Source organism: Sprattus sprattus (genome assembly GCF_963457725.1).
Source record: "Sprattus sprattus genome assembly, chromosome: 2".
NCBI lineage: Eukaryota > Metazoa > Chordata > Actinopteri > Clupeiformes > Clupeidae > Sprattus > Sprattus sprattus.
In genome coordinates, this window is record NC_137921.1 from 34,473,817 (window position 1) to 34,617,995 (window position 144,179).

The window sequence follows — 144,179 nt, forward strand, 5'->3', positions numbered from 1 at the left end:
TTCACAGGGTCAATGCTAAAATACACTACTCACCCAAAAGCCAGAGATATCACTAACTTTTTGTGAGTAGTGTATGTTCAAGGACCAATGCATAGCCAGGAGGAAGATTCAGATGATGAGCAACCATCCACAAGCAGTGAAGCAAGCAGCCAACAACTCCAGCATTTTTTATATGTTGCTTAATATGTACTCTGTAGATTTTGAGTGTGTTTGATGAGGTCACATTAAGAGCTGATTCATTGATACAAATAAGTTTGAAATTCATCCAGCTAGGAATGAGAAATGTGATTCGGAGATCGCATAGACTACTTGCTAAATCATTTAGAATTAGCAGCATTGTTCTTTTTAACTAGCGCTTGCGAGTTGACACACCAGTAGCAGGCTATCCCTGCATGTCTAAGGTTAATTTTTCCTTCTTAATGAAAATGCAAGCCCATATCTAATGATATTAGCCTATTGGTGATGATCGACCTCTTTCAAAATACCGTGCACCTTTAATTTTGTTTCTCTTACCTCGCCATTCACCTGTCTACTACGATATGTCTGATGATGACCGATTGACGTTGTGTTGTCTGATCGCGGAGGAGGAGCTGCTGCGCAAGTTTCGTGCGCGATATGCCTACTTCTCAAACTTGCTCCAGATGTCTAGGCCAGCCTTTCCCTACCATTATTTAGATTTTTGTTTTAAAACAACATAGATTTGCAATGGAAAAGTTGTAAAAGCTTTGCAGAACTCCAGACCCGGCTTATGTGCCGGGGCTCCGCCCCGGACAGCCCCGGCCCAATTTAACCACTGCTTGTTTGCTTGTTTATTGTGAAAGGGTCTAGTGTGTTCCATTTGGTCATAATAGTTCCAGAGTTTCGTTATACTGACTTACTGAGCTAAGTGAATTGTTGAAATTGTTATCTTGGTAAAAGGAAACATCTCTGCAACAATATTGGAATGAATGCGGTAACATAGCCAGCTTTACTTAAAGTTTATTGTAAGATAGGCCTATATGTTAGACTTAATGCAGTTAGAGTTAGACTGTAGGTCTAGTATCTAACGTAAGCAACACTTTTACTGTATAGCTAGAGAGCATGTGTACTACATTGGTTTATAGTCTGTCAAATAAGTTCTAGTTATTGGTGTTCGATGGCATAAAACAGGGGTGCCCAATACGTCGATCGCGATCGACTGGTCGATCGCAGGGCCAATGAGAGTAGCTCACAGAACTGAGCAAAAAAAAAAAAAACGAAAATTAAAAAAAAAAAAAGATTTTTTTTTTTTAAACGATTTTTTTTTTAAACGGAAAAAAAAATCGCGTTTTCAGAAAAGCAATTCATCCTATCATATAATGATATTATAATGTGCCCGCTGATTGACGTGTAGACAGGCCAGTTTGCTGTTTGCTAAAAACCATTACCATAACAACCATAATGTATCTACCCGATCTCATAGCCTGTAACAGACAAGCCCAATTGCTTTCCTTTTACCGCTGCATTTTCGTTTTCGCTGTAGCTCGATTCTATGTGTAGTAGCCTACAAAAAAAGTTTCAGTTTGAACAGTGAGTTCTAGTATGAGAGTGTGTACTGTGGGCCAAATGCCACTATCTATGTATGTATGTTAAAAGAAAATCCTAGTGTTAAAAAAAGTTACATTTCAATGTGTGGATTTTTTTTATTATAAATGTAGGCTACTAAATTGTATGGGCAATGTAATGACACTGTGTATGAAATCACATGCTGATTAGTAGCCTCTATTGTGGATGTTACTGTTACTTCCAGGGTTGGTATGGAAATTAAACTCAATCTTAAATTAATTCAACTTGTCATTTAAGTGTGAAACCTAAGTGAAATAGCCCGTATGACACTGTCTGTTCGTTTTGGTATTGTACATTTTAAAAAGACACATAATGTGCGTAGTTAGTAGATCATTCTGACCCAGACACTTAAAAGGTAGATCACCATTCAGAAAAGTGTGGGCACCCCTGGCATAAAACGTTAGTCTTCTCTTATAAGCCTAGTTAGTACATCTGATTAGAGCTAGCAACCATGAATTGCAGATTAAGGGGTCCCCTATCTCAGTGTTCATTTTGGCAGCTATTTTAGTCACATTAAGTCATAGTTATCCTTCTTAGTTTCAGTCTAGTTTTCGAAAACTGAGCACACTACAACAGCTACGCTGTGTCCAGGTACATCCTCAAACGTTTTTCAGTTAACCTAATGATTCAAGGTCTCTCATGAATCATTACTCCCAGGACACGGGTTAATGTTAACTCACTCTATCGGTCACGCTTAATCCTCTCCAACCACATTAGCAACAAAATAAACTGGTGAGCTAACAAGTTAACCATTCTTTCAGTATAAGCTACTTTTGCATAGCCCCGTACAGCTAGGATAGCTCACGTTACCGTAGTAGGAATACAAGCCTTAGCTCACTATATTCACACAACTAAATTCATGAATTACTTCACAGGTTTACTTCACAACTTGAATTAAGGAAAATTATCCCCCGTTACGGCTAGCTGAAACTGCCAGTGGAACTCCCGTTACGTAGTGTTAGTTAGCCTTTAGCCCCGTACTCAGATATTACAGCTGCTTAACACAGCTCAGATAGCACTGCTTAACACAGCTAGGATAGCTAACGTTACGGTAGTGGGAATACAAGTTTTTCAAGTTCGCACGTACCTATTTATGCAAGTGAAATACTCGCACTGTAGAGCCCTGGTATGGAAGGTGTCTCTTAATATTCCTAGTTATACAGTTGAATGGAGAGGAACAGAGAGAATAGGTTCCTTGGCGCAGGTGTCAGTGAAGCACAGGTGCAAGCCAGTTTAATGAGCCTATTATGATGTCATAATGCCCCACAGTTCTGCCATGCAAGTTTATGGAGGAAAAAGGGGATGAAAAAAGAGGAATAAAAAAGGAGTGACAAGGAGTACCGCCACGAAAAGATATAGCAGGTTGCACCGGATCAGGCCGGACGTTTCGGTGTTTGAACGGCGTCTCTATGTCAAACGGGCGAGGAATAGTTAGCTGCAAGAAAAACGGGGAGAATAAATAAAGAAAACTTATGAAGAACAATACTGTGCTTCCCTTCGGGCAAGCACACTAATTATACAGTCAACAAATTAACATTTAAACACGAAAAATAGTTCAATTTTCAACGTCAGCATTTTGAATGAACGGTTTTCATCAATGCGCTTTCATCGCGTAGTGATTATTATAAGCTGTGAAAAGTCTGTTTTGGCCGCTGCACTTTGCCAAGGCGTTACTGAAGCGTCTGCGCATGTAAAAAGACGCTTATGTGTATTCTTATGTGTTATCCAGCGCCATCTAAGACACTCTTGCGCTCATCAACTCTTCTTCTCTGATCTTGTTCAAAAGCCTGCTTTACCCCCTACTCCAAACAAGGCAGCATGGGGAATGTTGTCAATACTAACACTATTTAGAAACTTGGTCTAATTTCAGTTCCTACACTATAGCATGATTTATGTAGAACATGTATGTACCTGCTCGATTACTCGAATATACCAAGGCCACTCTGTGCAAACGCTAGCGAGAAGATGGCAGTTGTATTTGTATTAGTTTGTTTGCCTTTGTCACTTACAATTAGCCTGACGATGTCATACTCATAATTCTAGTCAGAATATGAGTCTGATGCTGAGCCATTGGTCTGTGATTATGGGGCGTGTTTCAACGAACCAGAAAAAAAAAATGCCTCTTCGCTCAATTGGATACCTACAACTAATCAGAGCAACATAGTATGACCATCTGATACATTAAAACTTTTACCGGATCCCGTAAGAAGGACGGCAAAAACATATTTTCGATCGACAAATGCCTTTATCGCGTTTCTCTGTTCCTCTTTCAAAATTAATGCGCTGTCAATATCTGTGAGATGCCTGCTCACGTACGTATTAGCAGCAAGGCTAGCTGCTACAATGTGTTTCAATGGATTTTTTGTCTAAGCGTTAGCAATAACCTATCAATAATGGTCTAGAGCGCTTCAGTTAAGACCTACAATCCTCGGCAACATTCGTGTTGCACATACACTACTAACCGAGTCAATGTAGACATAAAAAAAGTCATGTAGATAGCTTAAATCATATAAAATATGTCCCACTAAGCTCCCGAGACGGCGCCATCTTTGTTCGATTTATAATCTATCTATCTAATCAACTCAAGCGTTGGTTGGTCATCTCAAAGTCAAAGTCAAAGTGTGTTTATTATTGCATGTACCAAATTGCTTCAGCACAGCAAAATTCGAACGACTTGGCAAGCATCATTCATCTACGCAGTAGACGTCATACATATAACAAAAATAACATAAAACTCTATAACACTATGACAATAAAACATATAAAATGTAACATTAACATACAACAATTTAAAGAACAACATATATCTCTGTAACACTGACATTATAACAATATAACATATAACATTAACATTCAACAATTACAGTACAGTAGAAGGGCTAGCAGCAGTTTAAGTGTGAATTGAGAATAAGTTAAAAAGAAATGTTAAGGATAAGTTAAAAGTTTTTAAAATTGTGCAAATATATCTATGAAGTGAATTGTATGAGTGGGGGAGCAGGGAGTAGGTGGAGGTGGCAACTGTTCAGTGGTTCAGTGTTTCTGATTCAGAAGCCTTACAGCCAGGGGGAAAAAGCTATTTGTGAGTCTGGTAGTCCGCGTTCGGATGCTCCGGTAGCGTCTACCAGACGCCAGCAATGAGAACAGTCCATAGCCTGGGTGGCTGTTGTCCTTTAAAATCTTTTTTGCTTTCCTCAGGCATCTACTGTTGTAGATGCCTTGCACGGAGGGGAGATGGCTGCTGGTGATACGCTCTGCTGTCTTCACCACCCTCTGCAGGGCCTTGCGGTCGGCAGCGGAGCAGCTACCATACCAGGCAGTGATGCAGCCTGAGAGGATGCTCTCAATGGTGCATCTGTAAAAGTTTGTTAAAGTTTTTGAAGACATGCCAAACTTCTTGAGTCTCCTCAAGAAGTATAGCCGCTTCTGTGCAGTTTTGACTGCTGAGCCTGCCTGCATGGACCAGGTTAGGTCATCCTTGATGTACACACCGAGGAATTTGAAGTTGGAGACTCTCTCCACTTCAGCTCCCTCGATGTGTATGGGGTCCTGACCCCCCCTCTGCAGCTTCCTGAAATCCACGATCATCTCCTTGGTTTTGCCACCATTCTGCCAAGACCCTTACTTCATCTATATAGGCGGTCTCATTGTTGTTAGAGATGAGACCCAGGATGGTAGTGTCGTCTGCAAACTTCAGGATGATGTTGGAACTGTGTGTTGCCACACAGTCATGCGTGTACAGGGAGTACAGGAGGGGACTGAGTACGCAGCCCTGGGGGGCCCCGGTACTCAGGGTCAGTGAGGAGGAGGTGTGGTTGCCCATTCTCACCACCTGGGGTCTGCTCGTCAGGAAGTCCAGGGTCCAGTTGCACAGGGGTGTTTTAAGACCCAGGCCCCTGAGCTTCGGGACGAGCTTGGCAGGCACAATAGTGTTGAATGCTGAGCTGTAGTCCACAAACAGCATCCTCACATATGTGTTGCTCTTTCCCAGGTGGGAGAGGGTGGTGTGTGTAGCTAGGGCAATTGCATCGTCTGTTGATCGGTTTGGACGGTATGCAAACTGAAAGGGGTCCAGGGTGTTGGGAAGGGTAGAGCAGATGTGGGTTCTGACCAGCCGCTCAAAGCACTTCATAATTGTGGAGGTCAGTGCTACAGGGCGGTAGTCATTCAAGCAGGTTACTGATGTTTTCTTTGGTATGGGGATGATGGTGGCCTGCTTGAAGCAGGTGGGGACTTCAGACAGATGCAGTGATAAGTTGAATATGGAGGTGAATACCTCCGCAAGCTGGTCAGCGCACCCCCTGAGGACGCGGCCTGGGACTCCATCGGGCCCTGATGACTTCCGGGGGTTCACCCTTTGGAGCTCTCGCCTCACGTCCGAGTCAGGTAGCATCTGTCCATCAACGTATAAAGCCCGCCTTTACAATTTGATTAGTCAGATCACTTTTCCGAAAACTTGAATCTCTCCCAACTAGCTCAAAGCCAGACTGAATCTCCCAGACCAAACATTTTGTGGGCGGAGTTCAGGCTGGTTACAATACCACAGATGATGACTTTTGGGTATCTGTGTGGGTGCCTGTAAGTAGTTGGTTTCCCATTAATGCAAATCGGATATCTGTTTGTTTTCATAGTGGTGGAAGTTTTGCTTTGCTACACATTCATTTCCCTGTTGAGGTCAGCATACGAAGATACTTAAATGATAGATTTTTGTAGGCCACCTGTCCTGACTGGAGTCATAACTTTTACATGATATAATTTTGTGTCATTACGCCTCTGTATTATGGGCAACCTCAGATCAATATGTTTAAATATCATATAATGTATCATATTTGATACATCGATATTGGCAATTCATTGATCACAGTTTTTTAAATTTTACAAAGATTTTTTCTTGCAGTTGGAACATTTTGGAATTTTTAGTTTTTTCAAAATTGGCAAAGACTTCCCTGCCAAATACTTGTGACTTGCTAAATGAAGGCAGACATTTTGGATAGCCTATAGCATTCAAGGCCCACTACTGCCTGCAGTGCACGAATAATCCACCAGAGGGCAGAAGACATGTCAGATTGCATACAACAGGTTTTTCAGGACAGTACAGCAGGAGTTACAGGGTTAAGTAACACAAACAAAAGTTGGGTAAACAGAAGAGGGTACAGAACTGATGAAACAAAATGGCCTCTAGTCTCAAAAATTGAAAAATGCTCCAACCATAAGATATAATGCTATTTTTAACTCGCCTTAACATTCCATTAAGATTGGCCATTCACATGTAAAAGCATTAGCTGCTGAATTTTGATTGGCCATAGGCCAAATTTCCAAATTGAGGCTAATGCGGGTCCTGAGATATTGAAATGTGTTAGTAGCAGCGCCCCCTATGGACAAAACTCATGACATTTAGCGTGTGTCCACAAAATGTGGTAGCAATGCAGCGTGTCAAATTTTGAGATCTTTGAACAAGATATTGGCCAGTGATTCTTGCATTGGACACTGTTGGCGCTAGCCTGACGATGTCATACTCATAATTCTAGTCAGAATATGAGTTTGATACTGCTCCATGGGGCTGTGATTGAGGGGTGTGTTTCAACCCGAACCAGGGGAAAAAATGCCTCTTTGCTCAATGGGATATAACTAGAACCAATCAGAGCAACATAGTATCACGACAGGGCCAATTGATACATTAAACTTTTAGCGGATCCCATAGGAAGGACGGCAAAAATATCTTATCGATCGACAAATGCCTTGATCGCGTTTCTCTGTTATTCTTCCAAAATTAATGTGCTGTCAATCTAAAACAGACTTGAGTCCCCAAATTTTAGCTCTCCAGTGGCAGCCATGTTTGTTGAAAACTATTCCAACCCAAGCGTTGGTGACGTAGTTAATTATGTATCGGTTGATCATCTGTCCATCATCGTTTAAAGCCCGCCCTGACAATTTCATTGGTCCGGCTGAATCCTACCTTCTGATAATTTTCTCCCAACGGAGCAGTGCTAGACCGAACTTCCAGACCTCAAATATTGTGGGCAGGGCTAAGTTCGGTCTGGTATCCAGGCTATGGTGGCGCAGCTCCACAAGTTGTAATGAGCTATGGTCATGCACCCTGGAGGCCGGCTATGGTCATGCACCCTGCACGGCATAAAAAAGTCGTAATTTATGACCAAACGATTATTGAGCTATTGCCCAAAAAGTGCCCCTCTTCAGAGGGCACTGGCACTAGCAGGGACACGCCCCCCTTGGGATCCAAATCTTATGTTCTGTATCAGTCATGTGGGCTGAATTACATTTAGTTTCAATTGGATTGGTGAAGTTTAAGTGTATGATATCGTTGCCCAAAAAAGGTAAGAAAATAAAATCTTTGACAAATAGGCTTACTATATGAGCGGCCTACAGAGACATAGCGGTCATAATGATTATCAACACAAATCCAGCTGAAATGGGTTCGTAGCCTGACTCTAATCGCCTACCATTTATAAGATTTTGTGGGCGGTTAATCTCAACGAGGCCGTCAATAACACTGTAATTAAACAAGGATGTTTTAGAGTAAAAGCTGTTCTTCCGTGCCTTGGATGGTTGCAAGGGGAGATGGTAAAGACTCTACATGATCAATACTATAGATGGCTTCATGATCAGTACTATAAATGGCTTCATGATCAATACTATAGATGGCTTCTTAACCTATCGGTTGTTGGTGTGTAGGCTGGTTGTTTTTGCTCTGTGTTTCTTGGTTGTGTCATCATGGCTGATTTGTCTAATTTAATTAACCTTATGTAATACTCAGTTTGATGACATTAGTTTCACCTTGAAGAAAGATTTCAATCAAGTGTTGTCTGTCTGCAATCTATCTTGTCAACCAGTTGTATTGCACCTATATTGCCCCTGAGTTACCAGATGGATTTATATTTTCTAGAAATGTGCTTTTTCTTTGTATTCCACTGAAAACATCTTCATTTTGTAATTACAAACTTAAAATACCGTTGGTCAATTGTCTTAAAAACTGTGTTTGTAGTTGTTCCACTGCTGTTTGCTTTTTGAATTCATTTTTAATCATTTTTGTTTTTAACTGCCCTCCTCAAAGTTCATTGTCTTTTATTGTAAAAAACATTATTTGCAAAATGATTGACAAAGTAATTATGATGACCTGAAACCCCCAATTTAAATCTTTAATGTCTGACATTATGTCTCTAGCAAAGTTAAACATTCATAATATTTAGAGTCATACCCTTGACATTTTTTTCTTCAGTGCTGCTATCCAACATCATTCATCATTCAGGACTGTTTTAAAGTTTTTGTATTTTTCCATTGAGCCGTAAAACCTTTAATAACCTCAATGCTGGCAGGCGGTTGTGCTATGTCAACCTCCTGGCAAGTAGTTGTGCTATGTTAAGCCCTTTTGTATTTGGTCTTTGTTGAGAGATTATGAAACCTTACAAGCCCAGTTTGGTCCACATGGACTTCATTAATAATCACTCTGCTCAATCAGTGTTGCACAGAATTTGGATCCCATTGCAGAGTCAATATTCTGTCATTTCCCAAAGATATATATAACTTCGCCTCCGTGCCTCATCCAATGCTTGCATTGACCAATAGTCTGTTCCGGTTGTGTAAGTCCACCACCTATGCCCTATGAACTTATTTGTTGTACTTACACAACAAGTGATAACAGAAGACTGTATAAAGGCCATTAAAGGAATGCTAATCGTCTTAGTCATGGTTGTCAGCAAAAAACAACCTATGAGATCCCAACAGCCGAACTCCTTATTAATGATTCATGTAAACCTATAAAGCAGGAGATTGTTGAGACCTGTGCCAATAGGGTAGTGAACACTCAGAGTGTGTGGAGCACATCACAGTTCCAAAGACACAAGGATTACAGCCCAGTTCGCTGCCTGCCTGTTCAGTACTTTACTGACTGGCAGCCATGCGTCTCCTTGGGTCCTCCGTCATTCTCTCGCTCCTGCTGCAGACTATGGTAGGCCTGATTTTTCTGGGCAAAAATGTCAAAATGAATACCATGTGGACCCTTCTAATTTGGTTGAGACATAAGTAGGTTTTTTATTTATCTTACAGTTCTAGCTTCTGGAAATATTTGTTTTGGGGAAATCCTTCCTGAAAGTTTTGAGGGCATTTCAGGGAGTACTCACTGTAGAGCTGTAGAGTGTGTGAGTCAGTCTTCTAGAGTTTGTGAGTCAGTCTTCTAGACTGTGTAAGTCAGTCTTCTAGAGTGTGTGAGTCAGTCTTCTAGAGTGTGTGAGTGAGTCTTTTCAAATTCTTTTCCAGTCTGCGCCGCTGGAGGACTGGCAAACGGCAAAGTCCATTTATGAGTTCTCTGTCACAGATATAGATGGCAACGAGGTGTCCCTCGAGAAGTACAGGTAAGACGCTTCCTAGTGGATAAAACATTCCGGTGAGGCATGTCATGAAATCCATGGTGGAAATACTTTTGACTTTCATATGTGGTGTCTATCAATCAATACATTTGTTTATTTGATCATCAGGGACAGTGTACATTCATGAACATTAAAATGTAAATGCACCCAAAAGGCTAGTTTCCATTGGCAGTCCCCCTACCAAAGTGAAAAAGGCTATACAACTTAAAAAAGGCATTATATATCAAACATAACATTGACAATAATTCAAAAATAAAATAAAATCTCAAAATACTAGTTCTACTTCTTACCCTGTTATCTGTACTACTGTTCTAACCATTTTGTCTGGTTTGTTGCTAGGGGCGACGTTGTCATCATCACCAACGTGGCCTCTAAATGAGGCAAAACCCCCGTGAACTACTCTCAGTTTGCAGAGATGCACGCCAAGTACGCTGAGAGGGGTTTACGCATCCTAGGCTTCCCTTCCAACCAGTTTGGAAGACAGGTATGAGGCTCTTCTGGGTTAGGGACAGGTATAAGGTTATCCATATCAAATGACAGATTACATACAGTATTCAGTATCACAGTCATATACAATAAGAATAAACTTCAGATGTATGTAATAGTGCATTTCACACCTTTGGCATAAAAGTCAATAGTTCATACTTATGTTCTTTTGGAGACTGTAAAGAGCACTGCTCACAGTCCACCCTCACTTGTGCGTTTTAATGATTCTCCTAAATTTGTTCAATTAAAGGCATATTTTCCTATTAAGTATCCAACCCAACTGATAATTAAATGAACATCATTTGAATGACTCCCCTTTAATACAAAGACAATTTGTAGACGCACAAGTCATTTTTTTTTTTTACTGAATTGTCGGTGTTTGGTCTCGGCCCCTTTTCTCCTCTTGGCGCCAGGCTCTGCTGAACCTGAATGAGCGACAGCCACTGGATGTTTCAGCCATGAATCCGTGTTTGCTAGTTAGTTCATCAGTGTGTGCTAGTTAGTTCATCAGTGTTTTCTAATAAGTTGGTTTGTTTGCTAGTCAGTTAATCCGTGTTTGGTAGTTAGTTGATTTGTTTGCTAGCTAGTTGGTTTGCGCACAGTTTTGACATTTGTGAACGTGACCTCTTCACAGGGGGAGCTAGTTGCAGCACGCACATACCACTTTAGCAATGTTTTTATGAAATGACTTGGAGTATTTTCTTGGAAATAAATTGTAGTCCCCAATCTTTCCACGTACCCCCTGCAAGCTTCTCAAGTACCCCTAGGTGTACATGTACCCCTGGTTGGGTATCGCTATATAGGGAGTTTCTGTAAAAACAGTCTGACTTCACCATTGTATGTGTATGGGCCTGAGTAGAAGTGAAATTATGACCATGTCTGTCATGCATGTTCAGTGTGTGTCATTTCAAAGTCTGTACTAAAAGGCAATGTTTATTTTCTCTTTTAATAGGAGCCAGGCACTGATGCTCAGATCAAGGAGTTTGCAAAATCATACAATGCCCACTTTGCCATGTTCAGTAAAATCGATGTGAACGGGGATACTGCCCACCCTCTGTGGAAGTGGCTGAAGGACCAGCCCAACGGCAAAGGATTCCTTGGAAAGTGAGTCCATTTCAAACAAGAATAAAACGCAGAGTCTAGCATAAGTCCAATGAGGACAGTTGGTCGTTCCCTTTACAGTAATACTGCAGCATCAAGTTGTTCCTAGTTTCACAGAGCTAGGGATCAGCTGTGTAGGTATTTTATCTAAATTGTCTGAAACTATTAACTTATGGTTAACTGAGTCTGAAATTATTATACCAACCCCTTTGGTGGCGCAGGTCGCAAAGGGTGCAATGATTTCAATATGAAAGTGTCATGTCACTGTTCTGGTGTCAAGACACTTATAAAACTACAGGCATAATCCTGGCAGCAACAGATTGTGTCACCATCCACTAAACAAAACTAACAAATTGTTTCCAAATCTATACCCTCCTGAAACAATGTGTGTACTGACATTTGCCTTTTCTTGAGATGCAACTAGATGAATTAATAGTTTGGACCAAGGTTATTCTGATTATGAAAAATATCTGTCCAGAGAGATTTGTCTGATAAATGCCTTGCACTGAGAAATGCAAACAATTTATGTGTACTTTTTTAATCTGATCATACTAGACAAACGTAAAAACACAACACAAACAATGAATAAGAATTTGGTAGAAATTACATCTGGCGCATAGCAGTGAATGTATAAAGAGAACTATATAGTCATTGATCTGGTGTTTTTCTTTCCTCTAGTGGTATCAAGTGGAACTTCACCAAGGTATTGTATGATTCAAAACTTTCCTACTGTGTATGTCCACAGCATAGGCATAGATTATACTCAAAGTATCAGTTGGGTCTGCCTGATTCAATTGTATTCTCAATTTTAATCTGAGATTTTGTTTCACAGTGATTTATATAGGCATTACATACATTTAATCTATTTTATTTTTAGTTCCTTATTGACCGGGAGGGGCATGTGGTGAAGAGGTATTCACCACTGCAGGATCCAAGTGTAAGTCCGATGCAATAAGACTCTTTTTTGCTGTCTGTTGAAAGTTACCATTATCACTCCCACCAAAAAGCCTACCAAAATGTTGTTTATAGACATTTTTCCTTCTGACTGAAATTTTTACAAATGAACAAATGATTCTGAAGTTTTTTTTTTTTTTTTTTTTTTACTGCATATGGATTTAAGAGATGGACTACTTCAGATTAACATCTGATTCAGATTAACATGAAAAGCTAGCTGACCTCCTGAGGCATAATGACATCTCTGAAATAGGTCACATGATTGTTTCTCAAATGTTCCCTTGAGTCTGAGTGAAACACTGACCCCTCTTGACCTATTGAGTCTGAGTGAAACACTGACTCCTCTTGACCTCTTGAGTCTGAGTGAAACACTGACCCCTCTTGACCTCTTGAGTCTGGGTGAAACACTGACTCCTCTTGACCTCTTGAGTCTGGGTGGAACACTGACCCCTCTTGATTCCTCATTTTCAGGTGGTGGAGAAGGATCTTCCCAAGTACCTGTAACTCTTTCGGCCCCGCCCTCTCACTCACTCTCCAGCAACGAACCAGGAAGTGGCGGCTCTGCCCCAGACGAGTGACGGTCTGTCCCTAAACCCAGTCCCTGGACAGGTCAGACCTGATGCATTTGGCGTGCAACATTTCTGGGAGGAGCAACTATTCCTTGATTATCTGCTGGAGAGACCCCGAATCCCTCAACACTCCAACCATCACAGATGGTTTATGAGTAAACACATAGACTAGGACTTCACTTATTTTAAGACATTTGTAAAAATATAAATGATTAATGATAGTGAAAATAAAGGTATTTACAAGCTCACTGCTGTGGTGTCTGTTGGGAAACTGGAAACACACACATTCCATTGCAAGGATGTGCATGTAGCAATATGTGTATGAAAAACATTTAGTGAATTTGGACATTCAAGTAACACTATGCAATAATAATTTGACACTTTTTGAGGTATGGTTTTATTGGCACGAGTTTAATAGTAGCAGTACAGAGTTCTGTTCTAAAACTAGTAAGCTAACAAAATAAAAGGCATGCAAAAACCTTGCAAACACCACCAACAGCCCAGCTGAAACTGACAGAAGCTTGCCAACACAATAACTGGTGTATTTGGCATTTTAGCTGGCAATGTCATGCGTGTGAAAGATTTCCTTTCATTTTTGCAGGGTTTACCAGCCCGTTACACAGAACTGCATAGGGCATATCCTGGATGGCTAGTGGGGAAGACACCAGTGTCTATCTGTCCTTAACATGACCATGCTATCAAAATAAATTTGAGGAAGGTACCAAAACTATGCCTGTTAAACCATATCTCAAAAAGTGTATAATTGTTGTATAGTGTTACTTTAACACAGTGGTAACTTAGACTAAATTTACTTTAACACAGTGACTAAATGCATTGTTGGGATTTTTTTTTTTTTGAATAAGAACATAATATGAGACAGAAAAATGATAATTGGCATGTTGTCAGTCAATCACACAAAACAAGAAGAGAACTCGGAGAGCGCAGACCTCTGCCAAGGTCAAATGCCACATCTGGCAATAATTACGAAAGCACAACATTATTCCCGTAATAATGGGTTCTTCATTGGTCCATGCTACACCCTTCCACCAAGTTTCATTAAAATTTGGCCAATAGTTCTGCGTGATCAGATACGCCACAACCCGAACTGAAAACAACCTCCTTGGCGGAGGTAATGAACATGCCAGTGTCCACAGGTGCATGACTAATAGGCTACTGGGAGTAACATTCAGTCCAAATGAAAATCCAGCAATTTTGGTTCCCACTGACGATGACAAGCAACATAGGTCAGTTTATACAAAGGGACTGATATTAAATACATTTTCGACGTGATTAAAAGGTTATTAGTAAGGGCCTATAGAATAAAATCATAGAGATGCACAATTATATTGGTAAGCTAACATAAGTGAAGAAGGACGGAATAGCCTAAAACTGAAATATGCTCAGCCTACAGTGTATCATCCCCAATTTTCACATTTCGGATGATGTGTGACGAGACACCAATAGGGAGCAGTCGCAGCTCTGAATCCGTCACAACCCTGCCGTTCCCGTTCAGCAGCTGAGCGCAAATGCCGTGCGAGGCAGGATCTGCACACATAGTACCTCTGGAACACCGATGAGAACACGACGACAGACGAAACACGTCTTTTGCCGTCGTTTCGTGTGTTTTCGTTCTCGTAGATTGGGAAGACGTATATTTTTTTGCCAAGAATCACAAGTGGTGGATTTAAATTCGGGATAGACGTCCTGTTTTGAAACCAGGAATTCTGAATGGAAGCAGAGGGAGCGGCTAGCCTGCCTGAGGTCGGCGATGGCAGTCCGTTATCTGGGGCCGCAGCATCCGATGAGACGGACACAGTCACTGGTGTCGGCTACGGGATGGACGCAGGCGATATTGGTAATGCTATTTTGAAAACATGGTTTAATTGTGTGTATATCTTATGCTGTCCCTCTTATAACACTCACCTTTACGTTACCAATATTAACTGCTAACACTGGCTAGCCTGCTCAGTTACTGTCACACAAGCTAGCTAGTTATCCTCAGCTAGCCAATTTAGCTAGCTGTCAACCTTATACAGAAGGCTAATGTGAGGCTGTCTATCAGGGCAGCTCAACCTTATCTCAGCCAAAATAACAAGGGGACACATCCCCCAGAACAAGTAGCTTTGCCTTCATCTATTCCATCCGTTTCTGATACAACTAAACCTGATACAGTCCCAACATCATTTTGCGACACACTGTGACAATTAATCTGGACAAGACTCACGTGAACCAGGAGGCAAGCTAACATTAACCTGGTTAAAGCTTCCTTTGTAATATATGATGATAGCCTCCTTCCTTGCTAGCCTAATTTACCCGATTGATCTTGCATCATGTTCATTTATTTTGGTACCGAATACCGAATATCAGTATTTTTGTTTAATTCAGCCTGGAATCTTGTATCCATAGGGCGAAGCTGCCTTTTATAAGCTAACCTAGAAGATTGTTTTCCTGACCGACCAAGCTGTTTTCAGTGGCTGTACGTGAACGTTGTGCACCCTTATGAATAATATGTATAATTGGCTAATGCATTTTGCATTGAACACAGCTTCGACCCACCTAGTAGATCCCACCATTATTGATCCATTCGTGTCAAATTACACGGTTACATTTCACTGCTGAGCAAGACATCACATGTACGATAGGACTTCGAAATGTAATGTTCGTAATACATTTGTTTAGTCCCTCTGCGCTATTTCCAGGTTAGCTGAGCGTCAGTCCGTGATTACTAACCTTTGGTGGGTTAACATGATGGGGTTTAATATAAAACAACTTAATTACGCGTCCCCTGGGTACGACCCACAGCTTAACTCAATGGAGCCGAGAGATGCTGGGTTTTTAGGCTTGTTCTGAAGTTTAACGTTTCTGTGATTGCTAAGCCAGATTTCCATCTCTTTTTCAAGGTTTATCAAATCACAAAAGTAACCCAAATGCTATTTCCTATCTTACCAAAGCTAACTTTCACCTGGATTTTAGATCTAAATATTATTTATTTAACTAAGCACATCTGCATTGTTGTGTCTGTAAGTCAACACACAAGCTTGGCTCAACAATTAGGTCTAATAAATACTGTGTAAAGTCCCATACGGTGAGGAGATCTATAAATAAAAGCATTTCAATTCTTCAACTAGGTTTATTCATTTCAGATAATGGGTGGCCTAATCCTTAAAAAAAATAATCTTGTCCGGACCTCATCTATATCACCACCCCTGTTTTCCTGAATTGTTTCTTTTGAAGGTTTAGTTTTTTTTCACTTCTTTTTAGTTTTCTGGTCAACCTTATCCAAGCCCCAGCTAAATACCCATCTTTCAGGGTCTTCTCACGTATCGCTCTGGCTTTTGGGGGCTGAGGGTCTTCTCACGTATGGCTCTGGCTGTTGAGGGCTATCTCGGGTGATCATAACAGGGAAATCATGATCCCAATGACTTTTTATTTTTATTTTTTAATTAATTTAAATTATTGAAAGAAATATGATTTATACAACAGTTCCGGTCAAACGATGTACTCATTTCTAATTGGACAAGAGGCATTCCATGAGTAAAGACATCCTGGAACAAAATTACTCCAAATTAATGTATATATATCTTCACTGACTCAACTTGAAGAGTGACCGCAGGGTATTCATTGCTTGGCAGTGCTTGACGCTGAAAACGTGGGTTGGAGCTTTTTTTTGGGTCGGAGAATAAATAAACAAAATGGAAATGAATTAAAGAAAACACATCTGGTGTCTTTAAACTCAATTAATCTGTAGTTGGAACTGTTGCATAAAAGCATTTGATGCTCGTAGGGTTGGTAAAGAATATCCTGCTACGAACTATGGTTATGGATACACTGGCCTAAATGTGCTAGCCTTCAGCAATTATTTATTGCATTGTCGTATTTATACACCGCAATGCCGGATGTCTCCAACTAAAATGATTTGTATTTCGCCTATATTTCAGGATAAGGATAACACTCAAAACTGCTAAGCAAGTGCACATTTTAATAGTCTTGGCCATATGCTGCTCTTACGTACATCTCTCCAGCCGAGATTTAATGAGGTCTTTTCTTTTGGAAACAAGAGAGTTTGGCTGCAAGCTCGTCTGATCAGGCCCGAGCCATCAAGACCCTGGTTTGGTCTCCATATTAGGCTTTGTTCAGTTACATTTTTAAGGAAAAAAAGTAGATTTTGAATCCTTTGCAATGGGCCGACAGCTCATGCTGCTTCCCCTTCCAACTGGAGATTGGGTTTCCTAGTGAGTCAAAACAAACTAGAATGGTGGTGTCTCTAATCCCCTTTCCCCTCGGCCCAGAAGTCTGTGCTTTTTTTAGCTCCGAGCCTGAAGACCTGGGTGCCGGATGCCGCTTGTGCACTTCCAACACGTCTGCCAGGGCCGGAACCTGTGGGCGAGGGCTTTTAGATATGGACCATCACTCATGCTCTGGCCCTCTCCGCCTGCTCTCAGCCTCCAGCCTGGGGAGAAGTGTGCTTGGGCATCTCCTCGTCCTCTCATCACTCTTGGTCATTCAGTCTACTGAGTCACCATGGAGATGGGCGCAGCCACCTTGACTCGTCCTGGCTGGAAGTGTGCCTTGATTAGAGGCCCTTCTAAGTCATGAAGCAGTTCTAGTTCTGCTCTTGTGAATCCTGGTTATCAGCTGAGGGCTTGAAGCAGGACGAGTGGAATTTGTTTCGGCCTGTGAGTCTGCTGTGTTTCTCAAGCCCATGTTTTTAACCTTTTGCCCTCCCAACAATTGAGGGAGGGGGAAAAAAAACAGAGGAAGTCTTTGTCGCAGATTTTCACTTAATGAATACATGCACCTGCCCTGGCGGAACAGAGAGGGGAGGGAAGGGGGGGCAGGGCAATTAAACAGCAGTGGGAATTTCACATGAAGGGAGGAGAGGTGGTGCAGTGAAGCGAGCCCAGTGCTCCTCTGTGCTCCTCTGTGCATGCATTTCAGCCCACACCACTTTGTTTTTCTGTGGTTCCGGTCAGGAGCCCTGCTGCCTTGCCCTGACTCAGTGGTCTGGGGGGGATAGAGGGGCGAGTTTCTCTAGCAACTTCCATATTCTGAGAGAAGGGCCTACCATGACAATCCACACCACTTTGTTTTTCTGTGGTTCCGGTCAGGAGCCCTGCTGCCTTGCCCTGACTCAGTGGTCTGGGGGGGAGAGAGGGGCGAGTTTCTCTAGCAACTTCCATATTCTGAGAGAAGGGCCTACCATGACAAGGCACTAAGACAAACCTGAATCAGATTATTTTCTAAAGGACGAACACAACTAAACCGCGCTACTTTCAGTGGCTGAATCAGAATCTTTTTGATCGGACAAACACAACTAAACAGCGCTGCTTTCAGTGGTTGCCCCAGCCAGCCAGAGATCTGGGTGTGTCATGTTTGGGTTTTGTTTAACCAGATTACAGGCACCTGCCTCGTTAGGGTGGCAGCATGTTCTGCCCCTAATCCCCGTACAAAGGATTAATCATGAGAAGTGGTTGGGTTGGGTGGGCGCACTGATGCCCACTGCCCTTGTTTTTTTATTTTGTCATTTTAAGGCGGTGCATTGTTGACAATGAAGAAAACAAAAGTGTAGGTGCCTCTTTGACGTTCGGTTGTTATAGCTCATCGCGTTGTGCTTGTTGACCTTTTAGTTTTGACAGTTGAGTATTAGACAAAACAATGAATCTGAAAATGTTGTGAGAGTAGTGATATTCAGAGAAGAGCCAAGATGTGCCCTGCCAGTTCTGTCAGTTGCTTGGAAGCTAACAACAGGCCGACAGCTTTCAGCCAAAGGGTACGGTAATTAAGACAGTGCAAAGCCTCTCACCTTCCAGCTGTCAAATATAACAAGCTTATGTGTGATGTTCCTTGATTTAGAACTCCCTAAACTCCCTAAACTCCCTAAACTCTGAGGTGTTTGGACCAGTCTTTGCCCTCCCTCCCATATCAAGATCAGAGTCTAGGTTACATTGAACCAGGAAGGCAGGGTGTTTCAAGTGCCCACATCAATCGTTAAACTGCCACTTGGTGATATATCGGTATTGTCAGAGTGTGTATCGGTATTGTCAGAGTGTGTATAGGTATTGTCAGAGCGTGTATAATAGGTATTGTCAGAGCAGAGTGTGTATATTGTAGGGGTGTGCAAAAAAATCGATTCACAATCGTATCGTGATTCAGAATCGATTCATAGAATTTCAAATTTTTTTATTTTGTTTTTATTTTAATTTTTTTTAAGATTAACGTTCTTTTTGGCTTCGCAAACTGTGTAGTAGGCTAACGTTACGGTTTGAGTGATGGTGAGCGCGATACGGCGAAATGGTTGATAAAAAGCTTCTGAATAGAAAGTTTACCTTTAGAAAGTTGTGTTGTGCAAAAGAAGCAAGCTTCACTGTTGTCTGAAAATGTCAACAGGCAGCTGGCTGAAAGCACAGAAGTAGTAGGCTTACCTTTTATTGGTAACCTTACTGTTACGGTTCATTGTTTTTGAAATAAGAGGCCTGACCTCTTTGTTCACAGCAAACTTGAAAAAAGAAAATATTAAGCCATGGTTTAACTGCACTATAGGCTAGGTCTGAAATGTGCACTTTATAATTTTATTTTGTACCGCCCTGTTTGGCAATGTTATTTTTCAATAAAATAAAACATTGGATAAAGCAAGCCAATCCACTTTTCCATGATAAGAGCATAAAAATAAAATTTGCGATGAATTAATTTGCGATTAATCGATATTCATGTTGAGTTAACTATGACAAAAATGCGATTAATCGCGATTAAATATTTGAATCGCTTGACAGCACTAACATTTACATACTGTGAATAATTTTTATTATATCGGGAATCGTTTTTGAATCGAAAATCGATTTTGAATCGAATCGTGAGCCTAAAAATCGGTATCGAATCGAATCGTGACATTTTCGGAATCGTGCACCCCTAGTATATTGGTATTGTCAGAGTGTGTATGGTATTGTCAGAGCGTATACAGTAGGTATTGCCAGAGCGTGTATAGGTATTGCCAGAGCGTGTATAGGTATTGTCAGAGCGTGTATAGGTATTGTCAGAGCGTATACAGTAGGTATTGCCAGAGCGTGTATAGGTATTGCCAGAGCGTGTATAGGTATTGCCAGAGCGTATACAGTAGGTATTGCCAGAGCGTATACAGTAGGTATTGCCAAAGCGTGTATAGGTATTGCCAGAGTGTGTATAGGTATTGCCAGAGCGTGTATAGGTATTGTCAGAGCGTGTATTGTCAGAGCGTGTATAGGTATTGCCAGAGTGTGTATATATTGGTATTGTCAGCGTGTATAGGTATTGCCAGAGCGTGTATAGGTATTGCCAAAGAATGTATAGGTATTGCCAAAGCGTGTATATATATTGCCAGAGCGTGTATAGGTATTGCCAGAGCGTGTATAGGTATTGCCAGAGCGTGTATAGGTATTGTCAGAGTGTATAGTAGGTATTGCCAGAGCGTGTATAGGTATTGTCAGAGCGTGTATTGTCAGAGCGTGTATAGGTATTGCCAGAGTGTGTATAGGTATATTGTCAGAGCGCGTATTGTCAGAGCGTGTATAGTTATTGCCAGAGCGCGTATTGCCAGGGCAGAGTGTGTATATTAGTATTGTCCCACATTTGTGGAATGTTCTCTGCATCCATTAAGATGTATTTTAAAGATGCATTTTAGCAACATATCATCCCTTACTCAGATGCACAGCATGAAGACTATGCAACATATCATCCCTTATTCATAAGCACAGCATGAAGGCTATGCAACATTCTTGTTCCTTTTAGATGATTTTGTGATGGATTCACTACATCTCTGTAGATTTTTGTGGTAGTCTTAAACACAAAGGGCTGGTATTCCAGACAGTAATTATTGTCTTAACCAAATAATGAGGCTACTAAACTGCTGTTCAAATTAAGACTCCCATCTTGAAATTTAACAGACGGTGAGGCTAGATATATCTTAAATTTGGTCTTAGAAACCACCACTTAGCCTAAAACTCTCTAATTTGAAGTGAATTTAAGATCCCCAAGATATCAATCCCTTCTCGGGGGAGACTTGGTTTAGTGCTGTTTATCTTCACAGTTTTTTTTTTAAATCTTGTTTGCTACTTTTAACAGCCAATTGCTTCCATAAAATATCAGGGCCTAGTTACAAGATCTGACTACAAAAGGTTTCACGCATTTCCCAAGGCATTCTGTCTGTTTTGATTGTGTGTGTAATTGGCAGGAATGTGTAAACCTCTTAAACAGCTTCTCTCTAGCGAGTCCACAGGACCTTAATTATATGTGTGGGCAGACTCTGGTGGAGGAGGAATGGAGACGATATGTGAAAGGCCATGCCGCAGCGTCCGACCTGACGGGAATCGGTTACCAGGGCGCTCTTTCCACCCCGGGCCTGGGAGGAGGCCAAATGTGCGTAGTCAAGGAACGTGTCTGAGCCCAAAGGCCCGTGGAAAAACACTCAAGGAGAAAGAAGAGAGAGGAAACCGCTGTCCTCCGTTCCTGTGGTCGGTTCACAGCTCGCCCAAGCCTGAAGTAGTGCTCAAGGCTCTACAGTACTCACCCAGTGCCTGAAGTAGTGCTCAAGGCTCTAGAGTACTCACCCAGTGCCTGAAGTAGTGCTCAAGGCTCTACAGTACTCACCCAGTGCCTGAAGAAGTGCTCAAGGCTCTAGAGTACTCACCCAGTGCCTGAAGTAGTGCTCAAGGCTCTACAGTACTCACCCAGTGCCTGAAGTAGTGCTCAAGGCTCTACAGTACTCACCCAGTGCCTAAAGTAGTGCTCAAAGCTCTACAGTACTCACCCAGTGCCTAAAGTAGTGCTCAAGTCTCTACAGTACTCACCCAGTGCCTGAAGTAGTGCTCAAGTCTCTACAGTACTCACCCAGTGCCTGAAGTAGTGCTCAAGGCTCTAGAGTACTCACCCAGTGCCTGAGGTAGTGCTCAAGGCTCTACAGTACTCACCCAGTGCCTGAAGTCGCGCTCAAAGCTCTACCTCTGTCTGGTTCACAGTACTCACCCAGTGTTCAAGTGCTCCGGTTTCCCCCACCATCATAAAGACATGCATCACACACTACATCGTATGAATGTTAGAATGAATGTTGGTGGTGGTCGGAAGGGGCCGTAGGCAGACTGCCAAGCCCAAAGTATGTGTGTGCATGTGTGATGGAGAGAGTGAGTATGTGAGCGAGAGAATAAGTAAGGGCTTGGTTGCCACGCTTCCGTCACTGGTATGACTGTGCGCTTTGGGTCATTGAAAAGCGCGTTAAAATAAAAGGTATTATTATTATTACCTCTGTCTGGTTCACAGTACTCACCCAGTGTTCAAAGCTTTACCTCTGTCTGGTTCATAGTACTCACCCAGTGCTCAAAGCTCTACCTCTGTCTGGTTCACAGTACTTTCCCAGTTTCTGATGTAGTCTGTCTGGTTCACACACCCAGTGCCCGATGTAGTGCTCAAAGCCCTCCCTCTGTCTGATTCACAGTACTCACCCAGTTACTGTACTGTTTACTTATCAGCTGATCTACAGGACTGGCTCACAACCTAATCAGCACTCATGTTCCCCAAGGACCTCATCCAGTGCAGGCAGTACCTAATCTGCCATGGTCTCTCCCTTCCTGTGTGCAATTCTCACTCACTACTCCATGTACAGTTCTCACTCAATACCTGATGTGCAAACACATCAGCCTCACACACCTCCATAATCTATTGACAATGCTCCAGCAACCTGATTTACCCAGTATTGGATCTACAGTATTATGCCTATGGAAATAATTCTCACTTGCCAAGAATTCATCTTGCTGAGAAAGCCAACAGCAATGTGTGGCTATTGTACATTTGGCCTTTTGTTTTTCTGTCTTTTCTGCACGAACAACTGCTCTGCACCCTCTGTTTTGATCTAAAACACAACAAGAAATAGACAGCATGGGTGTATCTCAATAAGAGAGCTGTCTTACAACCTTGGTGTCTCATCCAGACAGCTGTCTTGCGCGAGGTTATTATGATTATTTAAAAAAACTTTGTTTACGAACGTTCTTTTATGACGTTAGTATGCCGAAAGAACGTAGGTTTCTTACGTAGCTTACGTAGCTAACTTACGTAGGCTAATGTACTGATGTTAGAAAGTTGGCTGACTGACCCCTCGCAAATCACATAAACCATTATTGCTGGTTACAATAATGGTGTTATCGGATACTGCAGTGTCTATTTCTCGGTAACTTTTGAAAAATCGATGGTTCCTTGAAAAATGACCATTATGGGAAGTATTTTAAGGTATCAAAGACCTGGAAAAAAATAATTGAGATGGTCTTTCCTTCTCTTCTTCTAAGACACCAAGGTTGTAAGACAGCATTTTAAGAGCATTGAGATCCACCCTATGTGTTACTAACCAGTGTTACCATGGAAACCGACAGCATGTGTTACTAACCAGTGTGACCATGGAAACAGACAGCATGTGTTACTAACCAGTGCAAAGCATTGCTCCTGGTTGAACTAATTCACTTTATTTAACATGTTGCTATGGAGCTGAAGACTGGTAGAGATATAGTGCTAATGGTTTTCACACTCATTTTTTATAATCTTTTAGTTAATTCTTCGTTAGTTAATGGCTACCAGCATTCAAGTTGTTAATCTTCCATCGTTAATTATGAGTCTGCACCACTGTCAAGATGGAGTCGTGATCTCATCTGACCCCGTTGCTGTTGTTGTTTATGTTATCCTTTTGTTTTGTTTAGAGCACAGCTCTCATCTCTGTTCGCACGCAGCCAATGCCCTGTGCAGCGCTCGGCAAGCCAGGCAGGCGACCGGGCGGGCGTGCGGCATGTGTCTGTTGATTCCACTTGCACGTGCACACTCATAAAGCGCTGGTTGACCTCGATGAGGGTGCCATGGCAACCAGCGAGCAGAGCCGGAGAGTAAATGGAAGCGCATGCAGCCGTCACATCTGGGGCGATTGCGGTTAGTTAGCGGGGATAAGGGCCTGGTCAGAATTCCGACGGTGCCTCTCATAGCAGACAGAGCCTCTGAGGATGGATCAGGCTTGTGCTTATTCTTCAGCCAATACGTCTCCTTTATCCCATACAAATACATCAAATACAGATCAAATACATCAGAGATATTTTTCCCTCATTTGATCTGTAGCTTTTTTTACAAAGCTGCCCTCCCGTACGTGAAAGCGTTTCCTTCATTATGGGGGAGATGAATCTGTCACTGGAGTTGAGCCAGGCTGAAATAGCAGTTGGCTTTATTGTGTGGATATTCCGACAGCCTTTTCTTTCACAAGGAAAAAGCTGAAGTGCCTGCTTAGCCAGCTGTCTGTTAGAAGCTCTGTGCAGTCTGTGAAGGAAGTTTAATGAGAAGGACACTCTTATATACATCTCTGTCCTTGACTGCGAACTCACTCCTTTAGTTTATTCACACTCTCCATGAATTGAGCGAGAGGAGTGCGCGCACGCACACACACACACGCACACACACACACACACACACACAAGTAGTCATTGAGCAGTGCAGTGAACTAACGGCCAGCCCAGTGGACCTCATCCCTCCCAGTGGAAGGGGGCTCTGAATGGAGCCCCTTGAGTGTGGAGCTGGTCGAGCGACCGGCTGGGTCGACAGCCACTCCTGATGGAGTTTGGACCTGCACAACAAGGAGGGGAAAGGCAGAGCAGCAAAAATAACATGGCGTGACTGCCTCGCCCCTCCATGCAGAGAAGAACCTGAAGTCTTCAGTCGGCCTGAATGAACATCATGCGTGCAGGGATGTGTTCTTGTAGTTGTTTATGTTTGGTGTTACTTGTGGTCCCTTGGTCCCAAAGGGGTTTGATTCCTTTCTAATGATGCAACGCCTTCACATGTCGTGACCCAAAGCGACCAGCTGCCTGTGTGTGTGTGTTGTGTGTGTGTGTGTGTGTTGTGTGTGTGTGTGTGTGTCTGTGTGTGTCTGTGTGTGTGTGTGTGTGTGTGTCTGTGTGTGTGTGTGTGTGTGTGGCTGTCCAGGGCTTGACACTAACTTTTTGGCTTAAGAGCACTGTGCTCCTAACCCAGAAAAATTGGGAGCACCAGCAAATATCTAGGCGCACCACTATAAAAAGTTGACCAAACCAAGTAATACTACTATTGATCAATGTTAACAACCTGGAATAACATGTTTGAACAGATTATAAAAGGAAAGGCATGACCTTGCTAAGGCCTACATTGATAGGTGGAAAATAATTGCATGGTATTTTAGGTGATTAAGATCAGGGGTTCCTTTACCTTTACGACTTTTCGTATTTGTAACAGGTCAGGGCCCAACAGACACTCCGTTTATTTTAGTTTATCTATATTCCATTAGGCTAATTTAATCTATAATCCATTAATTCTAATTTATAAGCGAACATCAGCACCTGCTACAGGTGGAAGCCTAGAAATTAATAAAAGAAAATCTAACTCTAGATATTGCATCAAAATTGTATTGTGCACCAAAAAACAACATAAAATCAAACACAGAACTTAGTTGCCGTAGGCCTAGGCCTATTTGTGCACAGCAAACAAGCAAGGAAATAACACCAGAATATACCCAAAAGGTAGCATGCACTCAAATCAAGTGATAAAACATGCCAACAAGACCACTCAGCTAGGCCTAATTAAAATAGGTGATGATTCAGACATGCAAACAAATAGGTTCAAATAATGTTCAATATAATGATTCAAATAATTGGAAAAATTATTTAAATCTGTGGCTGCAATCTATTATCAACATAAATAGCACTTCCTGGGCAGTAGTTCGAATTGGTAGCTCTCCACAGAAAGAGAATAACACCAATAATAATCCAATAATAACGCACAAAAAACAGCACTAATGCAGCTTAACTGACGTCCGTCGACTCCTCTAACTTGTTTTAAAAGGAGCGGACTGCCTTTCATCTGTACGTGAGTGCTGGATGTCACGTCTCCAAATGTCGATTCAGATTTCAGCGCCTCATTAGACAGCTTTAAAACGCACTCAACACACTGCGCTTGGGCTCAACCTCCATTCACAAAACCAAATATAATTGAATCAGGGTTGTATTTACGCTGAATATTAATTGTTTTGGTAGTAGTTCTTTCGCTTAAGAAACTTCTCAATTTCTCCGCTAATATCGCAACAAACTGGTCTAGTTATTTTCCTAGGGAAGTCTTGGAGTGTGGGTTGGCGACCATCTAACCTGGGACTGCTTTCTGTCGGGTGCTTTGAGCTGCTTCTGTGCTAGCTAAATTTAGCTTTCAAATGCTCCATACAACTTTAGTTAAGTCGATTGTTCCGTCATTTTGCCTCTTAAATAGAAACTTTCCGCTCAGCTCTCCCCATCTTCCACTACCGCTTCGTTATCTCCTGTCTAAATGACTGCAGGCACGTTTCGTGTCGTGTGAACGCAAACCGAAAGTAAACAAAGTTGCGTTACCTGCGTTAAAATATTGTATCGCATTAAGCCCGTCTACTAGTGATGCGCGGGTTACCCAATTACCCGCGGGCCGGGTGGGTTGGGTAGCAGTTTTCTCTAAGTATCGCGGGTTCGGGTGGGGCGGGTCAAAATAGTCAAAACCCGCAACCCGGAACTTTTGGAATACATAGGTGAAATCCCAATTTTGCGTTAGCCTACAGAACTTATCAATTGCATACATCCCACTGTCACAAAGTTATTGCACTCAAAGCTCCCACTCCTGCTAGTCGTCTGAGCTAGGCTACATAACCTGGGTGTCCACCTCACATTTTATTCTATACTTTATATTTTGTAAAATTATGTTACCTTTTAGAATGGTATAGTTTAAGATACAGCTCCGGTTAGTTTATCCCAACACGCCATCCGTAGTTTTTGTTTGCACCGCCAAAACTTCTAGGAGGACTCCAATAATGGCTGACTTAATAAGAGAGAAGATTAAAAAAGGCGATGCAAAGGTTGTACGGAAAGCCGACCAAAAGAGCAAGGTGTGGGAAACATTTGGACAAGTCGTGCTGTCCGATGACACCATTGCAGACTACGTCATGTGTCTTCAATGTGAGGCGCTGTACAAATATGGGCATAAAACTATGGGCATAGCAGGTGAACTATTGAGTATGCTACTTGTTATGAAGTGGCTGTTCCACTTTTGTTTTAGACAAAACTGCGCGAGTCTAGTTAATCAGATTGTCATATAGCCTATCTGGGCTACATTGCCTTTGATAGTTTTGCCAGTTAGTGCGTGTGCATTGCCTGCGCTATGTGTCTGTTTGTGGGGACATCATAGATAGACATACGTCTTCCACGCATTTGTTAACAGTTCATCAATAAATAATTGCGTAAAGCTGTCGTTGTTGTTGTTGTTTGATGTAGACCTGCCGTTGACGTTTCACAATAATGCGAATTTAGTGCAAATCCTTCTCATTTAGTTACGTGTTAAATTAGGCATAACCCTCAGCCCCAGGCTTTTTATTTTATTTGTTATTATTATTATTTTTATTTTTTTGCGGGTCAAATTGGGCGGGTCGGGCGGGCCGCTTCAGAATTCCCCACGGGTCGGGCGGGGCGGTTTGGGAAATTTCTTGGGGCGGGTTGGGGCGGGTGTTAAAATAACGCCCTCTCGCGCATCACTACCGTCTACAATGATATCATAGATTAACGCATTAACATTGATAGTCCAAATTAATATTGTTGTCAAGTAGAAATCAGTTCTTCTTGGAAAATTAGTGGGGGAAAAAAACACCCTGAAACCCGCAATTTTTGCCTATTTCTATAGGCGCACGCGTGCGACTGTGATTTCAAATCAAGTCGCACGGCCAAAATTCCAGTCGCATGTGCGACCAGATCAGTCGCACTGGCAAGCCCTGCTGTCAGTACGTTCAGTACTGGGGATCCTCATTCAGGGATGGAGTCAAAACCATCAGCTCTCTCTTAGGTGCTATGCACACGAAGTCTAGGGCCTCCGAATCGGATTTACTTTTCACACCAATCGAATCTTTTAGGTGCTATGCACACGAAGTCTAGGGCCTCCGAATCGGATTTACTTTTCACACCAATCGAATCTTTTAATTTCGTAAATACGGAGGCTGGCAACGAGAGATTTGCGTAAACACGGAGGCAGCAGATTGCGGTGAACCGACTGTAGTACATACCTCACGCCTGTGGGTGGCGCTTTAGCGCTTTATTTACACAACTGAAAAAACGTGAAAAACCTAGAAGAAGAGACTCAAAAGCACAAGGTAAAGGAAGCAGCAAACGGATAAACAAATTACACAAGACATTCAAGCTCCAATTAACAACATTACATTATGATGGTTAATAAAATCAGTGGTCAGACTAAAGGATATGCGAAAATGAATTCTTTTTTCTATTGATAATAAAGAGTTTGGAACAGTAACATGACATGTCTGTCATCCCATCTCCCATGATGCATTGCTCCGAGCATTTTACATACATTTATGAATAAAAAAGCAAATTAAATCGCTGGCCAATTTATATTTGTGGTCATGAAAGTTATGTTACGTCTGAATAAGAAGAATTAGATCAAGATAGGGGGCTAATCAAAAATCAGAAGACTGGGTTAATGTTAGTGAATTCGAGGCCCACCATGAGTGAGATTTTGAGGGAGAATAAGTTATTTATATACTGGTTGGAGATGGCGGAAAAGATCACGTGGGGCAGTGACGTCATCAGGTTGCGTGAAACCGTGCAGACGAACACCAGCCCCCGTACCGATTCAAATCTACTCACTTTCTACCCCGGACTGCGATCGTTGCAGAAACGAGGTGCGGATAGAGAGTGTTCGTATGGATGATAGGGCTATCTGTATTAGCTATCCGTATCAGTTTGACAAACTAGGCTCCATGTAAACGACACTTTAATTTCGTAAATACGGAGGCTGGCAACGAGAGATTTGCGTAAACACGGAGGCAGCAGATTGCGGTGAACCGACTGTAGTACATACCTCACGCCTGTGGGTGGCGCTTTAGCGCTTTATTGATACAACTGAAAAAACGTGAAAAACCTAGAAGAAGAGACTCAAAAGCACAAGGTAAAGGAAGCAGCAAACGGATAAACAAATGACACAAGACATTCAAGCTCCAATTAACAACATTACATTATGATGGTTAATAAAATCAGTGGTCAGACTAAAGGATATGCGAAAATGAATTCTTTTTTCTATTGATAATAAAGAGTTTGGAACAGTAACATGACATGTCTGTCATCCCATCTCCCATGATGCATTGCTCCGAGCATTTTACATACATTTATGAATAAAAAAGCAAATTAAATCGCTGGCCAATTTATATTTGTGGTCATGAAAGTTATGTTACGTCTGAATAAGAAGAATTAGATCAAGATAGGGGGCTAATCAAAAATCAGAAGACTGGGTTAATGTTAGTGAATTCGAGGCCCACCATGAGTGAGATTTTGAGGGAGAGCAAGTTATTTATATACTGGTTGGAGATGGCGGAAAAGATCACGTGGGGCAGTGACGTCATCAGGTTGCGTGAAACCGTGCAGACGAACACCAGCCCCCGTACCGATTCAAATCTACTCACTTTCTACCCCGGACTGCGATCGTTGCAGAAACGAGGTGCGGATAGAGAGTGTTCGTATGGATGATAGGGCTATCTGTATTAGCTATCCGTATCAGTTTGACAAACTAGGCTCCATGTAAACGACACTTTAGGCAATTTACGTCCCCGAACCTTCTTTTAACCGGTGGCTAGAGGAGGTGCGTGTCCACAGGAGGAGCATTACTGGGCCGAAGTTGCTTATAGCCGGCCGCACACTTCTGTCTCGTATTGAGACGGTGCTTCTGCTGTTTCTCCCACTGCTAATAATGATCACTGTTGAAAAACAGTGGAAGCCTTATCAACACATACCATCCCACCAACACTTTTCAGCCCCTCAACTATATACCCTGAGAATGTGTGTGTCATCTGTTTCTGGGGCTCCCCTAACACAAACACAAACACACACACAAACACACACATACACATACACACACACACACACACACACACACGCACACACGCACACACACACAAACTCACACACACGCTGTGGGCTGTCCACGGAAGGAGCTGGTAATTACGTGTCTGTTTTTAGCAGCTGTGTGAGGGCTAATTCGTTTGATGACTTCCTCTCTGTACATCTGGGGAAGGCAGGGTCTATTGAAGAAAGCGTAGACGCGGATAGGAGCGATTGTGCCAATGAGCGCCGGCCTCACAGCTCTTAACCAGTGCGTCATTTTGCGTCATTCTGAACCAATGCGCCATTTGTTGTTTTTGGATGGTGAGAATTTGCCTTTGCCAGGCTGCCACACAATAACCGCGTTCTCACTCTTCTCTTCTCAGATGCTGCTGCTAGGAAGGCATTCATCACAGAGGTATGGTGACGCCGATGATGAAGCTAGCTACAAGTCTTCATCTTCCACCCGACACATTAGAGAGAACTAAAGCGTTACCACATGTTGCCTCAGATGGTGGAATGCGCACAAGTGCTCTCCTTTGTGTTCAAACCTAGCAATACATGTAACAGAACAGACTTGACAGATACAGTTGGCCCAGATCCTCTGATATCTGGTGTGTGTGTGTGTGCGTGTGTGTGTGTTTGGGTGGTGTGTTCATGGCCCAAATCCTCTGATATCTGGTGTGTGTGTGTGTGTGTGTGTGTGTGTGTGTGTGTTTGGGTGTGTGTTTGGGTGGTGTGTTCATGCTGTGCTGTCCTCTCCCACCAGATGCCGTCGTCGTCAGGTCTGCCAGGCTACGGCCAGGGGAAGAAGATTGGCCACAGGGGTGTGGATGCCTCCGGCGAGACCACATACAAGAAGGTGTCCCTTCAACTCCTACTTATCATGACAGACCGTAGACTTTAACTTTAACTCAGTTCTTCATGTTCATACCTTCATCAATATGGTCACAATGTTCATGATGATGAGAGTGGTGTACACACGGCTCGAAATTGGCAAGCGCCAATGGCGTGTAGATTTTTGGGCTGGCGACTAAATTGTCTCCGATGCTCCGCCACTTGGCGGGTGACATTGCGGAGCAAATCTCCCGACTATTACGCCCGTCACTGTTAAAAATAGCTTGCAACGCCGATACGGACAGTGGGAGAAGGGAAGGGGTAACATAAAGTTCTTAGAATTTGAATACAACAATTTTGCCAGTGAATACAAAGTTCTAATACTTTGCCGGCGAATACAAAGGTTATAAAGTTATAATATTTCGAGCGCGATTTTAAAGTTGAAACCGACTTAGTTGACCACACGCAAGTTAACGCAGTTAAACGAAAGCTAAAATAATGTGCTGATTCATTGCCGTTGCATCACCTCAAGCAAAGGTGCAGAGAACATCTAGGGAGGAAGAAACAACAGCCACAACAGCAGCTACAGCTACACCAAGGGCATGTTGCCGTAGGTGGCTCATTGTATTTTGTGTAACACATGTATTCATAACATCAAGCCTTTCGCCCACTACACTTTCATGCTCCGGCAAGATTTTTTCCTTTGCTCTCGCACGCCCCTTCAGTGAAGCAGAGGTACTGTTTGCCTTCCCTTTGTTTTTTTCAATGCGGTTTTTTGTCAGATCAGTAAGACTATAGTATACTAAGCTTTTGAATATCCATGCTGTAGAGTTAGTTGGACAATATTTATCTATCATATAGGTGTTATTTAAAAGCTAAATTTAGATTTTTTTTAGTAGACCTAATGCAGCGCTTCTTATGAGGTTAAATTAATTCATCTGAAGTACATTTTTAATAGCCAACTCTTGAATGTGCTTTTAAAAATTGTGGTCATGCAAAGTAAATTAAATAATAAATGTATCGTGAAGGAGGGCCTTTAAGGATTCCCGGGTATAGCATACAGCGCGTGTTGTGGCAGTCACCAGCCAATTGGGCAATATTGGTTGATTTCTTTTAATCCATTCTGAGTGATTCACAATGATATTAAAATCATAGGTAAAGATTGTTTATATCAAACAATGTCAGAGTTGGTCTGAAATGGCAGGTTTAATTTTGGCCGGTAAAAAATATGAAAAAATGTCATCTACCAGCCATGTTGGCTGGTGAGCCAAAAAGTTAATTTCGAGCCCTGGGTGTACACCACCTCATGTGGTCACCAAGGTTACGGTGAGGTGGTGACGGGTGTGTATAGTTTGTCAAGATCGTGTGTGTGTGTCTCTGGCTCTCTCCTCCAGACCACCTCGTCAGCGCTGAAGGGGGCCATCCAGCTGGGCATAGGGTACACCGTGGGCAACCTGAGCTCCAAACCCGAGCGAGACGTGCTCATGCAGGACTTCTACGTGGTGGAGAGCATCTTCTTCCCCAGGTAGCCAATGGCAACCAGCTCAGTCATACGCCTCTGTGCTTGTGTCCTCCTTCTAATTACCACTGCACAGCCCCAAATGACTAATGTGAGATCAGCTTAGCTCACTCCAGGCAGAGTGGATGTTGGGAAAACATGGTTGTGTTTTCTGTCTCCGAACTGGAACATTTGTAGCCTGACGTTGTCATACATGTCATACATGTCATAATTCTAGTCAGAATATGAGTCTGATACTGCTCCATTGGGCTGCAATTATGGGGCGTGTGTCAACGAACCAGGAAAAAAAATGCCTCTTCGCTTAATTGGATAGACCCACCACCAATAAGAGCAACGTAGTATGACTATACGTAGCTGATACATTAAACTTTTACCGAAACCTGTAGGATCGATCTAGAAATGCCTTTCTCCGTGTTTCTCTGTTCTTTCAAAAATGAATGAGCTGTCGATGTCTCCTAAAGCAGACTCGATGGCAATATCTTCAATATCTTAAGCTCTCAAGCGGCAGCATGTTCAACCCAAGGGCTCTTTGGTGACGTGATTGATTACGTTACTGTTGATCATCTGTCCATCATCGTATAAAGCCCGCCCTGACAATTTGATTGGCTGTAGTATTTTTGGTTGGGCATAATTTCTCCTCAACGGAGCAATGCCAGACCGAACTTCCAGACCTCAAATGTTGTGAGCGGGGCTAACATTTCTAGTGTTTGTGAATATTTGAATTTGTAATGTTTGAATGTGGAATGGGTACTTATTTCTCTCCCTCTCTCTCTCGTTATCTCTCTCATTATCTCTCTGTCTCTCTCTCATTCTCTCTCTGTCTCTCTCTCATTGTCTCTCATTATCTCTGTCTCTTTCTCTCTCTCTCTCTCTCACGTTATCTCTCTCTCTCTCTCTGTCTCTCTCCCCCAGTGAAGGCAGCAATCTGACTCCAGCCCACCACTACCCAGACTTCCGCTTCAAGACGTACGCCCCAGTGGCATTCCGCTACTTCAGAGAGCTCTTCGGAATCAGACCAGATGACTACTTGGTAAGAGTCCAGCTCATACACTCACTCAGTAGCCCTGCTTGTCAGTATCCCACCAACCCCCTTCCACCACAGCCATCGGAAATAAACCTCAGAGTGACGCCAAGCATGACACACACACACACACACACACACACACACACACACACACACACACACACACACACACACACACACACACACACACACACACACACACACACACACACACACACACACACACAGTAGTCACATGTTATCTGGTGTCCCTGGAGGCTTCCTCAGCACCTGCTCCCCCCAGCTGAAAACCCCCCCCCCCGGTCCTGCACGCATCGCCCCTGCCTACACTATGAAGAGACTGGCAGTGAGATCTCTCTTAGACAGACTCTCCACTCCAAGCTTGGGAGGCTGAGGGGTGGTGGCATCATCATGTATGAGATCTCAGCATCTCTTGTGGTGGAGGAAGGGGGGGGGGGAGTCAGGGTGCTATCAGCATCTCTTAGCATGGATGAGGAGGGGGGGGGGGGAGTGAGGAGACAGGGTGCTATCAGCATCTCTTAGCATGGTGGAGGAGGAGGAGGGGGGGGGGGGGGGAGAGTGAGAAGACAGGGTGCTATCAGTATCTCTTAGCATGGTGGAGGAGGAGGCTGACTGAGTCACTCCGTGTTGGAAGGGTTCAGCTGTCTCCAAGATGGGCGGGCTGATTAGTCTCTGTCTGTTTCTGTGTGGGCTTGTTGCTGTGACATAACATTGCAGTGAGTGTGTTAGTGTGTGTGTTCAACATCAACCCTCGTGGCCGTTGTCACATTGCATTTCGTCATGGTCCTAGTGTCCCTATAAGTTGATTATGTCCCCTCCCCACATTCGTTCTCCTTCCCACTCTTCTCCTCAGTGTACATGCTTACATGCAAACATGCTAACATGCTAACGCTGGACGTCCTGTCTCTCTCCCTGTCTGTTGTATTGTGGCTGCTGCTATTATGAGTTCTGTTTGCAGAAACATCCCAATAAATAGTCTGTGTGTGTTGTTGTCTTTGCCCCATAGTCTCTCACGGAGAGGTAAAGGTGTCTGAAGTTGTGTGTTTGAGTGGATGTGAGCGTTACATAGTATATGGTGTGAGATGGTGCCTCCTGACTCCCGTGACTCCTGTGACTCCTGACTGGACTCTGTCCCTGTGACTCCTGACTGGACTCCCGTGACTCCTGACTGGACTTCTGTGTCTCCTGTGACTCCTGACTGGACTCCCGTGACTCCTGACTGGACTTCTGTGTCTCCTGTGACTCCTGACTGGACTCCTGTGTCTCATGTGACTCCTGACGGGACTCCTGTGACTCCTGACTGGACCCCTGTGACTCCTGACTGGACACTGTCCCTGTGACTCCTGACTGGACACTGTCCCTGTGACTCCTGTGACTCCTGACTGGACTCCTGTGACTCCTGTGACTCCTGACTGGACCCCTGTGACTCCTGACTGGACCCTGTCCCTGTGACTCCTGACTGGACACTGTCCCTGTGACTCCTGTGACTTCTGACTGGACTCCTGTGACTCCTGTGACTCCTGACTGGACCCCTGTGACTCCTGACTGGACACTGTCCCTGTGACTCCTGACTGGACACTGTCCCTGTGCCTCCTGTGACTCCTGACTGGACACTGTCCCTGTGACTCCTGACTGGACTCCTGTGGCTCCTGTTACTCCTGACTAGGCTCTGTCCTTCTGCTGTGTTTATGTTGGCAGTACTCCCTGTGCAACGACGACCTGATCGAGCTTTCCAATCCCGGGGCCAGCGGCTCCGTCTTCTACGTCACCAAGGACGACGAGTTCATCGTCAAGACCGTCATGCACAAGGAGGCGGAGTTCCTGCAGAAGTTGCTCCCTGGCTACTACATGGTGAGTGATGATGTCATGGTGTACCAAGATGAGCTGCCCAGATCTGGGCATTAGCTACACCGGTTATGGAGTGAATGATTGGGTAGTACATAGCTGAGCATTAGCTACACACAGGCTTTTAGCCAGGCATGCCTCAGTGCGTCTTTTGGACGCACTGTTCTAAAATAATAAGAAATTGGACGCACTACTTTTAGGCAGACGCCCTCCAGACGCCTTAAGTTTTTCGTCCCGTTTTCAGTCAGTCAAACTTTTGAAAATGTGTTCACAATAACTCTCATCATTGTTCAAACGTTAATGAGCGTATTCACGTTGTAACACGTAAAACAACACTCTGTTACCGCTATCAGGGGTGGCGAACCTGCGGCTGCATGCAGCTCTTTGCCGGCTGACGTGTGGCTCGGCTCCAGCTCGAGTGCTCAATGACTTTTCTCTTGGTGTACAGAATTTTCATATTGTAAAATAAACATCTAAAATGCATATTTTGCACGCAATATATTTGGAAATACAGACAAAAAGCTGTCCAATGTGAATGGGGTATTTATTCATGTATATTTTGTCATCATGCGATCTTGAGAGATGTCTTCAAGTAACGTTAATGTTCCAAACATGAAACATTCTAATGTGTGTACCCTGTCAGAGAGTTACTAGCCAGACTAGCAGTAGCTACTGAAAGAATACCATGGATCCAGCAAAGCGTAAAGCTAAACGAAAATATGAAGATGAACACCGCGCGTTCTTGCCTGAATGGGAGGAATTTTTTGCGGAGCGAAATGGAAAACCCCCCTGCTTAATATGCCAGACGTCACTGTCGCATTTTAAAGCCTCAGACTTGGAGCGCCTTCTCTCCACACACAATGCTAACATAGCCCAGGAGTTCCTAAAACCCACTAGAGGACACTATTTAAAAGGTTATTTTCAAAAAAAAATCCTATGGGGGACCATGCCCCCAGACCCCCCTAGTTTTGCTGGGTCACTGGGGCTTGGCCGCGTTAGGTTCAATTACGAAATGGACCCCCTCTCAAAAAATCCTAGCTAAAAGCCTGGCTACACGTGTTTTGGAGTGAATGATTGGGTAGTACACAGATGGGCATTAGGGTTAGGGTTATGGAGTGAATGATTGGGTAGTACACAGTAATCCATGGAGAACTGTGGACATTGACTGGAATACTAAGGTTTTTGGGCATAAATGCAGGTATGATCATATATGTTTTGTATGCAGTTGTAGATTAAAGGTAACTTTAGAGAAAGGAAGTGATAAGGTGTGCTGATGTGTGTTTGTACTGGGTGTGTCTACATCAGTGTCTGGAGCATATCGATGGGCTTATGAAGGTGGAAGGGAAAGGAGGAAGTGAAGGTGTTGCTTCCCTCTTGTCACATGAGATCCTGATAACAGAAGTACAGAGGCTAAATAAACTGCTCTGAAATAAGGAGCCCAACAGTCCACCAAGTCAATGAGGGGTACAGCAGTGTCCAAAACATCCCTCTTTCTTGCAAATGTAGCCATGGGTTATGGTGGGAGGTGATCAGTTGGACTGGAAAAGGATACTTTCACTGATTTTAGCTTTCAGGTGCTGTTGGTTTGCTTTGGCAATATAACGTGTGTTTTGAAAGTATTGACTTCACACACTACTCTAAATCAGTCCTTCACACACTACTCTAAATCAGTCCTTCACACACTACTGTAAATCAGTCCTTCACACACTACTCTAAATCAGTCCTTCACACACTACTGTAAATCAGTCCTTCACACACTACTGTAAATCAGTCCTTCACACACTACTGTAAATCAGTCCTTCACACACTACTCTAAATCAGTACTGTGCTCTGGAAGGCAGCAGACTGACCAGACAGCAGGGGCAGCAAGACTAATTATGGCCGTCACACTTCAAACTGCTGCTTCAAAGCGCACACGGCCATATATGTCCACTTTTCTATTCTTGTCCCAGCACACCTCCTGAGTTAAATGTCCAGCCAAGCAAGTAGCCCAGGCCTTTACAGACACAGCCTTGGTAGAAAACCATGTGGCCTAGAATATTCCTGGTGTTCCTGGTCCACCTAGGTCTTTAAGTAGGGAATATTCCTGACATTCCTGGTGTTCCTGGTCCTCCTAGGTCTTTAAGTAGTGATGTGTGCCCATAAACAGTGTTTGGAAAACTTGGCCCCTTCCCATCCTGTCCACTGTCTTCTATTCCCACTGGTCTGATCTCTGTCCCCAGGCTCAAGATCCTACCTGCCCCCCTCCACTCCTCCACTCCTCTCCTCCTCTTCCCCTCTCCTCCTCTCCTCCTCTTCCCCTCTGTCCTCTGTCCTTCTCTCCCCAGTGAGAAGAGGCAGCGCTGCCACTTCCTCCCCCTGCACAGACACTGGGCTCACCTCTTGGCAAGAGCAGCCGCTTCCCTGCGCAACAGTCTGTGTCTGAAGTGAGGGTCCTCCTCGCATGTGACCATCAGTTTGCAGCCTGGTCATAGCTGGGGCAGGAGTGTGTCCGTGCGTGCGTGCGTGCGTGCGTGTGTGCGTGCGTACGTGTGTGCGTGCTTGTGTGTGTGTTGGCTCCGTCAAGCAGCTCGCCTTAAGTGGTTGAAGACTTGACTGCTCTGTAATTATACTAATTGGATTCAGGTTGCAAAGGTCAATAACTTTGTAACATGTAGTCGTTTGCTGGCCAACTGGATTTGTGCTAATTTGCTCCACTAATAAGGAAAAGACACAAAATGAAAGTGTGTGTGTGTGTGCGTGTGCGTGTGCGTGTGCGTGTGCGTGTGCGTGTGCGTGTGCGTGTGCGTGTGTGTGTGTGTGTGCTCCACTAATAAGGAAAAGACACATAATGAAAGTGTGTGTCTGTGTGTGTGTGTGTGTGTGTGTGTGTGTGTGTGTGTGTGTGTGCTCCACAAATAAGGAAAAGACACATAATGAAAGCGTGTGTGTGTGTGTGTGTGTGTGTGTGTGTGTCTGCTCCACAAATAAGGAAAAGACACATAATGAAAGCGTGTGAGTGTGTGTGTGCGTGTGTGTGCTCCACAAATAAGGAAAAGACACATAATGAAAGCGTGTGAGTGTGTGTGCGTGTGTGTGCTCCACTAATAAGGAAAAGACATGTTACAAAAGCATGAGGTGTTTGCCAGGAGAGGCGCTGTGGTTATTTGCTGTTTTGCATCTTGCATCTTAGGCTGATGTTTCCCACTGTTTATTCAAGTTTGGACTGTTTGTTTCTAGCAATTATAATTGACTTAATTTAATAGCTATAGTCATTGCAGTGCATGAAATGCCCTGTATTGTTATTCCTAGGCTTCTTCTTCTTCTTCTTCTTCTTCTTATTCTTGTTACCTTTTTCTGCGATTAATTCAGCCCGAACCGCTTAACGTAGAAACTTCATTCAAACTTTGTCGCGTAGGTCTTGTAAACGACACTTATGCTATGTATTTTTCACTTTTCTAAACTTTATACTTTTTAAGATATTAAAGAAAAACGAATATAAATTTCTCCCATTGACTTACATTGGGCCATTATGACATCATAATAGGGTCTTTAAACTGGCTTGCACCTGTGCTTTACTGACACCTGCGCCAAATCAAAGGAACCTCTTCTCTCTCTGTCCCTCTCAATTTAACTGTAACTAGGAACATTAAGACACCATCCATTCTCTATTTTTTTTTCTCTCCATCTCTCCATCTTTCTCTCTCAGTCAACTTTCTCTCACACTCAATCTCTCTTCTTCACTCCATTTTTATCTCCTTTTTTCAATATTTTCACTCTCTCTTTATCTCTTCATCCAGAGCCACTCTTGTTCACTCTTCTTTCCTTCTTCCACTCTTCTTTCCTTTCTTATTTTCTTCTTCCATTTTTCTTTCCTTCTTCCACTCTTCTTGCCTTTCTTTTTTCCTTCGTCCACTCTTCTTTTGTTCTTCCACTTTTCTTTCCTTTCTTCACTCTTCTTTCCTTCTTACACTCTTCTTTCCTTCTTTTACTCTTCTTTCTTTTCTTATTTCCTTCTTCCACTCTTCTTTCCTTCCTTCACTCTTCTTTCCTTTCTTCTTTCATTATTTCACTCTTCTTTCTTTTCTTCTTTCCTTCTTCCACTCTTCTTTCCTTTCTTCACTCTTCTTTCTTTTCTTCTTTCCTTCTTTCACTCTTCTTTCCTTTCTTCTTTCCTTCTTCCACTCTTCTCTCCTTTCTTCACTCTTCTTTCCTTTTGTCTTTCCTTCTTCCACTCTTCTTTCCTTTCTTCTTTCCTTCTTTCACTCTTCTTTCTTTTCTTCTTCCTTTCTTAACCTTTGCATTTCATGCACTGGTATTTCCTTCAGGAAATGCATTTTCTAGTTTTTATTGGTGTACAGTCGTCAAGATGAGTGAATCATTTCGCATGAGGTGACTGGTTTGTGTTATTCGTGGTTTGGTGTTTTTCCCTGTTAGCTGGTTTGAAGAACAGCAGGCTTTTTGAAAACATGCTCACGTTCCGTTCATCTCCTCCTGAACAGAACCTCAACCAGAACCCGCGCACGCTGCTTCCCAAATTCTACGGCCTTTACTGCGTGCAGTCGGGTGGCAAGAACATCCGTGTGTGTGTGATGAACAACATCCTGCCCCGCGTGGTCTCCATGCACCTCAAGTACGACCTGAAGGGATCCACGTACAAGCGGCGAGCCTCGAAAAAAGAGCGGGAGAAGTCCAAGCCCACCTTCAAGGACCTGGACTTCATGCAGGACGCCCAGGATGGCCTGATGCTGGACACGGACACCTACAGCGCCCTGGTCAAGACCCTCCAGAGGGACTGTCTGGTGAGCTACGGCTTCAGCCTCGACTTCCCCACACACACCTCACCAGTCTCATTCACACACTTCCCACCAGTCTCATTCATTCACACACATCCCACTAGTCTCATTCATTCACACACATCCCACCAGTCTCATTCACTCACACACACCCCACCAGTCTCATTCATTCACACACATCCCACCAGTCTCATTCACACACTTCCCACCAGTCTCATTCATTCACACACATCCCACCTGTCTCGTTCATTCACACACACCCCACCAGTCTCATTCACTCACACACACATCCCACCTGTCTCATTCATTCACACACACCCCACCAGTCTCATTCACTCACACACACCCCACCAGTCTCATTCATTCACACACACCCCACCAGTCTCATTCACTCACACACACCCCACAAGTCTCATTCGCTCACACACACCCCACCAGTCTCATTCATTCACACACACATCTCACCAGTTTCATTCACATTCATTCACACACACCCCATCCGCGTCATTCATTCATTCACATCCCATCAGTCTCATTCACTTATTTGCCTCACATTTTTGTCTTTTTTTTTTTGTTCAATAAAAAGTGAAAGGCTGTGTTTCAACAATAATTGTCCTCTGTAAAAATGTAACCCATTCCAACTTCTAGCACTTTGTTTCCAGATCACAAGCCTTTTCTATGCTATTTTGCTCTGGACACAATATTGGACACAGTATTGACTAGTTTGTCATTGGCATTGGTGGTGAGAGTTGGAGAGTACACTGAACATGATTGGGCCAACTTATACTTTATTATTTTTCTCGTGACACAAACTGTGAGACTCATGAGACTCAAACTGGCTAAGCAAAGCTGTCCCCTCATGAAACTCCCTAAACCTAGTAGTGACGGGGGAAAGCCACAGATGTGTGTCCCTTGTCCAACTGTTATGTGAGCTTCTGGTGAGATCTGTCACCACTGTGCTACATGACTTCTAAGAGGAGGCCAGACTGCATGATCCCTGCGTCTACAGCTGGATGTTGTATCACGTTCCCTCTGTCAAGTAAAGCACTCCTCATGGCTCCCTCATGTCCAGTAGAAATCCACCAAAGTTAAATTCTTGAGCGCAGAGTGTTTTCAGACAATAATCCAGAAAACACACTGAGCCGGAGAGACGTAATCCATCAGGCCGGCATGTCACGTCATGTCACTGAGAGACCTTCCCATGTGTTGTTTTCACAGATCACAGCAACAAGTTCACGTGTTGGCATTACATTTACATTAGGTCATTTATCATAGTAATTTAATGTGGCTACAATGTTGAGAAGTATAATCTATTTAATTTAAAACTCTCATTCTTAGTCCATGTGTTGCTAAATTCTTCGTGGTCCTTCACAACTGAAAATGATCCCAAAACTAAGAAAACCAGCCAGAAAACCCTAAAATCATTTCTTAAACACTGTTTTATGAAACTGGTTTATGTGCGAATAGGAAGAGCCTTTAAGAGCTGAACAGGTTCTGAGGCTGTAGATTGCGCTCTTCTGACGGTGTGTGTGTAGATTGCGCCCGCTCTTCTGACGGTGTGCGTGTGTTGTCTGTCAGGTTCTGGAGAGCTTTAAGATCATGGACTACAGCCTGCTGCTGGGCGTACACAACCTGGACCAGGCGGCGCGGGAGCAGCAGGCGGAGGGTGCCCAGACGGGGGGCACGCCGGCGGGCAGCGGGGACGAGAAGAGACCCCTGCCACAGAAGGCCCTCTACTCCACCGCCATGGAGTCCATCCAGGGTGCGGCCGCCTGCGGAGAGGCCATCGACACAGAGGACACGTGTGTAACACACACACACACACACATTCACACACACATTCACACACACACACACTCACACACACACACGCACACACACACACATTCACTCACACACACACCCACATTCACTCACACACACCCACACACACACATTCACTCACACACACCCACACACACACACACACACACACACACACACACACACACACACACACACACACATTCACACACACATTCACACACACACACACACACACACTCACACACACACACGCACACACACACACATTCACTCACACACACACCCACATTCACTCACACACACCCACACACACACATTCACTCACACACACCCACACACACACATTCACTCACACACACACACACACATTCACTCACACACACACACACACACACACACACACACACACACACACACACACACACACACACACACACACATTCACTCACTCACACACACACACACACACACACACACACACACACACACACACACACTCGCACTCGCACTCGCACTCGCACACGCACACGCACACGCACACGCACACGCACACGCACACGCACACGCACACGCACACACACTCCCACACACACTCACACTTACAGACGCCATCACATGTTTGCAGTGGCTCACAACACATTCTTGCTTGCTTTCACACCAGGGCTTTCACTTTTGCCTTTACATACACCCTCAAAGGCAAGGGCTGTCACACACACACACACCCTCAAAGGAGAGGGCTGACACACACACACACACACTGTCTGCTGGCTGTCATATGCTGCCTGAAGCTGACTTTAACACTTTCACTTGGTCCTCCACCCACACCTAGTCTTACAGATGTACAGATATAATGCATGCACACACATTTCCCCGAATAATATCTGTCTTCTTCCGTCCCCTCGGCAGGATGGGTGGCATCCCAGCTGTGAATGGCAAAGGGGAGCGCTTGCTGCTGTATGTTGGCATCATTGACATCCTGCAGTCTTACAGGTGAGTTGGTCCCGTCTGGCGGCCATGATCTCCCAGCCTTTCACCTTTCTCCAGTCTCTGCTACAACGATGCCAGTTCTATTGGTTGTGTCCTTACAGATCTACTCCCTCACCGACTCTATACTCTCTTTTCTCCTCTCCCTCCGTGTCTGCAGGCTGATAAAGAAATTGGAGCACACGTGGAAAGCTCTTGTTCACGACGGGGTAAGTCAAAACACCCCCAACCCCCACCCACCCCCTTCCCCACCCCCTAGTGTCCTCCCCTCCCCAGGCAGTCTGAGCCGTCTGATCGCTGTCAGAAATCCTCTAATAGAGGAATCAGGCAAATATGTCTTTGCTCCAGCTTATATGTTATGTAACGTAATGGCGCTCGAATCTGTGCTTGAAGATCTAAAACCTCGGACCTCGCCAGCGCAGTGTTGTTGTTCTGTCTCTCTCTCTCTCTCTTTCTCTCCCTCTCTCTCTCTCTCTCTCTCTCTCTCTGTCTAAATCCCCACACAGATGCTTTGGCCATCAAGTCAAACGGTTGGGAGGCTGATCTGCCTGCTCACGGGTGTATTTTAATCATTTAACAGAGGGCACAGGCCGTCCTGCTATCTCTTTCACGCCTCCTCTCTCTCTGTCCCTCTCTGTCAGTCTCTCTCTCTCTCTTTCTCTGTCTGTCTCTCTCTCTCTCGCTCTCTTGCTCTCTCTCTCTCTCTCTCTCTCTGTCTCTCTCTCCCCCTATCTCTGTGTTTCTTCCTTACTCTCACTTTCTCTCGTTCTCTCTAGCCCCGGCATTGTCTTCTCAGCGGTTTTCTTTCCCTTCATGTATTTTTTTATGAAGTAAGAACGGCCTAAAACACAACGTTTCCTAGGTTGACACAGAGACAAAACCACACCCACACTATTCATGCCATAGCGTGTTCTAGGCCTGCACACAGGGATCTAGTCAGGGCCTCCTGCGTAGGATGAGTGAGTGTGGAGCATGTTCATAGCCCTGCACACAGGGATCTAGTCAGGGCCTCCTGCGTAGGATGAGTGAGTGTGGAGCATGTTCATAGCCCTGCACACAGGGATCTAGTCAGGGCCTCCTGCGTAGGATGAGTGAGTGTGGAGCATGTTCATAGCCCTGCACACAGGGATCTAGTCAGGGCCTCCTGCGTAGGATGAGTGATCTAGTCAGGGCCTCCTGCGTAGGATGAGTGAGTGTGGAGCATGTTCATAGCCCTGCACACAGGGATCTAGTCAGGGCCTCCTGCGTAGGATGAGTGAGTGTGGAGCATGTTCATAGCCCTGCACACAGGGATCTAGTCAGGGCCTCCTGCGTAGGATGAGTGAGTGTGGAGCATGTTCATAGCCCTGCACACAGGGATCTAGTCAGGGCCTCCTGCGTAGGATGAGTGAGTGTGGAGCATGTTCATAGCCCTGCACACAGGGATCTAGTCAGGGCCTCCTGCGTAGGATGAGTGAGTGTGGAGCATGTTCATAGCCCTGCACACAGGGATCTAGTCAGGGCCTCCTGGGTAGGATGAGGGATCTAGTCAGGGCCTCCTGCGTAGGATGAGGGATCTAGTCAGGGCCTCCTGTGTAGGATGAGGGAGTGTGGAGATGTAGTGGTCCTTTGAGTCGGTGAAAGTGAGTGAGATGGTGATGGGTTGAGTGAGTGATTGAATGTTTGAGTGAGTGAGTGAGTGAGTGTGTGTTTGAATGAGTGAGTGAGTGAGTGTGTGTTTTTAAATGAGTAAGTGAGTGTGTGTTTTAAATGAGTAAGTGAGTGTGTGTTTGAATGAGTGAGTGAGTGAGTGTTTGAATGAGTGAGTGAGTGAGTGTTTGAATGAGTGAGTGAGTGAGTGTGTGTTTGAATGAGTGAGTGAGTGTGTGTTTGAATGAGTGAATGATTGTGTGTTTGAATGAGTGAGTGAGTGTGTGTTTGAATGATTGAGTGAGTGTGTGTTTGAATGAGTGAGTGAGTGTGTGTTTATAATTGAGTTAGTGAGTGAGTGAGTGAGTGAGTGTGTGTGTCTGTGTGTGTGTGTCTGAGTGAGTGTGTGTTTAAGTGAGTGAGTGTGTGTTTGAATGAGTGAATGTGTGTTTGAATGAGTGAGTGTGTGTTTAAAGGCTGATTTATGCTCGGGGACGTAAGCGCAAGCGCAAGAGGCCGCGCAAGCCCCTTGCGTGACCCTTGCGCGACTTTTCACGTCTTGCGTGCGTCTGCCCCTTTTTCTAGACTAGCGTCAATTTTTAAGTAAGGTCTTAAGCGAGCCTCGCAGCCTGCATTCTATCAACGAATGTTACGAGATGAGGTTACTAAAATATTATGCATGTCTACTCAGTTGTACAGTGCTTCCCAAGTAAAGAACTTCAAGTTTTAGACTTTCTGTTAGGGAACCTGTTATCTATCTGCAGAGCAAATGTTAGGCTCATACAAAAACATTAACGTGAATTAATTGATGCTAATACCTAGCGCGGTCTCTATAGGATTCCCCATATACGTTAGCATTAAGCTAACGTATTTTCTACCACAGTAAAACATGCAATACTATGTGATTGTTTTTAGAAAACGAAAGTTACGTGATGAGATTACTAAAATGTAGTCTGCACGTCTGCTCAGTTTAACAGTGCTACCCAAGCAAAGGTTTGAAAAGAACTTCAAGCTTCAGACTTTCTGTTAGGGAAACAGCTTTCTATCTGCCAAGCAAATGGCAGGCTCTTGACAACACGCGCAACCTTTGGGAGCATGAACTGCACTGAGTAAATTTTGCGCAACAATTAACCCCAACGCTGAACCAAGCAGCCGCCTTAAGTGAGTGAGTGTGTGTTTAAGTGATTCAGTCTTTGAACTGCCCCCTCGTTTGTTCTTATATCCGATTGATTGCCGGTTGTCTTCATTGCGCAGATGACACGCCCCTAACTCAGACCTGTAGCTCAGACGTCCCCCACACACACACACACACACACACACACACACACACACACACAGACACACACACACACACACAGCAGCAGCAGCAGCAGCAGCAGCAGCAGCAGCAGCAGCAGCTGGCAGGTCTTATTATAGCCTCACGGCTCTCATCCTCCAGCTCACACCTCGTCTCTGACGCACTGGCTTGGGTGAGAGCAGGTGGAAGACACACAAATCAAATGGCTCACTTTTGGATTTTTCTTTTGTTGTTAGTTTTTTTCGGTGCAGGTCCACCTGTCGTAGAGAAGCTAATTATTTCCCAGCGTCGAAAAATTAAACAGTTTGATCCGTTCCAGATTCCTCTAATCTCTGTGATAGTGATGCCAGCTTTCGCTTTGGGGTTCTCTACCACAGATGGTGTGCAAGCCCAGAACCCTACAGTGCCACTTCCCCTTTTTAAAATAGCTTTTGACCTGCAGTCTCTTCTATCTAGTTTAGTTTGACTGCTGTCCTTGCTGTCCTGGGTTCTTTGAAAAGCACTACATAAATAAATAATGTATTCTTTCCATTTCAACACGCTTTTTTTTTAAAGTGTGTTCCCGTCCCCTTTTGGGTTGTTTGAGTGTCTTGCAGAACATGTCACTTGGCCCTCTGTGGTGTGTGTGTGTGGTGTGTGTGTGTGTGGAACATGTCGCTTGGCCCTCTGGGCCGGGCAGGCTGGGCTTTTTAAAGAGTTCTCCATTTGTGTCTTTCAGGACACTGTGTCTGTCCACCGGCCCGGCTTCTATGCAGACCGCTTCTTTAAGTTCATGAGCAACACAGTCTTCAGAAAGACCTCCTGTGAGTATATCTGATATTAAACATACTGTAGATGAGAGGCACACAAGCCTGCCTGTCGTCCTGAGGAGCCATGGTGGTCATGTTGGAATGGAGAAGAGATGGTAGAGGCCTTCTCTTCTTCCATCTGATGAGTCCGTTGTGTGGTGTGTGTCTCTCTCTCCCTGTTCTTCCTCCAGCCCTCAAGTGCTCACCCTCCAAGAGGGGTCGCGTGTCCTTGACGTCGGCGGCGCCCAAGTACCAAGGCCCCGGGGCGGCGTGGTCCGCCAGCCAGCTGCCCTCCGAGAGGGACGAAAACATCTACGACCTACGAGGTGCCCGCAGTTTCCCCACAATGGACGATGAAGGTAGCCATACTACAAACGGACACTGACTGGCCGCTGGCTTAGCGCCTTATCTTTTACTAGAGGTGGTCAAACCTCTCAAGTTCAAAACATTAGTGATCCTGAGTGCCCAGTTGTACAGTAACTGCAATTCCCAATCAGCAAGGTTGAGGAGGTTGTGAGTGAAATCTGTATATATGCATCTATAGATTGATAAATCATATATAGATGAATAAATCATCTTTTTGCCTTCTGAGCTTTGCCTTTTGCTTTTTCACCTGGCAATGACTTAAACTAAGAAAACTTTCATATTCTCTTTGCTTAGCCGACGTGACGCGTAACCCCTGTGATTCTGGTTTTGTCCTGTAGGCCGGCCAGACCTCCTGCCCTGCACCCCCCCATCGTTCGAGGAGGCCACCACAGCGTCCATTGCCACCACCCTCTCCTCCACCACCTCCCTGTCCATTCCAGAACGTTCCCCGTCAGACGTCACCACGGAACACCCCCGCTACAGGTATGTTCCCCGTCAAACGTCACCACGGAACACCCCCGCTACAGGTGACCCAGCACCTCCTGTTTGACTCCTGTGTGCCTGTCATCAATAGCAGCACCTCCTCATCGTGACTGTGACCTTATTGCCCTCTCCTCTCTCTGTGTTCCCCTCTGCAGGAGACACACCCAGTCCTTGGGCCACGAGGGCAGGTATGACGAGGAGACCCAAAACCACTCTGCCAGGCACATACTTTCTCACAATCAATTCTACTTCCATTTACATTCAATTGTTCACGAGAAGCTTCTGTCTCCAGCCTGGTGGTCCCAGTGGGAGCACTTCTGGAGGTTGTTTCAGTGTGACTGCTTGCTCATCTTGTGTTTGTGTGTGTGTTGTGTTGTGTGTGTGTGTGTGTGTGTGTGTGTGTGTGTGTGTGTAGGACTCAGGAGGAGGACCAGCAGACCATCACGGTGGAGGTTGAGGTGAAGAGACACGACAGTGAGCCCACCATCAGCGCCCCACAGCCCTCGCCAGAGACCAGGTGTGGCTCAGAAACACACACTCGCATACACACACTCAGAAACACACACTCGCATGCACACAGTCAGAAACACACACTCCCATTCTTCCACTCCAGTCTGCAGATTGAGAAGTGTACTCAGAAACACACACTCGCATACACATACTTCAGTCTGCAGAGTGAGAAGTGTACTCATAAACACAGACTCGCATACACACACTCCAGTCTGCAGATTGAGAAGTGTACTCAGAAACACACACTCGCATACACACACTCCAGTCTGCAGATTGAGAAGTGTACTTTGAAACACACACTTGCATACACACACTCTAGTCTGCAGATTGAGAAGTGTACTCAAAACTCTCACTCGCATACACACACTCCAGTCTGCAGATTGAGAAGTGTACTCAGAAACACACACTCGCATACACACACTTCAGTCTGCAGATTGAGAAGTATACTCAGAAACACACACTCGCATACACACACTCCAGTCTGCAGATTGAGAAGTGTACTCAAAAACACACAATGCGTTGCTTTTAATGAAGCCTCAACAGAGAGCAGCATATACAATCGTTTATTTAGTTTTTATTATGGCTTTCACAAGGCATACATAGTAACACATACATCTTCACCAGCCTTCAGACAGAACACACACACACACACACACAGTTTTTCTGTGTCCCAGACCCGAGCAGTGTGCGTGACTGTAACTCCAGCGAGCACGTTAAATATAGCAGCGTGTCCCGAACACATCAGGCGGGGGACAATGATGCGCTTGTTATGACCTGTTTCCCTTTAGTTTCCCGTAAGTTAATATGCTCTAATCCTTTGCGCTGAGCTGGAGCCCCATTTGGCGATTGGGGGAGATGCGTGGTAATGTCTTTAGCATCGACCCACTCCAGAGCCGTGCGGGGAGTAATTAGGTTAAGAGTGAATGGACGAGATGAGGGCCCTTCTTTTAAGGGAAAGTATGAAACGAAAATAAATGGGGGGCGAGGGAGAAGTAGGTCAGGGTGGCTGAGCGGTGACAGACATATGGGAGAGGGGTGTGGTGGGGAGGGAGAGAGGGTGTGGTGGGGAGGAGCGTAGGCCAGCACTGGAGTCGGGGAATGGGCCATCTGCTCCCATAAACCCCTCTCTCAGAGCCTCACCTGCTGTGTCTGTGTGGGGGGGTGGAGAAGTGAAGACTTAAGCATAGTAATCTCATACTTTAGTAAGTATGATGGTGCAAGGGCACCTTATATGCAAAGCTATGACATCACATGAGTTTCCCCCTAAATGCCGAGAACAAAGTGAGGAGGGATACGTCTTTAGTCAGGCAGTCCAAATCACACTGAACAGACAGGAATAATAATAAGGGTAAATTGGCAGTCAAATGAATTATACCAGCTGCAATAATACTGCCTGCTAACTCCTTCATCAAGGGGCCCCAGCCAATCAGAAGTGTCCCAGCAGGGCCTTTGGAAGAAGTAAACAGACAGACTTTTTAATATGAGGTAAGCTGAATAAACTGAGCGAGCAGATTGGACAAGATTAGTTATTGTGATAATAATGATTATCATCATATTTCAGACAGGGGCAGGTTGTTAAAGAGGTCTGGCTCTCTGAAACGCTTATCTACAAATCCCAATCTGGGCCACATTTGCTCGCCCCCGCAAACAGTGAGTAGGTGAAGCAGTGGCAGACGTATCCAGAGAGTAGACATCCTCTTCATCCTCTTCAGTGACACAGTCACATCCAGAGAGTAGACATCCCCCTCGTCCTCCTCAGTATTCAGCACCCATTCTAGAACCAGGTGGAGAAATGAATGAGGTGGGCTCAATCCAAGAGTGGACTTGGCAGCACAGAAGCTTTCTTCCTTTTTTTCATCAGCAGCTTCCCTGCCTCCAGAATAAAGACACAGAATAGTTCAGATTCAGGAGGCCCAGCCTAGAGCCAGTGAGGTCAGACAGACAGGGAGAGAGAGGTCCCCAGCTCAGAGTGCCGGCTCTGATAACAGCTCTCTGTTGCTCTATGTGTGTGTGTGTCTCTCTCCCTCTCTCTCTCTCTCTTACACACACACAGTGAGGTGCCAGAGGCCTCCACCGCTGTTGCCACTGCCGCCTCCTCCTCCTCGTTCTCCTCGCCCGTCCCTGCCAGTCCCAGGGTGGTAGTGGAGCCAGACCAGACCAGCCAGACGTCTGGATGTCCCAGCAGGGCTTCCATAGACGAAGACGAGGACGTTCCAATCACAGACATCTACTTTGTAAGCATCCTTTCTCTATCTTTCCAAGCCCTGAACTAAAGAAGCAGCCAGTGAAGAAGCCTCTAGCATCGCTTTCACAGATGAACAGGGAGGTCCCAAGGCCACGCAGAGTGGTGCTGGAAATGCCCCATACATTCTATCCCATACATTCTATCCCATACATTCCATCCCATACATTCCATCCCATACATTCCATCCCATACATTCCATCCCATACATTCCATCCCATACATTCTATCCCATACATTCCATCACATACTTGTTTGCCAAACATTACTTATCACCGGAAGCCCATGCCCAGCAGAATGAACCACAGAGCATAATAACGAGCAATAGTGAGAGCTGAACGCTGTGTGTGATCACCAGTAGAGTGAGAGGAACTGTTGGGTGTTCAGTAGTAGGCTACTGTAACTGTACGTTGCCCCACAGAAACCCAGCGGAGAGGACAGCGTGTAGCTGGGAAGGGTGAGCGAGCTGAGAGCTGAATGCGAGTGCCATCTTTTTTCTTTTCTTTCCCCTGAGTTGGTGATGAGTGGAGTGGCTCAGTCTGCCTCTGGCGTCGTAACAGTCACAGTCACAGTCCCTGTCACCAGATCCCCAGGCTCTGATCTCACTCTAAGATGAGGGGTGAAACTGACACCTCCCCGCCCAGGTCTCTGCGACGTCGAGGAGCAGACTGATGACACCTCCTCCCTCTTGATCTCACAGCATGCCGCTAACATGCTGTTTGTAGGAATGTGTGTGTGTGTGTGTGTGTGTGTGTGTGTGTGTGTGTGTGTTCTTGCTTGTCTCCTGTCTGTGCGTTAGTGTGGTAATGGTCTTGCACGCCCTGCTGTGATCTGTGATCTGTCTCAGAATAGAAGAGCACTTCTGCTTGGGTTGGACCAGGTTTGTTTCCCTCCCTGCTCCAACTAGTGGTAACTTGGTTGAACAGTGTGGGCTGGATTGGAGTGATGATCTGCAGTGTGTGTGTGTGTGTGTGTGTGTGTGTGTGTGTGTGTGTGTGTGTGTGTGTGTGTGTGTGTGTGTGTGTGTGTGTGTGTGTGTGTGTGTGTGTGTGTGTGTGTGTGTGTGTGTGTGTGTGTGTGTCTAATGTCTTACTCATGGGCTAATTTATGTGTTGAGTAGAGGCAATGATGAGGATGGCGGCTAAAACCACCTCTGGTTCAGAGAGGAACCCCGATGCGGGCTATAATCTGACCTTAACAAGAGGAGATACATGTAGAGAAGAGAACAACCCCCCGCATATATGTGTGCATGCACCTCCACAGAAGGGAGATGGCATCCTATTTTCATAACATCTTGTGGCAGTTCGTAAGCCCACCTGCGCTGTGTGTGTGTGTGTGAGAGAGAGATGAGCCTGGAGCCTCCTCTCTGACCTCCAGGGGCAGGGGGGGGGTGGGAGTCGTACTGCACCAGCATCAGGTCCCACCTGAATTATTCATCTCCGCCACCTCACAATACACGCACGCTCCCCTTTCCGGGTGCTGGGTTCATCTCCGGCGCCACACGCTGGGACGCCTATGCTACTGCAGCCCAGTGCAGCCCAATGTGCCACCCATGTCATGCTCATTTCAGCTGTCTGTGCCATCCTTCACTTTCTCTCTGTCACATCTCTCCCCCCATTCATCCATCTTTCCACTCTGCCTCTGCTCCCAGTTTCCAGACGGGAGTCTCCAGGCCTCCTCTTTAGCACCGATGCCAGTCTCTACTCTGTGCTGGAGTGTAAGTCCCACAGGCTTTTGCACTCGCTGCTCTAGCTCCATTCAAATAGTCCCCCCTCCTCATGCCAGAGTCCTGATAGGTCGGGTGGTTGCACCACAACAATGCCACCAATGCTTTTTGGGAAAATGTTCTATCTGCAGTCAACATGGGTGAAGCTGAGTTAAAGCTGCAGTGTGCGATTTCAATCTAATACACTTTTTCATCAAATTATTACAGTGCATGAAATGCCCTGTATTGTTATTCCTAGGCTTCTTCTTCTTCTTCTTCTTCTTCTTCTTCTTCTTCTTATTCTTGTTACCTTTTTCTGCGATTAATTCAGCCCGAACCGCTTAACGTAGAAACTTCATTCAAACTTTGTCGCGTAGGTCTTGTAAAGGACACTTATGCTATGTATTTTTCACTTTTCTAAACTTTATACTTTTTAAGTTATTAAAGAAAAACGAATCTAAATTTTCCCATTGACTTACATTGGGCCATTATGACATCATAATAGGGTAATTAAACTGGCTTGCACCTGTGCTTCACTGACACCTGCGGCAAGCCTCCAAGGGTCCTCTTCTCTCTGTACCTCTCCATTCAACTGTATAACTAGGAATATTAATAGACACCTTCCATACTGTACTTTTTTTCTCTCTCTCCTTCTTTCTCTCCATCACTCTCACTCTACTTTCTCTCACACTCCATCTCTCTGTTTCACTCTTTTTTTCTCCTTCTTTCAATATTTTCACTCTCTCTTTACTGTCTTTATCCAGAGCCACTCTTGTTCACTCTTCTTTCCTTACTTTGTTTCTTCCTCTCTTCTTTCCTTTCTTCTTTCCTTCTTTCTACTCTTCTTTACTTTCTTCTTTCCTTCTTCCACTCTTCTTTCCTTTCTTCTTCCCTTCTTCCACTCTTCTTACCTTTTTCTTTTCTTCTTTCCTTCTTTCACTCTTCTTTCTTTTCTTCTTATCTTCTTTGGCTCTTCTTCCCTTCTTCCACTCTTCTTCTCTTTCTTCACTCTTCTTTCCTTCTTCCACTCTAATTTCCTTTCTTCACTCTTCTTTCCTTTCTTCTTCCCTTCTTCCATTCTTCTTTCTTTCTTCCACTCTTCTTTCCTTTCTTCACTCTTCTTTCCTTTCTTCTTTCCTTCTTCCACTCTTCTTTCCTTCTTTTACTGTTCTTTCCTTTCTTCCTTCCTTCTATCACTTTTCTTTTCTTTTATTCGTTCTTTCTTAACTTTTGCATTTCATGCACTGGTATTTCCTTCAGGAAATGCATTTTCTAGTTACCTTTTTCTGCGATTAATTCAGCCCGAACCGCTTAACGTAGAAACTTCATTCAAACTTTGTCGCGTAGGTCTTGTAAAGGACACTTATGCTATGTATTTTTCACTTTTCTAAACTTTATACTTTTTAAGATATTAAATAAAAACGAATCTAAATTTTCCCATTGACTTACATTGGGCCATTATGACATCATAATAGGGTCTTTAAACTGGCTTGCATCTGTGCTTCACTGACACCTGCGCCAAATCCAAGGAACCTCTTCTCTGTCCCTCTCAATTTAACTGTAACTAGGAACATTAAGACACATTCCATTCTCTACTTTTTTTTCTCTCCATCTCTCCATCTTTCTCTCTATCCCTCTCAGTCTACTTTCTCTCACACTCAATCTCTCTTCTTCACTCCATTTTTATCTCCTTTTTTCAATATTTTCACTCTCTTTTTCTCTTTATCCAGAGCCACTCGTGTTCACTCTTATTTCCTTCTTCCACTCTTCTTTCCTTTCTTCTTCAACTCTTCTTTCCTTCTTTCACTTTTCTTTCCTTTCTTCACTCTCCTTTCTTCTTTCCTTCTTTCACTCTTCTTTCCTTCTTTCACGCTTCTTTCTTTTCTTCTTTCCTTCTTCAACTATTCTTTCCTTCTTTCACTCTTCTTTCATTTCTTCACTCTTCTTCCCTTTCTTCACTCTTCTTTCTTTTCTTCTTTCCTTCTTCCACTCTTCTTTCCATCTTCCACTCTTCTTTCCTTCTTTCACTCTTCTTTCCTTTCTTCTTTCCTTCGTTCACTCTTCTTTCTTTTCTTCTTCCTTTCTTAACTTTTGCATTTCATGCACTGGTATTTCCTTCAGGAAATGCATTTTCTAGTTACTCATCGTACACTAGCTGTGGGGGCAGTCTCTGTGTTCATTCATTCCTAGGACTGTAAACGGAAACAAAACATAGTGGCTTGGACCAAGCCATAAATAATTCCAACCAATCAGTAGTTGCTTCAGGAACACGGAAGGGAAAAGTTGTAATTACAGTGCATGAAATGCCCTGTATTGTTATTCCTAGGCATTTTCTTCTTCTTCTTCTTATTCTTCTTACCTTTTTCTGCGATTAATTCAGCTCGAACCGCTTAACTTAGAAACTTCGTTCAAACTTTGTCGCGTAGGTCTTGTAAAGGACACTTATGCTATGTATTTTTCACCTTTCTAAACTTTATACTTTTTAAGATATTAAAGAAAAACGAATCTAAATTTCTCCCATTGACTTACATTGGGCCATTATGACATCATAATAGGGTCTTTAAACTGGCTTGCACCTGTGCTTCACTGACACCTGCGCCAAATCCAAAGAACCTCTTCTCTCTGTCCCTCTCAATTTAACTGTAACTAGTAACATTAAGACACCTTCCATTCTATACTTTTCTTTCTCTCCATCTCTCTCTCTGTCCCTCTCAGTCTACTTTCTCTCACACTCAATGTCTCTTCACTCCATTTTATCTCCTTTTTTCAATATTTTCACTCTCTCTTTATATCCAGAGCCACTCTTGTTCACTCTTCTTTCCTTCTTCGATTTTTCTTTCCTTCTTCCACTCTTCTTGCCTTTCTTTTTTCCTTCTTCCACTCTACTTTCCTTCTTCCACTTTTCTTTCCTTTCTTCACTCTTCTTTCCTTCTTTCACTCTTCTTTCCTTTCTTCTTTCATTATTTCACTCTTCTTTCTTTTCTTCTTTCCGTCTTCCACTCTTCTTTCTTTTCTTCTTCCTCTCTTCTCTCCTTTCCTTCTTCCACTCTTCTTTCTTTTCTTCTTTCCTTCTTTCACTATTCTTTCCTTTCTTCTTTCATTATTTCACTCTTCTTTCCTTCTTCCACTTTTCTTTCTTTTCTTCTTTCCTTCTTTCACTCTTCTTTCCTTTCTTCTTTCCTTCTTCCTCTCTTCTCTCCTTTCTTCTCTCTTCTTCCCTTCTTCCACTCTTTTTTCACTTTTCTTTTTCCTTTCTTAACGTTTGCATTTCATGCACTGGTATTTCCTTCAGGAAATGCATTTTCTAGTTTGATTTGCTGTTGAGCTCAAATATCAACAACCCTTCCCCAGAATCGCGGACAACACCTTTAAATCAGGGTTTTGCTATGAAGACAGCAGATATGTTAACTATCCCTCCTGAGTGCATCCCAGAATAATAGAAAATTAGCTCAAGTGCCAGAAAACGTGCGCAAGCTGGAGATACCGCTAGTAAATACTCTCTCTCTTAGACACTCTTGCTTTGATGGGCTAAGCTCCAATGTTGATTCACTTCTATGAAACATCTATTGCACCATCAGGCTGATGTTTCAACAGCAGATGAAAGCCCCTCACAAAGAGGTACAGAGTTGTGTGTGTTTGTTTCTTTCACCCTCCTGCCTGAGAGCCCCCCCCATCTGACCTGAGCACAGAGCTCCCATTGAGAACCTAATGGACTCCTGTGGGGGAGGGGGGATGTTTTGGGGAGGGAGGGGGAGGTCTGCAGTCCTTTTGCTGTTGGCTGTTCTGGCACCTTTTCCTCCTACCCACCTAATTTCTCTCTTTTCCTGGCTGTAGCAACACTGCTCCCGACACTCCCCTGTCCTGTTGAATTCACCCCCACTTGCTGCAAGGACAAAATGGGGGCTGTAGTTTTCATGTAGACCGCCAACGCACAATTCTCCAGTAGATCCCTCTAGAATGTCTAACCTTTGAATCAATCTGAATGCATGAAAAGGTGTTTATGGTGTAATGTCTTTGATTTGATCATACCAGTATGCCCTATGAGCTCTCGTTCTCTCTCTTTGCCCCCCCCCCCCCCCCCCACACACAGACTCCCTCACCTCGTCCCCTTTCTGCATTTCTAATTTTCTTCTCCTGCCTTGTCTTCTCTTCTCTTTCTCCCCCCCCTCCTTCTTGCCTGCCTGTGCTGCCTCTCTGTGTGCTCGTGTGCATCGACGGCTTGCTTTGTGTGATGCCCTCTGCTGTTTGCCTGCCGTAACAACAGCCTTCGGACGAGAGCACTTGGGTGTACTCCCCGCTGCACTTTGGGGGCGAGCCTAAGAACCTGGCGGATGCGGAGGGGGAGAGCCAGACCGTAAGTGTGAGACCAGCACATGTGGGGCCATCTCCACCCATTTCAGACCACTTCTGGAACACTACACGCTTGGGTCATGCATTATGGGCCAGCACTGTGGCACACTACATGCTTGGGTCATCATAAAGGGCCACCTCTGTGGCACACTACACGCTTGGGTCATCATAAAGGGCCAGATCTGGTGCTACCCGGTTGTGTCATGCATCATGGGCCAGCCCTGAGCTCTCGTATATTTCATCAGAGTACGATTTCGATCGTTGCCTCAGTCATGTTTGCATGTAAATTCCAATGCTTGAGATCTCCCTATTCATTAAGTTTTAAAAACGAGGGAGAGATCATCATAGTGTAGAATTACTGCCTCATTACCATAATGATCAAATGAATTTGTTCAACACAGTTTTCCGTTTTTGTCCAGTGTTTATGTTCAGGTTCCTGAGGTCTGGCAGCCCTTAAAATGGGGACAGATCGCCTGGCTTTGGTCTGTCAGCCCCTAAAATGGGGACAGATCGCCTGGCTTTGGTCTGTCAGGCGTCATGTAGACCACAGACACCTCGTGTGACTTAAGTCCACGGATGCCATTTTAAACCCGATTATCAAACAAGTAACTTCTCTGAGGAGTTATAGGAAATGAAAATTATTTTGTCATAGTTTATTCAATTGCTCCCAGTACTTTGTTCACCGACTCGTGCTGCAGCTAGCCAGTTTGCTATAGCTATCGTATGCTGCTTTTTGTTTCACAGAGTCGGCCATACAGACAGCTAGCAACGCTGAAGGGGTCTTCTCCTCATCTTAAACCTTACTAGCACAGTTTAAATCAGGGGGACTTCTTCTAATCTTAAACCTTAATAGCTACAGTAAGTGTAAATCAAGGGGTCTACTCCTCATCTTAAACCTTACTAGCTACAGTAAGTGTAAATCAAGGGGTCTTCTCATCTTAAACCTTAATAGGTAAGTGTAAATCAAGGGGTTTACTCCTCATCTTAAACCTTACTAGCTACAGTAAGTGTAAATCAAGGGGTCTTCTAATCTTAAACCTTAATAGCAAAGTGTGAATCAAGGGGTCTACTCCTTATCTTAAATCTTACTAGCTACAGTAAGTGTAAATCAAGGGGTCTTCTAATCTTAAACCTTAATAGCTAAGTGTAAATCAAGGGGTCTACTCCTTATCTTAAACCTTACTAGCTACAGTAAGTGTAAGTCAAGGGGTCTTCTAATCTTAAACCTTTATAGCTAAGTGTAAATCAAGGGGTCTTCTCCTCATCGTATCTCTATTTCAGCGCACCTGAAGAAACATTGCCAGTCTTGCTGCATCCTGAGTGGTCATCGCCATCACTCGCCTCCTAATTAGCATGTCCTCACGTGTTCAACTTTGAACCTCCTGTGCTGGGGAGTCTTATGTTAGCATGTCTTCAACATTCAGACTCATGTGCTGGGGAGTCTTATGTTAGCATGTCTTCAACATTGAGACTCCTGTGCTGGGGAGTCTTATGTTAGCATGTCTTCAACATTGAGACTCCTGTGCGGTCGAGTCTTATGTGTGTCTTATGTTGTCTTCCTGCTTCACCCCCACAGTAAGGACACTGCTGATGAAGGCACAAGCCCAAGATGATGATCCTCCTGGCAGACCGGAGTCATCTGTGTACAAACCCACCTGCGAAGGCACCAGGACAAATCTCTCACACCTGCAAAGACGCCGGACAAATCTCTCACACCGTCGGTGTCAGCGCTCGTGTCCAGTGTCGAGTGAGTCATGGCCAGCTCCGTGACTTGAAATCAGAGGGTCTTTTTTTTCCTCTCTGTGTCGCCCTCTGGTTTATGGCATTTATAATGTATGGATTTCTGTCTATGTATTGGTCTCTCCCCCCAGCTGACATCCACGTTTGTCATGTGACTCACATCACAGTGAATGTTTTTTTATGCTTTATTTGTGCACTTTTCAGATATAACTGTGAAGATGATGTGTGTTTCACTTTACACGTAGGAAAGCTCTAGAACTGAAGCCAAAGGTTGTTTTTAAGCCTTGGCCTTTTTCTACTTGATGAAAAGCTACACGCCTGAGGAGGCGGCACCATCCCACCGGGTAGGTACTAAACTAACCATCTGGTACCACCATGCAGGTATTCTGGTTCCTTAGAGTTCCATTTTGAGTTATATAACTAAAAAACAGCCTAGTTCTTATGTAAGCTAACTGTACACTAACTTAAGATACATTCAGATAGTAAGTCATTCCACTTCAGAAGTTACCTTGAAAAGTCTTCCAAGACAGCTAAACTGACTCAATTCCTCCTAGTGGCTTTGTTTCATAAAACTTGATGCATTTTCTGGAACTATATTACTACTCAGTAGACATGTGGTCGCAGTGACGTTTTGTATTCCTGAAGCGTTTATGTGGGATTTTGTTACTTCAAGTCATTGATCAGATAATGATTCAGTGCATAGAGATGCTCCTGCAGTTGGGTCCAAGACCAGAGCATTTTCAGAGGCCAAATTTCCCTTAACTTAGTGTTTTTTTTTTTTAATTGCTCTTTGTTTAGGGTGTTGACAATATTTTGAGGCTGCTTTCAGACAGCACCTTATCACGTTTTCTGTCTGAAAAAATGTCCGTACAATCGTTTTAACGAGTGAGACTTTTTCTTGTTCTCCATTAATGGTCCTTTTCTAATACTTAAATTAAGATGTACGTTCACATGGCCTTGATGTCGGTGTCAGTTGTGTCTCTCCTGTTTATGTTATATTTATTTATTGTGTGCGTGTGTGATGCCGTTTAAAGGGGTGCTGGTTGGTTTGCAGGAGGGACTCTATTGTCAAAGCAATGTACAATGTACAATGTACAATAGAGATCATTGATCATGTGCAGTGGCCAGTCAACTGCTGCTGTTACATGACATCAGGGGACGGTAGCAGCAATATATTTGTTTTAAAAAAGGAACATAGGAAAAGAAAAAAACAGTTCTGACGTACGTTTTCATTTTCATTGCCTTATGATGTTTTTGTGATATTTTATTCATTTTGACATCTTTTATCCTATTCCTTTACAATTGTTTTTTTTTGAGAATGTGTACATAGGTATATAAATACATATATAAAGATATATAAATATATTTTCCATTTGGATGGAAGAATATTATTTTTTATTTGATTTTGATTTTTTTTGCAAGTTGCTTGCAAGAAATGCTTTTGATCTACATTCTGGACTGTACAAATATATTACCAGAGGTGAATGAGATGCAGCTGTATTTATTGTGTGTACACAGGAGCTGTTTCTTTCTATGGTGTGTTTCACAGAAGTTGTCGGGAGATCTACAGTACATGCAAATGTATCCATAGCGTGTTCTTCCGACGTTTAGCTGTATTCGTGTTTGGTCAAAATGCTGTGGGATCTCTCTTAAGGAGGGTCGTTTGAATAAAGAGACATAGCATGATTTAAAATGAATATAAAATGCATATCAAAATATGAATCTTTAGTGTATGTGTTTAGAACATCCTTGTGTTTATCAACAAAGATAAACAAGTGGGTGGGTGGGCGTGGTGTTTGTGTGTTTGAGTGCGTGAAGACTTTAAGAATGGAAGTAAATAAACAAAATAAAACAGCTTGGTGTCTACATTTTACCGTGTATGTGTCTTTCACACGTTTTTGTTGACCCTGCCTACTCGTGACATTCCGCATGTGCCATGACATCAGCGTCTTCTCCATTCTATTTTGTTTCCAATGTTACATTCAACTTTTGCATCCGAATTCTAGGTGCGTAAGTCGTTAGCTAGCTCTTGTAGCATAGCATCACACAATATTAGCCAGTGTTCAGATCGGAATAATACAATACAGCGCACTAAAACATAACGTTATCGTGCAATACTAGCTATTGGTTTCAACGTGAACGGAGTATTTCCTCAAGTATGCTCACTGGTGATCATAAGCACTATAACGTTACAAATGCGATGATAAATTGACGTTCAAAGCTGCTTGTTTGTAATTGTTATAATGCTATAGTAACGCGACCTATTATCCCGCGGCCCACCAAAAAATCCGCTTAACAAATATGTTTTTATCAATATAAATATGGTTTAATGAATCAACCTTACATATTTCAGAAGTGACAGGTGTGTAGAACATGCACGAAGTCTTGTTTGACTCTCAGCAGGAACATTTCTTAACGTATTTTGCGATTTGTTTTGTACAGTCGCGAAATGGCAACAAAGTTGGCGACGACCTATTCAGTGTTGCCAACTTAGCGACTTTGTCTCTATATCTGGCGACTTTTCAGACCCCCTTGGCGACTTTTTTAGCAAAAAGCGACTAGCGACAAATCTAGCGACTTTTTTTTTTGTCATTTGGTGGATTTTTGTGTTGACAAAGCACTGAAAAAGCATCTCACATATCCTGTTCTGCAGTTCATGTTACAACTGATCTCACGAGAGCTGAGAACACCGAGGGCTGTCATGGTCTCCTCTCCACTCACATAGCGCAGTCTGACGAAATAACAGCAACATATTAGAACTTTGTATTCGCGGGAAAAATATTAGTGTTACCCCGTCAGAATTGCATATTGTGCGCATCCGCAGCTTATTTACATATTATGCAAATTAGTTGATTACGTCATCTAGCGACTTCTGGCGACTTTTCAGAGCGCTTACAGCTACTTTCCTCACAGAAAAGTTGGCAACACTGGACCTATTATCCCGCATTGATGTAAAATGCCGTTGGGAATCAAGCTCAACAAGAAAAAGAATTTACACCGAACGTCGCGAAATCAAAATTCTACTATTTGTATCAGGCTGGTTTGTACACGCAGTATTACAACACTATCTTATACACTTCAATACGCTGTATATGTGCCATTTTTGCTACAAAGCTAATTGAAATACCCTTTTTGGGCAGGGACTTAAGTTTTCCGAAATCTGCGATCCTGGATGACACCGAAATCAATATTAAGTAACGTGTACCAGCGCTTGCGGGATAATAGGTCGTGCGGGATAATAGGTCGGGCTACGATAGACAGTAGGCTATGCTCATTTAATGTAGCCTATGACCTCTTCTATTAGGTATATACCTCGCCTATTTTTTTGGAATTGCCTACAGGGCACCTCACTGTCACCTGAGATTGTAAAAATAGTCTACGCACACGAAAATACCAGGGTTACATACAGGAAATGGTCACAAATGAAATAGGATATATTCATAACCTTTTCATGTACTTAACCTCGTTTCCTAAAAAGATTGTTTATTGCCTGACTATTTGTAGATTGGCAAAATGGACGTGAGAGGTTTTCTTCCAGCAATGAAGGTAAGCCATAGGCATAACTAAGCCTACATTTACAGGCCTATTTATAGACTTGCCTGTCTCAGTAAGGTCAAAATGTTGTTGATATTCTTCTAACCATATGACCTTTGTCAACAAGCCCCTATTAGATAATGTGGCCTCTGAAGCATCTCACATCCTGAACCTATCTGAGGTTCTCGGTTCTAGCCATAAACATGACAGGCAGGGGGAACACATTTATCCGCCTGAGTTCTCAATCATGTCAGCTCCTGGAAGCCTTAATTTGGGGAGAACTGGGGTAAGTATCACCGTTTCAGACTTTGTCCACCCTGTTTGCTTAAAGGTGCCGAGTTCAGTAATGATGCTTAATGCTTACGCTTACCAATCCCCATTCACAGAGAGACCAGCGGCAGTACCCTATTTCAGCGGACCGTGCCCCTCTGTTGTCTGAAATTGAAACCCTGAAGAGGGAGCTGGGTGATGTCCAGCAGAAACACCAGAGCATTTTTCAAGAGCTACACCGGTCCATTTACTCTCCACAGTGTGGTGACAGTCATTCAAAACTAATCCTACAACAGCACCTTAGCCTAGGTGAAGACCAGATGCAACCCTTTGAGCAGAAACTACAGATGTCAAATGGCAAGGTTTGTCACCTGAATCAAAACATCGTAGGCACAGCTGAACAAGATCTTCAAACATCTGAGAAGAATAAAGAGGCAGATCTCCAAACCTTGAGAATGCAACCTGCTGTTTCTGAGGTCACTTCCTTGCAGAGCAAACTGAGAGCATCAGACCTGAAATTCCAGTCCCTGGAACAAAAACTGTTTTATACAGAACATCAAGTGCTGTCTTTGCAGGACAGATTAATAACTACCGATGACAAGACATTGTACCTGGAGGAAGCTCTCAGGTCTTCAGAGGAGATGGTGCAATCCCTAAATCGAGCCCTGCAGGAAAGTGAAACTCAAACAAGCACAGCCAAACACAAGCTTGAGTTGTTGCAGGAGCAGAACTCAGAATGTCAAAGGACATTAAAGAACATGACGGACTCTCTTGGGTCCGCGGGACTGTACTGGAAAAGAGTGGCTGAGATGGAATTTAGTTTAGAGAATTACAAAAGGCACATGGACGTTTTGCAAGATGCATTGAGCAGGGCTGAGTGCATGCACAAGGAGGAAATGAAACAGCTTGCAGATCAAATGGAGAAACAGGCCATACATCAACAATACCTGCAGAATGAAGGTGAGTTAGGCATCATGGTATTATGGATATTAATTGATGTTGCCCATTCTTTATCAGTGACCAAAGTGTGATTACAAACTGATGCTAATATTTTTATACTAACATAAACGTTTAATAATATATATATATATATATATACGTTTAAGTGCTACAATTCTATCCTTAGTTCTTGATTTGACAAAGAAATTACTGCAAGAACAAGTACAAGCCAGAAAGGACCTTGTAGGATCAGTTAAATGTGAAGAACATTTACAAAACCCTATACAATCAGGGTAGGTTTGATATATAACAAGACCATGCTGCTAAGTTTATTTTATAGTTATAAGTACTGATGAAAACCTTGAATTTAACCATCTGCCTGATATACCCATGATAGACCCTTGTGTCACTTTATCTCTATCGGGTTAAAGGCTCAAAAGTTGAATTGCCCCTTATTAAGGATCAAATATGTACACAGCACACAACTGAATCATTGAATTACAGCAAAAAGTAACTATCCGGAGTAGATTAAGTATTTAAGTATACATTTTATTATAATTGTATTTATTATAAATATATATTTATAAGTATTATTTTTTGTCTGACAGGCATGGTGATATGACACGGACTGACGCCCAGTCTTACACTATGGATAACCTGAGCAAGAGGAGACAGGCTGTGTCTTACACTATAGATAACCTGAGCAAGACGAGACAGGCTATGATAACCAATGAGCGTCTCCTGCAACATGATATGCAGACGGGCAGACAGACAGAAGGACTGGAGAAGGGGGAGAGGCCTCTACTGGCATATCTGAATAGCTTACGAGAAGAGTTTATGAAACTTAGGGAACATCTTGTAGTCCTGAGAGACAGTGTGCAAAGAGAGGACCAGAGGAGGTTGGACTGGAGGAAGGTTCTGGAAAAGAGCCAAGAATGGGAGAGCGGGGCCGGGAAACTGGTATGACTTTAAAGGACATCACACACATATGACTCTGCTCAGATGATATGCTCAAGTGTGCACTTACCCTTTGAATGTCACATTGCTAGCACCATGTTCTATCGCAGATTTCTTGGTCAAATTAATCAAATGATGTAAATGAACTGTGTTTCTCAACAACCTGCAGGTGGACTGCTTGTATTATTTCCAAAATCATCAGATGCTCAGAAACAAAGGAGGCCTCAGTGATGAAACTGATGTGACATCATATCCTGTAAAGACGTCTTCTTCATACCACCCTCCTGAAATGATGACTCACAGAGAGGGCATCAAAACGTACTCTTGTCCTCAGAATCCACACAAGTAATCAACAGACTCAGAACTGAACATGAACTTAAGCTCTAGAGGTTGTTGTTTTGATGTCATGTAGCACACCTCCCATCCGATTAAAGTAATGATACTCAAATGGATGGTATTGTAACAGGCGAGATAGTCATTATAATGTGATAACAATAATAATAAATGGATATAGTCATAATAATGTGCAGAACAAGCAGTGTCAGTTTCATCCCCCTAATGGACCAGATGCTTTAAGGCGCACGCAGCATCTACAGACAGTCCCAAAACACCTGAAAGATTTCCAGACATTGTAAATGCCACTTCGGCAACTCAAGATTAACATCATTTACATAAATTGACGTACATTTTATATATTATTAAATATTTACTTAACTTTTACATCATCTGTAAAAAAAAGAAAAACATTAATTTGAAGTTAATTGTGTGCAATAGAGAAGCCACACTGATATCTGTTTATCTCTTTTTTCTAGCGGGCTTCCATGGAGACACTCAAGGTTCACTCCGGATGTCATGAGTCCAACCATTTCAGCTCAGTTACCATTTTGCAAACCCTTGATAGTCAGCTCACCTCATTGGAAATTATTTTAATGAATAAAAAGTCAGTTTTTCAGTACATCTGTCATCATCAGTTGTTTATCATTTTATTGACCTGCTAGATGTTATCAGCATCAAGGAATTTATGTCAACACTTACAATATCTATAGTTGGCTACAACCTCTCATACACACATAAAACTCCTTGGGATATTTGAATTCCTTAAATATATTTGGCTCAATCTGACTGGAGTGCTTTCATTGCTGAAAAGGGGAATTTCCTAAAAAAAAAAGCAAAAGTTATTTCACAGATTGTTAGCCAATTGACAGTCGGCTAACTGACAATGGTAAACACATTTGGTTTCCTGTATTTCCTTTGGTCCCAGAAATACAACACAGAAAGTGCTGACTACTCATCGTTGGATCACGGGTTTTTCACATGTATTTGACAGAGGTGAAATCCATGGAGGTGATCTTGTGAGGCCAAAGTCCTCCCTCTAGTGGCAATCCTTCACTTGTCTATCTGTCCACCCGTCTTTATAGCCCAGGAGCCGCTACCTACCCATTCGAGGTCGCTTAGGTTTCCTGCCTGTGAGTCAGCCCGATTGTCCTCGTATAGTTTTTATCTTGGGGGGAAACATTCAACAATGGGAACGCGCGATGATGAATACGATTACTTATTTAAAGGTAAGGCTTTTTCACGTTTGAGAAAGGCAGTGTATTTGCTTCTATGTCATGGCTAGTAAGCTAATGTTACCGTTAACTAGCAGCACAGCAAGCTAACAGTAATGTTACCAAAGTTCAAAAGAGGAAGTCTTTAAAAGCAATCATTCCTCGCCATAGACTTGGGTTAGCTAGTTAGCTGGAAAGGGGAAGCAGGTCATATATAGGAATTGTCTGACAATTTGTTTTAGCTTGCCCCGGGCTTCTTATGTGTGACTTGTTTGGCTAATGCTCAGTTGGCAAGGATATGTTACCTCCGTATCGTTTGCGGATGTGTGTAGCTTGTTAGCCAGAGTAGCGTTTGCCATATTGTTACTAGCAAGCTAACGTTAAATAAATAACATCACTCCGCCCTCTACGTTTACCTGTTAGCCAAATTGGAGGCAGCCAAATACGCTAGCATAGTTGGTCTAGTAAATTTTAGTCTACATTCGTTGACATTATACAGCTCAATGAGATACGTAAGATTATTGATAAAATATAAGTAATTTAGCTAGGCCCTTGTGTTATTCTGACAACCAGGATGGATAGACCTCGCTAGCTAGGGTTACCAAGGTCCGCTACATTTAGCGCTCATTACCTTCATTGCTACAAGACCATATCTAAACTAAGCTAGGTTGGTAACATCAGTTCAGCACAATATTTTCTAGATGAGTGGCTACCTAGTCTATATAAGATATTCCGTTATGAAGGCAGACGTAGCGGTATTATGGTGACATGGGTCCCTTAATTTTTCTATTTTTTTTTCGAAGTTGTTTACTGGAAGTATTTCTTGTTAGTGATAGGTGTGTTCTAGCTGCAATCTGATTATCCTGTTAGCCGGTAATTAGCTAGTGGACATCTACATAGTCTGACTTGTTATGCAGAGTGATGCTATACAAACCTCCACAAGGGCTTTGAAGCTAACAAACATGCAATTCCCTTACTAGCTAAGATACGTGTGGAGATCGTCTCACAGCCAGATAACATCAACAAATGTCCAAAAAATACATCACTTTGAACTATTTAACGTGAATGGCAGTTACTGTAATGAGACGTGAGCGAAGTCTAGCATGGTGATTCAATATCGAGGAAGCGTAGCTGGTCAACTTAATCAATGTCAGGTCCAGCCTTACAGTACACAGCTGCATAGGGTTGAACTCCGCCAATATTTAGGGGTATTTTATATTCAGAAGTGTTGTATTAATATTACTATAGTGACTTATGTCACCAAGTCAATACTGTTAATGTTTGAACTTAAGTTTCAAAATATAGGCCAGTACAGAGTGACTGAGGAAAATGCTTTTTGCATCTTGAATGAGAACTGACAATGATTCAATCCACTGGACTCAGAGACTATGATGATCTTTACCTTGTATCTAACAGCTTGCGATATCAGTATACTGCATGGTCACATTAATCTATTCTCACCACCCATTGTGTTAATTTTCAAGTCAAAGCATAGTGCTGCTATTACAGCATATATAAATATATATCACATGATCTAAGCCTTTTATTTACCTATTGTCTTTTTTTGTGTGTGTGATAATGTACAGATATTGGAGTCAGGAAATTAAGCGTTTCACTACATAGTGTACTTTGAAAGATCAGCCTGAGATAACTTTTGGCTATGGACACTTACCACATTAAATTCATTGTTGGAGCCATTGATGTTCTCCCATCTTTGCTGAAACCTCAGTGGGTGGGTGAAAACGGAAGCTGCAACTTGTGCATGGGTGTTGGCTCATTAAATCATTTTCTGTCTGGTTGTAAAACTAGCCTTACCCAAGGTCGTTACAGGTGGACACATAATCAGGCAGACACCACTGTTGAGCCTTCTGGAGGTGTTGTAGGCCTAATTCAACGAAACACTAAAGAAGGAAGGTGCCTGCTTGAAAACCCAGATGAAAAGCTCACAAAGGCAGCTTTGTTGTTGTAGTATCCTGCACCCCTGGTCCGGTGGTTGGGCAGTCATGATGTTGTGTCTAGCAGTTGTGCGGTACAGACAGGGGATGTTGTACTGTGAAGGAGAGCCTTTACGGATCCTGGGTACAACAGGCGGCGGGTGGTGCAGCTATCGCCTGTCAGTTGTGTGTTGTTGTATCCTGCTGCTCTGGATCTATGGTTGGGCAGTTGTTATATTGGGAAGCCCCCAACCAATAGCACAAACACAATGTAACATATTTTTTCTGTGTATAACTAAGATGAACATCATTTTATGTGACAAATCACATTAGATTTGTTAAAGTTAATAATAAAGCTTTTTGCAGTGGTCTTAACGAAACGGAAACGTTTGGCAGGTTTGAAACCTTTGCCCTGATCTCTACAACACTTTATGACACACAGCAATGGGTGGTGTATCTGCATTCTTCAGTGGGTAGTTGAGATGATCTATTTCCTTATACAGTTATGTGGTCTTGTAGCCACTGAGAGGTCCTAATATGTTGAAATGTGTACTTTCATTACTGGTTTACCTCTGCACAAATAGCCACACAAAAACACTAGTAGACCAAGGCTACAGTGAGTGCAAATACTATAAGACAGTAAATAAAAACAAGATGGTGCAGTATGTAGCTTTGTAAAACATGTGGCTTTTGAGATCCCAGCAAGACAAAATGCTCTGACATGATTAGCTGCAGATACTGTTCTGCCTCCCCTCGCCATGTGTAATTGGGTTCTGGGGACGTTACAGGAATTGAGTCATTCAATTTTATTTGCATGATGCAGGGGAATTATAGGCTATAACCAGTAGTGTGTGTGATTAATTCATTTCTAAAATTAATTAATTAAACTGCTTTATTATGACTGTTTTTTTTGTTCTCTGTGTGTAGGGCTGTGAAAGGTGTGTAATGTCTCAGAATTCTGCCTTGTTGCATTTCATTAGTTATCATTCAATCCAAGCCCTACCTCTCCAGTCATTTCTTTTTAGAAATGATTCTTGTGGCTTTTAATGTCATTGCTGTTGGGGCAAAAGCTTGTGTCTTACTTTAAGTACAAAACAATGTGGCCCATCTAGTTAGTCTGTTGATCATCTTCACTTCCATGTTTGCTCTTCTATTGGCAGTGGTGCTGATTGGGGACTCTGGTGTTGGGAAGAGTAATCTGCTCTCTCGCTTCACTCGGAATGAGTTCAACCTGGAGAGCAAAAGTACCATCGGAGTGGAGTTTGCCACACGCAGCATTCAGGTAGACAGCAAGACAATAAAGGCTCAGATCTGGGACACAGCTGGACAGGAGCGCTACAGGGCCATCACGTCAGCGTAAGTGTGTGTGTGTGTGTGGGGGGGGGGTGTGTCTGTCTGTGTCTGTCTGTGTCTCTGTCTCTGTGTGTGTGGTGGGGGGGGAGAGTAATGCAGCCCAGTGGATTATCGTGTCATCTCAGGTTCATTCTGGAAATGATTGTCTCTCTAATAACTAAATTGCAGTGGCATGAATATCAGATACATGGGCAATGTACTAAACTGTGGAGTGCCCCATGCATGGTCCGATGCATGGGAAGTGTGCCACATACTAAACTGTGGTGTCAGATGCATGGGAAGTGTGCCACGTACTAAACTGTGGCGTGTTTTTCCAGGTATTACCGGGGCGCAGTGGGCGCTCTGCTGGTGTATGACATCGCCAAGCACCTGACCTATGAGAACGTCGAGCGCTGGCTGAAGGAGCTGCGGGACCACGCCGACAACAACATCGTCATCATGCTGGTGGGCAACAAGAGCGACCTGCGCCACCTGAGGGCCGTGCCCACTGATGAGGCCCGGGCCTTCTCAGGTAAACACAGCACAGCTCAACACAGCACAGCTCAGCTCAACACAGCACAGCTCAGCACAGCTCAGCGCAGCTCAGCTCAACACAGCTCAGCTCAGCTCAGCTCAACACAGCTCAGCGCAGCTCTGCTCAACACAGCTCAGCTCAGCTCAACACAGCTCAACACGTCACAGCATAGCACACAGCTCAACTCAGCTCAGCTCAGCTCAACACATCACAACACAGCTCAACACAGCACAGCATAGCACACAGCTCAGCTCAGCGCAGCACAGCTCAGCTCAACACAGCTCAGCTGAACACAGCTCAGCCCAACACAGCGCACAGCACAGCACACAGCTCAGCTCAGCGCAACACATCACAACACAGCTCAACACAGCACAGCATAGCACACAGCTCAGCTCAACTCAGCTCAGCTCAACACAGCGCAACACAGCTCAGCACAGCTCAGCTCAACTCAGCTCAGCTCAGCTCAACACAGCTCAGCGCAGCACAGCTCAACACAGCTCAACACAGCGCAGCACAGCTCAACACAGCGCAGCACAGCTCAACACAGCACAGTGCAGCACAGCACAGCACACTCCTCAAAGCTGACTACAACTTACTTAACTACAACTACAACTATAACTCTTACCTTTTTTTGCATCTCTAGAGAAAAACACTCTCTCTTTCATTGAAACATCGGCATTGGACTCAACAAATGTGGAAGAGGCTTTCAAGAACATTCTAACAGGTACCATTAGTGTTAATTGTGGAGTAGAAATGAGCAAAGCATTTAAATAGCATCACTTGGTTGTTGTCTTGCCTCTTTGGGAGGATAGATTTATCATTTAAAATACATTAATTCTTGGTTTTAATTAAATTTAACTGTAAAAAAATAAATAAAGAGTGTTAACTGTTTCATATGCTAATTGATTGGATTAGACTTTGGTACAGTGCCATTTTTGTAGAGATGAACTTGATTGTTGTTGACAAGTTAGCAAGCAAGTTACATAAGCATACTCTTCTCATGCCGTGACCTACAACTGCTCACAGGGCCAGACTCGGTCTGAGGCAGAGACTAAGGTAGAGCCTCAGCTAATTTGCACAGAGTTTATGAAAAGAGTAGGTCCTTCCTCTATTTCAACATTGGCATGCAGCTTTCAAGCAATCATTTTATGAAATGGATCATTCTTCATCATTCTTATGCCCATTAATATTTCAGCAATGTATTAATAAACGAACAAAAGGTTGTGCAAGTGTGTATATGATGAGGAGGGATGTCATCTAAGCATATAGGACACATCTAATTCCCTGAGCAGAGTATAAAGGTATCATGATGACTCACCAAAAACTGCAGGAACAAGCACTTTGAAAAGACTTGCCATAACTTCCATCTGCATTTGACCAAGTATGGTCATTGGCCTCCACTTCCTGTGGAAGTCTGCGAGGCTGAGGGGGCTGAAGGAGTGATGTCATTGGTGACCTTGACAAGACCCTGAGTGAGGTCATTGGTCAAGACCTTGACATGATCCTGAAATAAAGAGTTCTGATCAGCTGTTCACCTGGTGGCCACAGATAATGTGTAGTCCTCACCAACAGCCAACCCATGGACCTGAGTGTGAAGGGCCCCTCACAGTTCATAATTGATTCAAGTTCGATTTCCTCCAGGAGGGAAATGGATTCTTAATAGGTATTTGTGAACAGTTAGCATGTTGTAATGTTGAGCAATCTTCACATGTTGATAAAGAATGAGGTGGATGGTGTGCGTAAAGATGTCACTTTCTCTATTTGTCTCAATGACCCTGAACAAACCTGAGATTATGATACTTCACCAAGTGACTTGTGTTCAAAGTAGCGAATTTCAGTTTCTTGTATTTTTTTTTTTTTGATGGCCAACCAAAGAACAATTAACTCCCCTAGCATATCTGACTATTTTATTTTATTTGTCTTCTAGAAATCTACCGGATTGTGTCCCAGAAACAGATAGCTGACAGATCTGCACACGATGAATCTCCAGGCAACAACGTAGTCGACATCAGTGTGCCCCCAACCACCGACGGGCAGAAAGGCAACAAACTGCAGTGCTGTCAGAACCTGTGACACCTCTCCACCCCCCACATCCCCATATACATGCACATTCACTCACACACACACACACACACAACACACACACTAACACACACACAGAGCCCTCACTTTGCACCTCTCTTTCCTACACTCGTCCTCTGTGCTTCGCCCCTGTATTCTGTCTCGTTGCTGTTTCTCTTTTGACCTCCTTGTCATTTCCACGGAATTCTAGAAAGTCTCTGAGAAGTCTTGATTTCTAGATAACATTCCTTCTGTGTGTGTGTGTGTTTGTGTCTTTCTCTGACTTTTTGTTCCTTCTTCTTCTTCCTGTCCTTTCTCTGCTGTGCGTACTTCAGAGCTCGGCCTAAACCAGCTGAGCATTAGCAGTTAGCATTAGCAGTTGGTGTCTACCCACTGATCATGTGACCCGATCCAGCTGATGGAATGGTGAGAGATCAGTCTGACCCGAGCTCTCAGCCCCTCTGGGTGTTTCCTAGGCAACCCTGTACAAGCGTGTGGCGTAAACAATGAGCAAACGTCTTTGGGATTTGAGTCATTTGACTGACAAGTGGTTCCATGGAAGTGCTGGGGAAAGAATGTGTGAGGCCTAGATTGTATAGAAACCAAAAGAGGGCTGCAATATTTTTGATTGTTTGTTTGCTTGTTTGTTTTGGTATCATTTCTCTCCTCGGAAAGGCAACATTTCAAAGTGGCACGTGTTTTTGTGTCAGAGACGTTGTGTATTAGTACTTTTGGAAGAGTTACTGCTGATTCCTTTGGTTTCAGGACATGTTCATGGATTGAAAATGCAGACTCACTGCCTGGTAATCCAGCATGTATGTGTAACTCCACGGTCAATCATTTCAAGAAAACATCATCAATCAAACTACTTATTATAATTTAAAGAAAGGAAAAAACTCTAACCAGTTCACGACAACACCAAGGGTGGTGTTGAAATACCTGTTTACAGTGGATTAAGTGAAATTGTATAACATCCTTAAGAACAGATTTTGCATTGATGGTTGGTTTGAAAATGCCTTATGTTTCTCCATACTGTCAACAAGCCTTTCTGAAGTGTGGGTATATGTTACTCTTATGCATCATCATACATCACTCAGTTCTGTTAATTTGCCTTTTATCAAGTAAAGTGGAAATAAAAATAAACCAAATCTGTGTCAAACATTGTTAGAGTGAGTTTCTCAAAACTGTAGGTTGTGTCTGTGTTTTTTTGTTAATCTTAAACCAGAAAAATACATTAACATGATTGCCATTGTATGAAAAAAAAATATATATAGCCCAAATATTAAAAAAAATAAAAAAATAAATAAATCCCTTATTATTTCAATCTAACGGTATTTCTGTTTGAGGTCTGTCTGTGGTGTGGTTCCTATTTCACTTCAGGACCTGCTCTGGAAAGTAACTTCTCTTTCTGTCAGTTCACTTTCTGGTACACTTATTTCCTCTTTTTACATAACTTCAGCTGGTTTATCCTTGACATAATTGTATCTGATGTACTCATGATGATCAGGTCAGTCAGGGTCAGTACACAGTACACTTACCCTTGCACTATGCACTGCTATTCTGCATGGCCTGGATGTTCGGTACAATACTCTTGTGTTTTTGAGAACAATCACCACCTTGTGTTTAGACTACATAGTGATCTGATCACATTGCGTATCCACCTTGAACTCATTGAAGGTAACTTGAATGTTACCAAAGACTGGCGACGCCTGACACGTTAGGACATTACTGGACCGTAGTATTATGGAAAAACATTCATCCATGAAATCACTACATTTTCAGAGTATTTTCTGACAGTTAATTCTACCAGCAATTATGTGCATAGAGTTTGACTTAATGATTAACCGAACAGAGCCATTGAAAACGAGTTTTTGTGCCTGGACTACAGGTGCGTGCACAGATAGACCCCTAGTGGTGCTCAAGCACCTGCCATTTTGCCCTGTATGAGAAAAGTGCCCCTTTCTGCTGGAAGTAAATGTTTTCTTCATTCATCAATATTTCAGAATCACAATTACTCTCTCTGTCATCAATTCCCCCAGAAGGTGTTTTGATATCTGACGGGGCATTTATTAGAGTTTTTGTGAAAATTTCGCCCCGACATGCTCCGCGGCGCTCACAAGCCCCCGCCAAGCCCCTCCCTCCTCCTAGTGCTCATGCAGTGTTGAGCGGCGCAAGCAAGGGGGTGCAACGGCAGTCTCTTGAACGTCCGCACAGGAGGCCATTTTGAGGACAGTATGCTTCCGGTAGGGATCAGTGGTACGTTAGGTAACGTCAGTGATCTTCACAATCGTTTACACTCTTATCTCGCGGACATTTTTGACGGATTTACAAATGACTTGATTTACAATCGTCATTACCTTGGTAATAATTCTGGATGCTTGAACATGTTGAAATGTGCAGCTTAATTGTGTATCACGGCTATTGTGTATCAGTCATTTTACATCAATTGGCGAGGCATAATTGTTCTTTCTTTTCAATATAACTTAAGTTGCACATAATAAAACTGAAGTTGCACATGATTTCCAATCGGGTTGGTTTGTTAAACATCTTACATTATGATTTCGACAGGAAATTGCTGACTTTATTGCCAATGAAGATGCCAGAATTGTGTGCAACCTGCTCTATTGAACACTCCCTTGAAACGAGACCTGTCAGAGACCTGTCAATGTTATTTTCATATGAAAACCCATGTTTATAATTCTTCATAAGTATGTAGTGCCATAAGAAATATCTTACGTTTATAAAAAACCAACCCGTTTGAAAATCGGTTTAAAATTGAGCAAGTTCTGGTTACTTAAAAAGTACCACTACCAACACAATGTTAAGGGGGAGTTAGCTATACTGTCCTCAAAATGGCCGAAATGTGCGGACATTCGGCTCCGTCGGCCAGAAACGCAGGCAGGATATCTAGCCTTTATTATAGATATCTATGGGCGCAAGGCCAAAATTTCTTCTCTGACCCGCAGCATCAGACAAACAGGTAATGACGGTGTTTGTGCAATCCCCCGACGTTGTTTGGTGATAAACTAACCACCACATTAGCCCCGCTGAAAACAGACGTTGCGTTGCAACTTTAAAAAAAAAAAAACCGCAGTTTCAAATCCTTGTCACGCTGTTTACTGACGTGTGACATGTTTAATGAAGAGAGAGAGGGAGAGAGCCAGACAGACAGACAGACAGACAGATAGGCAGGCAGGCAGGCAGATCATTTAAAGGAAGTTTAACTGTTCTACAAATAAGACAAGTTCACTAGTTTTGTTTTGTTTAATTTAAAATCGTAATAAATTAAATGAAAGGTAGGTCTTTAGTTGAGCTACATGACAGTGGTGCGTCTATGGTCTGGTGAGGTATATTGTGGTATATTATTAGCATAATGTTGCTTATGCTTCAATTCTGTCAGAAAACAGTACAAAAAAATGTGTGTACTGTGTTGTCAGCTCCATAAAGATTATGTAAGTCATTCTTGATTATTATGCACAACATTTGATTTATCTCATTTACAAAATTTGCAGCATAATGCCAAGAAAAGGGAGACTAAAAAAGTAGAAGGACGGGGAACTGCAGCAAGCAGCTCAGGGTAGCAGCCTCCTTTTATCTTGGATCAGGCCATCAAATGAGGGAGAAAATATCCTACTGTGTTTTTTATATATATATTTATTTATTATTATTATTTATAATTTAATACATAATTTTGGCGATGGGTGCCCTTTTTTTGGGTTTGAAGTGTCTGTGCACGTGCCTGCTGGACTGTGACCACATATTGTGAAAACCTTTGTCGGATTTACATGATACTTTTGCCATCATTGGTAAAAAACGATTTATTAGGAATGTAAAAAAGTAGCGTGTGTGAAGTTTCATTTACCACCAATACTATTTACCACCAATGTTTAATTCCACCCAACCTTAACCGACAGACTCCTCATTTGGTCTACAGTGCAGTAGCGTTCATTCCGCTGCTTCATTGGTCAGAATTTAGTTGCTGGCCGTTAATTTGCCTTCAACAAAAGAAAAGGTAAAGGTGACCAATTGAAAGTGTTCATGAAATATGTATAGGCTATTAAGGTGTGTGTGTGTGTGTGTGTGTGTGTGTGTGTGTGTGTGTATAGGCTACATTACATCACACGTCGGCTATTAAGGTGTTTATTTTATTCATATAGCCCTAATAAATACTCATAAATACATCTGGTTGAATGATGAATTACCTCTCCTTTATGTATGATTTTTCAGCAAACTAAGTGATTGACCAGTTAAAGTTTTATAGCGCAAGTAATGTTCCAGACACTTAAGAGCCATTTCATCGACTTCTGGGTCAAATTTGTTGGCGAAAAGATGTTGATGCCTGAGAATCCAGTTGAGATCACCGGCACCATACACACACATCTCTCTTCTGTATGCTCCATTGCATGGAGGATAAGATGCCCCCTTCCTTACATCTCCTTCATGTAACATCCACTTCACCAGACGGGCTATGGAGTTCATGTCTGTCATGTCGTATTTGTTGTTGGGAGGGTTGGACCCTGGCATATCTGGCATGCGCTGAAGCGATGCCCAGAGGTGCTCATCTGGACTGTATGTGTCCTTCTCCCACTCAATCAAAGCTTTAGCCTGTGGGTTTTTAAACAAATGCTCCACAAAAACTCTCGACAGCACAAAGTAAGCATTTCCGGAGAACATTGGGGTACTGTTAGGAGGGGGGCTCTTCTTAATGCCTGTCCGAATGACATCAGACTCAGTGACATTATGGTGGTATTCCCAGCGAGCCATCTTGTATTTAGGAGTTGCCTCAGACTCTAAGCTGTTCCGTCCATTTAGCACTTTTAGTGCTCGCACCATCTCTTCGTTGGTTTTGATGGGGAAGTCAGTTCCACAGGTATTGATAAGGTACTTCCACTCAACAGTCAAGTCCAGCAGATCATTCCTGCAGTTCAGGTCAGCTTGGACTCGAGACCAAGAGGCATAAACAAGTCTCTCCAGTTTGCTTGCCACAAACACATTTGGAAAACAAGAAACAATGGCTTTCACAGTCTTCATGAAGTTTTCTGGAGACTTCTTGTCCACATGCACACAGTACACATTCTGTGGTGTGTACACAGCTCTGAGGAGCCTCTCAAACATCTCAATCTGATCATGGATCACCATGGAATAGGCAATAGGAAAGTCCCTCTCTTCTTCACTAAGAGCTATGGTTAGAAACCCCCTGTATTTGATGTAAGCACTGCAATCTTTTGTTGAATTGAGATAGAAAGACTCTGGCAAAGCAACACGTCTTCTCTTCTTCAGAAGTCTACTGAGGTCCTCTTCGACAACTCCTTCCACATCTCCTCGAATGATTGCTGAACATACCTGTATTTCCCCCAGGTCCCCAGTCTGTAACTTCTGTTCGTCTGATGACCTGTCTGTCACGCTCGGTGACAGATTCTATGACTTTGGCGCCATCTAGTGGAGATTGTTTTCTTTGTGTACCTGTTGCCCACCTGATTCTCATTTTCTGTTCTCACCTGTTCTGTGTTGGTGCTTGTTAAGTGGGGTATAAGTAGTGGGCTTTTTTCACTTGTTCTTTTCTGCGTTGTTAGGAGTCTCCAGTCAAGTGAGTAATTGGTTCTCTGTTCTCTGTTCTCGGTTTGCGGTTCTCTGCCGTACTTTTTGCCTCGTGTACCAATTGTATTTTTGCCTGTGGATTTTCTCTGCCGTACTTTTTGCCTCGTGTACCTATTGTATTTTTGCCTGTGGATTTTCTCTGCCGTTCTGATTTTCTGTATCCTTTGGATATATTGACTGCCGTTTTGACCACCTGTATCTCTTGGGATTTTTTGACTGCTGTTTTTGACCACCTGTTTCTCTTGGGATTTATGGACTGCCGTTTTTGAACTTTGTACCTTTTTGGGATTTTTGAACTACCGTTTCTGCGCTGCTTCTTTTTGCATTCTGGAGTTTTCTTCTGTGCTTTTGGAACTGTTTGAACTTTCTCGTTTGTCTCCTGTGCGTTGGATTTTTGTTGTTTAATAAAACAAGTACTTTGACTGTTAACTTCAATGGATACGTGTATTAGCTCACTCCGTAGCTCGCTGGTTCACGACGCCAGCGACCCGGGTTCGATTCCCGCCTGACACTGTCTTTATTTTTTCTCTGTTTTATGGTCTTCCATAGAATAAAAGTCAACATCAATATCATACATATAGTTTTCTGTGCGTTTTTTCTAAAATGTTTTCTTACCAGAGCCATTCTGCTTGAACTAAGTCCAACTGAAATGAAACTGCTCTACAGACAGTTAAAGTGATCTACAGACAGACAGTGCTGTATGCAAATGCACCTTAGGAAAGTTGTCACCTGCCTTACCTGCAAAGAATGAGGGAGGAAGAACTGGCTGGGTTAGATAATTACAGTCGCTGACTTGAACATTAACAAAGGGGCTTGTGTCTAGGGGGTTATTTCAGTGGCGTAACGTAGTAACGACGGTCCCATGTGCAAGATATTATGACCCCCCTAGTGAACATAATTTTTTTTTTTAAATCATAGCGCCAGCGCCTAAATAAAACCGCTAATCAAAGATGTTGGTTATCGATTATAAATAGTGTTTAATTAATCAACCTTCCCTATTTCAGGAGCAATGGGTGTGTACACAATTAACTAAGTCTTGTTTGACTCTCAGTGGGAACATTTCTTACCGTAAAAATAGTTAAAAAGTAATAATAAAAGCGACCACTATTTACCCAACTTGTAGCATAGTAATCCTGCCCTACCATAATGTTTGTAGGCTATAGATTGTCTTGAAATGTATATCTATCACAATAGCCTTAGGTTACCTGCTGCATGGTTGCTGACACACCACTGATCCCAGCTGCACTGCTGCTAGTTGTGGGCTGGCGACTAGTTGACGTGCTAGTAAAATAATCCCATTTAGGCAGCTTTGCCGCCTTTTCCTCCTGTTTTTTTCTCTTGCCTTTTTCTACATCCAATCGTATGATTAGAAGGCATTGTTACGAGTAAAGTTGTGCTGTGCTCAATGAACTAGATAGGTTGTCGTGACCTTTGAATTGGTTTAACTATAGCGTACTGTATTGGCACATGATCAAATAGAGACATGACATTGGACAACAACATACATATAACCCAGCAATCATCATTGCTAATCACTAAAATACCAAAGAAAATAAGAACTAATTAATTTCATTGTATCGTTTTTTTTTTTTTTTAATAATTTCTATAGTGTATGTAGGATAAGCATATGATTTTGTTATAAATTGCTACTTTTCCCCAAAAAAATATACAAACCATGACAGAGATAAGTTTGCCTTCTTTAAGAGAATATATAGCATTAGACACTGCCCTTTGTCAATAACAGCTCGTCTTTGAACACAAGCATATCTGAGAGGCAAAAATTTGACGCAGTACTGGAGGGGGCCCGTTGAGAGACCCCACGGGCCAGGTGCAGCGGCACCTCCTGTAGTTACGCCCCTGGGTTATTGATTGATCCCTGTTAAACTTGTCCCAGAGAGTGAAACTAGCATCACATCAGCAGAAAACTATCAGGTATCAGGTGGGGGAGCAGGTTGGTTCTGTGCTAATGGTCTCATTCAAATGTCTAAGCTGTGTATAATGTATAAAGCTCCACTGTGTGAGAGTCGCATGGACGAGGAGAAGACAAATGTGCTGGTCCTCAGGCACAGCCATTATATAGGCCTCAGTATAGATTAGAAATGTCCCGTTCAACACAGGCACACCTCACACACCTCCCTCAGAATCCCTTTAAGGTCTGTGTGTGTGTGTGTGCGTGTGTGCGTGCGTGTGCGTGCGTGCGTGTGCGTGCGTGCATGTGCGTGTCTGAGTTTAATTCACCTCTTAGCTAGCCACACATCCTGAGTGTGAGTGTGAGTGTGAGTGTGAGTGTGTGTGTGTGTGTGTGTGTGTGTTTCAGCCGGCTCGTGACCAAAACAATAACATTGGAGGCAGACAACAACGGTTTTCTACAAAAATAACGCATGTTTATTTAGTCCATACAATCAATAGCTCAAAGGCGATGTGTCTAAGGGTAATATGTCTGTAGCTGTCATAGTCAGCTCGAGAGAGAAAGAGCCAGGTGTCCAGTAGTCCTTTATATCCCACGCCTCCCCATGTGTGGCTCATCAGGCAATCAACCCGTTGTTGGCGTAATGTCGTCCCCACTGTTGCCTGCAGGTCATTACAGTGTGTTGTGTAACACTACAGTATTCTTGCCAAGAATCGACAAAGCTTAAGACAAGTGTGAATGTGTGTGAGGGTGTGTGTGTGAGTGTGTGTGTATGTGTGTGTGTGTGTGTGTGTGTGAGACACTAGTATCCTCGCTAAGGATCTACAAAGATTAAGACAAGTGTGAATGTGAGTGTGCGTGTACGTGTACGTGTACGTGTACGTGTACGTGTACGTGTGCGTGTGCGTGTGCGTGTGCGTGTGTGTGTGTGTGTGCGTGTGCGTGTAATTTAATTCAGATGGATAATTGTATCTTTACTGCACTCTAGTGGTCATTTATAGAAACAGTTCCCTAGGTTTGGATATGTTTAACTTAGCTATGAAATCGTCTTAAATGCTGGCTGCCATTGAGGTGGGAAGACTGCATGGAGTTTAGGCTTCTCTGAGACTTGCTCTACAGCCCCGTGCAGCCCCACTTAAAGCCGAGCTATGGCTCAAAGTGTCCCAAAGCACAGGCCAATCAACTGAATGACAGACACAGAGATGCCCAATTAAACAAGAAAAAGGACAACATTCAAAGAGGACAACATTCAAAGATGCACTGGCATTGGTAGGCTTTGATGTGTAGGCCTCCAAGGGCCAAGCATCTATGGCTGGCTGAGTTTAACCACCAAAAAAAATAAAAATGAAAATTAGATGAACCCCAAACCAAAAATCAAACCATAAGTAAATCTAAATGGATCAAAATCAAATTAAAACCCAATCCTTGGGTGTAAAACCATTACCAAACATCAAAAAATAATACTACAGGCAGGAAAACTCAGCAAGACCCTAGCACACTTATCACTCAGGGATTACAACACAAGAACAAGAACAAATAAACCTAAACTAAAATTGATTTGACAGAGAGATTAGCAAGACAGGACAGTGCATCAAATAATTATAAAACCAAGACACGTGGTTACATACCACAATCCTACAATAAGGAATACACACAGCAAACTACGGAAGCGTATTGCTGCCACACTAAAAAAAAAAAAAAGTCTCAGTATCAAGTAATTACGTGAAAGTTTCTTGTTTTAACAATATCTTTTTCACGTTTTGACATGATAAATATCATGTTATTACATGAAATTATCACGTTATTTCATGATGATATTTTCACGTTATAACATGATAATGATATTTTCACGTTATAACATGAAAATATCATGTTATTTCATGATAATGATATTTTCAGGTTTTTACAAGATATGTATCATGTTATTACATGAAATGATCACGTTATTTCATGATAATGACACTAAACGAAACGAGAGGCAATAGGCTGGAAGCTATAGCCTACTTTGGGTCCTTTGCACGAGTCAATCAACGGTCGGGCAGCTAGTGTTGAACATGGAGAGAGTGGCAGTGGACATGCAGTTTAGATGGTGGACTTTGTACCCATGGAGCCTTCCGTGCCCTTCCAGTTGATCGATAAGGAATGAGGCTACCTCAAGAGGGTCTGATTTGTTCCTCCGTCGGTACAATCCCAGGCATTTTAAAATCCTCCTGAGTGTGCGCATACTTATAACGATGTCATCCACCGTGTTCAATAACTGGAGAATCTCACCATGTATTAAACCCAGCTTAGTCACAAGTCAATCAACAGTCGGGCAGCTAGTGTTGAACTTTGAGGTTCTCGCCCAAGAATATGACCCAAAGAATACCATCCCCATATCATCATGCATGGAGGTGGAAACATTATGCTACCGGGCTGTTTCTCTGCCTAGGGTAGCCTACTGGTGGACTCCACCGCATCAAGGCGACTATGAATGAGGCCATGTAGGCTACTGTGGAATCTTAGGCGAGAACCTCCAAGTTTAAAGGACCCATCGTATGCCCATTTTACCACAAGTTGAAATGGTTCCTTGGGGTCTTTATGAAATGCCAGTAAAATATTTTGGTCAAAATACCACAAGAATAATTTAATACAGCACCCTTTTCACCCTGTCAAATACAGCTCCCTACAGATTGACCTGTATTGAGTGCCTGTTCCTTTAAATGCTAATGAGCCAGCTCCCCCCTCCCCCCTCTCTCCTTCACTCCTCCCCCTCCTCCAACAGATTCGCTCGCGTAGCCCTCCTTAGCCTTAGCCTGCACAGCCAACTACAATATGGCTAATGCAGAAGATAGAATCGTACAACCGTATCTGTTTGAGCCAGAGTCAGACCCAGAAGCAGAACAAGAGGCTCCCGAACATATTCAAGAAGTTAGGGCTCAACAAAACGTTTCTGAATGGTGAGTAAACTTTGTAAACCTCCTTTTTTTGTTTGTTAATGGGCCACAGTCTAGTTCGCGGTGTTGGTAGCATAATGGTGCAAGTGAATCTAGTTACGTGAATCATGTGTGAATGTAGGAGTATGTAGCAAATACAGTGTGTTTATAAGTTCCTGTTTGTAAGTGTTTATGTAAATGCAAGTAACGGGAACGCCATAAAGATATAATTTCTACATGAGTACGTTCTGTTGTGAACATTCACTCAACTTACCTCAGGACTCCGGAGTTGCATATAGTAGATGTATAATGGGCCCACCCACGTCCTCGCAGGTTAGATAAAAGTACAGGCTCTCTCTCTAACGTTTTACCTGCATTTATTAGCGTTTAAAATGTTGTATTTGATGACTTATGTCTGTAATATGAACACAACGTTCAAATAAAGTTTACCTGCAAGGTTGTCACTTGATAATACTCTTTGTTTATACAGGTGTACTTGTGGCAAGTGTGCTAAAATGCCTACAGAGCCTGGAAATGTATGCTGCAGGGAGATACCACAGGTAGAAGTATTTGTGAATTACATTGACATTGTAAATATGCAGTCATCATCTGTTTTATATTCCACGTCACTTACTCTCAATATTCAAGGTTACAAGAAGAATACTTCAGCTCGAGAACCCGGCAGCATGCATGGTTGACCATCCAGGCCTTGAACCTGTGTGTTTGAATGTCTATTCTTTGCAGAATGCATAACATATATAGGGCAGATTATGGGCATTTACGTGAAAGAGGAATAGAGCAGTACGTTTTTTTTTTGTATGCATGAGTTATCAGTAATTTCTGCAATACAAATATGACCAAGGATAAAAATACAATAAATTACCCTTCCCTCTGTATTACTTTGCTAACTGCTCTTCTTACATGTGTCAATTTTTGACATGTGACTTATCAAACACTGAAGGCACACAAAACTGTGTATACACACTTTTATTGTCAGAAAGATTGCTAGAATGAATGCCATAGAGCTTTTTAAACATAGTTATTAAATGCAATGGCTGGTACATAGGTAATAAATACAAGGTATATTATAAATACAAAGGTATATTAAAAACATTGATTACAAAATTACACTTTGTGCTATCAATTGCCATACTGTTAAAAAAGGAACACTTTATATGTGTATAACCTTTTATTCTCTAAACACAGTGTAACATTTGTTCAGACGTTACAGGTACAGAAGTTTTGTTAGCTGGTGTTGGGGCTATCTGGGCCGAAGAATCAGAGTGCTCTTGCGTTGTGCTCCAGATACGCAGAGTGTTCCCTGATGCACAGGGAAGGTATACGGGGTTCAGACCTGCCCTTGATTGAACCTGGACACATAGCGGTCTATAACTTCCTGCTTGTCAGGTTTCTCAAACTGGGCAGAGAGAAACGCGGGTATTGGGATCTTCAGCAGCTCATTCACATATGAGGCCGGGTTCTGAAAAACCTTGTCAAAGATGAGGTCCAAGAGGTTATCCACGTACCCTATAATACAAAAAAACAATCCAAAACTTTTACATTGTTGCACATTTTTGTATATTATTTTATTTTATAATTATTTGGTAATTATATTATATTTATTATGAAGACTATTAAAAAAGACAATGTTATGCTATTTATGTTTCACATACTGTTTGTACATTGTTTGATTTTGTGGAATTTGAAATAAAGCCTGTGCCAGTCACGGAAGGTTGGATCTGCTTTCACAGGCTTTGCAGTGCACTCGCCCTTCTTATATTTTGGGAAGTTCACTTTAAATAGCGGCTCACCAGCTGAACTTGTTGCTTGGGGACGCCCAGCATTTTCATTGAAATGCAGGGCTGCCAGGTAGAGAGCATGTGTGTATGGGTGTATAATAGTTAGTATAATACATAATAGGTATACATTTCTTAGAAAAGATTATCGTACTGTTACCTGCATAACATTCCAAGACAAGGAAAGACTACGTTTTTGGGCGCAAAACGCAGAATGAGTCTGTGGAAAGCCTCCAACGACGAGGTCTGGTAGTGAGGGCTCAGCTTCCCCACATCTTTCAGGACCCTCCTGTTAGTCAACGCCTTCTCTAACTTGAAGAAGGCTGGTGTCCCTTTAAAAAAAAAAAAAACTATAGCTTCAAAGTGATTATGGCATTGGTCATTTGGTTTGTTTATACATGTATAGATAAACACAAGCCTTACATTTACAATGCAAATTGGGTGAACATACCTGCTTTCAACCATTTGCTTTTGTCCCTTGAAATGCGTGGCTGATGCAAACACTGGGTAGAGAGGGTCATCATGGGAGTGGATGTCTTGGAGATGGTTCAGGATGGAGGTCCACTTTGCCTCTCTCTCTGGCCCTGAGTAGAGGTGCTTGCCTAAACAATAAGAGAGCAGCAATGTTATGCATGTTTTGGTAAATGCAGGTGAGTCTCTTAGCTGCTAATCACGTCGTTCATGAACAATTAAGTGCCCATTTAACATGTATGACCCCATCATTGTTGTGTCGAAGGTGTCACCAGCAGGACTAATTGCCTTCGTATTTGCAGGTGACTAACCTCCCTCCGCCCCAACACAAAGCATTTTCACAAGGGAATGTTATGGATGAGAAAACTATTTCTCGTAAAGACACTATATACTTTGACACAAATTCCCCTTCATAGACATCCAAACGAACCATCTACTGTTAACCAAGATTAAGAAGGCTAGCCTAACTGTTCACACACAAATTCGTTGGCCACTTTAGCAATTGATGTGTCAGCTGGCTCCTACACACTACAAGATGCTAATGTCACTAACTTGTACAAAGCCCCTCAGGTTTCTTTAGTGTCAACACCTCGAAGTCCTAACAAACTACTTCACAGAAATCTTCTTATTGTTTGCCGTAGGCAAATTCAAACTAAATGCTGTACAAGGCATACAGTATGACTAGCCTAAGGTATCACATTCTAGCGAACTACTAACTGCATACGCCAACAGTCGAATTTGTAGCTAAAATTAACACGTTAGCATGCTAATATCCTCTTGCACGCACCACTCATAGAGGCAAAAGTTCTTGTTGGCTCAAGTCTCTTTCACTGCCGTTTTAAGTATGGTCAGCCATTCTAAATAGTAATAATAACCAAGATTAAATAGGCTAGCCTAACTGTTCACACAAAAATTCGTTGGCCACTTTAGCAATTGATGTGTCAGCTGGCTCCTACACACTACAAGATGCTAATGTCGCTAACTTGTACACGACGAACTACTAACGGCATACGGCACGCTACATACACCAGCTGGCTCAGAGGCAAGGTCTTATGGCCGGTTCACACTACACGATTGTCGGATATTCCTTCACGATTTAACATGTCACACTATGCTAGCGCTTAGACCTATGGAAGCATAGTAGCTAGCTAGCCTCGCTGCTAAATTGATGCTAATAAGTGTAACGTTAGTAAGCTGATGAAGCACAAGTAATGCTTGCCTCCAGACTCTTTTCCCCGCCGTTGTATATAAGGCCAGCCATTCGAAATAGGTTCTACACATACGTGAAATACATTCCCTATGTAATGGATACTTTTTACAAAAAGCCTCCACACATTGGCCACATTTCTAGCGAACTACTAAGCTATTTACACCAGCTGGCTACGAGGCAAGGTCTTACACGCTAATGTTACAAGTTATTGTTAGCGAAAACTACATACACATTTCCCCAAAACGCAACAATGGTAACATCTCTAACCTCCCCACATTAACGGTCAAAATAATTACTTTTAGAGATACTTACAATTCCCGCGACTGAACTGCAACGAATAGATGGTACAGATCCCGCTTGCAATTTCAATCTTGTTGCCAGTCCAGCGTTATATTGGCCCAGATTCGTAAAACAGTCCAATTCAAAATGGCTTGCGCACACCAACAGACATTTGCTAATTCTTTCCAGCACATTACCATTGAATATGAATTCAATCCATTTCTCTCTTGTTTCTTCTGAGGCCGGGAGATTATGTACAGATCTGTGCTGAAATGTACAACCGACCACAGAGCATCTTGAGGGCGTAGTTGGCTTCATGCTGCTACTTCGCTATTCCAAGTGAATCCCAGGTGGACAGAAATGGAGTGAAGTGAATTGAAAAATATCGCATCTTTAATGAGTGTAGGGGGGGCGGGGGGATGAGATGGGGGGACGGGCCAAAATCAGTATGACAGCCTAATGATAAGGAAGTTCATTGGCAGTTACTCAAGCATGACGTTTCTGACCTACGAGAACAATAACAGATCGCGGGATTTGTTTTTTACCGGAGTTTTTGGGTCGGTAGACATGCCAGATACTCAAATTAACGTGTAGAAGCACTATAAAAAGGTGGAATTTTCATAATATGGCCCCTTTAACACTAGCTGCCCGACCGTTGATTGACTCGTGCAAAGGACCCAAAGTAGCTTCCAGCCTATTGCCTCTCGTTTCGTTTAGTGTCATTATCATGAAATAACGTGATCATTTCATGTAATAACATGATAAATATCTTGTAAAAACCTGAAAATATCATTATCATGAAATAACATGATATGTTCATGTTATAACTTGAAAATATCATTATCATGAAATAACGTGATAAATATCATGTTATTACATGAAATTATCATGTTAAAACGTGAAGAAGATATTGTTAAAACAAGAAACTTTCACGTAATTACTTGATACTGAGACCTTTTTTTTTTTTTAAGTGTGGCAGCAATACGCTTCCGTAAGTATGCGCACACTCAGGAGGATTTTAAAATGCCTGGGATTGTACCGACGGAGGAACGAATCCGACCCTCTTGAGGTAGCCTCATTCCTTATTGATCAACTGGAGGGGCACGGAAGGCTCCATGGGTACAAAATCCACCATCTAAACTGCATCCAAGCTGGATAAGTTGTTACTCAAAGTACGGTGAGGCATTTGTTAAAGTTTCTCGATCCCCGTGGTGTTGATCAAAGACGGAGAAATCGCCTGATGCGACGCATGTACTTAAACCCTGGGCCTAATTTTATGTGGCATGTTGACTCTTACGACAAACTAAAGCCATTTGGTATTTGTATAAATGGAGCCACAGATGGTTATTCAAGACTCATGATATGGCTTCATGCCTATTCAACAAGCAGCGATCCCAAGGTCATTGCTAGTTATTTCATCAGAGAAGTTGAGAAGAGGATGGGGACACCTTCCAGAATTCGCACAGATTTGGGAACAGAAAATGTCACAATGGCAGACATACAGCGGTTCTTACGGTGGAGTACAGAGCATCGTCACGTCAGTAATTGTTACATAACTGGGTCCAGCAATCACAATCAGCGGATAGAAAGCTGGTGGGCCTTTTTGAGAAGACATCATGCCCAATACTGGATGAATCGTTTCCAGGAACTCAAAGAGAATGACTGTTTCTCTGGAGACTTCTTGGACAAGCAACTAATATTGTTTAGTTGCCTGGCCATCATCCAGGTAGGCTACCTATTCACGCATGCGTTACGGGCTATCAAAATCACAAATTCTAAAAAAATACATGTAGCCTTCATTACAGATTAAATTAATTGCATACCAATTAAGTGGGTAAAGCAATAAACACCGGGAAAAGCTATCCAGCAGTATTAGCTGTGTGGCGGGTTGACCTGAGTTGACTGTCTGTGAGTAACAATGTTGTCCATGGTATTTTGTCTTACAATACAGGAAGAACTGCAGCAAGTTGTTCATTTGTGGAACACCCATGTCATCCGCAAGAGCAGAAATGCTGTAGCTCCAAATGGACGTCCAATCATCATGTACACCATCCCACATCTATTTGGAGGACAAGATTACCTGAAAAAGGTCTCTCGGGAAGCAGTGGAGGCGTGCAAACAGGAATGCCAACAGAGAGGACCTTACCCTTGCGATGAAACAGCATTCGACATGTGTTGCCTTATAATGGCAGAGAACTTTTTACACTCACCCACCACAGCAGATGAAGCTATAGAGCTCTATCTTTTCCTGAGAGCATGCATCTTAAAAGAATTACAAATTACCCAATGATTTCTGGAGTATTGAGGCAGAGAATTCTGTGTGTACTGGGTATGTTTTCTTTTTTTATAGAACAAAACCAACTTAAATATGACACAAAACAAACAATATGATCAATAAAAAGTGCAAGTCTACATTTATTTTGTAGCAACAAGTATAGTAACCATTCTAGTTTCACATTTCTGCCTCTGGTAACTCATCAACATCTATTACCTCATGAAACAACAGGTCACAAGAGTATAGAAATAGATTTGTGCTCAATTAACATTGCAATCAATTGGTCTTGAACTCATAGCACTCTGGAACTCATCAATGTGAATGATCTCATTCAAAAGTTTAGATATAAACATATAAACACTCCCAAACATATACCGGTATTGTGCGTATTGGTCTCTGTGGGAACTCATCAACAGGTTACAAGAGTATGGAAATAGATTTAAGCTCAACTAACATTGAAATGAGTCACACAAAAAAGTGGTTAAGTCTTGAACTCTGTTCTCTGAAACTCAACATGTTAAAAGTAACCGGCTTGATTTGCACAAACTTGAGGAATAATAAAATGCTCTGCTCCTATGTCTAAACGTTATGTGTACCTCCATCTCTCGAACAGATGTCAAAAAATATCAGCCTTGTATTTAACCATCTGTACTGCAATTTGCATTCAGATGAGATACATACCATAATAAACCTATACTATGGTGAATGTAAAGGTGCTTTTATCGGTCAGTATACTGTCAAATTCATTGCGTAGTTCAGGATAGGAAGCATATGTCCATGGCAGTTCCAAAACTGCACCACACGTATGCGCTACAGGTCGTCGTGCCAGTCCATCTACTGCGGTGAACATGATCTCAATCTTGTTAACACAGATTATATCTGACCCTGTGACAAATCTTAACATCCTTCTGAGACCCGCATCATCCAATCCTCGAATGTATTGTTGCAGGAAACGAAAGCTCTGGTTCTCTGCTTGGGTTGAAGGAGAGGCATCGAGTAGCTTCAGAAGCTTTTTAGTTGTTGGCTTTTTGTCCTCATACATGTGCAAGACATATTGTGGGCTTGTGAAAGCTTCTTTTAGGGAGGAACCAGCAATTAAGGACATCTTTTCAGATGCATATCTTGGCTTCTGTATTAATTGTTTGTGAGCAACTTTTAGCAGGATGCTTTTTAAATTCTCTTGTGTTGGATATGCTGTTACATCCAAACGGTCCAAAAGGTCAATCAGCTCCTCCCTGTCCTCCTCTGAAATACCTTCTTTTAAGGCCGTGGTGATCAGATCCCTGTCTGAGTGACTTACATACTGAAGAAGACTTTCAAAAAGCACATCATCTGACACTTCATTCTCACCAAAAATAAGTGCCACTGCGAAAGCAGGGGAAAGGCGACAGGGAAAATAGCCATGGTCTTGAAATCCTTTCAGTAGAATTCGGCCAATGGATTTCCACTCGTCTTCAAGCCACTTAGGACACAGAGATGGAACCCTCATGTCCTCCCCTTCAGCTGTGTGGTCCATTAGCTCTGTCCAGAAGGCAGCATACACATCCCTTGAGACACCATCGAGGTCAGCTCCTTTTTCATCGATGTAAGTGTATTTCAGGTGGTGTTCGAGAAGTGCTGAATCCTTGAATTGGCCTATCATCTCTGCCAGAAGATTGACCCTATGAAGTTTTATGGTGATATTCACAACATCATATGAAGCTGTAGAACTACTTGCAACATCACCTACAGATGCTGACTCTGCAGTAATGTTTCCGGTGTATGTTGGGGGTGAAGAGGGGGAGGGGGTAGGTTGATATGGCAACATGTCATCCGTTTGGCCAGCCGTTTCTTCTCCAATATAGGGGCCAAGTATCACATCTGAGGTGTCTAGGTCTATGTATGCCTCTATATGAGAAAAAAGTTGCTCATCTTCATTCAGCAGTACTACATCCATGTTCACATTTTCCCCACTGCATTCTTCATCATCCTCCTTATCTTTTGGGGTGTTAGTGCACAGGTAAAATCTCAACACTCCCATTCTTAGTACGCTGTACAGTTCTCCAACTGTAATGGCTTCATCAAAAATAGCTTCCTCCTGATAGTCTAAAATGTCATGACTAAACATTTCAAATTTTCCTACTTTATTTTCTCCTTGTGGGAAGAAAATGTCTACGGCATACTGTAATATGTCCGCTTTTCTTGATTCTTTGGGGACATCAAGGGTCCTAGTCCCCCCCCCCCTTTGCGTTTTCTGACTTGTTTACCTTCGTGGATCCACCCTAATTCCACTTTCCTTGTTGGTTTTTCTGCCCATTTGTTGAGTTTTGCATGACTTCTTTTCCGTTTTGCAGTAGACGTCTCCTGGTTATTAGGGTCATCATCACTCCCACCAATGCCCATCTTCTTTTTCAGTTTTTCAAGCATTGAATGTTTTGTTGATTCTTTTGTACTTGCACCATGATGTTGCACACAGAAGCGTCTTGCTGCAATCCTATCTCCATATATTGGAATGTAGCCAGCCAGAGCGTCATCATCCAGGCAATCAATAACTGTGGCATCGATCTGTCAAGAAATACAGAATTCACAATGAATATACATACATAGCAATCTTTACCAATATACATACAGTGGGGAAAATAAGTATTTGCCCCCCTGCCGATTTTGCAAGTTTGCCCACTTGCAAACAATTTTGTGATCTGTAATTGTAATGGTAGGTTCATTCTGACAGTGAGGGACAGAATATGACAAAAAAAATCAAGAAAAATGCATTTTATAAAAGTTATGAATACATTTTTGGAGGGGAAAGAATGCTGAAAATGACCCAAAGAACACCATCCCCATATCATCAAGCATGGAGATGGAAACATTATGCTACCGGGCTGTTTCTCTGCCTAGGGTACTGGTGGACTCCACCGCTTCAAGGCGACTATGAATGAGGCCATGTACTGTGGACTCTTGGGTGAGAACCTCCTTCCCTCATTGAAAACAAATTGAAAATGCAACCTTAAGGATTTGGAGAGGATCTGGAAAGAGTGGACCAAAATCGTTCCAAAGATGTGTGTAAACCTGGTGACCAACTGCAAGAAGCATCTGACGTCTGTGCTTGTCAACCTGGGTTACTCCACCAAGTTTTAAGTCATGTTTTTGCTAGAGATTCAAATACTTATTTTCCACTTTAAAACACAAATTAATTCATAACTTTTATAAAATGCATTTTTCTTGATTTTTTTTCATATTCTTTCTCTCACTGTCAGAATGAACCTACCATTACAATTATAGATCACAAAATTGTTTGCTGTAAATATATGCATATTTAAACAACATAAGGAATTACACATTAATTATTAATCATTTATAGTATATAATTCACTATCATGCTATATACAGAATGCAATGCAAATAACTGAAATAATAATAGTATTACTATCAATCACCTGCACTCAATGTATTAGAAACAATGTAATTACAATGACGTTACACTAACATGCCACAAGATGGCGCTCGAAGACCACAAATAGAAATACAGGCATAACCTACGAGGCTAAACTCAACTAGCATCGTCACCGCGAGCGAGAACAGATTAGCAGCGACACTTTACATGGAGCTACCATCAAAAGATTAACACTCGGATTAAACTTCCAGTTTGAAAGAGTATCAAACCACTAGTGTTAGTAACCATAAGCATGATGAAAATACTGCTAGCAGGAACTTAAGGTACATATTCTACAAGTTCAGTTCTAGTGTGATTTTCTCCCTCATAGTGATAGTCAGCATAGCTGCTAACGGTGCTAACCGTCACTGGGCTTGTTAGCTAAATTTACCAGTAGCCACCGTAAACTAACCACACACAATGTTTGAAATGGACGGTGGGTACAAGAAAAACACACTTACATGTTCTTGCTCCATTCGAAGAATACATTCTTCGGGAACTCCACGAACTCGCAGAAATGTGGAAAGTGGAGAATCCACATTCCGCGCCATGTCCACTGCCACTCTCTCCAAGTTCAACACTAGCTGCCCGACCGTTGCTTGACTCGTTCAAAGGACCCAAAGTAGCTTCTGGTTTCGCTTAGTGTCATTATCATGAAATAACATGATAAATATCTTGTTAAAACCAGAAAATATCACCATCATGAAATAACATGATATTTTCATGTTATAACGTGAAAATATCAGTATCATGAAATAACGTGATAATTTCATGTAATAACATGATATTTATCATGTTAAAACGTGAAAAAGATATTGTTAAAACAAGAAACTTTCACGTAATTACTTGATACTGAGACCTTTTTTTTTTTTTTAGTGTGGCAGCAATACGCTTCCGTAGCAAACACCCTACACGCCACAACCAGTGGTTAAATTGGGCCGGGGCTGGCCGGGGCGGAGCCCCGGCACATAAGTTGCCGGGTCTGGAGTTCTGCAAAGCAGATCTGCTGCGCAGCAGCTCCAGCCGATTTTGGCAATCTGCCTAGTCCATTCACAAGCAATGTTGTCCTACTCATTTACAACTTTTCCATTGCAAATCTATGTTGTTTTAAAACAAAAATCTAAATAATGGTAGGGAAAGGCTGGCCTAGACATCTGTAGCAAGTTTGAGAAGTAGGCATATCGCGCACGAAACTTGCGCAGCAGCTCCTCCTCCGCGATCAGACAACACAACGTCAATCGGTCATCATCAGACATATCGTAGTAGACAGGTGAATGGCGAGGTAAGAGAAACAAAATTAAAGGTGCACGGTATTTTGAAAGAGGTCGATCATCACCAATAGGCTAATATCATTAGATATGGGCTTGCATTTTCATTAAGCAGGAAAAATTAACCTTAGACATGCAGGGATAGCCTGCTACTGGTGTGTCAACTCGTAAGCGCTAGTTAAAAAGAACAATGCTGCTAATTCTAAATGATTTAGCAAGTAGTGTGAGGTCGATATGATGATGATTGAAGTAGGCTATAGAAGTATAGAAAAACATCCGATCTTTAATTTACATGAATGTACTACTCAGAGACACGTAGGCCTACAAAACAATATGGACACAAACAATGCAAAACAAACTTAGGGATACAAACAGTGGCGCACACGATGCCTATAAATCAAACAAACACACAACACATCACACGTCAATGCCTAGTGCCCATCGCTCACAAATACATCGCTTGTTTAAAAATCATCCATACATAGTACAAGGCCCATGAAAACTCACCCAGCTTCATCCAGCCTCACTCCACACATCTCCAAGGTAGTAAAACGCTACAGCACTCAGTGCAGGCTACAAATCATATATTCCACCATCAATGAACGCGTCCACGTAATATTCTAAAAGACATGTGTATAAAAGTTTAATACAGAAGCGTGTCCTACCTTGGATCTTACACACATAAACACACACACTTTCGATTACTCCGCTGGGTGTAGCTTTCACGAACTCAAGCACACCACAGACAAAAGGCAACTCTGCCGATAGCTTCCCTGCTGGGGCTATATCCAGGTGCACTAATCAGCGTGTCTCCCCCTTGACCCTACCCCGTCACCAGTAGGATACCCACGATACGTCACTAATGCGACACACCTCCACTATGCCACACTCACCCCCCCAGAAAATAAACTCAGCGACCCGCTGATTTGCTCTCTCAACTTTACTCAACAGCCATATCCTAAGGGAATCCCCTACCCCGGTGGCTGACCGTTGACTGCGGAAGATTGAAGGGGTTTGGGTGCTTCCCAGCATTACTCCGGGTGGTCCTTCTCAGAGATCTGGGTTCAGGTGACGCTGACAGCTCATCTCCATCTTCATCCGTCATTGACCACACTTCTTCTGCCTGACCAGCCTGCACTGGGAGGCTCTGACGTGGGCATGGGCTGCCAGCATGAGAGCTGCCTGGCTGCATCCTCATCCAGCCCCCAGGTGCCTCCTCTTCACTCCCACTCTCCGAAGTCTGCTCTGTCCACTCCTGCTGCACCCAAGGACCACACAGTCGCAACTCTGTGCGGTGAACGTTCCTAGGCGACTTGGAGGCATCCACCGGGACCACAAGATAGACAGGCTTATTTGGGCCAGCCCTTTCCAACACTCTGTGTGGCACTGAAAGCCACATGTCTTGGATCTTATGCCTACTGGCAAACTGTCTATTCCGCACATACACCAACTGACCAGGACAGAGAACACTGTTCGTTGTTGGAGGGCCTTTTTGTCGGCTTCTTGACTCCGCTGCCCTATTTAATCTCTCCCCTGCTTGCTTGTAGGCTGCTTGTAGCCGTGTCTGGTGTGACTCCACCCACTCACTCAACTCCACCTGGGTATCAACATCACTACCACCAAGGGCCACATCAAGTGGAACCCCAGGGCCACGGCCAAACAGGAGAAAGTAGGGTGTGTACCCAGTACTCTGGTGTTCAGTTGTATTATAGGCAAAAACCACCTCTGGCAGATATTCCACCCATCTCCTCTTCTTTTCCGGGGGAAGGGTGCGAAGGAGATCGTGCAGTGTTCTATTGAACCTTTCGCACTGCCCATTCCCCTGGGGATGATAGGGGGTGGTTCTGCTCTTCTTCATGCCATACAACTGGCACAATGACTGGACGACCTCTGCCTCAAAACACTTTCCCTGATCAGAGTGTATGCGCTCTGGGACTCCATAGGGCTGAATCCAGTGCTTGACAAGGCATTTGGCTACGGTCAACGCCCTCTGGTCCTTTGTGGGTACTGCAACGGTGAACTTTGTAAAAACATCAGTAAAAACAAGGACATTTTCTCGCCCATCCGAAGAGGGCTCAAGGACTGTAAAATCCATCGCCACCACTTCTAGCGGCCTTACTGCCAACAGACTGCCCATCTTTGTCACCACCCGGGGTTGCTGTGCTTTAGACACAATGCACCGTTCACAGGAATTGCAGTGTCTCTCCACATCTTTATAGATTCCAGGCCAATAACAGCGACGGCGCACCAGTTTGAATGTTCTCTCTATTCCCTGGTGCCCGTGCCCGTCATGCATCTGCTGTAGAACCTCTTTATGCAACGCTTGGGGTAGGATGAGCTGCCTTACTTTTCCCTCCGTCCGGTCTTGGCTCTCCCGATACAGTACATCCGCGTCGTCCACCACCCTCTCCCACTGCCTCAGCAGTTCAATGGTTTTGGGGAGCTCTCTTGCCCTCTCTTCCCGACTTGGTTTCTGTCCAGTTACCCAATACTTCAGAAAGGCGGAGATCACCCCATCGGCCTTCTGCAGAGTTGTCAGGGAGTCCTTGCAATACACAGGGAAGCAAGAGGTTGAGGCATGTTGTTCGAAGATCTCTCCACCCATTTCAGATGGCTCGTTCATCGGGCATTCTGAGGTGTGCCTGCTAGTATACTGTCTCGATAGTGCATCCGCCCCGGCATTCAAGCGACCAGGCCGGTAAACAATCTCATAATCAAACTGAGCTAACTCTGACGCCCATCTTTGTTCTAAAGCCCCGAGCTTGGCAGTTTGAAGATGACTGAGTGGATTGTTGTCCGTGAAAACAACAAACTTGTTACCCAAGAGATACTCACGGAATTTATCCGTAACCGCCCACTTGAGCCCGAGCAGTTCGAGCTTCATGGTGCTGTAGTTGCTCATGTTGCGTTCTGAAGGTCTCAAGCCCCTGCTGGCATAGGCGACCGGGCGCCTCTTCCCCCCGACCTCCTGAGACAGTACTGCTCCTAGTCTCTGGTAGCTGGCATCAATCTCCAGGAAAAAAGGCTTGCCAAAGTCAGCATACGCCAGGACAGGGGCCGAAGTCAACTTCTCCCGCAATGCCCTGAAAGCATTCTCGCACTCAGGATTCCAGTGTCGCTGAAGGCTGGCTGCAGAGGATTTGGCCCTACCCTTTACGTGCTCCCCAGTACAGAGTGCGTGGAGAGGGGCTGCAATACTGGCAAAGTTCTTCACAAAGCGTCGATAAAAACTTGCAAACCCCAGGAAAGACCTGAGTTCCTGGACATTCTCTGGCCTCCGCCAGTCTGCCACGGCACAGATTTTTTCTGGGTCTGTGGCCACCCCATCAGCTGAAATCACGTGACCTAGGAAGGTCACCTGGGATTTGAAAAAGGAGCACTTGCTGAGCTTGACTTTTAAGTTCTGATCAGCAAAGCGGGCTAAGACGAGCTCCAGACGGGCAAGATGCTGTTCAAAGGTGGTGGAGAAAACAACCACATCATCTAAATATAACAATAAAGACTGATGTCGCTGATCTCCCAAAATGCACTCCATTAATCTTTGAAATGTCCCAGGCGCATTGCAGAGCCCGAAAGCCATACGATTAAACTCATACAGGCCAAAGGGCGTGCAGAAAGCAGTTTTGGGGCGGTCTTTCTCTACCACCTCAACTTGATTATAGCCGCTCGCTAGATCTAACGTCGAAAACCATCGAGCTCCCCCTAGTGAGTCCAAAGATTCTTCTATCCTCGGGAGAGGGAAAGAGTCCTTGCGGGTCTTTGCGTTCAATTGCCTGTAATCCACACACATCCTCATGGAGCCATCTTTCTTTCGGACAATCACCACCGGGGAGGAGTATGGGCTACAACTCTCTCTAACCACCCCCTGTTCCAGAAGCTGTTTGATATGTGACTTTACCTCTTCATACTGGGAGGGGGGGATTCTGCGATACCTCTGACGGACAGGCGCCTCATCTACGAGTGGGATCTCATGCTGAATAAGTGTAGTACACCCTAGATCACTATCAGATGTTGTAAATACATGAGCATATTTTTGAAGCCTGTACCTAACTTCACTCGCTTGTACAGTGGTCAGCTCGGGCAGTTCTAACTGAGCTATCTTGGGTGCTAATGCTACCCCGGCACTTGGTACAGCTTGCTGTTCAAGCACAGTGACCTGTTCTTCCTCTGGGCTTATCCTGTGAAAGACCACCTCAGCCTCTCTCCCCCTTATCAATTCGACCGACTGTAGGGTAGCTAAACATGTATGGGGCTCTATGTAAACTGGTGAAGTGCTTACATTAACTATGGGCACAGCAATGTGGTCGCTATTACAAAACATGACGGCACCTGGAATTAGTAGCCCCCCAGGTAAGCCCCCCATATCTGCCCCCAAAGCTTCAATGAGAAATGGCTTCTCCGACCCAGACATAACTCCACACCCGGTACTTGGCACAAAACAAAGAGACCCAGCTGGAACCACATAAGGCACAATAGACTTCACCACACACTCTTGTTTATTCTCTACATACTGCTCCTGCTGGAGCGCATGAAAAACTGCCTTCCACCCCAACTGAGTCGGGGGGCCAAGGCCCTGGGCAAGATCATCATTTACAGAAAACAGCTGATAACATAATTTTATAACATTCATCCCAAGAAGCCCTGGCACCAATTGTTTGCGTTCAATGGCTGCAGGGTCAGTAGGGTCTTTAACAACCAACACACCTCGTTTTGGGATGACCTTGCCGAGCACCTCAATGTCAACCTCGAAGTAACCCAGGTATGGTATGGCGAGCCCATTGGCAGCCCGTAACGCAAGCCAGTTACAACTCTTCAATTTTTGGGGCCCAAAACGCTCAAAGTTTTGCCTAAAAAAAGTTTCAGTGACTGTGGTGACCATTGATCCTGTGTCTAAAAGACAATTCAGACTGGCCCCGCCCATTTTAACCTCAACCACCGGACTCTGCCCCACCAAGCACCCAAAAACTTCTGGGCCAGTAACATCAGAGCCTACTCCCGACCCTCCTGTGACTCGGCTCCGTGCCACAGGGGGAAGAAGTTTCCCTGCTGCTCATTCACATGCACTAATCTCTCAGTGGGCTCAGCGCGGTTCGGTTGAGGGTCCCGCACCTGGTTACTTCTCAGTTGACAATTTCTTGCAATATGCCCCACGCCTTGGCACTTAAAGCAGATAGGCCGACCAGATGGATCAAACCGCGGCTGCTGCTGATAACGACTAACCCCGGACCTATTATTTGTCAATTGTGCACCCGCCAATTTCCGGGTCACGTCATCCAATTGTGCTTGCTGTTTGCGCAGCATTTCTAAAATTGTACTCAAACTCGGGTCCAATGATGGGACACGGACTGCAGTCACCGCATTTGCGTCCACTGGCTCGGCCTCCACTTCACATGCGTTAGCAACCCTTCTGCCTCGTTCCCCAGCCATATCACAGTCCTCTGCCCATAGCAAGGCTTCTTTCCGAAGTTCAAAGAAAGACATACTAGTGTTCTGGCGAATCACTCTCTTAAGCTCTCTACGCAGGCCAAGATCAAACACGTTTTCAGCAAACTGATCACGTAGCGCTGTTTCACTAGCCCAAGCACCATTAAGAGGACACTGATTAATTTCCTCCATGATGGCCATAAGGGCATGAGAAAATTCTCTGACAGTCTCGCCCTCCCTCTGCCGGCGATCAAAAAATTGACGCTGAAGTTTGGTAAGTGACTGCGGACGGCCATAGATCTCTTTTAAGATTTTAATAATGCACTCTGGATCTTTACGAACTAATAGCGGCCGGTATCGAATTTCTTGTTTCGCTTCTCCTCCCAATTGCTCGTAAATATAAGAGGCCTTATCTGCCCCAGTATATGGCCGGTAGTTGAGAGAGGCTTGGAGTTCATCTAGCCATTCATAAAAAACAGTTGTAGAGCCTCCTGAAAAAACTTTACCTCTTTTCTCTCTTGATAGGTACAATATGCTTTGAGCACTAGCCGGGTTTTCACTTACCCCACTTGTACGGCTGGAGGGTCTACTGCTTTCCCTGTCCTGCAACTGTCCCTGCAAGGCCTCATTCAGGTCCTTTAAGTTGCTGATGGTATCCTTATCAGCCTGTACTCTCTCTTTAAGGGCCTGAAGCTCAGCCTGGGCCTCAGGGTTTGACATTGTAAATTCCCCAAAACACAGGACAAACAAAATCAAATCGGTACACAAGACAGTTACAAATGAATAAGCTAATCAATTTGCTAGGTCAGCCACAATTTTATGTTTTTTTTTTTTCTCAAAAAAAAAAAATAGGCTAATGCTTGACTTTTCCACGTTGCATCTTCCTATGCAGGTCCCAGATCAATGCTTTACGTCGCCGACTCTTCCCTGTACGCCACTGTTTCAGTCCCATATAACACACCGTAACATAGCCTGCAATCTGCCTTCTAAGAATACAGCGTGAATCCAACGTGTCTCAGCAATTTACATATTCTATACTCTATATTTAGCCAACAACATAACCTTGCTCGCAGCGCCAAACTGTGAGGTCGATATGATGATGATTGAAGTAGGCTATAGAAGTATAGAAAAACATCCGATCTTTAATTTACATGAATGTACTACTCAGAGACACGTAGGCCTACAAAACAATATGGACACAAACAATGCAAAACAAACTTAGGGATACAAACAGTGGCGCACACGATGCCTATAAATCAAACAAACACACAACACATCACACGTCAATGCCTAGTGCCCATCGCTCACAAATACATCGCTTGTTTAAAAATCATCCATACATAGTACAAGGCCCATGAAAACTCACCCAGCTTCATCCAGCCTCACTCCACACATCTCCAAGGTAGTAAAACGCTACAGCACTCAGTGCAGGCTACAAATCATATATTCCACCATCAATGAACGCGTCCACGTAATATTCTAAAAGACATGTGTATAAAAGTTTAATACAGAAGCGTGTCCTACCTTGGATCTTACACACATAAACACACACACTTTCGATTACTCCGCTGGGTGTAGCTTTCACGAACTCAAGCACACCACAGACAAAAGGCAACTCTGCCGATAGCTTCCCTGCTGGGGCTATATCCAGGTGCACTAATCAGCGTGTCTCCCCCTTGACCCTACCCCGTCACCAGTAGGATACCCACGATACGTCACTAATGCGACACACCTCCACTATGCCACAGTAGTCTATGCGATCTCCGAATCACATTTCTCATTCCTAGCTGGATGAATTTCAAACTTATTTGTATCAATGAATCAGCTCTTAATGTGACCTCATCAAATCTACAGAGTACATATTAAGCAACATATAAAAAATGCTGGAGTTGTTGGCTGCTTGCTTCACTGCTTGTGGATGGTTGCTCATCATCTGAATCTTCCTCCTGGCTATGCATTGGTCCTTGAACATACACTACTCACAAAAAGTTAGTGATATCTGGCTTTTGGGTGAGTAGTGTATTTTAGCATTGACCCTGTGAATATTTTTTTAGAAAAGTAACCTACTAACAAATACTAATAATTGTATTAGTATTGATTGATTCACATCCATATGAATGGATGACATGACAAACAAGTGGTGGAAAATGGAAAGTATTTGTTAGTAGGTTACTTTTCACAAAGTTAACTTTAACGGTGATGTGTTTTTTGTTTAATTTGGCAACTTATTTACTGCATAATCCTCGAAAGATTTGTGAAATTTGCCCCTCTGGATCAGAGCCCCCCTACATAGAAAATCCCAATTTAACCCCTGGCCACAACCACACCACAAAACCCAGGAGTACAGTGCCCCTGTGTCGTAGCCTGCCGGAGCACTGCAGACGTTTTTAGCGGAAGATGGCTCCGTCAGGTTGAGAGCACCTGTGATAATCAGGCCAGGGACAGTGCAGTAAAGACAAGCAGTGGAGCAGAAAAGCAGGCGACGGTGAAACAGCGCCGCGACAGACAGCTAAAGTGTCGTTTACATGGAGCCTAGTTTGTCAAACTGATACGGATAGCTAATACAGATAGCCCTATCATCCATACGAACACTCTCTATCCGCACCTCGTTTCTGCAACGATCGCAGTCCGGGGTAGAAAGTGAGTAGATTTGAATCGGTAGGGGGGCTGGTGTTCGTCTGCACGGTTTCACGCAACCTGATGACGTCACTGCCCCACGTGATCTTTTCCGCCATCTCCAACCAGTATATAAATAACTTGTTCTCCCTCAAAATCTCACTCATGGTGGGCCTCGAATTCACTAACATTAACCCAGTCTTCTGATTTTTGATTAGCCCCCTATCTTGATCTAATTCTTCTTATTCAGACGTAACATAACTTTTATGACCACAAATATAAATTGGCCAGCGATTTAATTTGCTTTTTTATTCATAAATGTATGTAAAATGCTCGGAGCAATGCATCATGGGAGATGGGATGACAGACATGTCATGTTACTGTTCCAAACTCTTTATTATCAATAGAAAAAATAATTCATTTTCGCATATCCTTTAGTCTGACCACTGATTTTATTAACCATCATAATGTAATGTTGTTAATTGGAGCTTGAATGTCTTGTGTAATTTGTTTATCCGTTTGCTGCTTCCTTTACCTTGTGCTTTTGAGTCTCTTCTTCTAGGTTTTTCACGTTTTTTCAGTTGTGTAAATAAAGCGCTAAAGCGCCACCCACAGGCGTGAGGTATGTACTACAGTCGGTTCACCGCAATCTGCTGCCTCCGTGTTTACGCAAATCTCTCGTTGCCAGCCTCCGTATTTACGAAATTAAAAGATTCGATTGGTGTGAAAAGTAAATCCGATTCGGAGGCCCTAGACTTCGTGTGCATAGCACCTAACACACAGTTCACACTTACGCGTTACACTTCACACTTAACACTTACGCGTTACCATGCCTTGATCCAACGGATGACGGAGGAGGAGTCTGGCGCGTGGGGTTCTGTTGATACCAGAAAAGTTATTAGTGAGATTGGTTTGTTGACCTGTCAATCACGCCACTAGCAAGCTGTTTACCCTGTGAATAGTAGCATGCTAACATTAGATAGGGTGCCCAGACACCTCGCAAATCCTATCAGACGTATTTTTCAGTTACAATAAAGGGGTTTTTAGATTGTGCAGTGTCTATTTCTCTGTAACTTTAAAAAAATCAAACCAAAAAAAGTCAAACAAACAACTTTTAGGTACAATACGATCATCTACGGAGTTTGGTCCGCCATTTTTCTTTTTGAGCTTGCCACTCTGTAGACGTGAGCATATACAGGATACACTGATCTCAAACTGGATAGCGCATTCCATGGTTTCAAAGTGACGCCATCAGGACTGTTCTTTTATGATATGCCACCAACATTTTCACATCAATTCCATTTCACTAAACAATCCAGGACACTCTTATTTGTCCATGGTCTCATTTTACTTTACTCACTGGTGATGTGGAAGTACCAGATTTGTCATTTTTCAGGTAAATATGCCTCTACAGTGCAACAATGGTGCAGAGGAATGGACATAAATACCCTCTTCTGGCCTCGCAATTCTACAACAATATAAGATTTTTAAAAATCAAATCGCAGGATAGTGTCTGGTTGACAGTACAAGGTAGAAATTGTAGTTATATTCTAGAAGACCTCCGCAATAATAAGAAACAAATGTCCCCTTATCATATTAATAGCCCTCATTTGCAAGTGGGCCGGTCATTAGGGGCTGAAACCTCACTCAGAGACGGAAATGTGCAAGATTTTAGTTCTATTCTCCTTGCAAAATGCTAATTTCTTTCTGGTTGGACAACAAGACCCAAAAAGGTGGAAGCTGGGGGGGGGAAAAACATATCCAAATGTCAGCTTTTCTGAGGGTGAGACATATACCCACATGTCTGCTGAAAAAGCAGAATAATAAGAAATACTTGGCCATCATCCAGAGTCCAGAAATACAAATAAACCTAGGAAGGTATCCGTTTGTTAAAAACATAATCTTTTATGGTTACGGTTTTATTTTTGTTTACTTTTTAAATAAACGGTTGTTTCTTTTTTTCTTCCCAGATGAATTTCCACTTTGGACAAAAGCATAAAAACCAGGACAAAAAGGGTTTTCTTTTGATTTTGATGTGACATCTTTGCAATTAAATTCAAAGATTCTTACACTGATTATGAAAATGACCCATCTGGAGAGAAACATAAAGATTTGATTTGATTTGAAAAAAAAATACTTGAATTTCAAAATATAAATATTGTGCATACCAATTCTGAGCTTCATACAAACAGTGCTGGAAAATGTCCTTTCAAAACATATGGAAATAAGGGATTTGTTGAATTGGTTCCGTTATACAAGGTTTTCAGAGATTTACTATAAGAGAATCTTAGACTCATTAATATGTAAAAGGAAAGTGTGAAATTTATCAAATGCTTAGGAATATTGAAAATGCTTTTGAAATTATTTTAGGTGTAACACACTATGAAAGTAAGACATGGTACCTGCAGAATGAGACAATTTTAGGCTTGAGGGAAGTATTATTACCAGTTATAAACCAGATGAGCTATCTCAAATTGTTCATGGAAATCCTTGACATGACCTGAAAAGTTGTCCTGAAAGGAGCACATCTGTTGATCAACCTGAAATGTGCCCAATGTCAGTGTGTTTCATTAGCTGAAGAATTACCACGACAATGTCCAATAAACCAAGTCCTGACCTGAAGTGTTACCTAACTCTGAGTGAATTCAGGTAATAAACTTTATGAGCTTATTTAATGTGTCAGAAGTCTTCTGGGTTAAACTTTACTGAGAAAGTACCCCAACAGACATCAAGTTCAGTTTTTTTTTTAATTTTTAACAGATTTATTGTCAAGTAGGTATACGCCCACCTGAAATTTGCTGTGGTGTAGGGGGTGCATACTAGCCTGACGATGTCATACTCATAATTCTAGTCAGAATATGAGTCTGATCCTGACCCATTGGGCTGTGATTATGGGGCGTGTTTCAACGAACCAGGAAAGAAAATGCCTCTTCGCTGAATTGGATACCTGGAACCAATTAGAGCAACGTAGTATGACCATCTGATACATTAAACTTTTACTTGATCCCATAGGATAGGAAGGACGGCAAAAACATCTTTTCAATCGACAAATGCCTTAATCGCGTTTCTCTGTTCCTCTTTCAAAATGAATGCGCCGTCAATATCTGTGAGATATGCTTGCTCCCCTTGTGTTTCAATGGATTTGTGGTCTAAGCTTTAGCAATAACCTTACAATAATGGTCTAGATAAAGCTAAGACAAACAATACTCTGCAACATTCGTGTTGCACATACACAACTAACCGAGTCAATGTAGACATTTCAAAAGTCGTGTAGAAAGCTTAATTCACATAAAATATTTCCCACTAACAGGCCGAGACGCCGCCATTTTTGTAATATTTCAAATCTACCGGTTAATTCAACTCAAGCGTTGGTTGATCATCTGTCCATCATCGTATAAAGCCCGCCCTTACAATTTGATTGGTCAGATTGCTTTTCCGAAAACTTGAATCTCTCCCAACTAGCTCAAAGCCAGACTGAATCTCCCAGACCAAAAATGTTGTGGGCGGAGTTCAGGCTGGTATCCAGGCTAAGTGCATACAGTAAACATAAAAACATAAAAACATACACACACAATAAGAACTACACATAACATAAAACATAGAAACACACTAAGTATTACACATAACATAAGTACTACAGATAGAACACAGTATATACTGTATGGATACAGATATATATATAAAAAAGAGTTTTTATAAAAAAGTAAGTGGAAGGTAGCAAGAAATGCAGGGCAGGAGTGAAAAAGTGAATGTGCAATGTGCAGTGTGCAATGTAAAGAAAAGAAATTAAATGTGAGTGAACATAACTCAGACTAGGGGTGTGGGTGCGGAACAAGATAGTCTAAAGGGGACCATCCAAAGAAAGTGTGACTCTCTTTTGTTCTTGGTCATGAATAGTAAACATATATAAACACTAAAATCCAATTTCAGTGGATACACTTGACATTTTAAGTATACACTGCATTTCCAATGCAAACCCTTAACAGGGCCCCAGCATGTCTGCCTACTCTTTATATCTTCCATGGTCATTATTTGGAAACAAACAGCATCACAGACATTAACTTCTCTATAAAAGTTTGTATAAAAGAACTTCTAAAACATACCTGAAGGTATGAAAGTATACCAATATACATGTTGTTTTTTGTCCCTCTGAGAAAGAGACTTGTAGGGACCGTAACCTTTCCAATTCCTCAAAATAAAAAATATTGAGCCCTGTTCCTAAACCAAATGTTATGCCATGTAGAAATGTAATGAGATGTCTTAGCTTCCAGGGTACATTTAGGTATTAAATGGCCTTTCTCTAATACACACACACATAAATATATATGTGTGTCTGTATATTAGAGAATATAATATATATATATTCTCTAATACATTTTCCAACAGTTACAGGTTGAAGACAATCAATTCAGTTAATGGTGAGACACGAAATTGGGGCAACCTATGAATGACTTGAACAGAATAGTTGTGGTGCTGGTAGAGTGTACCAAAAGCCCTAATGACCCAGACACTGATATGAGAGGAGAGGAGAGGAGGGCAGGCCAGCCTAACCTGTTCAGGTCATGGGCATCTAACCTTGAACCAACCACGTGTGAATCACAATGATTTGGTTAAAAAAGCCTCAAAGTTAATGATATATTGGGTGACGTCAATAAAATGTGGGCTTTAAAAGCAGTGTGTTGGTGTGATTCTTTACATCTAGCTGCCATGAAGCTGGTTGTGCTTGCACTGACTGTAGCCCTTGTGGGTAGGTGGCTTTTGTCTTTTATAACCTTAGTTATTTTATTAAAAAGTACCCATTGTATTCTAATGCCATTTCTAAATGTACTATTTTATTTAATATATCTTTAACAATTTCCTAACTTTTTCCTCAGCGAGTCAACATGTGAACCTTGGTAAGTGACAAATTCAGCATTTTGAAAAGTCAACTGTCTTCTCCATTTTACGTAGTGAACTGCAATAGTAATAGATATATAGTAAAAGACATTCCCCTTTCGACAGCTCCTGAGTTTGCTGCCGCTAAGACCTATGTGTACAAATATGAGGCACTGCTCCTGGGCGGTCTCCCTGTGGAGGGTCTGGCCAGAGCAGGGCTGAAAGTCAGCAGCAAGGTTCTCATCAGTGCTGTGGCTGGACACACCTACTTGCTGAAGGTAATAGAGTATTCTATTTCGTCTACTTCAAAACTGTATTTTAAATTGATTTGAATCCATGATAAGTAATGAATGCTCAATTTCACTTCATTAGCTCTTGGATCCTGAGATCTTCGAGTACAGCGGTGTCTGGCCAAAGGACCCCTTTGTCCCAGCCACCAAGCTCACCTCAGCACTGGGAGCTCAGCTTCTGATTCCCATCAAGTTTGAGTACGCTAATGGTGTGGTCGGCAAGGTGTTTGCTCCAGCCGGTGTTTCCACTACAGTGCTGAATGTCCACAGAGGTATCCTCAACATTCTTCAGCTCAACCTCAAGAAGACCCAGAATGTTTATGAACTGCAAGAGGTGAGACAAAACAACATGAAGAATCATATTCTACTATTTTCACGTGATTTACTGCCATATTACTAATATGTCCATATTTGATCTAAAGGCTGGAGTTCAGGGAGTGTGCAAGACACACTACGTCATCAGTGAGGATGTCAAGGCAGGGCGCATTGTTGTCACCAAGTCCAAGGATCTCACCAACTGCCAAGATAGGATCATCAAGGATTTGGGCCTGGCTTACTTGGAAACAGTGGTAAGCAAAACAAGGTGACTAAGATCTGGATCTGTTCATGCTTGGCCATATACATTTTCTAAAACTATCTATTCTTACACATACAGCAAGCAAAGAGCCTGACTGGAGCCGCAACCTATAGCTACATCATGAAACCAAGCGCCACTGGTGCTCTGATCACTGAAGCAACAGTCCGGGAACTTCATCAGGTCACACCTGTTGCTGAGATGGGTGGAGTTGCACAGATGGAAGCCAAGTATGGGTTTTATTATAGTTAGCATTTTCTCAATTCACAAAATATAGCTAATTTGTTGTCTCAAGGCCAGATTACATGTTTTCTTTCATACCACGATTACAGACAAAGCCTGACCTTCTTGGAGCTTGAGAAAACCCCCATTGTGCCCATCAAGGCAGATTATGTGGCCCGCGGATCCCTGCCCTACGAGTTTGCCACTGAAATTCTTCAGACTCCAATTCAGCTCCTGAGGATTAGCAATGCTCAGGCTCAGGTGACATTTTTACATTGCATCGATATCCTGTATGACACCAATTTGTAAACAAATTTTCGGATTAACCTTTGTACATTTTTCCAGATTGTGGAGATTCTGCACCATCTGGTTGCAAACAATGTGGCTAAGGTCCATGAGGATGCTCCTCTGAAGTTCATCCAGCTGATCCAGGTGTTGCGTGTGGCCAGCTTGGAGAACTTTGAAGCCATCTGGAGTCAGTTTAAGGCCAGACCAGAATACAGGTATGAATTGCCTCATCTTCAGTATTTAAAGCAAACATGTTTATGTACACCTTCCTGTGCAATGTACTGACTAACATGTTTATTTAAGACGTTGGATTCTGGATGCCATTCCTGTTGTTGGAACACCAGCCGCTGTCATGTTCATCAAGGAGAAGTTCCTGGCTGAAGACATCACCATTCCCGAAACAGTTCAAGTTCTTTTGGCTGCTGTGCACATGGTTCCTGCTGATCCAGAGATCATCAGACTCATCTCTGTAAGTGCACTAAAGAATTTAAGGTTTTCATTAAAAAAAATTAAGAGGACAATATTCATAACTCTTCTTTCTCAATCATACAGAGCCTGGCTCTCCACCACAAGGTTCAGGCAAACCCTGTTCTGCGTGAGATTTCTATGCTGGGTTATGGCACGATGATTGCCAAGTACTGTGCTGCAGTCCCTACTTGCCCAGCTGAACTCCTGAAGGTGAATGTTTTCCCTTTATCCTCAGAATTTTCCCTGAATTTACATATCATTTTTTTCTGAAGTAACTGAAAATATTCGACTTCTTTCTCCAGCCCATCCATGAGCGTGCAGCTGAGGCTATTGCTAAGGCTGATATTGCTGAAATCACCCTACTGGTCAAAGTTCTGGGTAACGCTGGCCACCCTGCCAGTCTTAAACCAATCATGAAGATCCTCCCTGGATTTGGCTCTGCAGCTGCTGCTCTCCCCATCAGGGTTCAAGTCGACGCCATCTTGGCTCTCAGAAGCATTGCTAAGAAGGAACCTAAATTGGTGAGCCTAGCCACATTTCTGGGGACATGGGCCATTGGAAAAATCCAAAAGTTTCATGTCTTATTGTTTATATGTATTTGGTCTTGTAGATTCAGCCAGTGGCCCTGCAGCTGTTCATGGACAAGGCTCTTCACCCTGAATTGCGTATGGTGGCTGCTGTGGTTCTGTTTGAGACCAAACCCACAGTTGCACTGGTATCTACTATTGCTAGCATTCTGAAGAAGGAGACCAGCATGCAGATTGTCAGCTTTGTGTATTCCTACATCAGATCCCTCACCAAGAGCACTGCCCCAGATTACGCCACTGTGTAAGTGCACCCCTATATGGCTTTCCATATTTTACTTTCATCATGAACCATCTTTAGAAGTCTAACACGACCATTCATGCCCATTTTAGTGCTGCTGCCAGCAATGTTGCCATCAAGATCTTGAGCCCCAAACTGGACAGACTGAGCTACCGTTTCAGCAAAGCAATCCACCTCGATATCTTCAGAAGTAAGCATGTTTTTCAATGTTCTTAATACATCCTGAATGAATTTTAAAATGTCTCCAACATTAACTTTAAATTCTCTATTTTTTGGAAGGTCCCATGATGGCTGGTGCTGCTGGTAGTGCCTTCATCATCAACGATGGTGCCACCATTCTGCCCACAGCCGTTGTGGCCAAAGCTCGTGCCTATCTTGCTGGAGCTGCTGCTGATGTTCTTGAGGTGGGTTACATAACAATAAGCTTGAATACAGTGTATACGACTGAAACAACTTCCATCTCTGTGATCACCATGCTCCTCTGATCACACTGTTTCTCTCTCAGATTGGAGTTAGAACTGAGGGAATTCAGGAGGCCCTTCTGAAAACTCATGCTTTGCAAGATATGGAGGATGACAGGCTCACCAAGATGAAGCGCGTCATGAAAGCGGTAAGTGAAAGTTAAAATCATTTTCACGTAAGTATTTCCACATGTTTTTGATGACGTTGAAATCTTAATATTATCTTCCGTTTCTTGTAGATTGCTGAATGGAAGGCCTTGCCAAAGAGCCAGCCACTGGCATCCATCTATGTCAAATTCTTTGGACAGGAGATTGCCTTTGCAAACATTGACAAAGCTATTGTCGATCAAGCAGTTCAGGTAAGGAATTTAGTTTTTACTCTTTTCACTTTACACACTAGAATTATGAGCTGTATTTTAGTGCTTTGTTTTTGTAAGGCTGAGTGTGTGAAAAGCTATTTCCAGTATGGACGTGTTATGATCTTTCCCATCTCCAGCTTGCCACTAGTGCTGATGCCAAGACCCTGCTGAAGGATGCCCTGAAAGCACTGCAGACTGGCATTTCAGTTCAGGCCGCTAAGCCTCTTCTGGCTGCTGAGATTCGTCGCATCTTCCCCACTGCTGTTGGTGTGCCAATGGAGCTCAGTCTCTACTCTGCTGCTGTTGCTGCTGCCACCATTAAAGGTAGGACTTGACTGATGATTATTTTATTTCTACCCATCGTGATATTGATGGGTAGAATCTTCGCGTCGGGGTGCTGTTCGCCTTGTCGGGGCTTATTTTCCCGACAATTTCCCGACGTTCTATACATTATCCCTTACATAACATTTGCATTTTTATAATTACCTGACATCTTTCCTCTGCATGTTACAGTTAAGGCAATCATCACCCCACCTCTTCCTGAGGCTCTCAGTGCTATCACTGCTGCCGAGCTTCTGAAAACAGACATTAAGTTGGAAGCTGAGGCCACTCCAAGGTTCACCTCTTCTTACAAATCCACAACACAGCCACACAGTCTTTGCAGCGCAGTATTTTAACAAGCACACATGTTCCCCATAGTGCAGTTATTCCTCAAGTGTAGGTCCTCTTAAATGTTTTTTTTTTTTTTCCTTTTCCAGCATCGCTGTGGAAACATACGCTGTGATGGGAATCAACACTGCCTTCATTCAGGCTGCTGTCATGGCTAGAGCCAAGGCCGTCACCGTGTTGCCCGCTAAACTGGAAGCAAGAGCAGATATACCCAAACTGAATTTCAAGATTGAGGTTCTCCCCGTTGCGACACCAGAGCACATTGCCAACATTCGGTAATAATAACCTGAAGTAAATGAGAAAAATAATATAGATAACTTTCATGATGCTAAGCCTGCATAATTTGTATTGTTATTAGTGTTGAGACCCTGGCTTTCGCCCGCAACATTGAGGATCTTGCAGCTGAGAGAATCACACCAATTGTACCAGTTATTGCTGCACAACGGATGTCTGCTGAGAGGCTGTCTTCTATTGATCGTAGTTTGGTAAGGTCAGATGGAAACTTTTTTTCATGCTTTGAGGCATTTTCTGACTCTGTTCTGCAGTGTGAACATGATTCTTTCTCCCACAGTCTTCTGAGATCGTTTCCTCCGAGGCATCATCTGAAGAACAACCTCAGTTGAGAGCAGGAACACCATTCCACAAGATCATGTGTGTCCCAGCTGCCCTTCTGGGAATCAAGGGATGCTTTGAGCTCACCTCTAGCAATGCTGCTCTCATCAAGACCATTCCTCTGCTTAACCTGATCGGAGAGCATGCAGCTCTTGTTGCTGTGAAACCAGGTAGGTTTCTGTTTTTGTGTTTTTAAAATACATTTCTGCGGCGGATAGAAATGCTCGGTCAGTTACATTTTTTTTTTCTTTTTTGTGTAGCTGATGGCCCAGCCATTGAGAGACTGGAAGTTGAAGTACAAATCGGAGCCAAGGCTGCTGAGAAGATCCTGAAGGAGATCAACATTATTGACGAGCTCAGCCCTGAGGGAAGAGCCATCGTGTCTAAACTGAAGAAGATCCTTGAGCCTGCTGTGAAGCGCTCCAGCTCCAGCTCCAGCTCTGCCTCCAGCAGCCTCCTCAGCTCCTCCAGCTCTTCCAGCTCCTCCAGCTCCAGCATGCCAAAGGTGAGTTTGGGCCACATCACATCATTTATAATTTTCTTCAATGTAAAAATTCAAATTCTCAAAATTTTATTTTAATTGACGCATCATTATAACTGTGAGCATTTGACTTAAATGTGCCTGGAGTTTGTTTTCAGTTGCTTTGTTATACATTTGGTTTCACACAAAGTGAAACATGCTTTTGACATTTTTTTTATCTCACTAACCCATAGGTTTCACTTAAGGAATATCCTTTCAAGAAATTCCACAAGGATCAGGTAATTCCACTCATTCTTTTGAATGATCGTATCTATTCATATTTGTATCCATTAAATGTAAGAAATTAATATATCCACTGGAATTTCATCAGTAGTACAAATGAGGTCTGACTTTGATAACTGTGATTTGCTCTAAGTACCTGGTCTCTCAGAGAATCTCCGCTCAAGACCCCAGAAGCAGTGGAAGCAGTGCATCCAGTTTTGAGGCCATCTACAAACAGGTGAGGTCCATCGAATGCTACAAAGCTTATAGAAATAGATTAGGTCTGGGTGAAAATGAATAAGAGGTCATTCTCGATATGTCTCTTTTCATCCGTATTTCCAGACTAAGCTCCTTGGTAATGCCGTCGCTCCTGCTGTGGTGGTCATCTTCCGTGCTGTGAGAGCCGACAAGAAGTTACTGGGATACCAGGCTGCTGCCTATCTTGATAAGGCAAACAACAGGGTGCAGACCATCGTCTCTGCTCTTGCTGAAACTGACAACTGGAAGTTGTGTGCTGATGGTGTCCTCCTGAGCAAACACAAAGTCATGGTGCGATTCTGTCACATTTCAAGGCTTTGAGGTCATTTTGAGACTTTGGTGTAAATATTTAAGCATTTGTATCTTCTGTGAAATCAGGCTAAGGTTGCCTGGGGAGCAGAGTGCCAGGAATATGCCACCATCTTGAAGGCTGAGGCTGGTCTCCTTGGTGCAAGCCCTGCAGCCCGTCTGGAGGTGGAATGGGTGAAGATCCCTGCTATTGTCACTACCTATGCAACCAGGTACTATGTCATTAACCAAAGAGTTATATTTCAAAGCAAATATCAATTCCACATACTCTTGACATTGTTTATTCTCTGTGTCCACCAAGGCTGTCTAAGTACATCCCTGGTGCTGCTTTGGTGGGCGGAGTCACTCTCAGTAAAGCCAAGAACAGTGAGAAAGAATTGGAACTGACTGTTGCCATCCCCACCGAGAGGACAGTCGATGTCATTGTGAAACTGCCCATGGTAAATATCTCCAAATAGTTTAATCGTGATGATCTCTAAACGCATCAGTCCTGTTGATGTTCATCACACTGCCTGCTTTGTGTGTGTGTAGATGACTCTTTCCAAACTGGCCCTGCCGCTGCCCGTTGCCCTGCCTATTGGTGCTGAGGCTGTTATCCACGCCATTCCTGGGGACAACATTCTTGACCAGTTGCACTTCATGTTTGCTGAGGCTACCTCAGGTAGGCGTTAACATATTTTCCCCCAACATTATTGTTCCGCCTAACTGTAAGTGCCATCTCATGACATTTCATTTATTTCATCAGCAATTCATTAATGTGAATCTATGGTCCATAATTTCTTTCAGCTCAATGTAGCATGGTCCGAGACACACTGACCACATTCAACAACAGAAGGTTAAAGAATGAGATGCCACTCTCCTGCTCCCAAGTGTTGGCTCAGGACTGCACATCAGAGCTTAAATTCATGGTCCTGCTGAAGAAAGATGAGCTCACTGAACAGAACCACATCAACGTGAAGATTGCTGATATGTGAGTATTCTTAAATAGTGAGTACCCCATTATATCAAAATGATGGGGTTCGAAAGCTGACGGTTTTGCTGTGACCCCTTCAGGGATGTTGACCTGTACCCCACTGGAAGTGATGTGCTGGTAAAGGTCAACGGAATGGAGGTTCCTATTTCCAGCCTTCCCTACCAACATCCCTCAGGTAAACTGAACAAATACATCATCTTCTATTAATCCAAAAATACTGATTTGCTTATAATTTGTCTTCATAATGAAGTGGTTCTGGTTTAAGGCTCCATCCAGATCAGACAGAAAGCTCAGGGCCTGGCACTTTATGCTGCTAGCCTTGGTCTTCAGGAGGTTTACTTCAGCAAGGACACATGGAGGGTAAATACAGCTGGAATGCAACTTACATGTGAAGTAACATTTGAAGAAATACAAAAGGACTAAACCTCAGTAAACCTGTGTCCTTCAGGTTAATGTTGTGGACTGGATGAAGGGACAGACTTGTGGTCTGTGTGGTAAAGCCGACGGAGAGATCAAACAGGAGTACTCCACCCCCAGTGGTTACCAGACCAAGAGCCCTGCCAGCTATGCCCACTCCTGGGTGCTTCCTGGCGAGAGCTGCCGTGACAGCACTCGTAAGAGAGATACCCATCAAGAATCATTTACTTATTTTTAGACAAAGGTCTGGCACATGTAATGTGCTAAAACGTCTTTGTATTTGTTTCAGAGTGCCGTATGAAGCTTGAATCTGTGAAACTGGAGAAGCAGATGACTGTAGATGGACAGGAGTCTAAATGCTACTCCGTTGAGCCAGTGCTGCGCTGTCTGCCTGGTTGTCTGCCAATGAAGACCATGCCAGTCACCATTGGATTCCACTGTCTGCCCACTGGTAAGTTTCAGATGCTACTTGATGGCTTAAATCTGATTTCCTAGTTGATATATACATTTGTGTTGTGAACAGCCAGTTTATCTGACACTACTTGTCTTTTTCTTCTGTTTAGGTTCCAGCTCTGTGGATCTGAGCAACATCTCTGAGAAGAGTGTGGACCTAAGGGAGACAGCAGAGGCCCATATGGCATGCCAGTGCAATGCCCGGTGTGCATAGAATGTAAAGATTGAACCTCAAATATGTCCTAACCCCTGTACTTTTGTGAAATAAAGTTATTACAAGTTGAATTTGTCTCTGAAACTTTCTTAGGAGAAGAACATGCCACAATAGTGCAACATTAGTGATACCAAGATGTTAAATACTATGACTGGTTCCCAAGTTAGCATACCTCAGCATTTTTTCTCTCAGCTTTTGTGGAAGATCCGTAGTCGTACCCATGATTGCAACTCACCATGCACACCTTCATGGGTGGGGTTTATGTATGCATCACAGCTGAAGCAAATTAAGGATCATAATTGAGTTCCCAAGGGATTCATTATGTTTTAACTCCACTTTAGGGCATAAAACTGTAAGAAGGTTTTAAAAACAGCTAAATCATATAGGGGTTGAATAATTGTGATACAATATACTGTTACAAACAACTAGTACATCATACATTTTCTTTGTTGATATTATGTTTCACTCAGCTGATAAAGTAATTCAAAGCAAAATGTAGCTCTTTGAAAAACTTTCATTGGTACATTTTTACAATCTTTTGGGGGTTGAATATTTTCAACTGTAGATTAACAATTAATAATGTATTAAGGTTCTATATGTACTAAGGGCCTGATTTACTAACAGGATTGCGCCCATTTCAGGCGTAAAATAGCGGTCGTAAACATAAAACGGTATTTACTAAGGGGGCGCAGCGCATATTAACGCTTTGTGGGTGTGGACGGGGAGGACACGAAAAGGTGGGTGGAAACATGCACAAATATTTGGGAGGACAGAAGATAAGTGCGCCTAATGATGTATTGCGTGGTATTTACTAAACTGCCTGTCCAGCACACGTCTCTAATTTGCGGGATAATTCTCCGCCTCATAAAAGCACGTCTTAACCAGGAAGCGCATTTCCATTGAGTCTGAAAACGTTGATATGGCGAAAGTAATAAGAGCAAGGCGAAGATATAGACAGAGACAGCGCACAGAAATATTTTTTTCAACTCGTATAACACTTTTTCAGTTAAGCGATCCACAAATCATTAGACGGTACAGGTTAACCAGCCACGCAATACTTCAATTACTGAACCAGATCAGAGACGACATCGAACCCTCCATACACCTCCAACCGGAGATCACATTCATGTTAAACTCCGGACAACATATAGCAAATATTGGCATCAGATAATTTCAAACAGTTATAGCATCAGCAGTTGGTATATCTCAGCCTTCACTCAGCCAAATATTCACACAGGTACTCGACGCATTGCTACGGCGCACTGGTCAATACATTTCCCCATTGCCACAGCTGAAATTAGAGACATCAAACAGGACTTTTTTTGAAATTGCAAACTTTCCGAACGTAATATGAACCATTGATTGCACCCACGTCCATATATATTGTAGTGAACCCATGTCCCTTGTAGAAATTATTAATCTCGCCATGTACACATCTATATTGTTATAATAGACAGTTTATGCATTAATGCCACCAATAGCATATTCTTTATAATCGTGTTCTTTTAAACATCTCGCTGTAGGTGATGGCGGGCAGAACAACAATATAGCAGCGCTCAGGGATTGAGCGAACGTGAACCAATATATCTATCTCCACTTCGCTGAAACACCATGCGTTAATGTGCGAACGCAGATTAAGCAGCGGTCGCATGTTAGTAAATCAGGCCCTAAATGTTTCATTTTTGTTCTATTTCCTACTTGCAGTTAGCCTGACGATGTCATACTCATAATTCTAGTCAGAATATGAGTCTGATACTCCGCCATTGGCCTGTGATTATGGGGCGTGTTTCAACGAACCAGGAAAGAAAATGCCTCTTCGCTCAATTGGATACCTGGAAATAATCAGAGCAACGTAGTATGACCATCTGATACATTCAACTTTTACCGGATCCCGTAGGAAGGACGGCAAAAACATCTTTACGATCTACAAATGCCTTGATTGCGTTTCTTTGTTCCTCTTTCAAAGTTAAGGGGCTGTCGAGGTCTTCTAAAACCGACTCAATGGCAGAATCTACACATATTAGCACTCCAGCGGCAGCCATGTTTTTTGAACACGAATTTGAACCGAGCGCTCTTTGGTGACGTGGTTGATTACGTTACTGTTCATCATCTGTCGATCGTCGTATAAAGCCCGCCCTGGCACTTTGATTGGCTGTACTGTTTTCGACCTGGAAAAATCTCCCCCCAACGGTCAAAGAGCCAGACCGAACTTCCCGTCCAAATTTTTTTGTGGACAGAGTTCGGGCTGGTATCCAGGCTAGTGTATCGCTATACCATTCAAGTCATAGGATTGCTTTACATTCAGCATTAATCCTTTGAATCTGCTGAACAAACACCCTCATGTGGTAGACAGGTGCTGTAGCTGCAGGAATTCATGACATTAATGGTGGCTTCTTCTAGCCTGGATGCCAGACCGAATTTAGCCTCGCCCACAACATTTGAGGTTGGGAAGTTCGGTCTGGCACTGCTCCGTTGGGGAGAAATTATCAGAAGGCAGGATTCTGCCAGACCAATCAAATTGTCAGGGAGGGCTTCATACGATGATGGACAGATGATCAACCATTACGTTATCAACTACGTCACCAACGCTTGGGTTAAGTTCGTATTCAACAAACATGGCTGCCGCTAGAGAGCTAAAATTTGGGGATTCAAGTCTGTTTTAGAAGACATTGACAGCGCATTCATTTTGAAAGAGGAACAGAGACACGCTATCAAGGTATTTGTCGATCAAAAAGATGTTTTTGCCGTCCTTCCTACGGGATCCGGTAAACGTTTAATGTACTCCGTTGCTCTGACTGGTTCTAGGTATATCCAATTAAGCGAAAAGGCATTTAGTTTGAAACACGCCCCATAATCACAGCCCATTGGAGCAGTATCAGACTCATATTCTGACTAGAATTATGAGTATGACATCGTCAGGCTAGGCTTCTTCACAATGAGTCTAAATTTAAATCTTTGGAATGAACACCTTTAAAAGTGTTTTAAAACTTGCAACCCCACACTTGTTACTATGACTGCAACTTTGCTTAAAGTTCAGACTGATATCTGTTGACACTACATTTTGTGGACTGGACAGAAATCAACTGATTTTAAACAAGACATGCTGAAAAATGTAAAACAAATTTATATATGAACTCTATTCACCATTCCAGACTGTTTCAGTTAAGTTCTTAGTTATATAAGCTTATCCATTAAAACATATTCTCAAGAGTGTCTGTAGCTCAACTGGTGTCATATGGAAAAAGACTAAAATCAATCTGTTCATATATGGTATATAGGTAACAGATAACAGTGTGTTGGCCATTCAGTGACATGAAAATATATGTTTTGTATGACCTACCTTGCACATTGAGGGAATTATGCCATTTGAATATGAAATGTATGCAAAGTCTTAAATAATTCAAAGTTTGGATTCCAGTGCATGGAAAGCTTTGTGAAAAGTTTTTTTGTAAAAAGATATTGCCCATCTATGAACTGGGTAATCTCCTTCTCTCTCTGCCTGTTTCCCTGTCTCCCTAGACATCCTTGGTTTGAATGTATTTTCACTAAAGCTTCCTTGTTGACAACATGATTCGTCCAATGTTTCCCCTTTACAATACATTCTCACTGTGAAATAGTGTGTTGAGCGGCAGAGGCAGTAACCAGAAGATTGTAGTTCAGATAATCCAAAAGGTGCAGATTTATTAGACTGCCTGCAGGTGACAGAGAGACGCACATTTAACATTTAACAGAACTAACTTCTCCAAAAACAAACAAACAACAAAAACAATTAGTAGTTATACTGATTAGCAATAAACCGCTTAATTTCTTAGTACAGGCATCCTCTCACCTCAGAGGCCAAAGCTAGACTGCCTGCCATTATCTGGATTCAGGTTATATGCACCCTAACTCCTCCTCCAAGGAGTTAACCATTATATTTTAATCAATCATCTGCAGACACATTCTTACTCTCTTAAACATGTATCATGCATACAGTACTTCATAGTTGTCATCTTCATATGCACAACAATGCTTATTAGACTTTTGGCAGCCAGATATAAATGTCAGTATTCCAAACGGGAGAAATCACCCGTCTTAGGGCCTGATTTACTAACATGCGACCGCTGCTTAATCTGCGATCGCACATTAACGAGTTTTTGCGCATTTTCCGTGGTATTTATCAAACCACATCTGCGCTGGGCACTGTGTGCTTACTCCGCCCTTTAAAGGGCCTGATTTACTAACATTGATTTGCGAACGCAGCTTAATCTGCGCCTTTGCCACACAGTGTTTCCCTGCATTTTCCGTGATATTTATCAAGCCAGATCAGCGCTGGGCAATCATTATTTAGCGCACCGTTAAAAGACTGGAGAAATTGCCTGCAAGTTACTGGCACCATGGAGATTCGAGGAAGAAAAAACTAAGGTTCAGCGAAGAGGATATAGATATATTGGTTCACGTTCGCTCAATCACTGAACCTGATTCAATGGGTTATATTGTTGTTTTGCCCGCCATCACCTACAGCGAGATGTCTAAAAGAACACGATTATAAATAATATGCTATTGGTGGCATTAATGCATAAACTGTCTTTTATAACAATATAGATGTGTACATGGCGAGATTAATACGTTCTACAAGGGACATGGGTTCACTATAATATATCCCCACTGAAACAAATACATTTACCAAGTAGCCAGGCCTCTCCAAAATCACCGTTGCTCAATCATGGATAGATGGCACTATTCCGGAAGATAAAACTGTCATGGACAGACCACTACCACGTAAGTAGTGGGGAAATGTATATTGACCAGTGCGCCGTGGCAATGCGTCGAGTACCTGGGTGAATATTTGGCTGAGTGAAGGCTGAGATATACCAACTGCTGATGCTATAACTGTTTGAAATGATCCGATGCCAATATTTGCAATGTTGTCCAGAGTTTACCAACTGATTGAATGGAATGTGATCTCTGATGGTCTCTGATCTGGTTCAGTAATTGAAGTATTGCGTGGCTGGTTAACCTGTACCGTCTAATGATTTGTGGTTCGCTTAACTGAAAATTATAGTGTTATACAACTAGTGTTATACGAGTTGAAAAAATTATTTCTGTGCGCTGTCTCTGTCTTCTTTCTTCGCCTTGCTCTTATCACTGCTGCCATATCAACGTTTTCAGACTCAATGGAAATGCGCTTCCTGGTTAAGACGTGCTTTTATGAGGCGGAGAATTAGCGCGCAAATCAGAGACATGCGCTGGCCAGGCAGTTTAGTAAATACCACGCAATACATCATTAGGCGCACTCCTCCCATTAAAGTGCGCTTCACGCCTACGTTACCACCCACGTCTCCGTGCCATCCCACCTGTTGGCAGGTACACACCCTCAAAGCGTTAATATGCGACTCTACTCAAATGTGCCCCCTTAGTAAATACCGTTTTATGTTTACGACCGCTATTTTACGCCAGAAATGGGCGCAAACCAGGCTTTTAGCTAGGCATGCGTCCGTGCGTCTTTTGGACGCACTGTTCTAAAATAATAAGAAATTGGACGCAGTACTTTTAGGCAGACGCCCTACAGACGCCTTAAGTTTTCGTCCCTTTTTTCACTCAGTCAAACTTTTTTTAAACGTGTTCACAATAACTCTCAACATTGTTCAAACGTTAATGAGCGTAATCACGTTGTAACACGTAAAACAACAGTTTACCGCTATTAGGGGTGGCGAGCCGCATGCAGCTCTTTGCCGGCTGACGTGGGGCTCGGCTCCAGTGCGAGTGCTCACTGACTTTTCCCTTGGTGTACAGAATTTTCATATTGTAAAATAAACATCTAAAATGCATATTTTGCACGAAATACAGACAAAAAGCTGTCCGATATGAATGGGGTATCTATTCATGTATATTGTGTCATCACGCGATCTTGAGAGATGTCTTCAAGTAACGTTAATGTTCCAAACATGAAACATTCTAATGTGTGCACCCATTCGCAGAGAGTTACTACTAGCCAAACTAGCAGTAGCTACTGAAAGAATGCCATGGATCCAGCAAAGCGTAAAGCTAAACGAAAATATGAAGATAAACACTGCACGTTCTTGCCTGAATGGAAGGAATTATTTGCGGAGCGAAATAGAAAACCCCTCTGCTTAATATGCCAGACGTCACTGTCGCATTTTAAAGTCTCAAACTTGGAGCGCCTGACAGCGCCTTCTCTCCACACACAATGCTAACATATAGCCCAGGAGTTCCTAAAGGCAAAGAGCTGTGCAAGCACAAGGTACATACTTTGAATTGAAACGTCAGTCAGAGAAACAGACTCGGCTTTTTTTTTTTTATGAACGAAGTACTCTGAAACTGTCACGTTGGCATCGTATCATTTGTCATGGAATATTGCTCGAGCAAAAAGTCATATAGTGAGGGAGTTTGAAAATTGAACAGAGGATATCTGACATTAACTATAATTAGCACCTATCTCAGTGGATGTCTCCAATATTTTTATTTTTGTGCCATATTTTAAATCTACATTTGTTAACTTCTCTTCCTAAAAACCCACTAGAGGACACTATTTATAAGGTTATTTTCAAAAAAAAAAGGGAGGCAACTGCTTTGATTAGGCTCTTCTCCAGGCACAGTCTGTTTCAATGCTTTGTTTTGATCACAGTCATTGCAGAGAAGGAGTTCTCACATAAATATATGGAGGCAAAGGGTATAGCTGCTCCTAAGCTTTCTCTCCCAGGTCAGGGTGCTCCTGCTTCACACATATCCAAAACAAAATCTCAGCGGATGTCTTCAATATGTTTATGCCATATAATACATCTAAATTTGTTAATTTATCTTCCTTAAACCCACTAGAGGACACTATTTAAAAGGTTATTTTCAAAAAAAAATCTTATGGGGGAGCATGCCCCCAGACCCCCCTAGTTTTGCTGGGTCACCGGGGCTTCGCCGCGTTAGGTTCAATTACAAAATGGACCCCCCCTCAAAAAATCCTAGCTAAAAGCCTGGCGCAAACCTGTTAGTAAATCAGGCCCTTAGTTGGAGTGCGTGAATAAGGACGTTGTTTTAGATGTGCTCTGCTTCGGTTAGCTGCTGAATATGCTGCAGGTGAGCTCCACGATTTAAATGTCCTTTCATTTAGTAGTCCATGCGTGATCCTTCTCACAGGCTCACCCAGCACGGCGCCATGCTGTTTCACCCGCAAATTAGGTTCACGTTGGTCCTACAGTTCATGAAGCATTCAACCCACTGCACATTCATTTAGCCCCGACAATATCCCCAACGTATTCTGCGCTATTTAAAGTGACGGCGCAGAATTAGCTCTGTCACACTCACAATTAGCACTACTACTAGACTAACTAACAAAATGTAAAAGAAATGCTTGACATAGTGATTTGGGAAATGTCCACTATTGCTGGTAGGCTATGGCTCATACATTTTCTGCATGGAAGTGCAGAGACAGAGATTTATACCATAAGGTTTTTGATGGATTTATATCTAAGGTTAAGGTATGCGACCTAGAATTGACCGTTCGCTAAGTCCCAGTCCCACTCCAGTAATTTTGTGCAGCGTTTCGCCTGGCTAAACTGAACCCAGATGCCACAAGGCTCTGGTAAAGCTGTTGCTTCAGTTATTGGACGAGCACTATGAGGAGATTGTACCAAAGCATCAGGAACTCTATGAAACGTTTATGAAACAGTAGCTAGGGTCTACATAGCATAGCGTGAGCATTTAAACAGGTTACCACATAGCTTCTAATCTAAAGGATCTATCGTTATATTATAGGCCACTTCTATGCTAATCTAATAGTATATAAATTACTCACCTGTTGCCCCAACTGCCTCCGAAACAGCCCTCCATCCGGTATCTCTTCAACGTTTGTCCTTATAATAGGCGTCACTGTGGTCGTATATGCAGAGATTCGCAAGGCCATCACGTCACTTAAGAGCGGAAAAGCAGCAGGACCCGACGGAATTCCCCCAGAAGCGTGGAAGGAGGCAGGCAGTTTGTCAGTTGAAGCCCTCCACCCTCTCTTTAGTAGAATATGGCTAGAAGAGAAGATTCCCTTAGATTGGAGGATAGGTACCATAGTTAAGCTACCGAAGAAAGGTGACTTGACCCAGTGCAAGAATTGGCATAATGCTCCTCTCAGTTGCCAGCAAACTACTCTGCAGAATAATTCTCAACCGGTCAGCAAACGCCATGGAAGCCAAATTTAGAGACAACCAAGCAGGCGTCCGACCAAACAGATCAGGTAGCAACCAGATTGCAACTTTAAGGATTATAGTGGAACAATCTACAGAATTCAACTCACAACTGTACGCTGTTTTTGTAGATTACGAGAAAGCATTTGACTCTGTCGACAGGACCACACTATGGAACATCCTTGCCCACTACGGAATCCCAGCAAAGATCATCGGTATGATTAAAGTCTTCTACACTAACTTCCAAGCACAAGTATCCCACGAAGGTGACCTGACGGAGCCTTTCAACATGACCACTGGAGTGCGACAGGGGTGCCTCTTAAGCCCGCTGCTGTTCATAACTGCACTGGACTGGGTGATGAGAGAGACAACGAAAGAAGGAAGAACAGGCATACAGTGGACTTTAATGGACATGTTAGATGACTTAGACTTTGCAGACGATCTCGCCCTCCTGAGCCACAGCATCAGCCAGATGAGAGAGAAGACACAGAAGCTGGAACACACCTAGGGCCGAGTGGGACTGACAGTAAACGGAACAAAAGAGATGCGGGTCAAAACAGCTGGGAAGGCCAAACCTGTGTGTTGCCGAGGAACGGAGCTGGAGGCAATGAAGGATTTCACGTACCTCGGGAGTGTCATCAGCAACGATGGAGGGGTAACCAAAGATGTGGAGGCAAGGATAGGAAAGGCCAAGGCTGCGTTTGCACTGCTTAAACCAGTCTGGAGGGCCAGAAGCATCTCCCTAAAGACCAAGCTGCGGATCTTCGAATCCAACGTGAAGTCAGTTCTGTTATACCACGGATGTGAAACGTGGGGACTAACACAACTAAACATCAAGAGATCAAAAGTTACAGACCCCTTATCTACTCAAGATTAAGATACATTCTGGGTATCTTGTGGCCCAGGAGGGTCAGCAACAAAGATCTCTTAGAGAGAACAGGCCAAGAACCAGTTGAAGTCAGCATCAGCATCAGCCATGCTACAGCTCCCCCTGGATTAGCCATAGCACCCCCAAAGCACCCCCAAGAAAATAATGGTGTATTTATTATTAGTATTTCATTTCATTCTGCGTTCTTAATTTATTGTGTGATAATAATATTTCATTCACAAAAGAAAATAATAACAGATTGAAATGAACAGATATTTCACGTAGCACTACACAGACAGGTTGCATGCGTGAACGTTGACGTTGACTGACGATAGAAGGAAGGGCATGTGTGTGTGTGAGTGTGTGTGTGCCAGGAACATAGAGTTTGCCAACAACAGGAGCGTTTGTAGGTATTAAAGAAGTGGGGGGCTTTGCCCCAAGGGGAGCCCATTTGAAATACATCTTAAATATCAAATGATAAATATTGTATGATGGGCTGAAATGGAAGCATTCCCTATAATCATGTCAAGAAAGGATCCACTAGCAATAACTGATTATAAACAACAACATTCTATAGGGACTGATATTGTTTTGAAATAGAGAGATATATTAATGCAAAGAATAGAGAGATGTCCATAGTTATTTCTTGTATTTTGAATTTGCTCGTTCACAGTTTCTAACAAAATAGCTAGCTAGCGTAGTGCTATCATAGCCCACTACAATATTCCCTTTCATTTACCTCAAGTAAACCTAAATTTGAGCAGGTAACAATCGTTAACAACTACAGATAACAACTACAGCCACATCCTGTAACTACCTGTGGGCTACTTACAATTTCACTTCTTGAATACTTTGAGCTAAACTCGATGGCTATAATCCTGGCTGTTGTTGAAGAGATGTCACTAGGCAGAAACAAATACATTGTAACGCTGGTTGCACAGGTTATGCAGACGCAGACCCCTACGATTGACTGACACACACACACATTGTTCAAATCATACGCTGGACGCTTTATTAGTATTTCTACATGGTTTTAGTTAATGATCAGCCTTTAATAAGACCACATCGGCTATGTAATGGCTGACAACCGGGACAATTTCATAGTGGTTGGTTTAAACCGGGACATCTTAGCGTCCGACAGGTTTTTGCCGGGACTCGGGACATGCAACTCAAAATCGGGACGGTCCCTGCAGGGGCGTATCAAGCTTTCCAAAAGTGGGGGTGTTCTGGAACAGGCGAAGAAATAATCATTCCAAATAGCGATGATCAATTATATGAACTTTTACATACATCTAGGCCAACAAAATGGAAGAAATGCGAGCAGATACACTGTGTGTGTGTGTGTGTGTGTGTGTCTGTGTGTGTGTGTATGACTCATTGTGTGTTTGTTTGATACACGCACACACACACACACACACACACACACACACACACACACACACACACACACACACACACACACACACACACTGTGTGGTAAAGCTTCAGTAAGCTTACTACTGTACGTGTAAAGAGCTTCAGCAGCCTCTGAAGGCTGAAAACATGGATGCGAAGTACAATGACACAAACATGTCTCAACAGTGTAACCATGTGTTATGTTCAAAAGCACAAGCTGGATCTGTTGGACAGGAAAATGATTGCAGAACAATTAGTTTGTCATAATGAGCAGAGACAAAACACATTTGTAAAGCCACTTGAGGCTGTTGCATGAATGTTCAAAAACTGTAGCTCTAATGACATTTGGCTAGAGCATTTGTTACTTGTATGTAGTGATGTTATTATGAAGTGACACACAGAGTGCAGGCTGTCAAACCAGTGGTCAAGTTCAACTTCAAATGTTCTCCATTTCATGCTGAGACCTATCTATGATCTATGTATAATGTTGGGCTTCTGTGTTTATGGTGTGGTCTTACTGATTATACAGTAAATGAAAATAAAACGTGTCTGATATAATTCTAAGTAACAGGATACTGCTCTATGACAGATGTGTCAATATTGCATTCTACAGTGGATATACTGTACAAAAACCGTTTTCTCAAGGTTTGAAAATGACGAATCGCACGAGGATCTCTACTCTCCGTAAAGGCTACCTGTAGCCCTAGTCAAACCTGTGCATCCCAACCGTGGTAGCACTCGAAACAGATATAGCTTGCAACTTGCAAGCACGTCAGTGTCTGCAGAGGGAGAGAAGTCAACTTACTTGTTTTCTCTTGAAAAAGCCGTCTATAGTCCCCTGTCTTTTTCTTTTCGGCATCATTGGCTATATTGCACGAAAAAAGAGAACAGTTTTTAAACTAAAGTAGGCTTAGTTCCAGTCGGAAGAATGAATGGGATCTTATGCTAGGAGGTAACTAGCTCTTGAATAGAGAGCCATGAACCTTGCATCTATTAATGATTAATAATTAATTGCTTAATCGCTTTAATCGCTTAATATGCCTGGGATTTACAGAGTGATAATTTGATACAGAGGGATGCAATCATAGCAACCATTTTAAATTGCATACAACAGGCGAACGTTTACTATTTTTTATTACAAAAGCTGATTTTTGTGAGGATTTGACGAACAAAAGTGGAGGGGATGGAATGGCCTTCCAAAAGAAGTGAGGGGGATGCATCGTACTCATCCCCCGCGTCTGATACGTGCCTGGGTCCCTGTCAAATTCGGGACGGTCCCTGTCAAAATCGGGACGTTTTTGATAGATTTATGTCTAATGTTAAGTTATCAAACCTTCAATTATTGTATTTAATCTATCTAGCCGGCAGGAAATAAATGGAGGTCCACAACTGGGTACAAAACCGAATAACTTTTACTCGCATAATCTCTCTCACTCACAGAGTACAGGCAAATAACCGTTGAAACCGTTAACCAGAAATGCAACTCGCTGTGCATTATGGGAAATGTAGTATAATACGAACTTTCTGCATTATCAAAACAACAGTATGAATGAAACAATCAACCAAATCACATTAACTAAGGCAAGTATGCATATTTTAATACATCCAATACAAATGCAATCTTACTTAATTTAATCCGCACTCAAATAATTAACTGAAAGTCCATCAAGTGTAAACGATACACTTAAAGTTACAACATAAATTGACCCCTTCGCTAAGTCCCAGTCTCACCCCAGTTAATGTTGACAGCGTTTCGTCCTGGCTGAACTGAACCCAGATGTCACAGGGCTCTGGTAAAGCTGTTGCTTCAGTTATTGGACAATCACTAAAAGGAAATGTACCAAAGCATCAGGAACTCTATGAAACGTTTATGAAACGGTAGCTTAATACATATCATAGCGCGACTGCATTTAAACAGGTTAGCACATAGCTTCTATATTATATCGTTACGTCAAAGGTCTGTTCTATAGCTGCTAATAGTATATTTAAGTTACTCACCTGATTCCCCAACTGCCTCCGAAACAGACCTCTATCCGGTATCTCTTCGACGTTTGTCCTTATAATCGGTGTCACTGTGGTCGTAGGTGTTTATGTTGTTCAATTTCATACATTAATTTAAAGTCGTCCAACTTCAACTTATCCATTCTTCAACACTAGCTGCTACCTTATCTTCAAACAGAACGTAACGTTAAATCTCCATGGTAACAGCTCTCGAGGGTTTAGGAAATAATCGGATTTATTGCTTCCTTCATTATTCACAGCCAAATATATAATTTTCATTACATTAGATTTCATAGATGTATTAACAGATTATATGTTAAAAGGGCCACGCACACCTCGCGGAAAATAATACAAAATAGAAGATTTGATTCTGCAAACAACCAAAATAAATGGAAGTCATATGCTATCTATAAATAGAAATAGAAAAAAAATCACACGGACTGTATGGAAAACTGACAACAACAGGAACTTTATTAATATAGATAAATAAAACACTACAATACAGCTATCAATCCCTTAACTAAGAACTTTGTTAATGTCTATGCTAAAGACTTTGATACAAACAAGAGATAAGCCTGCCTACTAATGAAAGCAAAGAAGAACAACACCCAAAATAGTGATAGGATTTCAAAATGTAACCATTTTGAATGAAATCATTTATGTGATGCATTATTTCCATCATTTATTCTTATTGTTAAAACTAAATGTTATAAACTGACATCAGCAGACATGTAGCTTAGTTTTCCTACCAAAACATTAGCATGTGATAACAGGCTAGATGTCTGGTAGGCAAACTAGCCATCTGATTATTTAGGCTAAACGTGGCAAACTGAGCCTCGATTTATGAAGGTTTTAATTAATTTCATAAAACATGATGATGATTGTTCGTTTGTTATACATTTCTACAACTTAAAACTCACCTTAAACGTTAAAGCAGTTTTTTCATCAAGACGGAAGAAAACAACCCTGACCGTTTCTTAAAGGCACCCAGTGCAACTTTATAGGCTTGAGACTCGAAACATAAACATAAAATTTGTAGTCTTTTTTACACGTAGTAAGTTTCAATAATTCCATACCATTTCATATCGAGATTCAAGGAGCAAAGATGAGATGCCGTTGTGTGGTGAGAACTGATAAAAAACCGTACACAACAACAATCGCCGGTGGGGAGAGGCCATTTTTCCATTGACTGGAATCCTGCTTTATTTATTGGTGGCACCAATAAATAAAGATTTGGGGGGAAAATGGCGGCGACAGTTCTCACCACACAACGACGTCTCATCTTTGCTCCTTGAATGTCGATATGTAATGGTATGGAGTTATTGAAACTTACTACTGTACGTGTAAAAAAGACTAGAAATTGAATGTTTATTTTTAAGCCTCGAAAGTTGCACTGGGTGCCTTTAAGGGCGAAAATGCAATGCTCAGCTGCCGGTCGCGTGCAGTACCAGAGTAAACAGAGGAGGGCGCATGCCCCCCTCCCCCTACTGACTTTCACTCTCGTTGCCCATAGGCTTATCGATTGGAAGTTAAGATGGCTACTTTATGACATGTTTCGGGTGGCGATTTTTTAAAACTAGGTCTACATGAAATTCTTGGGCAACTGCACATTTGCCCTACTCGAGTAAAAGTGCCCCTCGGAGGGAAAAACATTTAAATAATATATAATTTTTTTTTTGTCCCTCGGAGGGCAAACGGGCAGTTGCCCAAGCAACCTTAGCACACTCCTGTGCACGTCCCTGATTTGGACACTGTCTTTAAGTGGTTTTATTTAGTGTCACGGTATAATTTCCTGTGACATCTGCTTATCTCATTACACACACCTCGAACTTATAACTACTTCACATGATGCAATTACGTAATTTACCACTCTAGCCACTTTCTCCCCCCTTATAATGTCTCTAACCTCTGGATAGTTCACATTCAAACATATTTACTGACTGGACACTCTTCCCCTCCTGTACTGCTCAGAGACCCTTTGGTACATTTCCCATAAATACTGCAGTATAAATTACATCTTTTCATGAGTGTTTTTCAAACCATTCTTCAGACAGAGACAACTGAGTTGCTACTTTGGACAAAAATAAGAATTAGCTCATGTCACGTTGGTTGAGATGTATAGAATAGAAACAGAAAAGCCTTTATTCTTATTGTATTTGCATACAACGAAATTTGGAGTGCTGCTCCTGTTGGTGCGACAACAACATATAACACAACATTATTCTAACTATCTTAAAACAGTATGAATAGCTTAAAAAAACTATATAAGGAGTTCAACAAAGTGCGATTGTATAGATTAAAGTACTTCCCTGAAGAACAATAAATACAGCAACAGTACTTCCCTGAGGTGCTTTGCAATAAATACAGTAACAGTTTTGTTTATACACATGTGTAAGGTGACTGAGATGGCATATGTGACTTGCAGTCAAAAAAGTTATTAGTGTATAAATATTGCAGGATGATTTTCTTTTTTAGTGCATGTCTTTTTTAGTGCAGGAGAGTAAACAGGTGGTGGCCTGGGTGAGTGGAGTCTTTCAAGATGTTATTGGCCCTGCCAAGGTAGCGGGAGCGGGCAATGGATTCCTGGGAGGGCAGTGAGCAGCCAGTGATTTTTTTAGCCTGTGTTGATGACCGTTACATGCCTGTCTAGGGCTTTAGGACGTAACAAAACATTTTAAAACACGGGCAGACAAAGGAGTAAAAATAACCGTGCATTTATTGGAAAAATACTAAAATAATTAACTAAGGCTAAAAAATAACGCCACAAGCTAAAACACAAGGTCTCGAGTTCAGGCCTCAACAGCTTGGCGCCCTCTCCCGGTGAGTAGTGTACATTATGGTACAGGCGCGGGCAAGGCCAGAGGCTGGGCCTAGCAGCAACGAATGCTGGCAGACAACAGAAAATCGCTATCCCCAAAGCAAGCCCTGTGTGATGTAATCCGGTAAAGGGCCGGGACTTCTCTAACCCAATGGGATTAGAACCCCAATCAGCAGCGCACCAAACCGCCTGCAAGACACCGAAGACAAAACAGAACGTACTGGCAAAAATAGACAGACAGAACCACAGGATTGTAACAATGACCCTTTGGATGGCTCTCTTGTCTGCAGCTTGGGGTACCACGGAGTACTGACATGCTGTAGGTTAGGTAGGTTATTTTTCCTGAGAACTCAGGGAGTGAAGTCGCTGCTATGCCTTTTTGACTGACTCTGAGGTGTTGGCAGACCAAGAGAGGTCATCTGATAAGTGGGCTCCTAGGAACTTCAAGGTGTGGACCTTCTCCACACAGTCCCCCTTAATGTGGAGAGGGGCCGGATCTGTACTTTGCCTTCTGTAGTCTAGAATGAATTGTTTAGTTTTTGTGGTCTTCAGTGATAGATTGTTGTCTGAGCACCACACTGTCAGTTTCTGTACTTAATTTCTGTACGCTGATTTGTCATCTCCTGAAATGAGTCCGATCACAGTGGTGTAATCAGCAAATTTGATGATGGTGTTGGTCGGCTGGGTCGGAGTAAAGTCATGAGTGAACAAGGAGTAAAGAAGTGGGCTCAGCACACAGCCTTGTGGAGAGCCAGTGTTGAGCGTGAGGGTTGAGGAGAGGTGGGGGCCGAGTCTTTTATCCAGGTGCAAATGGAGGGTGAGAGGCCTAGTGCAGTTAGTTTGCTGACTCGTATGTCAGGGATGATGGTATTAAATGCTGAGCTGTAGTCTATGAAGAGCATTATATGCTCAGGGTATGCGCATGTGTGTGTGTGTGAGAGTGAGTGAGAGAGAGAGAGAGAGAGAGAGAGAGAGAGAGAGGGAGGGAAGGAAGGTGGGAGAATGTTGTGTATTAGCTCATTACGTGAGAATAAAACTTCTTCACAGTAATGCTAAATGTGAGGGTGACTTGAACTACTTGAGCTGAATTGAGCTACTCAAAACCCACCATTGCCCTTTCATGTGATAACAAACACAACTTGCGACACCACGCTTGTCACGTTTACTGCAACTCTGTTTAAAGGTCAGACTGACATCTGTTCACCCTGGGTACATTTTGTGAGGAATGAGAACCACTGAACAGAACTCAATTGATTTTAAACAGGAATATGAATATATTGGTTGGGCTGAAATATTGTATGCCACTACTATCACCTCTTCTAAAATTATCTGAACATGAAATCTTAAATGTCCTCATTTCACATATGAACTCTATTACACTATGCCAGACCTTAATAAAGTTTCAATAAAGTTATTTACAGACCTTTTCCATACATATGTAAGGTGTAACAACATCCGGCCCAAGAACACTGTTGTAAATATATGTAAGCACTTCTGTGAAATAAATAAATGTAAATGTAAAAACACAAGAGTGTTATCTACCTTACAGAGACACTGTGTCCTTAAAGACCTCCCTTTACTTAGTGACATGTAGTAATGTCAGCGGTACATTAAAAGCCTCTGATCTTTCGTCCTTTTTTAAAGCTGCAGTCATGAAAACAAATGTATGTTAAAAATACTCAGGCCATCAGCTTAGAATTAGTTACTTTTTAAGTTGTTCATTATAATTGATGAAAAAGTCAAATATATATGAGGTTTCAAGCTACATCACATTTCACATGGCAAACTGGAAATATTGATCGATTTCTCAGTGCAGGAAAAAAAAAAAAAAACAGATAACCACCACCCTGGTCACAGTAATACGGTCAGCTTAACCTGATTGGGCAAGAACATTTGGAACCAACTTTGTGCATGTGTGTACAAAGGTGGGTCAAATGATAGTTAATGATATATTTGAGATTGAAAATCTCCTAAAAATGTGTAATATAAAAGTGGACCACTTCTTCAGAAGGTTGTCTTTTACATCAATCGAGCCATGAGAGTGGTTGTGTTTGCACTGACTCTAGCCCTTGTGGGTAAGTTGCTGAAACTGTTTTCAATTCTGGTTGTTCAGAGTAATTAGTTGACATAAAAATGAATGAAGAATTTACATTCAATTCTAACAAAATATCTGTCTTCTTATTTTAATTATGTTCTAGCGAGTCAACATGTTAACCTTGGTGAGTATAAGCAGTTGATAACCGTCTTAAAGATTATATTATAAGAGGAACCGGGGGAAAAAAACATTTAAATGTAAAATGTCTTCACTGCAACCTGTCTCACTCTTTCGACAGCTCCTGAGTTTGCTGCCGCTAAGACCTATGTGTACAAATATGAGGCACTGCTCCTCGGTGGTCTTCCTGTGGAGGGTCTGGCCAGAGCAGGAATGAAAGTCAGCAGCAAGGTTCTCATCAGTGCTTTGGCTGGGAACACCTACTTGCTGAAGGTAATCCAATGTTCTGTTTCTGATTAGCACGGTGATGTTTAATTAGCATCAGAACTGAAACCTACGTATCCTTAGCTTGCAGAGCCTGAGATCTTCGAGTACAGTGGTGTCTTGCCAAAGGACCCCTTTGTACCAGCCACCAAGCTCACCTCAGCATTGGCCGCTCAGCTTCTGACTCCCATCAAGTTTGAGTACGCTAATGGTGTGGTCGGCAAAGTGTTTGCTCCAGCTGCAGTCTCCCCTACAGTGCTGAATGTCTACAGAGGTATCCTTAACATTCTTCAGCTCAACCTCAAGAAGACCCAGAATGTTTATGAACTGCAAGAGGTGAGACAAAACAACATCATGAAGAATCATATTCTACTATTTTCATGTGATGTCCTGCCATATTACTAATATGTCCCTTTTTGATCTAAAGGCTGGAGTTCAGGGAGTGTGCAAGACCCACTATGTCATCAGTGAGGATGTCAAGGCAGGGCGCATTGTTGTCACCAAGTCCAAGGATCTCAACAACTGCCAGGAGAGGATCATCAAGGATTTGGGCCTGGCTTACTTGGAAACACTGGTAAGCAAAACAAGGTGACTTACTTTAGATCTGATCATGCTTGGACATATACATTTTCTAAAACTGTCTTTTCTTACACATACAGCAAGCAAAGAGCCTGACTGGAGCCGCAACCTACAGCTACGTTATGAAACCAAGCGTCACTGGTTCTCTGATCACCGAAGCAACGGTCCGGGAACTTCATCAGGTCACACCTGTTGCTGAGATGGGTGGAGTTGCACAGATGGAAGCCAAGTATGGGTTTTTATTATAGTTAGCATTTTCTCAATTCACAAAATATAGCTAATTTGTTGTCTCAAGGTCAGATTACATGTTTTCTTTCATACCACGATTATAGACAAAGCCTGACCTTCTTGGAGCTTGAGAAAACCCCCATTGTGCCCATCAAGGCAGATTATGTGGCCCGCGGATCCCTGCCCTACGAGTTTGCCACTGAAATTCTTCAGACTCCAATTCAGCTCCTGAAGATAACTAACGCACCAGCTCAGGTGAAATTACAGCCTTGCATAGGAACCCCTGTGTGCCACCATTTTCCAAACTCCTTTTCAGATGCCTCACAATTTCTGTACTTTTTTTCAGATTTTGGAGATTCTGCACCATCTGGTTGCAAACAATGTCGCTAAGGTCCATGAGGATGCTCCTCTGAAGTTTATCCAGCTGATCCAGGTGTTGCGTGTGGCCAGCTTGGAGAACGTTGAAGCCATCTGGAGTCAGTTTAAGGCAAAACCAGAATACAGGTATGAATTGCTCGTCTTCGGTAATTTTAAATACATGAATAAATATTATATATTTATGTATACTCCATATGGACACTGGTTTGCTATATCTATTAAGTGCAACATGATTATTTCAGACGTTGGATTCTGGATGCCATTCCTGTTGTTGGAACACCAGCCGCTGTCATGTTCATCAAGGAGAAGTTCCTGGCTGAAGACATCACCATTCCTGAAACAGTTCAAGTTCTTTTGGCTGCTGTGCATATGGTTCCTGCTGATCCAAAGATCATCAGACTCATCTCTGTAAGTGCACTAAAGAATTGAAGGTTTTCATATTTTTTTTTAAGAGGACAATCTTCATAACTCTTCTTTCTCAATCATACAGACCCTGGCTCTCCACCACAAGGTTCAGTCAAACCCTGTTCTGCGTGAGATTGCTATGCTGGGTTATGGCACCATGATTGCCAAGTACTGTGCTGCAGTTCCTACTTGCCCAGCTGAACTCCTGAAGGTGAATGTTTTCCCTTTATCCTCAGAATTTTCCCTGAATTTACATATAATTTTTTTCTGAAGTAACTGAAAATATTCGACTTCTTTCTCCAGCCCATCCATGAGCGTGCAGCTGAGGCTATTGCTAAGGCTGATATTGCTGAAATCACCCTACTGGTGAAAGTTCTGGGTAACGCTGGCCACCCTGCTAGTCTTAAACCAATCATGAAGATCCTCCCAGGATTTGGCTCTGCAGCTGCTGCTCTCCCAATCAGGGTTCAAGTCGACGCCATCTTGGCTCTCAGAAGCATTGCTAAGAAGGAACCTAAATTGGTGAGCCTAGCCACATTTCTTGGGACATGGGCCATTGGAAAAATCAAAGTTTCATGTCTTATTGTTTATATGTATTTGGTCTTGTAGATTCAGCCAGTGGCCCTGCAGCTGTTCATGGACAAGGCTCTTCACCCTGAATTGCGTATGGTGGCTGCTGTGGTTCTGTTTGAGACCAAACCCACAGTTGCACTGGTATCTACTATTGCTAGCATTCTGAAGAAGGAGACCAGCATGCAGATTGTCAGCTTTGTGTATTCCTACATCAGATCCCTAACCAGGAGCACTGCCCCAGACTACGCCACTGTGTAAGTGCACCCCTATATGGCTTTCCATATTTTACTTTCCTTTACCATCTTTAGAAGTCTAACACGACCATTCATGCCCATTTTAGTGCTGCTGCCAGCAATGTTGCCATCAAGATCTTGAGCCCCAAACTGGACAGACTGAGCTACCGTTTCAGCAAAGCAATCCACCTCGATATCTTCAGAAGTAAGCATGTTTTTCGATGTTTTTTTTAATGAATTTTAAAATGTCTCCAACATTAACTTTAAATTCTCTATTTTTTGGAAGGTCCCATGATGGCTGGTGCTGCTGGTAGTGCCTTCATCATCAACGATGGTGCCACCATTCTGCCCACAGCCGTTGTGGCCAAAGCTCGTGCCTATCTTGCTGGAGCTGCTGCTGATGTTCTTGAGGTGGGTTACATAACAATAAGCTTGAATACAGTGTATACGACTGAAACAACTTCCATCTCTGTGATCACCATGCTCCTCTGATCACACTGTTTCTCTCTCAGATTGGAGTTAGAACTGAGGGAATTCAGGAGGCCCTTCTGAAAACTCATGCTTTGCAAGATATGGAGGATGACAGGCTCACCAAGATGAAGCGCGTCATGAAAGCAGTAAGTGAAAGTTAAAATCATTTTCACGTTCTTATTTCCACATGTACATTTTACATGACGTTGAAATTCTAATATTTGACTTAATTTACAAAATCTTCTGTTTCTTGTAGATTGCTGAATGGAAGGCCTTGCCAAAGAGCCAGCCACTGGCATCCATCTATGTCAAATTCTTTGGACAGGAGATTGCCTTTGCAAACATTGACAAAGCAATTGTCGATCAAGCAGTTCAGGTAAGGAATTTAGTTTTTACTCTTTTCACCTTACACACTAGAATTATGAGCTGTATTTTAGTGCTTTGTTTTTGTAAGGCGAGTGTAAAGAGTGTGTGAAAAGCTATTTCCAGTATGGACATGTTATGATCTTTCCCATCTCCAGCTTGCCACTAGTGCCGATGCCAAGACCCTGCTGAAGGATGCCCTGAAAGCACTGCAGACTGGCATTTCAGTTCAGGCCGCTAAGCCTCTTCTGGCTGCTGAGATTCGTCGCATCTTCCCCACTGCTGTTGGTGTGCCAATGGAGCTCAGTCTCTACTCTGCTGCTGTTGCTGCTGCCACCGTTAAAGGTAGGACTTGACTGATGATCATTTTATTTCTACCCATCGTGATATAATATAGGTATCCATAAACAATATATTTCCCTTGCTCTGTTTTTTTTATCCTTTTATAACATTTGCATTTTTATAATTACCTGATATCTTTCCTCTGCATGTTACAGTTAAGGCAATCATCACCCCACCTCTTCCTGAGGCTCTCAGTGCTATCACTGCTGCCGAGCTTCTGAAAACAGACATTAAGTTGGAAGCTGAGGCCACTCCAAGGTACACCTCTTTCCACATATCCACACACTTTCATTTTAAAAGAATACACAGAAAATATTCTAATATGTATTTTACTTTTCCTTAGCATTGCCGTGCACACCTTTGCTGTGATGGGAATCAACACTGCCTTGATTCAGGCTGCTGTCATGGCTAGAGCCAAGGCCGTCACCGTGCTGCCCGCTAAACTGGAAGCAAGAGCAGATATACCCAAACTGAACTTCAAGATTGAGGTTCTCCCCGTTGCGACACCAGAGCACATTGCCAACATTCGGTAATAATAACCGCGTTGAAGTGAATGTGAAAAATAATATAGATAACTTTCATGACGCTAAGCCTGCATCATTTTTATTGTTACTAGTTTTGAGACCCTGGCTATTGCCCGCAACATTGAGGATCTTGCAGCTGAGAGAATCACACCAATTGTACCAGTTATTGCTGCACAACGGATGTCTGCTGAGAGGCTGTCTTCTTTTGATCGTAGTTTGGTAGGTCAGATGGAAACTTTTCTGACGGAGGCATTTTCTGACTCTGTTCTGCAGTGTGAACATGATTCTTTCTCCCACAGTCTTCTGAGATCATTTCCTCCGAGGCATCATCTGAAGTTCAACCTCAGTTGAGAGCAGGAACACCATTCCACAAGATCATGTGTGTCCCAGCTCCACTTCTAGGAATCAAGGGATGCTTTGAGCTCACCTCTAGCAATGCTGCTCTCATCAAGACCATTCCTCTGCTTAACCTGATCGGAGAGCATGCAGCTCTTGTGGCTGTGAAACCAGGTAGGTTTCTGTTTTTGTGTTTTTAAAATACATTTCTGCGGCGGATAGAAATGCTCAGTCAGTTAAAATATTTTTTTCTTTTTTGTGTAGCTGATGGCCCAGCCATTGAGAGACTGGAGGTTGAAGTACAAGTTGGAGCCAAGGCTGCAGAGAAGCTCCTGAGGGAGATCAACATTATTGACGAGATGAGCTCTGAGGGAAGAGCCATCGTGTCTAAACTGAAGAAGATCCTTGAGCCTGCTGTGAAGCGCTCCAGCTCCAGCTCCAGCTCCAGCTCTGCCTCCAGCAGCCTCCTCAGCTCCTCCAGCTCTTCCAGCTCCTCCAGCTCCAGCATGCCAAAGGTGAGTTTGGGCCACATCACATCATTTATAATTTTCTTCAATGTAAAGCTATCTCAAAATTGTATTTGCTTTTGACATTTTTTGATCTCACTTACCCATAGGTTTCACTTAAGGAATATCCTTTCAAGAAATTCCACAAGGACCAGGTAATTCCACTGATTCTTTTGAATGATCGTATCTATTTAGGTTTCCTCCGGTAGGAGGTAACCTATTGTTATTGTAGGCTTTCTTATTATTATGTTGCTGCAATGGGAGTCAATGGCAGCCCCTAGAACCATATGGTCACTTTTTCTGAAATTTGGCACACTCATTAAGGACAGTCCCTTCTTCATTCACACCAAGTTTCATGGCTCTCATTAGACCAATCTAGCGCCACCAACAGGTCAAAGTTGGACTTTTGTAACACACGCAACTTTTGAACCGTATGGCCGATTTTCAAAAATGAGGTACCATTGGATTTACGCCACAGGGTGTGTTTAATTTGTCTTGATCCAGGGAATCCAATGGTACCTCATTTTTGAAAATCGGTCATACGGTTCAAAAGTTGCGTGTGTTAACACAAGTCCAACTTTGACCCGTTGGTGGCGCTAGAGTGGTATAATGAGAGACATGAAACTTTGCATGAATAAAGAAGGGACGGTCCTTAATGATTGTTCCAAATTTCGCAAAATGTTACCATATGGTTTGTCCGGTTCATCCACTCAAATTCAGCAGAAAAGCGGCCAAACAGGAAGTGAAGTCATATCTCAGCTAATCTTTGAGATATCAACACCAAACTGGTATGTCACTTGGAAGACACCACAACATGTTCCCATGTGCAAAGGCAACTTCATATCTTGAAAAATGATTGATATAAAGCAAATTGGATACATTGTTAACGCTAAAATAATGCTTTACACATCTGCATGTCAAAAAGTGAAACTCTGATTCAATCACAAGTTCATATGAAGACACTTGGGAATGTTTAGTACACAAATCTGAAAAAAAGTTGACTGTAAAGTGAAAAGTGGATTTTTGGTGAATATTTGAAACATGCATGCTTGACTACTTGCTAGGGTGGTTCTCTATAGAATGTCTCTCTGTCTCCTCATCCGCGCGGCTCCTAAATCTCACACACGCAGTCTCCCCTTAACACACGCGCAGGCTTTGTTTTACGCACACACATTCTCACAGACACACAGCTTGCTGTCACACACATACATTCTCACAGACACACAGGGTAAGCGCACACACACAACCTCCACTCAGTCTAAACTTCAAGGCAAAAGCATTGTAAATGTTGGATTTGAAATGTAATATCCCATTGGCAAGTCTGCAGCATGGATTTTCTATACAGTGACAAATGTTTTTTTTCTTCCCCTGGTTCGCAATGTTTGAAGGAGGAAACCGCCATCGCTGCTTGCAGCTATATTGTATCTGTTAGTATTATTCTTGTTCCATGGGAGTCAATGGCAGCCCCTAGAACCATATGGTAACTTTTTGTGAAATTTGGCACACTCATTAAGGACAGTCCCTTCTTCATTCACACCAAGTTTCATGGCTCTCAGTACACCACTCTAGCGCCACCAACAGGTCAAAGTTGGACTTTTGTAACACACGCAACTTTTGAACCGCATGACCGATTTTCAAAAATGAGGTACCATTGGATTCCCTGGATCAAGACGAATTAAACACACCCTATGGCGTCAATTTCCGGTTACATAGATTTTCCGCTATTTCCGGTTTTATCAAAAACCTTTGAAAGCCTACTCCTCCTACAATTTTTGGCAAATCTTCTTCAAAATCACCAGAGATGATCTTCAGACCTAGCCTCACAAAAGTTACTTTTTAGAATTTTGATCGTCACAACCGTTTGTCCGGTACAGCCACTCAAATTCAGCTGAAAAGTCGCCAAACAGGAAGTGAAGTCATATCTTGGCAAATCTTTGTGAAATCAACTTGATATGTCACTGGAAGACACTACAACATGTTGCCATGTGCAAAGGCAACTTCATATCTTAAAAAATGATTGATATAAAGCAAATTGGATACATTGTTAACGCTAAAATAATGCTTTACACATCAACAGGTCAAAAAGTGATACTCTGATTCAATCACAAGTACATTTGAAGACACTTGAGAATGTTAAGTACACAAATCTGAAAAAAAGTTGACTGTAAGATGAAAAGTGGATTTTTGGTGAATATTTGAAACATGCATGCTTGGCTAATTTCTAGGGTGATTTTCAGTAGAAGGTCTCTCTCTCTGCTCCTCCGTGCGTGTGTGCTCCAGATTCTCTCTCTCTCTCTCTCACACACACACACACACACACACACACACACACACACAGGGACAGGCTCCTTTGACACGCGCATGCACACACACACAACATTTAAGGAAATGTAGGGATGACCACACCCCTTCTCACTCTTAGCTTGAAGCCATGGCCCTTGAGGATCTTCAAAGTAATGCATTTGAAATGTAATATCCCATTGGCAAGTCTGCAGCATGGATCTTTCTATACAGTGACAAATTGTCACAAAAATACATTTTTCCCTGGTCCGCAATGTCTGGAGGAGGAAACCGCCATCGCTGCTTGCAGCTATATTCATATTTGTATCCATTAAATGTAAGAAATTAATATATCCACTGGAATTTCATCAGTAGTACAAATGAGGTCTAACTTTAATGTGCTTTGCTCTAAGTACCTGGTCTCTCAGAGAATCTCCGCTCAAGACCCCAGAAGCAGTGGAAGCAGTGCATCCAGTTTTGAGGCCATTTACAAACAGGTGAGGTCCATCAAATGCTACAAAGCTTATAGAAATAGATTAGGTCTGGGTGAAAATGAATAAGAGGTAATCCTCAATATGTCTCTTTTCATCCGTATTTCCAGACTAAGCTCCTTGGTAATGCCGTCGCTCCTGCTGTGGTGGTCATCTTCCGTGCTGTGAGAGCCGACAAGAAGTTACTGGGATACCAGGCTGCTGCCTATCTTGATAAGGCAAACAACAGGGTGCAGACCATCGTCTCTGCTCTTGCTGAAACTGACAACTGGAAGTTGTGTGCTGATGGTGTCCTCCTGAGCAAACACAAAGTCATGGTGCGATTCTGTCACATTTCAAGGCTTTGAAGTCATTTTGAGACTTTGGTGTAAATATTTAAGCATTTGTATCTTCTGTGAAATCAGGCTAAGGTTGCCTGGGGAGCAGAGTGCCAGGAATATGCCACCATCTTGAAGGCTGAGGCTGGTCTCCTTGGTGCAAGCCCTGCAGCCCGTCTGGAGGTGGAATGGGTGAAGATCCCTGCTATTGTCACTACCTATGCAACCAGGTACTATGTCATTAACCAAAGAGTTATATTTCAAAGCAAATATCAATTCCACATACTCTTGACATTGTATATTCTCTGTGTCCACCAAGGCTAGCTAAGTACATCCCTGGTGCTGCTTTGATGGGCGGAGTCACTCTCAGTAAAGCAAAGAACAGTGAGAAAGAATTGGAACTGACTGTTGCCATCCCCACCGAGAGGACAGTCGATGTCATTGTGAAACTGCCCATGGTAAATATCTCCAAATAGTTTCATCGTGATGATCTCTAAACGCATCAGTCCTGTTGATGTTCATCACACTGCCTGCTTTGTGTGTGTGTAGATGACTCTTTCCAAACTGGCCCTGCCGCTGCCCGTTGCCCTGCCTATTGGTGCTGATGCAGTTATCCGCGCCATTCCTGGGGACAACATTCTTGACCAGTTGCACTTCATGTTTGCTGAGGCTACCTCAGGTAGGCGTTAACATCTTTTCCGCCAACATTATTGTTCTGCCTAACTGTAAGTGCCATCTCATGACATTTCATTCTTTTCATCAGCAATGAATGAATGTGAATCTATGGTCCATCATTTCTTTCAGCTCAATGTAGCATGGTCCGAGACACACTGACCACATTCAACAACAGAAGGTTAAAGAATGAGATGCCACTCTCCTGCTCCCAAGTGTTGGCTCAGGACTGCACATCAGAGCTTAAATTCATGGTCCTGCTGAAGAAAGATGAGCTCACTGAACAGAACCACATCAACGTGAAGATTGCTGATATGTGAGTATTCTTAAATAGTGAGTACCCCATTATATCAAAATGATGGGGTTTGGAAAGCTGACGATTTTGCTGTGACCTTCTTCAGGGACATTGACCTGTACCCCACTGGAAGTGATGTGCTGGTAAAGGTAAACGGAATGGAGGTTCCTATTTCCAGCCTTCCCTACCAACATCCCTCAGGTAAACTGAACGTATTCATCATCTTCTATTAAAGCAGCACAACGGAACAATAGCTATTCGCTAAAGGTATGCTAGCAGCTAAAACTAACGAAATCTTTTGAAATGTGCTGACTTTGACATTATGACAAACTAGTTACTCAACGACTGTCCTTACACTGTCAAACATCAAGCAAGTGCAACATAAGACAAAGTAAAACGGTAAATAAGCTACTTACTAGATCGGCAGAAAGTAAACAAGTCAGGTCGGCGGGCTGCGGCAGGCAAAATGGACCCTGCTATCGCAATGGCACGGACGCGATTCTCCATATTAAAAGTCATTGTAGCGCCCCAATTTTTTTTAAGCTGTTAATTTAAGGTTAAACTGCTTATCCTAACCCTAATCCTGAAGTATAATTGTTGCATATTGGGGCTTTAATGCAAAAATACTGATATGCTATAATTTGTGTTCATAATAAAGTGGTTCTGGTTTTAGGCTCCATCCAGATCAGACAGAAAGCTCAGGGCCTGGCACTTCATGCTCCTAGCCTTGGTCTTCAGGAGGTTTACTTCAGCAAGGACACATGGAGGGTAAATACAGCTGGAATGCAACTTACATGTGCAGTAACATTTGAAGAAATACAAAAGGACTAAACCTCAGTAAACCTGTGTCCTTCAGGTTAATGTTGTGGACTGGATGAAGGGACAGACTTGTGGTCTGTGTGGTAAAGCCGACGGAGAGATCAAACAGGAGTACTCCACCCCCAGTGGTTACCAGACCAAGAGCCCTGCCAGCTATGCCCACTCCTGGGTGCTTCCTGCCGATAGCTGCCGTGACAACACTCGTAAGAGATACCTTTCAAGAACTTATTTTTAGACAAAGGTCTGTCACATGTAATGTGCTGACACGTCTTTGTATTTGTTTCAGAGTGCCGTCTGAAGCTTGAATCTGTGAAACTGGAGAAGCAGGTGATTGTGGATGGACAGGAGTCTAAATGCTACTCCGTTGAGCCAGTGCTGCGCTGTCTGCCTGGTTGCCTGCCAGTAAAGACCATGCCAGTCACCATTGGATTCCACTGTCTGCCCACTGGTAAGTCCCAGATGCTTCCTGATGGCCTAAAAACTGATTTCCTAGTTGATATATACATTTGTGTTGCGAATAGCCAGCTGATCCGACACTACTACTTTTTCTCCTGTTTAGAATCCAGCTATGTGGATCTGAGCAACATCTCTGAGAAGAGTGTGGACCTAAGGGAGACAGCAGAGGCCCATATGGCATGCCAGTGCAACACCCGGTGTGCATAGAATGTAAAGATTTGAACCTCAAATATGTCCTAACCCCTGTACTTGTAAAATAAAGTTATTGAAAGTTGAATTTGTCTCTGAACCTTTCTTAGGAGAAGAACATTGGTGCAATAGTGCAACATTAGTGATACAAAAATGTTAAATACAATAACTGGTTCCCAAGTTAGCATACCTCAGCATTCTGTTGAGCCTTTGCCTTGTCACATCATTGCCGACCTTCACCAGATATAGTGCAATGGTACTCAAAGTTATCTCAGACCTATGCAACGAAGTTTCGTTGTTCCATTAATGTGCAACTTTGTAAAAAAGCAACAGTAAATTAAAATGCCAGAATAAACTGGGTGACCTGCAAATAAAGTACAGTCAAAAACTAAAACTACTAACTAAACTATTAACTCCTCTTTAGGGCATACAACTATCAGAAAGTTTTAAAAACAGCAAAATCATATAGGGGTTGAATAATTGTGACAATATATTACAGACAACTAGTAGATCATACCTTTTCTCTGTTGATCTTATGTTTCACTCAGCTGAACGTCATTCAAAGCCAAATGTAGCTCTTTGAAAAAACTTTCATTGGTAAATCCTTACAATCTTTTGGGGGTTGAATATATCCAACTGTAGATTAACAATAAATAATGTATTAATGTTTTATATGTACTACATGTTTCATTGTCCTTCTATTTCCTACTTGCAGTAATTTTGCCTGCAGTTTTGACTAGGCACTAGGGTCGTTTACATGTGTGTTTTTTATAAGCCGCTCTGACGGAATCGGCTTTGCGAGAAGGTGTGAAAAATTCTAAGGGAAGCGAATCTTGTTGATAAGCTGTTACATGGACTGAAATTTAGTCCTTGCCTTGGGCATGCGCAAAGGGGGTTTCTCCCACTTTCTCCCACGAGAGCGCTTTCTCCCACTGTTAGTTGCAGGCCTACCAACGACACGAGTTCAGATGATGAGCCTAATAACGACACGAGTTCAGACGACCCGATGTCGGACAGCTCGTCAGATGACAGCTCGTCACATCGTGTTGGGCATCTTTTTTAACAGGATGGGTAGTCGATAGCAGGCAGATGCATGCTGTGTGATTAGCTATTATCTATAAAAGTTTTTAATTTAGTTATTCCAATAATTTAGTTATTCCATGTTACATTTTGGTGGAGAGGAGGTAGAGTAATGGAGAAATTAAGGTTATTTAGAAAGCGGAGAAAACTGGACCAGCAGCAGAGCACACATGTTTTTTTTTCCAGACAGTAAGTAAGTTGAAACCGCGTTTAATGTGTAAGCAGATAAAACGTGTAGCCTCATAAAATCAGAATATAAAACGATAGATCAAATTTACACCTTGCAACCGATTAAGTGAACTTATTTTGTTTCCATTTTAGAGTTAGAAAAAAAATTGTGACTGTTGAGGCAAGTGCACGGCTCTGTTTGGTGGTGAGTGAGCCTCGCGAGTGTGCAGACAGACAGTAATAACGTCTAGTAAACAGACTTTGAGCGACTGTCCGACCCAAGCTGGTGAAAGCTGCCATAACCAGCTGCTGGATATAAAGGTAAAGCACATGAAATTTGAAATAGTAAAATAAACTAAATGGTTAAATCATCACGAGTAAATGGTAGATGTCGTTGCTCTCTTTTATCATGCAGGTTCAATGATCCTGTTGGTATGCTACCCTATTCAGTAGCTCCAGCAGTTATAACTAGCTAGTGAACTGTAGCCTACAACGTTACTCACTTGAGCTACAAATCCCTATCAGGCTACAGTATAATTAGCACCTATTTCAGCAGATGTGTTCAAAATGTTAATTGTTATAAATGTGTTAATTTCTCTTTAAAACCAACTAGAGCAGGGGTTCTCAAACATTTGCAAGCTGGGCCCCCCCAAAGCTGGTTAGGGGTAGTTGGGGGCCCCCCACCGCCCACCGCCACCGCCCTCAACTACACCACCATATACAGTATAGAAAGGTAGATAGCATATTGTTATTGATAGGCCCGACATGTCCAGGCTAGGCTATTTTTATTGTTAGGCCCATACATGCAATTATTATAACTATTTATTATTATTATTGTTATTATTTTCAGTAGTAGCAGGCCTATTAGTAGGCTATTAATATTAGCAGCTATGTGAGCCTGCATGCTTTCTTATTATAATAATCATCATTATTATCACCATCACCATCACCACTATTCATAGCAACAATGCACTTTGCAAAAGAGAAAAGTTTACCTACCTGAAAATGTACCTTACTGGAACGGCTGCAAAGGCAGTAGCAGGACTCACACTGACAGACAGTAACTATGATTCTGCAGTTGATATTCTCCAAAACAGATTTGGAAGGAGAGATCTCATTGTAAATGCTCACATGTCAAAGCTACTGAATCTCACTCCTGTAAAGAAATCATCTGATGTCAGTGCATTAAGGCAGTTATATGATGACTGTGAAATTCAAATCAGAAGCCTAGAGTCATTGGGAGTGGTATCAGACACCTATGGCAGTATGTTATGCCCAATATTACTCCAGATGATGCCAGATGACATGGCTCTTGAATACAGCCGTCAAAGAGGAGATAATGACGAGTGGAATGTGCCTAATGTGCTGAAGTTCCTGCAGAAAGAGGTTCAGAGCCGAGAGAGAACCTTACAAATGATGAAATCATATAACCAGAGAGAAAATCAGATTGCTAACAAAACCTGCAGTAAATCATATTCAGCCAATGATATGAAATTAAAGAAACCAAGCATGACATCTGCAGCTGCACTACACATTGCTGACCAGAAA

The 144,179-nt window shown here is 42.8% G+C and overlaps 5 protein-coding genes, 1 long non-coding RNA gene and 1 pseudogene across 7 annotated transcripts; 6 read left to right on the forward strand and 1 right to left on the reverse strand.

The window, feature by feature from the left end:
• Positions 1–9,496: 9,496 nt before the first annotated feature.
• Positions 9,497–13,010, forward strand: gpx4a (glutathione peroxidase 4a; the record flags this gene model as incomplete). The annotated part of the gene is made up of 7 exons (XM_080833395.1): positions 9,497–9,547; positions 9,856–9,950; positions 10,305–10,449; positions 11,404–11,555; positions 12,231–12,255; positions 12,430–12,489; positions 12,978–13,010. The coding sequence occupies 7 exons, from the start codon at positions 9,497–9,499 to the stop codon at positions 13,008–13,010; spliced, it is 561 nt and encodes a 186-aa protein (XP_080689521.1).
• A 1,793-nt stretch (positions 13,011–14,803) lies between these two features.
• Positions 14,804–58,165, forward strand: pip5k1ca (phosphatidylinositol-4-phosphate 5-kinase, type I, gamma a; the record flags this gene model as incomplete). The annotated part of the gene is made up of 20 exons (XM_080859769.1): positions 14,804–14,930; positions 30,375–30,406; positions 30,758–30,850; positions 32,220–32,350; positions 33,257–33,374; positions 35,088–35,240; positions 39,716–40,015; positions 41,588–41,811; positions 42,722–42,805; positions 42,960–43,008; positions 46,444–46,528; positions 46,705–46,872; positions 47,218–47,362; positions 47,518–47,550; positions 47,778–47,879; positions 49,926–50,106; positions 51,766–51,831; positions 56,084–56,177; positions 57,746–57,916; positions 58,155–58,165. The coding sequence occupies 20 exons, from the start codon at positions 14,804–14,806 to the stop codon at positions 58,163–58,165; spliced, it is 2,367 nt and encodes a 788-aa protein (XP_080715895.1).
• A 5,325-nt stretch (positions 58,166–63,490) lies between these two features.
• Positions 63,491–64,519, forward strand: LOC308361304. Its single transcript, XR_013968546.1, has 3 exons — positions 63,491–63,612; positions 63,779–63,954; positions 64,422–64,519. It is a non-coding gene; the product is annotated as an uncharacterized lncRNA (long non-coding RNA).
• A 503-nt stretch (positions 64,520–65,022) lies between these two features.
• LOC308382993 (ras-related protein Rab-11B) lies at positions 65,023–72,177 on the forward strand. Its single transcript, XM_080860551.1, has 5 exons — positions 65,023–65,171; positions 68,251–68,446; positions 68,761–68,954; positions 69,601–69,681; positions 70,885–72,177. The coding sequence occupies exons 1-5, from the start codon at positions 65,132–65,134 to the stop codon at positions 71,028–71,030; spliced, it is 657 nt and encodes a 218-aa protein (XP_080716677.1). The 5' UTR covers positions 65,023–65,131; the 3' UTR covers positions 71,031–72,177.
• A 3,039-nt stretch (positions 72,178–75,216) lies between these two features.
• Positions 75,217–76,373, reverse strand: LOC308383071 (beta-1,3-galactosyl-O-glycosyl-glycoprotein beta-1,6-N-acetylglucosaminyltransferase 3-like; annotated as a pseudogene). The gene has a single exon. The product of its transcript is annotated as a beta-1,3-galactosyl-O-glycosyl-glycoprotein beta-1,6-N-acetylglucosaminyltransferase 3-like (transcript).
• Positions 76,374–104,898: 28,525 nt separating this feature from the next.
• On the forward strand, positions 104,899–113,200 carry LOC308360833 (vitellogenin-like; the record flags this gene model as incomplete). Its single annotated transcript, XM_080832989.1, has 34 exons — positions 104,899–104,938; positions 105,066–105,086; positions 105,193–105,344; positions 105,439–105,690; positions 105,779–105,925; positions 106,012–106,160; positions 106,263–106,413; positions 106,498–106,655; positions 106,744–106,909; positions 106,993–107,118; positions 107,211–107,429; positions 107,519–107,736; positions 107,826–107,923; positions 108,013–108,137; positions 108,239–108,343; positions 108,434–108,553; positions 108,691–108,877; positions 109,067–109,169; positions 109,312–109,497; positions 109,581–109,707; positions 109,794–110,004; positions 110,095–110,339; positions 110,549–110,593; positions 110,731–110,814; positions 110,919–111,125; positions 111,213–111,355; positions 111,445–111,583; positions 111,675–111,804; positions 111,930–112,113; positions 112,197–112,291; positions 112,382–112,476; positions 112,565–112,730; positions 112,823–112,984; positions 113,097–113,200. The coding sequence occupies 34 exons, from the start codon at positions 104,899–104,901 to the stop codon at positions 113,198–113,200; spliced, it is 4,860 nt and encodes a 1,619-aa protein (XP_080689115.1).
• A 17,285-nt stretch (positions 113,201–130,485) lies between these two features.
• LOC308382896 (vitellogenin-like) lies at positions 130,486–141,401 on the forward strand (the record flags this gene model as incomplete). The annotated part of the gene is made up of 34 exons (XM_080860429.1): positions 130,486–130,525; positions 130,649–130,669; positions 130,784–130,935; positions 131,011–131,262; positions 131,354–131,500; positions 131,586–131,734; positions 131,838–131,988; positions 132,080–132,237; positions 132,354–132,519; positions 132,602–132,727; positions 132,820–133,038; positions 133,126–133,343; positions 133,430–133,527; positions 133,609–133,733; positions 133,835–133,939; positions 134,050–134,169; positions 134,315–134,501; positions 134,654–134,756; positions 134,842–135,027; positions 135,115–135,241; positions 135,322–135,532; positions 135,623–135,873; positions 135,975–136,019; positions 138,558–138,641; positions 138,746–138,952; positions 139,040–139,182; positions 139,272–139,410; positions 139,502–139,631; positions 139,757–139,940; positions 140,026–140,120; positions 140,593–140,687; positions 140,776–140,941; positions 141,025–141,186; positions 141,298–141,401. The coding sequence occupies 34 exons, from the start codon at positions 130,486–130,488 to the stop codon at positions 141,399–141,401; spliced, it is 4,866 nt and encodes a 1,621-aa protein (XP_080716555.1).
• Between the last annotated feature and the right edge of the window lie 2,778 nt (positions 141,402–144,179).

Coding starts and splice junctions, on each gene's coding strand:
- LOC308382993 (XM_080860551.1), top strand. CDS start 65,132: ATGGGAACGCGCGATGATGAATACGATTACTTATTTAAAG. Junction 65,172..68,250: donor ATACGATTACTTATTTAAAG/GTAAGGCTTTTT, acceptor TTCTATTGGCAG/TGGTGCTGATTGGGGACTCT. Junction 69,682..70,884: donor TTTCAAGAACATTCTAACAG/GTACCATTAGTG, acceptor TTTGTCTTCTAG/AAATCTACCGGATTGTGTCC.